Source organism: Silurus aristotelis (genome assembly GCF_946808225.1).
Source record: "Silurus aristotelis genome assembly, chromosome: 8".
NCBI lineage: Eukaryota > Metazoa > Chordata > Actinopteri > Siluriformes > Siluridae > Silurus > Silurus aristotelis.
This window is the reverse complement of record NC_139581.1, coordinates 7,237,119-7,381,297: the sequence shown is the minus strand read 5'-3', so window position 1 is coordinate 7,381,297 and position 144,179 is coordinate 7,237,119. Positions and strand designations below refer to the sequence as shown.

General features: G+C 37.3%; 3 protein-coding genes across 7 annotated transcripts in view; 2 read left to right on the top strand and 1 right to left on the bottom strand.

The window, feature by feature from the left end:
- nphs1 (NPHS1 adhesion molecule, nephrin) overlaps positions 1-53,021 on the top strand; it is a 149,056-nt gene extending 96,035 nt beyond the window's left edge. The window contains exons 15-31 of one of the 3 annotated variants that reach the window (XM_083547805.1): positions 572-744; positions 6,000-6,140; positions 8,015-8,155; positions 12,895-13,016; positions 15,899-16,061; positions 17,777-17,933; positions 19,048-19,199; positions 25,031-25,142; positions 28,282-28,463; positions 34,819-34,872; positions 45,318-45,428; positions 45,971-46,013; positions 48,014-48,125; positions 50,549-50,624; positions 50,705-50,859; positions 52,057-52,201; positions 52,951-53,021. In XM_083547805.1, the coding sequence (XP_083403931.1) occupies positions 572-744; positions 6,000-6,140; positions 8,015-8,155; positions 12,895-13,016; positions 15,899-16,061; positions 17,777-17,933; positions 19,048-19,199; positions 25,031-25,142; positions 28,282-28,463; positions 34,819-34,872; positions 45,318-45,428; positions 45,971-46,013; positions 48,014-48,125; positions 50,549-50,624; positions 50,705-50,859; positions 52,057-52,176 (2,014 nt within the window). In that variant the 3' untranslated portion in view covers positions 52,177-52,201; positions 52,951-53,021. Of the gene's footprint in view, positions 1-571; positions 745-5,999; positions 6,141-8,014; positions 8,156-12,894; positions 13,017-15,898; positions 16,062-17,776; positions 17,934-19,047; positions 19,200-25,030; positions 25,143-28,281; positions 28,464-34,818; positions 34,873-45,317; positions 45,429-45,970; positions 46,014-48,013; positions 48,126-50,548; positions 50,625-50,704; positions 50,860-52,056; positions 52,485-52,950 lie in introns of those variants that run through there. The other 2 variants (XM_083547807.1, XM_083547806.1) reach the window with 2 other exon arrangements.
- A 30,149-nt stretch (positions 53,022-83,170) lies between these two features.
- On the top strand, positions 83,171-107,722 carry fxyd5 (FXYD domain containing ion transport regulator 5). 2 transcript variants are annotated; one of them, XR_014534611.1, is made up of 9 exons: positions 83,171-83,478; positions 91,269-91,317; positions 91,762-91,848; positions 94,213-94,362; positions 96,079-96,150; positions 99,441-99,470; positions 100,812-100,886; positions 104,121-105,231; positions 105,405-107,722. XR_014534611.1 is itself a non-coding variant. In XM_083548190.1 (9 exons), exons 1-9 carry the CDS (start codon positions 83,467-83,469, stop codon positions 107,093-107,095), a joined length of 546 nt encoding a protein of 181 aa, XP_083404316.1. In that variant the 5' UTR covers positions 83,174-83,466; the 3' UTR covers positions 107,096-107,722. The 2 variants fall into 2 exon arrangements, 1 of the variants encoding a protein (XP_083404316.1); XM_083548190.1 differs by having other exon boundaries at positions 83,174-83,478; positions 104,121-104,166; positions 107,071-107,722.
- Positions 107,723-108,138: 416 nt separating this feature from the next.
- Positions 108,139-135,343, bottom strand: LOC310729720 (uncharacterized protein). Of its 2 annotated transcripts, none has more exons than XM_083548199.1 (8): positions 135,186-135,343; positions 119,630-119,681; positions 118,104-118,148; positions 117,871-117,903; positions 116,778-116,834; positions 116,550-116,618; positions 114,124-114,166; positions 108,139-110,316 (listed from the first exon to the last, which is right to left on the bottom strand). In XM_083548199.1, exons 2-8 carry the CDS (start codon positions 119,673-119,675, stop codon positions 110,274-110,276), a joined length of 336 nt encoding a protein of 111 aa, XP_083404325.1. In that variant the 5' UTR covers positions 119,676-119,681; positions 135,186-135,343; the 3' UTR covers positions 108,139-110,273. The 2 variants fall into 2 exon arrangements, with proteins under 2 accessions (XP_083404325.1, XP_083404326.1); XM_083548200.1 differs by lacking the exon at positions 135,186-135,343 and adding an exon at positions 131,885-132,174.
- Positions 135,344-144,179: the final 8,836 nt, after the last annotated feature.

The window sequence follows — 144,179 nt, the reverse complement described above, 5'->3', positions numbered from 1 at the left end:
CCATCAGAATCACTAACTTACATTTTCATATATTTTAGTTTTTTAAATATGTATTTAATTATTTACAATAATCTTTTCTCTTCATTTTTAAGTACGTCTCTTCGTAATTTTACGTTGGTGTTTCTATCCAATCGAATTTCAGCCATCACATCGTGTAGTGCCGTAAGGCTTTCAGATATAATATACATGTGACAAATATAAAGCTCCTTTACCTTTATATCCCACACCATCCCCTCAGTGAAGCACGTTGGTGGTAGCATTGTGTCCACTTTTACTCTCTGCCTCTTTTTTGCTTCTCTGACTCATCTTGATTGACATCCATGTTTCAACTGTGCAATATATACTTTATAAACTTTCCATTTCCTAATAATGGATTTCATATTGCTATGTGGGAATTTAAACTTTAGACTATTTTTGTAACCAAACCCTAACCCTTTCTGTCACTCTATCTCATCATGGTTTTTTTTTCTTACATCTTCTTTGCCTACACCTCAAAATTTGCCTGTTTCTCTCTCTTTCTCTCTTTTTCCTCCTCCACATCCTCACTTCATCACTTCAATCTTATCCAAAGTCTGTTAGGAGAGGAGAACACTGTTAAGAAGTCGGTCTATGGTGGTGTGTCAGTCAGCAGCACCCTATCGCTCCCTCTCTCTTCTCATCTTCATGGCAGAAGACTCACCTGTCAGGCCTTCAGCGCTGCACTCTCAGAGCGGGTCAACACCTTCCACACGCTCAACGTCCTCTGTGAGTATGAACGTATGAGTGGGAGGTTGTGAGGAAAAGAAGAGAAACGCAGAGCATACTGTAAAATCTAAAAATATCCTCACCAACAAAAAAGTAAACAATTTCTACAAGGGGAGGAAGAGCTGTGTATAGCAAACTATAGCTAATTTTCTTAATATTTTCTAGTACGTTTGATATAGCAGTTCCTCTGATATAGGTATTTTAATATCTTTTAAGATTTAGCAACATGCAAAATTGAAGGTTAGCTTGGCGCAGCTGCTATATTCTAACTTCGCTACTTAATTGTGCGCTAGTAACATTAGCAAGTGATGAAACAACAGACTTGCATTTATTTTCTCTGCATTTAGACGACACGTGACAGTGTGAGTCGAGATATTCGTAAATTTATACAACTGATACTAAATTGTGTATTATGCAGAAAAGTGACAAACTGAAAGATTTCTCAGACATAATGTTTTTTCTTTTAGTCCCAATCTGCAATTAGTTGCTGCGTGACTCGAAAAGCAATGGAATAAAAATTATAACCGTGACGTGTTGTGTGTGTGTGTGTGTGTGTGTGTGTGTGTGTGTGTGTGTGTGTGTGTGTGTGTACTTTTGTTCGCCACACCTATATGTGTTTTTATTAACACAATTTTCTGTCTGTAAATGCTTGTGCGTGTCAATGTGTGTATCTGTTAAGTGTGTTTGCCACATGTACTGTATATGTGTGGGGTTTTTTCTTTACACATCTGTGTGCCTGTAAATGTTTATATGTGTATGTGTGTGTGCATGTTTGTGTGTGCGTGGATTGTCTTTTTTTCGAGCTTGACAGACTTCCATAACTTTGATGCTGTGATGCCCGGTGTTTCTTCTTGCAAGTAGATTTGATTCATCTGATCAAGATTATACTTCACATTAATTACTGTTTTTCTTTTTCTTTTCTTTTTTTTGTGCCTGTCTTCTTTTGGCAAGCTTGTGTGTGTGTGTGTGTGTGTGTGTGTGTGTGTGTGTGTGTGTGTGTGTGTGTGTGTGTGTTGTGTGTGTGTGTGTGTGTGTGTGTGTGTGTGTGTGTGTGTGCGCGCGCGTGTGTGTGTGCGCGCGCGTGTGTGTGTGTGTGTACGTGTGGGTGTGTGCGTGAGAGAGAGAGAGAGAGAGAGAGAGAGAGAGATAAATAGTTTGTGTATCCAAATTGTTATCATTCACTTTCTAATAACACTATGCTCAAGCAGTGCACTCAGCACTCTCTCTCTCTCTCTCTCTCTCTCTCTCTCTCTCTCTCTCTCTCTCACACACACACACACACACACACACACACACACACACACACACACACACACACACACACACACACACACACACACACACACACACAATAACTCCTGTGAACTTTATGGAATCCATAAGCTGGCAAAATCCATCATGGCTGTGTGAGTAAAGAAATCCATTCTACATTAAAGTCAAGTGTAGCTTTCATAAATAAAACGTTATTGCTTGTCTCGCGGTATGCAGATGGAAAGAGCGGCAGAAGAAATGAAGGAGAGAGAAAGAGGGAGAGAGAGAGTGTGCGCGTGAGACAACGTGGGTAAGATAAAGATGGTAGTGGAAGAGAGAGAGAGAGAGAGAGAGAGAGAGAGAGAGAGAGAGAGAGAGAGAGAGAGAGAGAGAGAGAGAGAAAGTGGAAGAGAAGAAACAGGGCTTGTGGGAGAGTGAATGAAAAGGGAGAGAATGAAAAGGGGCCGGAGACAGAAAGGGGTGGTAGATAGAGAGCAAGAGAGAAGGAGAGTGACTGAGAGAAAAAGAGGAGAGAAAGGTGAGAGAGAGGTTGAGAGAATGAACAACCTCTAGGGAGCCTATAAGGGAAGTGAGAGGGATAGGAAATGAGAGCGAAAGGAAGAGAGAAATAGAGAGGAGGCATGAAAAAGTGGGGGAGTGAGAAAGAGGGTGAGAGATGGAGAGGAAGGAGAGAGAGAAAGATAGAGAGGGGGAGACAGAAAGAGGGTGTAAGTGTGAGAGACGTAGAGAGAGAGAGCAGTGTACTGTTTACGGTATTTTATAGTGTATATTGTGTGTACTGTATATTTGATTATTTGCAAGAAGTGAAAGTTCAGTGAAATGTTCACACGTCCCTCTGTGCTCACTGCATCTCAGTTCATCGGGTCACAATAAACACTAATAACCAATAATCTATAAATACACTGCTGCAGTACACAGGCTGATTCATCAGGGTAAAGTCAATCAGCTACCAGATTTTTTCTTTCTTTTCTTTTATATATATATATACAGTACAGACCAAAAGTTTGGACACACCTTCTCATTCAAAGAGTTTTCTTTATTTTCATGACTATGAAAATTGTAGAGTCACACTGAAGGCATCAAAACTATGAATTAACACGTGGAATTATATATGGAATTATATACATAACAAAAAAGTGTGAAACAACTAAAAAATTTCATATTCTAGGTTCTTCAAAGTAGCCAAATTTCACACGTCCCTCTGTGCTCACTGCATCTCAGCCTGCAGCCTGTGTACTTCAAATTTCTCAGGCTGATGCTTTTATACAAAGACCCTTAGAAGCGACACAGAAAATAATCCAGCTGTTCTAACAAGTGATACAACACTGAGCTTTCACAACATAACATACACTTGTATAGGACACATACACTCACTCTATCACACTGTGTGAATAAGTGAGTGAGTGTAGCTTATGTATGAGCTGTGAGTGTATGAAGGAGAGAAGGATGCAGTGTTTTGAATGTATAAAAGAGTAAATGGATTAAGGAATGAATGTAAGAAGGAATTCATTCCTTGTGATGAGTATATGAGTGAGTGTGGGGGTGAGGTGTGAAGATTATTATGAATAATTAATATTTATGAATGATTAATGAATATAATGATTTATAAGTCCAGTGATTAGAATGACTGATTTAGTGAGTATGTGAGTGAAGGAGTGAGAGAGAGTGATTGCATTATAGAGTTTATGAGTAAATATGTGTTGGAGAATGAGGTATAATTAATTATAAGTTAATGAGATGATAAAGGAGTGTGTGGGTTATTAAATGAGTGAATGAGGTAGTGATTAAGTGTGTAAATAATACAGCGAATGAGTGTGAGGATTATAATGAATGATTCAGTGAGTGAGTGAGTGAAAGCTGGAGAGAGTGATTGAATGAATGAGTTTATAAGTAAATGGGGGAGTAGGTTAATGAGTTAGAGAATGAGTTCAATTAAAAGTGAATGAGGCAGTTAAAGAGTGTGTGGGTTAGTGAGTAAATGAGGTAGTGATTAAGTGTGTGAGTAATGCAGAGGAATAAGTGTGAGGATTGTAATGAATGACTCTGTGAGTGAATGATTACATTTCAGTAAATGAGTGAATTAGGTAGTAAATTAATGTGTGGGTTAATGAATGAGTGAATATGTAAGTGTGGTAGTGAATGAGTGTGATGATTAGAATGAATGATTCAGTGAAAGAGAGAATTAGGTAGTGAAATATTGTGTGGGTTAATCAATGAGTGAGTAAATGCAGTAGTGAATGAGTGTAAGGATTATAATGAGTGAATGAGGTAGTGAATGAGTGTAAGGATTATAATTAATGAGTGAGTGAGTGAGTGAGTGAGTGAGTGAGTGAGTGAGTGAGTGAGTGAGTGAATGAGGTAGTGAATGGGTGTGAGGATTATAATGAATAAGTGAGTAAGTAAATGCAGTAGTGAATGAGTTTGAGGATTAGAGTGAGTGAGTGAGTAAATGAGTGTGAGGATTATAGTGAATGAGTGAGTGAGTGAGTGAGTGAAAGAATGAGGTAGTGTATACGTTCAGGATTATAATGAATGAGTTAGTGAGTGAGGTAGTGAATGAGTGTGAGGATTATAATGAGTGAGTGAGTGAGTGAGTGAGTGAGTGAGTGAGTGAGTGAGTGAGTGAGTGAGTGAGTAAGTGTGAAAGAATGAGGTAGTAAATGAGTGTAAATATTATAGTGAATGAGTGAATGAGTGAGTGAGTGAGTGAGTGAGTGAGTGAGTGAGTGAGTGAGTGAGTGAGTGAGTGAGTAAGTGAGTGAGAGAGTGAGTGAGTGAATGAGGTAGTGAATGAGTGTAAGGATTATAGTGAATGTGTAAGTAAGTAAATGCAGTAGTGAATGAGTTTGAGGATTATAGTGAGTGAGTGAGTGAGTGAGTGAAAGAATGAGGTAGTGAATACGTTTTAGGATTATAATAAGTGAGTAAGTGAGTGAGGTAGTGAATGAGTGTGAGGATTATAATGAGTGAGTGAGTGAGTGAGTGAGTGAGTGAGTGAAAGAATGAGGTAGTGAATGAGTGTAAGGATTATAGTGAATGAGTGAGTAAGTAAATGCAGTAGTGAATGAGTTTGAGGATTAAAGTGAGTGAGTGAGTGAGTGAGTGAGTGAGTGAGTGAGTGAAAGTATGAGGTAGTGTATACGTTTTAGGATTATAATGAATGAGTTAGTGAGTGAGGTAGTGAATGAGTGTGGGGATTATATTGAGTGAGTAAGTGAGTGAGTGAGTGAGTGTGTAAAAGAATGAGGTAGTGAATGAGTGTAAGGATTATAGTGAATGAGTGAGTGAGTAAATGCAGTACTGGATGAGTTTGAGGATTATAGTGAGTGAATGAGGAGTGAATAAGGTAGTGAATGAGTGTGACGTTTATAGTGAATGAGCGAGTGAGTGAGAGGTGTGTGTGTGAGTGTGAGGATTATAATGAGTGAGTAAGTAAGTGAGTAAATGAGGTACTGAATAAATGCATGGGTAAAGTAATAAAGCAAGAAATTAGTAAGTCAGTAAATAAATGGGAATTATAATGAATAGTTGATGTTAGCATTAAGTTATGAATTGCTGCATGTGTATGTGTATAACAAGACATTATTCATTTGTGATTTGTTAGCGATTCACTGTTGAACCAAATCATTAGTATACAGTCTCATTCTCAAGCTTGTAATACACATTTAGCCATAAATGTTCGGAGGGTCTTAATATTCCTACCTTGAGAACTAAGCTACGAATCAGATTATCAGCATTCACTTGCACATGGATTTAATTATAAAAATGTAGAACGAAGGGAAGAATCATGGTTTTAATTAATGGTTTAAACATCATTTAACACCTGCTGACTTTGCTTAGTCAGTTTGTTTGTCTGCTAACACCACTAATCATGCACTAATGCTGATGTATTATTAATAATATGAAAAAAATGCTAAAATGAAATTTGGAATAATGGGATCAATAAAAAAAAACATTTAGTTGCTGTGTGTTTTGGATATCAGTCCCTCCTGAGTTTGCAGAAGACCAGGCGAGTCTGGTGGAGGCAATCGAGGATGACTTTGCCGCCCTTCCTGTTAAAGTCTCGGCCAATCCAGACGATATTTCGTGCGAGTGGATGTTCCGCGGCGAGAAGGTGCTTAGAGGTAATAGGCATTTTAACATCTCAGTGCAAGCTGTCTCGCATTTGTTCTGTCACAACATGCCATATGGGCCCCGAACGCAACATTGGCAGCTTTTGTGCCAGATGTGCTCCTGCCTGGAGTGTTAATGCGTGCAGGTTAAATGAAGATGGCAGTCACTCCGAATGAGACACGGCATGTGCAGTCTTAACGCCGACTCTATTATCACATTGCGCTCGTCATTGTGTGTAGGTGCGGCACGCGATGTGTTTATATGAACCATATGCCTCGTGATTATTTTCATGCACATGCTGCATGTATAGCGGAATCCTAAAGTTATTCATTTATTAGGATCGCAACATTTAAGAAATTGAGATCAAACGCTGTTGCGTGAAAATTTGTATCTACCTAAACATCCATTTTTCACGTCTCACTCACTGCAAACGCATTTTCATTTCACTTCTAATTTTCTCACAATTAGTACTCTCCTTATTTATGCCCAACTTCGTTACTTTTAATCAACGCAAACAAGCAAAAAAAAACCATCAGTGACATACTGTATATTGGTGAAAAATGAAGGACGCTCTGGCAACTCAAATGATTCATTTTTTTTGCACCAGATGAAAGAAAACAAGCTAAGTAACGAAATGGACTGCACTGTATGTGTGTGCCAGAAATGCTCTTCTCAACAAACTTAACTACAGCTTAGATAAAATAAGAATGTGCATGACCTTTTCAGAGACTTGAACAAAAAAAAAGAAAGTTTGTACTTCTTCTGATGGATTTAAATTATAGGTAAGTGCAAAAGTTTGCATTTGCCATGGTGTCTAAAAGAAAAAAATCAAGAAATAAATAATCGATAGAAAAGAAAATGTGCACGGTTTTAAAAAAATAAGATGCGAGGTATGCTAAAAATGTTGGACCATCACTGAGTTACCACCATCATATTAAGACCACTATCACCTCAACATTACAACTTCTACCACCACCACTAACTCCCGCACAAGACCGCCACAACCACCAGCACATTGCCACGATTATCACGCAATTTTACCATCACTACCACCACCGCAACACTACCACATTACCAATACTAACATTATCACTGACACCACTACATTACAATACATCACTACACTACCACCACTACCACCACTACTACCACTCTATCACTATTACCACCACTACCGCATTACCAACCACTAACACTATCAATCACATCACTACCATCCCCACACTACCACCACCTCGTTCTAACCACTACTACCACACTATAACTATTACCACCACTACCACATTAGAAACCACTAACTCTATCACTCACACCACTACCATCACCACACTACCACTACTACCACCACCACATTATAACCACTACTACCACACTATCACTATTACCACCACATTACTAACCACTAACACCAACACTCACACCACTACCATAACCAAAATAGAACCACCACACTACCACCACTACCATCACTTCTACCACACTATCACTATTACCACCTCTTTCACATTACTAACCACGAATACCATTACTACATTACATCATTACCACCACCACTATTTTACCACCATCACCACAACATTACGACCGCCACGACAGTACCACATTACCAGCACTATCACTGACACCAATTTATTACATCACAACCACCACTACCACAATATGTTTACCACCACCACTTTACCAACAAATTATTATTACCCCACTACTGTACTTCATTACCCTCACCACTACCAACACCACCTCCACCACTATATGTAAAGACAGCAATTATTTCATAGGTAGTGGATTTCTAAATATGTATGCAAAACTGTTTGTTTCTGTGTTTGTGTTTGTGTGTGTGTGTGTGTGTGTGTGTGTGTGTGTGTGTGTGTGTGTGTGTAAACAGATCGGGATTCTCGTTACCATTTCTCCGAATCTTGGGGTTTGGAGATTTGGAATGTGACCAGGCGTGATACAGGTGTGTACACAGTGGAGTGTTCCAATGCTGAGGGAAAAAACAAAAGCAACATCAAACTGGACGTCCACTGTAAGAACCATTGCACATTACAAACACCTTTCACATCTTGAAATGCTAGCATTTTCTACTATAGATAGTTTTGACGACTACTGACAGAAACATGGTTCTCTGTTGCATTCATTTAATGCAGAAGTTGTATAACACCAAATCTGTTTAGAAAACCAGGAAAAAGCAGAAATAAGCTTTTCACCTTTTTGTTCCAGCTGCAGCACAGGAGTAACATGAACATCTTGACATATTTTTTACAAGCTAAACTGATTAGACTCCACTACCACCACCACTAACCCCCACCATCACCACCACCATTACACTACAACCACACACACACCAGAACAATATTGCCATCACCAGCGCACTATCACCAACACCACTTCCACCACATTACCACCTCCACAATACCTACACCACTACCACCCCTACCAAATTACCGCCATCGCCACCACATGACCACTACCAAACCACCACCACATGCATAACCCTGTCATTTTAGCCAAAACAACAAACCAAATTCACCCAGAATGACTGTTTCACTCACACATATGCATTTGCAGAACATGAAACCCATACCATAAAAAAGATAAGGGAACTCCTGCTGCTGTTTATCTTTACACTGGTATTATGTAAATGGAAGACAGAGTTATAAAAGGAGTTGCATCACTGTCATTCAAGAAACAAGATTAGTGTCTCTGTAATGTTAGAGAGAAACACAACGTAGGAGAGAGGACATGAAAGGCTCATTACTTCTGAAGCTCCCACATCAGCATCAGCATGTCTTATGTCTACATTTATATTTATTCACTTGGCGGAAGCTTTTATCCAAAGGGACTCAGATGTGCAGCAGAATCCAATTGAAGCATAAACGAGGTTTGCGCGACACTGTCAAAACAGTGTATGAAAATGAGAAAATGATGAAACCAAGTCTTGTATGGACATAATCAATAGGCCTTTTTTTATTTATTTTATTTTAAATAAGCATACTGTAGTTATTCACAGACAGAACTGAAAGAAGGCAGGGGGGTCTAGTTTAAGGGTCAACAAGATCAAAGTAAAAACAAGAATAACGCTTTCAAATTACAATGTTCCTTTGTTCAGGTGTTAAATCCACCCATTTTTTATCTTCAATGTCCCCAGTGATTATGTAAGTAGCAGCTATTGGCAAGTGTTAATTGAAATGTATGTATTTTAGGGAATTGATGGTATTTTAATTTTAGAGCAGTCACTGGTTTTAGACTGTAACATTTTTTTTTTTAAATAGTAAATATTTTTAGTATTTTAATTTATTTTAATCCAATTGAAACGAATTATTAAAATACTTATCTTTCGTTTAGTTATTGTATCAAATTGCTTCACATCTAAACAATATGCAAGATCAGCTACCGTTGAAATAGTTTACTTGCAAAAAACATTTAAGACCATTTAGAGCTGCTTTGTCTTTGCAAATTTCCTATACATAGGCCCAAAATTCCAGTAGTGTTAAGAGATTCCAGCTGGAATTGGGAAAATAAATTGAAGGTATGGTTGAGATGAAAAATGCACACAAAAATTAATTAGTTAATTAACCAAATTAGACTTCTTGTTTTTTACACAATGTACATAATTAGCAACTAAATGTAAAGTTATATTTAGTAAAAAAAGAAAAATAAAAAGCTTTTTATTTTACCCCTAACAAAATGAGCCAAACACACAAATCCAGAATGGTCAACAGGTCTCTTCTTAAAAACAAAACAAACAAACAAAAAAACTTGTATTACAATAAAATAATAAATAGTATTTATTAGCCAGTAGACAAGGGATTTGTGACAGAATAATTGAAACAATTTTACTGTTATTTTTCCCAACACTTGTTTTATGCTAGTTTGTTTGACATTTCTTTTCCAATTAATAATTGATCATTAAAATCTTTATATATGGACTACATTTCTCATAAGCCAATGCACCTCAATGTCCCAAGTAACATGTTACACTTATTACCCACATTTGTTTCTATTTTTATCTAATTAGTGGCACTATTTAACTCTGGATTGTGGTCCTCATTGTTTTGCTGTTTTATTTATGGTTAGCATTGCTTTACTCAAGTTTAGGTTATGGGTTTCATGGGTAGGTTTTATTATTATTTTATTAAACTAGTGTTTTGTTTCTGTCTTTGTTTCTATGCTTTGTATTTTTTCACTAAGAATTAAAATCGTTTCCCTTTGCCTTCATCTCATTTTATGGCAGTTGTGGTGAGGGACTCATGCAGAAAAGAATCTGCCAAATCTGTTATGAGCTTTTCATCCCCATCATTAGGATACTTAAAAAAATAATACAAACATTAGTGCTAGCACCCTTGTTTTCTGTTTGTGATGTTTATAGTGTAAGCTATTTTTTAACGATGGTAGTGAATTAATGCAGTCTAGTCTGCTTCTATGTACCTTTATTAGTAGTAAAAGCTACTCACATACATTTAGACTGTACCAACAATTTGACCTTTTTAAATATTAAAATTTTCTGTTGCCAAATGTTCTACATGGTTTGAAAGGAGAAAACTCCAGCATCAGTCCATGTGAGGGGGAAAAATGTAGGGACCCAAAGGTTTAGCAGAATTAGATTAAACTTCAAAACATGCAGACATACACCAAATGAAACATGCACAAATCATTAGGTTGATGGACCTCAATAACAAGCAGGGTTTCTTTTTTATCTGCTTATGCCCTGGGCAACTATGAATTAAAAACTAATAACCTGGAAACGAAATTTGCTTGTCCGAGGCACTTGGGCGATTGATGTGTCCTCAATGTACAGTATTTTTATAGTAGTGTCAGTAAAACAGAGATGGATGAAGTTGGACAGCAAGTTGCCTTATGAATCATTACAACACATCTACATGAAATAAGTGACATGAGATGGAATAGAAGGTGTTTGTCCATGAGTGTCACTTGACTGACACTTATGACAACAAACATGAGTATACATTATGATCTGAATTGAAGTACACACTATTTATAAAATGAAAGCGTTGGATTGGAATATGTCTCAATAATGTTTATGCTTGTGCGCATTTAGGAAACTTATCCAACATGAAAGATGATTACTTTGCTAATAAAAAATAGTAGAATGTATCAACAGAAAATCTTGGCAAATGTGTTCCTGCAAGTACATTTTCTTAATGTATTTCCGAGACACATATTTATTTTTTTAAATGATACAAATATATGGACATCCGATTCTATGTTTAGTCCACATTTGCTGGTATAATAACCTCCACACTTCTGGAAAGATGTTCCACTAGAGTTTCGAGTGAGGTTGTGTAGATTTGTGCTAATTCAGCCACAGGGGTGTTAGTAAAATCAGGTACTGATGTAGCTTAAAGAGGCTTGGGGAGCATTTCAATTCATCCAAAAGGTGTTCAGTGGAGTCCTTTATTCATTTTAAATCAAGACGTGACCAAGTTGTCTAGACTAGGTGCCGACTTGGCCACTCAAGACATCACCTTCATGCCACGCCGAATTGAGGCAGTAATTAAGCAAAAGGAGCCCCTACTAAGTATTGAGCACATGTTTATTGGTTTATTGATCTTATGAAGTATACTAATTTGAGAGTGAATTGGTGGGTTTTTGTTAAATGTGAGCCAAAATCATCACGATTATAAGAAACAAAGACTTAAAACTTTCACAATTTGCGTAGAATTCCTGGAATAAATTAACTTCCACGACATTCTAATTTATTGAGATGTGCCTGTATATTTGTCCATAACCGAATAACTTGTACAACCAATGTATACTTTTCTATATGATTACATTTGCTTGTCGGCACTTCACACATTTTCTTTTTGTATATTATTCAGATACTGAGGTAAGTATTCAGAGAAGGGTATACAGCTGGGGATTTTTTTTTTTGAGTGAGAACAGGCTACTGACCTGCAATTACCTCATTAATGATTTAATAACAGCTTTGTACTAAAACTAGGTCTACACATTCTAGCCAATCCTCTGTCATTAATGAATCCCTGCATCCCTGCTACAATAGTGCCTGACAGTGCTACACATTCATTATGTATAGAGTGTTTTAATAGCTTTTACAGATGGCCCTGTTTTCCTTGTAGGACTTCCTATTTTCTCGGTCTGAGACAATGGGAAGCATCTCAAGTGTGTCAACATGTGAGAGCTTACACAAGTACTAATGGGCTGTTTTTCTCAAGGCTATGAGCCCAGTGGGAGATGGGAGGAAAGAGAGAGAGAGAGAGAGAGAGAGAGAGAGAGAGAGAGAGAGAGAGAAGAAAGAAAGAAAGAGAGAGAGAGACTGCAACCAGCACATTAATTTAAATGCATTTTGAAGTGTATGTACTGTAGAACATCTACACCTCTCACTTTAACCAGTCTGGAGAAGTAACAATTTTACCTTTAATATTTTTTTTCTCATGCTAGCTGAATAGATAGGTAGACACATGCATACATACATGGAAGGAGATAGATAGATAGATAGATAGATAGATAGATAGATAGATAGATAGATAGATAGATAGATAGATAGATAGATAGATAGATAGATAGATAGATAGATAGATAGATAGATAGATAGATAGATAGATAGATAGATAGATGGTATACAAATATAGTGGTATAAGAGTAATAAAACACCTCAGGATGTCAAGGTGGTAGCACTAACTCAGCTTCATGTGAGGCCACATCACATTATACAGAGACTTCAATATTAAAATTGCATGCACTCAGAAAGCATGCATTATTTATTTTTTTATTTTTTTATTACAGATCCCCCCAGCGTGAAAATGAAGGCAGATCCTGTGAACGTGAACATCGGAGACACTGCAGATCTGTTCTGCATCGCTGATGCCAATCCTGTGACTGACAACATGTTTTCGTGGAAGTGGATGGTGAGACACCGTTACAGTGTTTACTCCTAACAGACTTCGTTTAAAGTATAAAAGACTCGTTTAAAGTTTGCATGTTCTATTTGTCTTTTTTTTTTATTCGATTCAATTCAATTCATTTTTATTTGTATTGTGCTTTTAACAAGGAACATTGTCTCAAAGCAGCTTTACACAGATAATGTGGTGATTAAAAGTGAATATGTTCTTTATAAGTAAGTTTTTCCCTGATGAGTGAGCCGGTGGCGACTGTGGCAAAGAAAAACTCCCCGAGATGGCATAAGGAAGAAACCTTGAGAGGAACCAGACTCAAGAGGAAACCCATCTTTATCTGGGTTGCACCGAATGTCCATTTGAAGCAGATATACAATGTTGCGGGGTGCAGTGATGATGATCAGAAGCGAACTGTATTCCTGAGTCAGTGTAGGAGACTGTTGACATTAACTACAGTCCAATCCATTCTCAAAGCGCCCGTTCTTACTCCGAAATTTCATGGAACCACCTATTCTTCTATTCTTTCTTCATATTTATGAAATTCATCAACTTTATAATACAGTGTGGGTATTCATGATCAGTCCCTGAAAGCATGCTGAAAATGAAATTGAAATGAAAATCAACGTCTGCTTTCCTTCCTTTTTTGATCTCTTATCACTTTGAATAATCTCCTCCCTCTGTGTCTCTCTTCATCACTATCAGTGCCTCTCTCTATCTCCTCATCTTCTCCACCTCTTTCACTTTGCGTTCTCCCGCTCTCAGCCGGCGCTCTTTAGCGAGAGGACATGCTATATTTCACTGCTGTAAGTGTGCTCTAAGTGTCTCACCCTTCTGCGCTCCGCCTTCTCTGGCCCAAATGGAGAAAAATAGCTTTCATTAAAGCGGCTTTGCCACGGGCTACATTCGTCTTTGTTAGCTCAGGCTGTGCCGTTTTAGTGCATTTTTTCTATTTCCTGTTCAAAGTTCACAACCATTGTGCTTTCTGCTATTATGAAAGGCGATTCTTCATAAAGGTGTGCTTCTGAGAAAAGATGTGACGGTGTGTGAAGAGCCACAGAGTTTGATACCTAGTCATTACTGTTGGGATGTCGACTAGGGATAAATGAAAAGCATTGAGGCAGGTGATAAGGAAATGAGAGCAGATGGTAAGGAAAGCAGGTAATGTATTTTGTTAATTTGGAAAATATATCAGACGGCTGTAGGTGAAGTCGATTCTGCAGTCGACTGCCTTGGAAAAGTTTTTTGTGGGGAACTCGATGGTAAGAGGAAATTGGAGGCAGGTTCCCAAGGCTTTATTTTGCCATGTAAATTTACATATAAGAATCCAGCTCTCTTTCTCTCTGTATCTCAGCTCTTATTTTTCAATTTTCAGCCCTTTCCCTATTCATTAAAGCAGGATAACTAAGTACAGGTGTGCCATCCTTACTACTTACCTATTCTGGCTTGACCAAAGTATGAAAAAAAAAAAAAAAAATGTAAGAAGCGTTGATCCACGTCGTTTCTGTCTGCTGTTTAATTACTTTCCGACTCTTTGAGCCTTCGTTTTCGCATCGCAATGTGAACTGTGGAGAATTTTCAGCATTTTCAAATGTATCCACTTTGGAGGGCATTTCCATAAAGCTACATTTTTGTTGACTCAGGCCCTGTTTACACGGAAACGCTCGCGGGTGAAAACATAAAAATATTTTATCGGATGTGCCTTTCGTTTAGACAGCGACTGCGTTTTTGGGGCTTAAAAACGCAAAAAAGTGAAACCACCCTCCAGAGTGGAAATCTTAAAAACGCTCCACCATCGCGTTCCCGTCTAAAGGGTAAAAACGCAAAAATCTGCTCACGTACGCAGGTTGTACGCAGGCGCGGACTTGGTGTTGTTGTGTGGCAGTGCTTCACATTGCCACCTAGCCGCCTGGAGTGCATACTACATTGAATTTCACACACTTTTGCGTCACCATATGCACGCAGATTTCCCCCCCATAACGCTCGTCTAAACGCAGAATAAAAAGTGATAACGCAACGCCACTTTTGCGTTTTCTCTTTAGATTGTTTCCGTGTAAACAGGGCCTAAAAACGCCATCACAATGTGGCCAAAAACTAAAAATATATGCGTTTTTAAACAGAAACGTATTGATGTGGACATGACCGAAAGGTGTTTTTACATGGAATGTTACGCTGTGAGGCAGCATTTAATATGACAGTATGGCGCCCCCCTACGAAACACATGGAAAACATCACTGATTCTGACTCTGACATACATCAGAGATTTTAATGTAACACGTTATAATTGGAATTTAAAATCATTATTTTTGATGCTAAATATGATCTTAAAAACCTTTAGGGATGCCTGCATAATTGAGTTTGGAAAAGTTTGGATTTTTCTGTGTTTCTGTGTTTCGCAATTTAAAGTTACACAAAACATCAATCACACTCTGAACTGTGGCACAGTGAATTCTGTTGAGCCACGTGTTGCAAATCACTATCCAGTCCCACTTAGTCAGATCAGCAGCACATGCCAGAGGACAATCAAAACTTGTTTTTTTCAATGAGCATGATGGAAAAACCCAGACACTGTTGTAGACCCAATATTCATCATCCATCATTTAACAATACATGTTTTCTTGTCAGTGTACACAATCTATGCAGCACAAATGAAACTATTACTGTATATATTGAGCCCCTAAATAACTTATACTATGAAAACGACAGCTATTTGATTATTTGTTTTAGACACTGGTCTAGTAGCAGAATTACTAGTCTTACAACCCCATGTACATAATTTTTCTAGCCCTTATGTCTGCCAACTCAGTGTTATTATCATATGAATATGTGTTTTTTTGTGAGCTCATTGTAACCATTATGCTATTCTAAGTGTGTGGTTTTTTTTGTGTGTAATTCAGGGTGAAGGTGAAATCGAGGGGCTAGGTGAAATGACTCAGGATGAATCAACTGGACTTTTGACCATTTACAAGGTGACCCGAGTTCAAGCAGGTCCCTACCAGTGCACTGCAAACAACGGCATAGTACCCCAAGCCAGTGTGGTGGGACAGCTTGTTGTAAACTGTGAGTTTGACATCTGCTCAGAATGAACAGCAACAGAATGAAGAATGCTACTTGTTCCACTCTAAGATTCTCAGAGTGGAACACGAGTGCTTAGTTCTTAGTCTCTTTGAATTAAACCCTGGTGTTCCTTTGTCTTTGGAGTGGTTCATTAAGTACAATACTTTGACCCTGAATCAAGTCCAAGCGTTGGAAGTAAATCAAACATGCACTCACACAATGCTAATTCATTGTTCGAATATTTCCCAATGTCAAACATTAAGCTACCACTTGGTTATAAGTGAGTTCCACTTACTACTGGTCATTTCTGCTGATATTTTTATCAAAACATGTTGTTTTCAACAATTTTCCTACTGCTACTTCACATGGAAGCCTAATACACTTAAGAAGAAAGCACCAAGTGCGCTTTTCCATATACATAAGCTCACAGACACATGTAATTTGTTAATGTCGCTCTGATTTAAAAGAAAATAAAGTATTGCCATCCATCCCAAACAGAGGGCACAGCCAATTATCCACTCTTTCACTGTGTTCCAAAGATTCCTATACTCAGGATTCACAGTGATTAATGCTTCAAATGTAAATTTAGTGATCGAAGAAAACGCCTTTGTGCACTGCATGTTTTATCATGCAAAAATTTACCAGAATAGAGACAATAGTAATTGAGATGTATAAACCCAACATTAGTCCTGTAGTATACTCCAGAGTGTGTGTGGGTGTGTGTAATAGGGGTGAATTGTCCAGACAGATTCAGACAGACAACAATTCATAAATTTACTCGAGAGACTTCTAACGCATGGCCCTATCGCAGCAGGACTTTGCAATGCAAAAAAAGAAAAAAAGATTAAATTAAACCAGATGTTCTTTTCTTGTTTTGTACCTCTGCCATGTTAGTCTGTCTTTCATGTGACTCTCTGGACACATCTCTGTAGTGTTGTTGTACGTCATAATCATGTAGCAGCAATGGAGCAAATTATTGGTCACTTTCTAAATAATAAAAGTATGGTACATATACTAATGCAAATATGTTAAAAATTATGCATCATATCGTTCATTATACCTTAATAATGAAGACAATTATAAAAGTACACATATGGAATTATGTAGTAAAAAATTTTTATTATTAAACAACCCCAAATTTGTTTTATAATTCAGATTGTCCGAAGCAGCTATATTTAGCTTCAATGACGGCTTTGTACACTCTTAGCATTTTCTCATCAGATTCAGTATTAACCTGTTAGCCTTTGACACAGATTTTGGGACTCACAGCTGAAATGCCCTACCTAACTTTAAATGTTAACAGTTCCTGATAAAAGTTGGCTTCATACACAATTTAAATATCTCTAAAAAGAAGACACTTTGAGCTTTACTGTCCATTATTCACTGTTGATATTGTAAAATAAAAATAATAATAATAGGTACTATAGAAAAAAATTCCTTAAAGAATTTTTTTCCCTTCATATATAAATACATGAAATCTGTCCTATAGCAATCCAGAAAAGTAATAAGGTTAGGGTTAAAAAATGAGATTCCTACAAACATTTATCTGAGACTATGTCTGTTTCGCCCCTCCCCACCCAAATTACAGGACTCGCAGCTGAAATGCTCTACCTAACTTTAATTGTACAATGTTGAAAATATTGAAAAGAAAGGGGAATCTGTGTCCAAACTTTTGACTGACAGCATATATACATCAAATGTTTGTATGTTTGATGAAGTTGCTCCGGAGCTGCAAAAGGGGGCACAATGGAGAAAAGTGGCAAGTCGAGGAGACGGTACTACTGACGCTGATGTGCTTTGTCAGGCTGAAGGAGTGCCTCGTGTCCAGTTCAGCTGGGCAAAGAACGGCATACCACTGGACTATAACAACCCACGGTGTGTGCACACCCACACAGAAAATACACACAAAACACGGGAAATTGACATAAAAGTCATTGGCCATGTAACGCTACCATTACTACATTAAATACTATTAATCCGATTACTACTGCTGCTGCAGCCAATACTGGTGCTGCTACAACTAATACATAACCACTTAAATATCAGTATTACTGCTACTGCCATTTCTCTTCTCACTACCACTACTAATCTTTTTACTATTGGTACTGCTTTTACCACTACTACTGCTGATATTACTATAACTACTGCTACAAATAGTACTACTGATATTACTACTACTACTACTACTACTACTACTACTACTACTACTACTACTACTACTACTACTACTACTACTACTACTGTAACATGGAACTAAAACACATAGAATGAAAACCCAAGAACAACACAGATACCAAGACAAGTTTTTACATTTTACTGCAAGTTGTATTTTATAATTGTTTGTGACAAATAAAAACCTTGAATAAATCTTGAAACCAGGAAGGGTCAGAATACCAAAAATAGCAAAATAGGGTAAAACTGAGAAAGACAAACCAAGGTCAAACACAGAGTATGAGTTTATAATATAGACTTATACAGCCACTCTTCTATTACTGTTAAATTCCTGAGACTACTACTACTACTACTACTACTACTACTGATGGTGTTACTAACATTAGTATTAAATAATTACATTTACGATAATTAATAATGTTACAATACTACTACTGCTATTAATTAGGACAAGGTACTGAAGTATACAATCCCATCCTATTATATGCTTGCAGTGTATTTTGTAAGAATCTGTTCAAATAATCCCAGGACTTTTATGTTGTTCTTGCATGCTTTTGTGTGTTTTTTTTCTTTGTAAGTCGACCTCATGTCTATGACATGAGAAATTCAGTAAGTAATAACTATTGCTATTTACATATGTTTGACATTTTATTTGTTATATTAATTCTATAATTATCTGTATTATATGTAGTGAGCTGTTGTGCGGAACATAAACCTACATAAACCTACATAAACCTGTGTGTGTGTGTGTGTGTGTGTGTGTGTGTGTGTGTGTGTGTGTGTGTGTGTGTGTGTGTGTGTGTGTGTGTGTGTTAAGATATCTCGAGAAGACAGTGAAAGAAGGAGCCATACACACCAGCACTCTGACTGTAGTAAATGTGAGTGCCGCTCTGGACTATGCAGTGTTTACCTGCACCGCCCGAAACAGCCTTGGAGAAGACACATTTAACATCCAACTTCTTAGCACCAGTATGCGCATGCACACAATCACATTTTTTATACTGCTTTTTTTAGCTGACTGTAAGATCAGATAAATATTGATCACCTTATCCATTGACTTTTCACTGTATTTGTTGTATAGGAGGCAGGAGGAAGTTAGTATTAGTGTATAAGCAGTATATGGAGTTTTTAATAGTGCCCTGGAAAACCCATTAGGTGCTGCTAAGGTGCGAAAATCGTGTTTGCGATTGTCTCATATAGCGAATGTTACACTTTGTTCAAGTCTTGCATAGCTACACTATATGGTCAAAAGTATTGAGACACCTGCCTTTTCCAGTTCTTCTTCCCCAAACTCAAACAAATAATTGAAGTCACGCAGTTGTATAGGATATCTTTGGATGTGGTAGTCATACATTTTCCCTTAGCTTGAATTAGGAGATCAAAACCAGTTTTTACTCTGGAGTGGTCTTCAACCCTATTGAACACCTTTGGGATTCATTGGAACACAAGCATACTTCAAGCTTGTGGAATATCTTCCCAGATGAGGGTTATTATAACAGTAAATGGGGACTAAATGTTCTAAATTGTATAAGATGTTCGAAAAGTACATAGTATTTAGTACATAGTCTTTTGGTGAGGTGTCTACAAACCTTTGTCTATATAGTGTATATGCTGTAGTACAATTGCACTAATCCTGATCTATTTAGCTCATATTTATATACCAGGTGTCAAAATATGTAAATATACCTGCATCACGATGGGATTCAAATCTTTAAAAGCAGTTTTCTTCTTTTTATGCCATTGTTTTTTAATCCTCAGCTGAGCTGTGACATTTGTAGCCTCCGATTTTAATATTTGCTTAACAGGAGTCAAAGCAAATGTATACATTTGCTGTTGTAGCCCATTGTGTATATTCCAGGATGTTTTCTGAGATGCTTTTTTCTTGTGCTCACAATGGTTGTAAAGAGTGGTTATTAAAGTCTGCCCATTCTATTTTACCTAGTCAAGTTTCTAAAACTATTATAAAATAATTAAACCAGCACATTTAGCACCACCAATTATGTCAATGTCACAATGATCACATGTATTTTCTTTTTCTGACATTTAAAGTGAATTATTTGATTATGTAGCTGCATGATTTCATGCATTGTACTCTTGCACTGGCTCAGGAGAATTACATAACTGATACAAAGGCACCATTAGTGTAGTCTAATCTAAAAATAGTAAACTAGCAATTTTGGGAAGGAAACCAGGAAGTAGGCAAAATGCATTCTTACAGATAAACAATGACCCTGATTGGCTTAGGATATGGCTGGAGAATTACATTACTATAACACAGGCAACATTAGTGTAGTCTAATGTAATAAAGTAAACTGGGAATGCTGGGTAGGAAAAAGGGTAGTAGGTAAAATGTAGGAGACACAAGTAACATAAGGTTACTTGTTCACTACATCTGCCTCTTTCAAACCAACTACCTGCATGTCTTCCCTCACTAACTCTATAAACCTCCTCCTCCTTGGCCTTCCTCTTTTCCCCCTTCCTGGCGGCTCCATTCTCGGCATTCTCCTACTGATATACCCCATGTCCCTCCTCTGCACATGTCCAAACCATTTCAATGACAGCTAATGCAGCTTGCTAGCTTAATTTGTGGTTAGGGGTTTTTGGGAGCAAGCAGGATTTACTCGAGTGTTTCTATGCATCTCTGTTTGGGCTTTGCACTCTTTTAGGGCAAGTCACTAAAGAAAACATTATTTTCTTCTATGAAAATCGACATTTTATAAAATTGGGTTAAAAGTTGATCAGGCTTTCCTTTAAAATGGCAAGCTGCCGCATTATGGGGCATTTTAAAAGTCAAAGTTTCTCAATATTGCCTAAGCAAAAGCAAAACAATCCCCTCTGTCTTACTTTCTCGTTTCCTTTTCTTTTAAATCACTTTTTAGTGCTCTTATAACTCCTGTAACTGCATCAGCTTTTCTCTTTATTTTTCATAGTCTCATCTCTCTCTCTCTCTCTCTCTCTCTCTCTCTCTCTGTCTGTCTTCCGGCCAGTCCACTACACTCTGTTTAATGTTTATCATAAAAGCCATGAAATACAATCCAATATTCGCTTGGCCCCTCCTTTTATATTTTTACAGCTGTGAATATTCATAATTAATCTGATAATAAATACTAGATGCTTTTTATCGTCAGATGCCCAAGGAAAAAAAGTATGATTTTTCACATTTTTTCAATGATTGTTATATGCCATTACAGTTTTTTTTTTTTCAGATATTTCTTTTTTTGTTTTTTTTTTGTTTTTTGGAAAGAAGCAGGACTCTTCCTTCCGCCCTTCACTACCCCATTATATAATTACTATTCACTTACTTGGAAAAATGAATAAGATACTGTATATTCCAGTCTCTCTCTCTTTTCTTCTTACAGTGTTACTTTCTTTAGTAGCTCTGAAGAAGACCCTTCCTATTCGTTCAGGATCACTTTCCTTTCATCAGGATAGCAATGATAGGAAATGTATTTGTTTATATCAACTCAGGAAAGACAACACCTGACTTCTGCACTGAGAAACCTCTTCCAGCTTTAATAATTTTGCCTCCTACCACTATTATCATTTAAATTGCCCCCATCCTCCTCCTTCTACTCCTCATCATCATCACTGTCAGGAGCTAACATTATCATCACCATCATCACAGACAAGAACTAATATTATACTCATCATCATGATTTCTATCACCACAACCTTCGTCAACATCGGCAATAATGGAAATCCGATTGATAATCAAACACATCTGCCATCATCCAACAACTTCTTTGTCACAATGATCATCATCATCAAAAGAATGACCACAATAGAAAATACTAACACATTCATCTCATCATAATCATTATATCCAGCTATGACTACTACTACCACATATTTCACCATAACCATCATCAGCATCGTCATCATCATTATCATCATCATGAGAATGACCACTACCATCACATGATAATCACGATATCGAGCAATGACATCTATCATCATCATCATCACCACCATTATGACTATCACCACCATAATTTTCATCTGTGTTCTTGTTATTGTCATCATAACCATCACGAGAAAGACCACTAACACTAAGCTCATCATCTTCATATCTAGCAATGCCCACCACCACCACAATCATCAACATCATCATGAAAACGACCACTACCACCACGTTCTTCATCATCATTAGCATAGGAACGATTGCTACCACCACAATCATCATGAAAACGACCACTGCCACCACATTCATCATCATCATCGTTGTCATAACCATCATAATCCTCAGGACGACTACAATTCTTCACATTCTTCATCAGTGTCATCCTCATCGTCTTTATCATCATCATCCTCACTATTACCACCCTATTTTTAATAATCATTGTCATTGTCATTATATAACCATCATCATGAGACCACTACCACTACATTAATCATCATCATTTTTATACCACATTCTTCATCTTCGTCATCATCATCATCATTAAAAAATATATATATAATAACTGTATCGGCCAGAAACAGCCTGACTAGTTCCAATAATAAATAGTGCTGTGACCATTTGAATAGCCACTGTTTACACCTGTGCTGAGCTGAAAAGCATCTCAGAATACACAACATGACAAACACTGTGGCAGACTGGCAACAACAGCAGAAGACCTCATCAGGCTACTGTCTGGGCAAACTGTAAAAGTATTCAGATCCAGAGAACTACGTCAAGCATTTGTTGCTCTCTTTATTCTTCTCTGAATCGGGTGTAAACAAAAGCCTTTTATTGCAGTTAAGCTATTAATCTAAGTACGAGACGAGGTTGTAAATGTAACCCCTGCACTTCAGGTTTTATTTTTAAACTACATCAGTAAAATAATATGACTTCCAAGGTTACAGTACTTAAACCAGTGCATTAAAAGGCTAAGTGCGTGTATGTCTTGAATTATATTTTAGTCAGAGGAGAAGATTTATTTAGGAAATTCAGGGTAATGCCTTTTATAGAGTCGCTTCCCATTCTTAATATGAGCAAGTAATTACCTTTTCGCAATTACAGGGACTATGCAACAAGCAATAAAAAAGTCTAATGTTTTATTTTTCTTTAACATGCAAGGTTGTATGTTTTGAGCAGAACCTCAGGCTGATAATTAAATCCTGGCGATGTGTTGGTCTGCAAAGATCCATAGTGCCAAGGTTGCAGGATACTCCAGGGTTATAACTGTTGTGTGTATTGTGCTTTTATGATGGTAGCTCGTTTTTTTCACATGGCTGCTTTTAGTCTGTGCTGTCAGAAAGCCACTTGTGTGGAAACTCCTGCATCTGTATAGAATTGCATCATTTAATTCTGTGGACTTACAGTAGGGTTCATGTTTACAGCTTCATGTATAGCATTTGGCAGATGACTGTATTATGACTGGCTTGGATCAATCTTTCAAGCGGTTGAGTGTTAAAGAGGCAACTTATTGCCTTCTGACCACTAAGTCCTTTCATTTTTATGCAGTATGTAAATTAATGATTAATCAGATTTCTCTTTGATTTAATTATATGTCTACTTTACTATTTATTATTCTCAGCAAATGCCACATTCTTCAAAAGACTACACTTCCCATAACCTGCAGCGCTTTCAGTCATTGTGCTTAATCACTCACTCACACACACCCACACACACACACATACTTTAAATGCAACTTTAAAAGAAATTTGAAATCACAAAGTATTTCCTAAGTTTTAGTGGTACTCATGACATAACCGTGAGCCTTGACAATGTTGCTGAAAAGTTTTTTGCCCACTTTTTAGATTTTCTGATTTTGGATTCCTGAACTTTCCTGTTTAAAGCAAAACCTTCTCTGCTGGCTTAAACACTATCAATCACTGACCATCGTTTTAATATATTTTTGTCTATAAATATGCATTAAAATTATTCCCAATAGTCTCTCTTAATTTCATACCATTTCTCATGGATACTAAATCTTATTGGATCTATCCAATCAGATTTAAGCAGTCACATGTTAATAGGGTCAAAGGGGACTTTTTTTTTTTTAAATCACAAACTCCAAGCTTTAGCTTTAACCAATAAGACTGCAATTTTGTCACTCAAAAAAACCTTAGCATTCAAACACATCTGCATTTTCACATGCTTTGATTGAGTGGTCATAGAGTGCACTAGTCAAATCTTGCAAACCGCATCTATAACAAACTGCTCAAGCTCAGATATATTTGTTGGATTTAATAGCTGTTTTTCTTTTCTTTCCAAAATGACTAACAGAGGAGAAAAGTTGATTTGATTGCACACTTACAATGACATTTACAAGTCAGACTTTTCTAGAAAAGCTTAACATTGTAAGGAAAGGTCAGCCAAACCAGTTCAAACCAGTTGTTTTCATGAACCATTCATGTATTTGTATATTCTTTTCAGTAGAATTTGCACCAAAACACACAAGGGTAATACTGAAGATTCTGCTAGAGATGACGTATGCGGGTGGTGCAGCTGTGGCTGCGGTAAAAGGAGACTTGTTGAATTGTGTACATTTGGTTTTATTCTTTCATTTGGACATTCATTCTTACTGTATGAGATTCCTGTCTGTGATGCAGCGCTCTGTTATACTGTGCTTCTGTATAATATTGATGGTTTGTATAGCCATGGCATCATAATGAGGGTATTGAGAAGTGAATTAATTCAGATAGGACACCAATGAAGGCCTAGGTGTGAAATGCATGGCCCACCACTGCATTTTAGATTCCTCCTTTGGATTTGTGTCTTTTGGATTCATGTTTCTACAACCTGACAGCATCATTCTCTCTACCTATTTTATTCTCTCTGCCTCTCTACCTAATTAGTTTTTCTTTTTTGACAGATTACCCAGACCCCCCCTCAGACCTGAAGCTCCTCAGCGTCTCCTCGAACTCCGTCACTCTGGAGTGGATGCCCGGCTTCGACGGAGGGCTTATTCAAAATTTCCGAGTCAGGTCAGACACCTATGATTATAAATTGTAGCTTGTAAATAATGTCAGCTGAGTGTAGGCGGTGGTGTCACCTTGCCGGGTTCATACCACAGAGAACGGATCTGTACACGCCAGTGCCGTGATCTCCCACACTTTAATGTCATGATATGACACAAGACATTTTACCAGTAACCTTTAGAAATGGCAAAGCGAAAAAGAAATACAAGATCTGCTGAGTGTTGAAGAAGGAGGTGACTGGGTATGTAAGTGGGTGGAGATCAGATCCTGTTAATTGGGTATAATTTTTTCTACACTATACATTTGTTTTACAAAATGATCCACAATACTGACTATATTACTGTATTTAATGGATTATTACATGCAGGGCTTAATGAAAGCATTTTGTACCAGGATTTCAGGTGTAATATTATTGATATTTATTTTAGGGTTAATAATAATTAGCTCATTCTAATACAATTTAGTTTCTATAGTAACAACTCATTTACAGGGACTTTCATGGCCACACTTCAAATTATTAAAGCCTAATAAGAAAGAATATGCGTTGTTATTTAACAGCATATAAAACTTCTCTAGGTTACGTATGTAACCCTAGTTCCCTGAGGGAACAAGATGCTGTGTCGAAACTCTTTCACACTCTAAAATAATGTGTGTAATCAATAAAAAATTGGAAGCTGGCCGTCACCGGCGGGGTGACATCACGACCAGGAGTATAAAATGCATATGAGTGAGGGCAGCGGCAGCTTCTGTAAGGGAGAAGGAAGCGCTGCAGGGATGCCGGAGGTGTGGCATAGAGATGCAGCGTCTAGTTCCCTCAGAGAACTAGGGTTAAATATGTAACCTAGACACGTTTCCTTTCAGGAACTCAAGCTACGTCTTTGGGAACGAGTGTCCAATCACGCAGGACTGACCAGTCCCTGCCTAGTGTGTGCCTGGAAAGAAGGAGGATACAATGCCTGTAATCTTAAGGGTCGTGGGACGACCGAGGGCACCTTGAGGATGTAATCCGTACGGGGTACAGGAAGGCACTAGCCATACCCGTGGTAAACTCCAGGAAAGAGAGGGTTTGCAGGTCCCCTACTCTCTTGATAGAGCAAAGAGCCAACAAGAACGCAGTCTTGATTAAAAAGTGCCTCTAAGTTCCCACCCAGGCACTCTAGGTCGTACCGGGGACCTCAGCGTCCAGGTGCCACTGAGAAAACACAGAAAAACAACGACCACATCCCACCCAGGCACTCTAGGTCGTACCGGGGGCCATAGACTTAGAAAACGTGTTACCATCTGGTCTCTGCCCAGAGATTGCCCAGCCACGGGGGCGTGATAAGCTGAAATGGCAGACGCATAGACTTTTACTTTTTTGACTCTTAAACCTCTCTCAAAGAGAGGAGTTCCCCTGGGCCCAAAGGAGGATCTGGTGCGCCAGCCTGCAAAGTGGATGCAAACACAGACCTCCTTGATGGCTGATGTAGGAGACCACCGCAGTATTGTCCGTACGGACCAACACATCGTACCCTCTGAGGTCTGAGAGGAAATGCTTCAGTGCTAGAAGCACGGCCAACATCTCTTTTCAGTTGATGTGCAGCGTAGATGGGGCCCTTCCCACAGAGCACTCATGATCTCTCCCCACCCCGTGAGGGATGCATCCGTTGTTAGCGTTAAGCGACGACCAGGGACTTCCAGCACAGGGCCTAAAGATAGAAACCGGGGATCTCACCAAACATCTAAGGCACGTAGGCATCGCCGCGTGACCTTGGTTCGGAGGGGGTTGCCTCTACGTGAGAACCCACAGTTCCTGAGCCACCACTGAAAGGGTCCCATGTACAGCAGGCCAAGTGGAATCACCTTGGGGAAAAAAGGGAAGACCCCGAAGTGGAGGTCTAATTATCTAATTTAATATACGTATGAAAGCACTTTCCGCTCATGAGCCGGCCAAGTTATATCGAGCTTGGCAATGGCACGCGTTACAACCTCCGTAAGCTCCTCGGCTTCCGTATCGCAAATACATGGGTGCACAGTGACCACAATCGGCTCCCTTGGGAACTGACTTCGCATACTTTGCTCCCAATCAAGTGACACACAAGCTGTGCTTATCCCCCCCGCCCAGTCAATTTTTGACTAATACACACGTTATTTCAGAGTGTGAACACTCGGTCGTATTTCCAAAGCATTTCGACGCAGCCCGAGTTCCTGAAAGGGAACAAAAGCGTTCTGTTGCAAAACACGCATTTTTTTTTTATTTCCTGAAGTTTCTAGATGTGGGTCAGTACTTTGAATTGGATATTGGGTCACATGATATCCTGTGATTTATTTATTTTTATTTTTATTTTTTTTCCGAGTAAGGAATGATTTTGTAGCAACCCAAAAAGATTTTTGGGGGCAAATCGCTATTGTCTAAGAGCAAAAACACAATAATATTACATTAATTACATTGCACAGATGCCCTTACACAACAGTGACTTACATTTTTCTTATTTATACAACCTAGCAGTTGAGGTTTAAGGCCCAGCAGTGGCAGCTTGGCAATGCTGGGATTTGAACTCCTTACAAGCAGAAGTCCAATGCTTTTCCCCCCTGACCCAGGAACATGCTGTTGAAGAAAGTAATCCACACTGCGTCATGGTAGATCATACAGTATCACAATAACCAGGTGTGGATTATTTTCTTATACCAGAAATACAGTCAGTGGTTAAGGCTCTTGGCTACTGATGAAAAGGTTAGCGATACAAGCTCCACGATCACCAGGCTGACACCCTTAAGGGAACTTAAGCAAGGCCCTCAAACCTCTGTGCTCCAAGGGCACTGCATCATGGCTGACCCTACGCTCAAATCCCGGCTTCCTAACATCGCTGGATTAGGCGAAGAAAGAATTTTATTTTGCTTTAATGTATGACAAGTAAAATATCTCATCCATTTTTCATTTACACATAGTACGTTCTGGTTACATACTGTATGCATTCCAATATGGATTAATTAACTCGTGTTTTGTTGAATGCAAACCTGCAGTAATTTGTTACATTTAACGATTGAAAAGCTTAAAAGTGTATTTAATTGACAAATACAGAGCTTTCAATGTTTATGTAACATCTACAACATTGCCTGATTTTCAGAATAAAATGTTAATGTGTTTGCTGTATCTGATGAGCAGGTACCGGTGGGCAGGGTCTGCCAGTTACCAGTACGTCGATGTTTTTCCCCCAAGATCCACCGTGTACACAGTGAGCGGCTTGAAACCTTCGACCATCTACAACTTTTCAGTTAACGCAATTAATTCGATGGGAGAAAGCAGCTATGCTGATCGCGGTGCAGTACTCACAGTCACCACATTGGGTCAGTATGGAGCTCTCTGCACTCTTGGTTAAAATCGTTTCCCTCATTAAATGTCTATCTGGCAGACAGATTTGTCCAAAACAACTAGGTATATGAGGGTTAGTGAGCTTGATCAGGGATTCACAATAAAACTCATGATCCAGAACAAACAGATTGCAGACAGATCACTGATAATAATGTGTATGTATATATATATATATATATATTTTTTTTTTTATTGTCTACCATCTAAATTGGCAAAAATGTCTAATTTGGGAAAGTGGTAGCTCAGTGATTACACTTTAAACTGGCTCTTTAAACAACTTATGAAACCTTAACCTGATGCAAGATTCCACTGTGGTCAAAACTTGGTAAGAAAGGAAACTCCAAATGGCCAAAAATACTAGGGAACCTGAACATAACACTTATATAATTGCTGAACATGCCTTTTGCAATTATAATAACCTCCATTCCTCTAGGAAGGCTTTTCACTAGATCTTGGGGTGTATCTATAGAGATCTGTGCTCATTCATTAATTAGAGCTTTGTCGAAGTCAAGGTTTGGTGTCAGGTGAGCAGGTCAGGAATGCAGTCAGGGCTCTAGTTTATCCTAATGCATTCAGTTGGGTGAGGTTAGGATTCTGTGAAGGGCACGAGTTCTTCGATTCCCATCTTGAAGAATGTGTTTTCATGAAAATTGCTTTGTGTAGGCATGGAAATGCATTGTGTAAGGCAAGTCTCAAATCAAGCACCGAAAACCACCATTCCTCCTCTTTTTCTTCTTCTTTATTGGCGGTTCGCATTCTTAAGTAGAGCATTACCTCTATCAATTGTTGTAATGGAACAGAGACTTATATCCCTACTGCCCAGACCAAAAAAACACTATGGTGCACACATTCGACAATTAATGTGGAAACATAAAAAGTTCAGTTTGGTATCCTGATGATTTATGTAATTTGAAACACTATAATTAAATCAAAACATTTACAAAAATATTTTGTCTTCATGCTCTATGTTGAGTACGATTTTACTAAAAGGCTCTGGCATGGAGTAGTTGGTGTTGGAACGTCTCTAGGTTATGTATGTAACCCTAGTTCCCTGAGGGAATGAGATGCTGCATCGAAACACTTTGCGCTCTGAAATAATGTGTGTAATTAGTCGTACCGGGGGCCTTAGACTTAGAAAACACGTTACAAACGGGTCTCTGCTAAGAGATTGGCCGGCCACAGGGGCATGATAAGGCAAAATGGCAGACTCGTAGACTTTAAGGGTGGACGGAGCCAACTTTTTGGTGTACTGTCCCTGGAGGAAATCTAGCACTGAACCAACTAGGCAGTGAACTGGATCCAGCTGGTGGTGCTCACACCACGAGCAGAACAGAGGCCACCTGGCCACATGTTAGGGACCTCTGGAGTGGAGAATGGTCTCTACCACCTCGGTGTGGAGAACAGAACCTTGGAGTTGGGGCCCCTGAGGGGCCACACCCACAGCCTCTACAGCTTCAGGCGGGGGTGAAATATGGCACCCCCGAACTGGAAAAGAAGATCCCTCCTCGTAGGAATCTCCCATGAAGGGTCCCTGAGGACTGTGTACCACTGTGTATAGTAGAAATGACAATAAAAGCCTCTTGACTTGACTTGAAACAGCACGACGGGGGGAAAGGCATACAGGTGCAGCCTGAGCCATGGCATCCAGCCCCTTACTTAATTAGTAAGGAAGAACCAGAGGGGACAGTGCGATTTCTCCCAAAACGTGAACAGATCCACCTGGGCCCTTCCAAAATTCTCCCAAACCTGCTCCACCCCGATGAAATCTGCCGTTCCCCAGGTCTCAACCCCTTGAAAGGGTGTCTGCTGCCTCATATAACCAGCCTGGGATGTACACTGCTCTCAAAGAGAGTTTCCCCAGGGCCTAAAGGAGGATCTAATTCGCCAGCCTGCAAAGGGGGGCGCGAATGCAGACCTCCTTGAAGGTTGATGTAGGACACCACCGCAGTATTGTTTGTACAGACCAACACGTGGTGACCTCTGAGGTCTGAGAGGAAATGCTTCAGTGCTAGAATCTCTAGGCAGTTGATGTGCCAGTGTAGACGGGGCCCTTCCCACAGGCAGAGCAAACGCTCATGATTGCTCCCCACCTCATGAGGGATGCATCCGTCGTTAGCGTTAAGTGACAAATGGGGACTCCCAGCATGGGGCCTAGAGATAGGAACCGGGGATCTCTTTAAACATCTAAGGCACGTAGGTATTGCCACGTGACCTTGATGGTGCGGAGGGAGTTGCCCCTCCGTGGGAACCCATGGGTCCTGAGCCACCACTGAAGGGGTCTCATGTACAGCTGGCCAAGTACAATCACACTGGATGCAGCTGCCATAAGCCCTAGAAGTTGCTGGAACTGCTTGACAGTGATAGGCTGCCCTTCTCCTTGACCTTCCTGACGGCCGTAATGATGGCCACAATGCGGGCAGGGAAAAGCTGCGCATGCAAAGTAGTAGAATCCCATATGACACAGAAATAGGTGGTTCTCTGTAATGGAGAAAGCACACTCTTCCCGGCATTCAACCAAAACCCCAACGCCTTCATGTGGGAACAACATCTCGGACTGCCAACTGCTCTGATTGGGCTAGGATCAACCAATCATCGATGTAGTTGAAGATGTGGATGCCCAGAGACCTCAGATGATCCAGAGCCGTATCCACATAGTTTGTGACGGTATGGGGTGAAAGGGCAAGGCCAAATAGAAGAACCCAGTATTGGCAGCTGGCAATTCCCTGAAGCACTGAGGGTTGCAGGGTTAACGGACCAGGTCCCTGAGGGGGCCGGGACTAGGTGGAAAACCTGATAGATCAGTGCGGCGCACCTCTTTACGGCCGGATCCCCAGAAAGTCCCGGGTCAGGACCTTTTTATCGAAGCCTTCCTGTTGAAGATTACAGTCCTTAGATCTGTGACCTCACAAGGCTTCGACGCCGAGCGATGCACAGGGTCCGCTGCGTTTCGCCCCATAATTTGGGAATACACAGTAGAACTGGGGGTGAAGGGGCGGGCCGAAAAAGGCTTAACCTATGACCTGGACACCTCAGTGTGCAGGTCGGGAAAAAGAGAAGACCCCGAACCGGGGATTTGTGATACGGGTGTTAGAATGCGCTCATATAATTTACTAGATAAAAGCAATTCATGCTCATGAGCCGGCCAAGTTATATCGAGCTTGGCAATGGCACACGTTAAAACCTTTCATAAGCTCCTCCACTTCCGTATCGCAGAGCGCATAGTATGATCCAACCAAAACGCAGATGTTAAATTGGAATTTAATCAAGCTTTTGATCCATTCTAATAAATGTAAACATATTACCAACTGTGATTACATGAGCAATAAAATGGGTTAAGAGGTGCTTTTATTGGAAAATAATAACATAAGTGAGTTCTATGATGTCTGATTTAAAGTGGATGTTACAAGCAAGAAGTTGAATATTTTCCAATAACAGCCTGAACTTTCTAGTAGTACAACAACTTTCCAATTATTTTTAGAATTAAAAAATCTGATGTTGTAAAACCTCTTTGGAACAACTTGCATTATTTAATGTTCAATAAACATCTGCTCAAATAAACCTGAGTCCCTTAAAATAAACCTTGCACTCAGGACTACCTTCTGAGCAATTGCTGTAGATGAATGGAATAAAAATATGTGAAAAAGACAGACAATGGAAAAAAAAAACAATCTATGGACACAGGTTTGGGACAACTGACCATAAGATTCATATGTGCTATTTGAACATTCCATTCCGCATTTGCTTTTGTAATAAGCTTCAAAATATAGTGGATTGTATTCCCTGAAGAATGAAGTGTGTTTCTGGAGATTTGTGCTTGGTACTAATGTCGGGTGAGGAGGCCTGGGTTCCAATTTATCCCAAAGGTGTTCAATTGGGTTGTTTTGAGAACTCTACAGCATATCACTCAAGATCTTCCACTATTATTTGCTAACCTCCACTCTTCTGGGAACATGTTCCCCTAGACTTTAGAGTGTGATTGTTGAAATCTGTGCTCATTCAGTCACAAGGGTGTTAGTACTGTAGCTAGTCAGGTAGTGATATGGGTGAGATAAGGTGAGGAGGCCTGGGGTGCAGCCATCACTAATGCACCAACATTTCAATTCATCCAGGGTTATGGTCAGCGCTCTATAGCAGACCACTCAAGATTTCTACTACAACACATGTAAAGCATCTTTATGTAGCTGGCTTTGTGCAACAGGGCATCGTCATGCTGGAACAGGTTAGAGTCTTCTATTCAAGTAAATGGAATATTTAATGCTTTCACATCCAAAGACATCATATATAATTGTGTGCCTCCAGGTTTGTGGTAACAACTTGGGGAAGAACCATATATGGCTGGAAAAATCAGATGTCTCTATTCTTTTGTTCATATAGTGTATTTATTTTAGCGATTTTAACAAGCTCCTGAATGTCTCCCAACGTAAATATTTAAATAGACAATAAACCCTTCGACAACTCCAAAGTTTGTTTCAAAAGAGTAACAGTTATCGCAAAATCAGCACAATCACAGAGAGTTATTACTCTGTGTATGCCACTAAAAGTAATTAAGCGTTTGAATGTTAGTCTGAGGTTTTCTCGGGAAAACAGACGAGCCAGGCGAGCCAGAAAAACAGCACATTCAGATCGCTGTAATCATGTTGTGTTGTTGTAGATCGGTCCAGATAAAGCACATCGTTAGCAACTCAGCCTTGTCTCAAATTACTGCGGTGGGAAAAAATGCATTTTTGCAGTGCAGTGCAAAAATCTTTTGCTGTTCAGGTTTCAAAAAAATTATTAATATACAGGGCTGGATTGTTCGTTTTAAGTATTTACACTGTAAAACCAATATAAAGAGAGAAAAAAAGCCCAGATCTTTAACTAAGATAGCATTGACACTGAATGGTATAGAGTAATGGTGGACAACATATTTGCTTACTTTAACTGTTATGGGAAGATGTTCCACTATATATTAGAGTGTAGGGATTTGTGCTTGGTTCTCCACAAGGGTGAAAAGTCAGGTAACTGACATGGGGTGAGGAGGTCTGGGATGCAGTCAGCGTTCCAATTTATCCCAAAGGTGTTCAATAGGTGGAGGTCAGAACTTGATATCAGGCCACTGAAGATCTTCCACTCTAACTCATGGAAAACACATTTCCAAGGAGCTGGCTTTGTGCACAATATCATGCTAGAACAGGTTTGGGTCTCCTAGTTTAAGAGAAGGGGAAATTTAATCCAATGCCCTCATCCAGAGCAACTTACAATTATAATACTGAGCAGTTGAGGGTTAAGGGCCTTGCTTAAGGGCCAGCAGTAGAGGTTTAGTAGTAGTGGGATTTGAACTCTGATCAGAAATCCAACATTTTTATACAATTGTGTGCCTTCAACTTTTTGGTAACAGTTTGGAGAAGCACCACATATGGCTGGAGATGCCGGGTGTCCCAATAGGTTTGTCCACAAACTGTATATATTTTTTTTTTATATATTTTTTTTTTATATTAAAATTTTTTTGTTTTATGTTTAAAAGATTTTTAAAAGCACCAGCTTCTAAATTAAGTACAGACCCAAGATAAGAAGAAAATATTAATTGACAGAAGAGTTATTGTGTATATCTCTTATACAACAGCTATTTTTTCAACTCAAACACATTTCTTTTTTTACAAAATGACCAGTTTTATCAATTTTTACAGTAGTAAAATTTAGTGGTACATTTAATCTGTTGTGAAACAGAGAATATAAAATAATTATTAGTTTACTACAGATTTAAAATTAAAAAGTCTTACTATCCTCTTTTGTCCACTTACAAGAAGTTAACATGAAATCAGATATCATTTTTGGGAAACGTAAAGTGGCGACTTCACCCTCTATTAAAGCGATGATACTGGGGACTCCTTCCAGTGCTCCAAATGCTAAAGAAACATCGCTTGAAAAAAACCCAGAAAAATAAACAATTACATACTTTACATTTGTGTGTAATTTGTTGTTATAGAAATAGAACATGGCAATTCATGCAAATCCTTCAGCCAGAGCTACAGAGATGCTGTCATTAAAAATCTATATTTTCTAAACAAACAAGACAATTCAAAGTATTTATAGTGTAGTAAAAAATTTATTATTTAATCAACTTGATAGATAAAAAAATATATATTTCTATGTATCTTTTACTTTTAAGTGAAATTTCAATGTTGATGCACAAACTAATTTGATAAAAATCAATTCTGATGATATTTACACGTATGAACTCAAATATCTATTAAACGATATCTTGTTCTTGTACACATTTTTTCCCCTGTAATATGTGTATACCCAGTGTATTTGATGCTGACTCTCCCCTCCTCCTCTCTCATTCATCAGATCCTGATCCTGTGCCAGGAGAACCTCATCCTGAAGCCCCGGAGCGTGAAGAAGGTGCTGCGCTGGCATTTCTGATCAGCTTTTTCACCGCTGTTATCCATCAAGTCCAGAGCCAATCTGTCATTTTACATTCAGAATCGATATCTACACTCACATGGCTAATTAGCCAGGGCTTTCCTTTTAATGCACAGCGATGCAGCGACGCAGCGAAGCAACTCGACCGTGATGTTGAGCCTGATGTAATCACACGCAATCCTGAGCAGGCTGAAGTTTGACTGTCATGCTCTGTTCGCTATTTTGCATCGGCTCAGGGCATCTTTTTTAATGTAGTAATTGAGTCAGAAGATGTACAACTTTAAATAGTCAGAAAAGCTCTTGATTCTCAAAGAAATATAATCGTATAGAAAAGGATAGAAATATCAAACATTTAAAAACATTTCCACAAATTTTCATTGGTGGGTCAAATAAATTTTTTATATTGTTCCACTTATATGTGTGATGGAACACAGACATGATGAAACACTGTAATAAGGAAAAGTGGAAAATATTGCTAATGCCCCAGAGAGCCTATATCTATGATTGCTTTCTAATTAGGTTAATGTGGTTCTCGTACCACAGAGTATGAGTAATTTGTGACTTTCCAAAGTTCACACTGTAGGTACTTTGCGGAATCTTTTTTCTTTTCAGTGCAACAGTAAGTTGGACTTGGACATAACATGGATTGGCCACTGAGAATTAAGTAAAACTGCAAAATGTCTAACTCCAGAAATCATGAACAAATTCTGATGCAGCTTCTGCGTCTTTCATTCGATGTCTTCATTGAGTTTAAGTGGCCTAATGATTAAAACAAACATGTAAAACAAACTTAGAAGCAAAATAAACTAAATGGTGAGCAAAAATAAACTAGTAAAGCACAAACTCGTTAGGGAAAGTCTACTAGGAAGCAACATAAAAAAGTAGCCAGCAAATGCAAACTACCAAGTAAAAAACTAAATGAGCAAAATGAAGGGAACGCGGTCTAGCCAGCCAAAACCTAACAGAAGCAAACCACTAATTAAAAAACTAGCATGGCGGACCAAACAAATAAACTAAAGCAAACTAGTGCTTACTAGCTTACTAGCTAGTAAAAACAAACTAGGAAATATAAGCAAAATAGTGAAGGACAGCGACCAAGACCGCATTAGCAAACTGAAACAAGTAAACTATCAACTAGAAACAAGCAAAAATAAGCTTAAGTAAAATAAAACTTAATAAAAAGCAAACTACTTAGTTAACACAAACAAAGCAAAAGCAAACAAGCTAGAAAAAGCAAATGAACAAGAATAATAAATTAGTAACTAAAGGCAATTAAGATAAGATATATCTTTATTCGTCCCACAGTGGGGGAATTTCTTTGTTACAGCAGCAAAGAAAAGAATTAAAAAAATAAATGCAAATATATATAAAGAATATACACATACTATAATATACAGTATATACACAGTACAATGTATAAATACAATAAGAGAAGAAAAAAGTACGCATTGCAGGTAGTATTTCAAAATGACTAAGTTTAAGCAAACTAGCTAGCAAATTCAAACTAGCAGGCAAAAAGCTAACTGATTGGCATGAGGAAATTAATAAGGGAATGCAAACTAGTAAAATTAAACAAAAATAAGCAAGAAAAAAAGATAGCACGTAAAAGTAAACTAGCAAATGCAAACTATGTAAACACTTGCAAGGAAGACCAAACAATTAAGCTAAATTAAACAAGTAAGTGAAAGTCTACTAACTAGTGAAAGCAAACTAGCAAATAATAGCAAAAGAGTAAAGTACAGCAACCAAGAGAGCAAAAGAAAACTAGCTGTGAAAAGTATACCAGCTAGAGGAAGCAAACTAGCAAACAAAAAGTAAACTAGCAGGCAAATGCAAGTGAAAAAGTTGTGAAATAAAGCAAATAAATAAGTAAAATGCCAACTAGCAAGGAAAAGCTAGTAAAAACAATCCAGCAAGCTGACCTCCTAACCTACTGTAGCAAACACTTACCTAGTCAACATGGCCTACTGTAAAAAATGACATATCGTGTTTGGTTCTCAGTTTATTGTCGTCAGGCGAGGTCGAAGTTTAACATGTGGATATCCGATATAGAACAAAAACAAATATCTACTTAGATACTTTCAAACTGTCATTCTGACAAAATCTTTTCACCCATTACAGATTAGTATTTATCTCACAGTTATGTGCGGCTTAAGGCACTTGTACTAAATTCTCTATGCATCTTTGAAGGGCTTTTTATTTTGCATAAACATTTTTGAATTGTGTTATTTTTTTATTTAGTTTAATGAAGTTTGTTTTTAGCAAATCTACATACAATGATGTTAAGTGTCACTTATAAGTGACACACTGAGTTTGAGCTGCATCTGTTAGAGACACTCATGATCTGCACTTTAATGTACTTGACGGTGACAATCTGTTGACATGCAGGGTACAAGAATGCAAATGCAGCTGTCATGAAACTGTCATGAACACCAGAGTAAATCAAGAACTGTTTTTAGTGCATCACTTGCCAAACATTAATAATCTATTTTAGAAAAGTATAACATCACTCTTATTTAGCGGAAAAAATAAAAATAATAAATAAAAAATAAAAATAATAATAATAATAATACATAAAAAAAACAACAAAGTACAATTAAATCAAATGTCAAGTAAATTAATAATAATGATGCTGATGATAATAATGAACAATGATACTACTATAATAATTATATTATTATAATTATAATAATACTAATGTATAAGTACGATGATGATGATGAGATGAAAAACAATACAACTAGTACCACTTCTGCTACTAAATATTAATGATGGTGATGATGATTAACAATACTACTACTACAAATAATACATAAAAACAATACTATATTTACTACTACTATTAGTTCTACTACTACTACTACTACTACTACTACTACTACTACTACTAATAATAATAATAATAATAATAATAATAATGAGGTAAATTAACAACACTACTACTAGTACTACTACTACTACTACTAATAATTCTTCTTCTTCTTTCGGCTGCTCCCATTAGGGGTCGCTACAGCGGATCATCCATCTCCATACCACCCTGTCCTCTATATCCGCCTCTTTTACACCCACTACCTGCATGTCTTCCCTCACCACATCCATAAACCTCCTCCTTGGCCTTCCTCTTTTCCTCCTACCTGGTGGCTCCATCTTCAGCATTTTTCTACCAATATAATTCATGTCCCTTCACTGCACATGTCCAAACCATCTCAATCTCGCCTCCCTCACCTTGTCACCAAAACATCCTACATGTGCTGTCCCTCTAATAAACTCATTTCTAATCTTGTCCATCCTCGTCACTCCCAACGAAAACCTCAACATCTTCAGCTCTGCTACCTCCAGCTCCACCTCCTGTCTTTTACTCAATGCCACTGTCTCTAATCCATACAACATCGCAGGTCTCACCACAGTCCTATAAACGTTCCCTTTCATTCTTGCAGATACTTTTCTATCACAAATCACTCCTGTCACTCTTCTCCACCCACTCCACCCTGCCTGCACTCTTTTCTTTACTTCCCTAACACACTCTCCATTACTTTGCACTGTTGACCCCAGGTACCTGAACTCCTCCACCTTCTCCACCTCTTCTCCCTGCAACCGCATCACTCCACTGCCCTCCCTCTCATTCACACACATGTACTCTGTCTTACTCCTACTGACTTTCATTCCCCTTCTCTCCAGCGCATATCTCCACCTCTCCAGGCTCTTCTCAACCTGCTCTCTACTCTCACCACAAATCACAATATCATCTGCAAACATCATAGTCCAGGGAGACTCCTGTCTGACCTCGTCCGTCAACCTGTCCATCACCACTGCAAACAGGAAAGGGCTCAGGGCCGATCCTTGATGCAGTCCAACCTTCACCCTGAACCAGTCTGTCGTACCTACTGCACACTTTACTGCCGTCACACTGTCCTCATACATGTCCTGCACCACCCTCACATACTTCTCTGACACACCTGACTTACTCATACAATACCACAACTCCTCTCTCGGCACCCTGTCGTACGCTTTCTCTAAATCCACAAATACACAATGCAGCTCCTTCTGTCCTTCTCTATACTTCTCCATCAACATCCTCAAAGCAAATAAGGCATCTGTGGTGCTCTTCCTCGGCATGAAACCATACTGTTGCTCACAGATGGTCAACTCTTCTCTCAGCCTGGCTTCCACTACTCTTTCCCATAACTTCATGGTGTGACTGATCAACTTAATTCCCCTGTAGTTACTGCAGGTCTGCACATCTCCCTTATGCTTAAAGATCGGTACCAGCACACTCCTTCTCCATTCCTCAGGCATCCTCTCCCCTTCCAGAATCCTGTTAAACAATCTGGTTACAAACTCCACTGCCATCTCTCCTAAACATCTCCACGCTTCTACCGGTATGTCATCTGGTCCAACCGACTTTCCATTCTTCATCCTCTTAATCGCTGCTCTCACTTCCTCCTTACTAATCCTATCTACATCCTGCTTCACCAACTCCACCTACTCCAACCTTCTCTCTCTCTGATTTTCCTCATTCATCAGCTGCTCAAAATACTCCCTCCATCTTCTCAACACACTCTCCTCACTAGTCAACACATTTCCCTCTCCATCCTTTATTGCTCTAACTTGCAGTACATCCTTCCCAGCTCGGTCCCTCTGCTTGGCCAATTGGTATAAATCCTTTTCTCCTTCCTTAGTGTCCAACCTCTTATACAGTTCCTCATATGCCTTTTCCTTGGCTTTCGCCACATCCCTTTTAACCTGCTGCCGCATCTCCTTGTACTCCTGCCTACTTTTCTCATCACTCTGTCGATCCCACTTCTGTTTTGCCAATCTCTTTCCCCTAATGCTCTCCTGCACTTCCTCATTCCACCACCACGTCTCCTTGTCTTGCTTTCTATTTCCAGATGTCACACCAAGTACTTTTCTAGCTGCCTCCCTCATCACTCCTGCAGTAGTTGCCCAATCATCCGGCACCTCTTCACCACCACCAAGCCCCTGTCTGACCTCTTCCCTGAACCTCACACTACACTCTTCCTCCTTCAGTTTCCACCATCTTATTCTTTTTTCAAACCTTACTTTCCTCCTCTTCTTCTTCGCCTCCAAAACCATCCTACAGACCACCATCCGATGCTGTCTAGCTACACTGTCCCCCGCCAACACCTTACAGTCTCCAATCTCCTTCAGGTTGCATCTCCTACACAGAAGATAATCCACCTGTGTGCACCTTCCTCCACTCTTATACGTCACCCTATGATCCTCCTTCTTCTTAAAATACGTGTTCACCACTGCCATTTCCATCCTTTTAGCAAAATCTACCACCATCTGCCCTTCCACATTCCTCTCCTTAAAACCATACCTACCCATCACCTCCTCATCACCTCTGTTCCCTTCACCTACATGCCCATTAAAGTCTGCCCCAATCACCAATCGTTCTTTCCTAGGTACACCATCTACCACTTCATCTAATTCACTCCAGAATCTTTCTTTCTCCTCCATCTCACAGCCAACTTGTGGAGCATAGGCACTGATGACATTTATCATCATCCCTTCAACTTCCACCTTCACGATCATCACCCTATCAGAAACTCTCTTCACCTCCACTACACTCTTACTGTACGCTTCCTTCAGAATCACCCCTACACCATTTCTCTTCCCATCCACACCATGATAAAACAGTTTAAACCCACCTCCAATGTTCCTGGCCTTACTACCTTTCCACTTGGTCTCCTGAACACACAACACATCTACCTTTCTCCTCTCCATCATATCAGCTATCTCTCTCCCTTTACCCGTCATAGTACCAACATTTAAAGTACCAACCCGAACCTCTACTCTTCTACACTGCTCCTTTTCCTGCCGTCTCTGTAGACGCCTTCCTCCTCTCCTTCTCCTCCTTCGGCCAACAGTAGCCCAATTTCCACCGGTACCCTGTCGGCTAACGATACCTGTGGCGGTCGTTGTTAACCCGGGCCTCGACCGATCCGGTATGAAATTCTCATTTGTGATCCGCATATTTGATTTGGCACATGTTTTACGCTGGATGCCCTTCCTAACGCAACCCTCCCCATTTACCCGGGCTTGGGACCGGCACTAAGAGTACACTGGCTTGTGCCCCCCTAATGGCTGGGTTACTACTACTACTAATAATAATAATATTAATAGGAAGAAAGGTGATACTGATGATGATGATGATGATGATGATGATGATAAACAACAATACTACTATTCAAAAAAATATTTACAGTATATTAATAATAATGATGATAATGATTGATAGTACTACTAAAATTATAATAATGATGAATAAAAATACTACTGTCTTCTACCTCTACTACAAAAAAAAGAATGATTATGTAGATTAGCAACAATACTACTACTACTACTACTAAATATAACAAGAATGATGATAAAAAATACTACTACTACTACTACTACTACTTCTAAAAATAAAAACAATAATAAAAATAATAACATGTTGCCAGTACCACCATTATAAGTTATGCCTTACATCTGAATGTATTAAAATTCTTGTAATAGGCAATTGGGAAACATGATAGGCAGGCATCACAGATGCAAGGTAGTTACAATGGCAAAATATTTACTAGTCGCCAGTTTTAGCAACCCAAAAAAGCATTAAATGTCAACATCTTGGTAACGTAAATGAAATTTCCATTTTTTTGTACACAGTCCAGCTTCAGAATCAATTCTGATAGCATACCCAGCAAACGTTTCTGGTGTTCCTGATCTATGACAAAGTAAAGCAACTAATAAAACTAATAACAGCTTCCAGATTTAAAACAGATGTAATTTATTTGCTTTCATAAATCTTTAGCTTGATATTTCTAATAGAACACTTGCTAAAAAACTTCACAGAGTGTCTGGTTTATGGTCTGAATAAACGTATACACATAGTGACATAGCGTTGCACCCCTATTAAAACAAAAGCATATAAAGCAGCACTTAGTTATGGTTTGATTGCACCCTCATGCATACACAGTTGTGGGATTATTGTGCAACAAGTGAAAGGTTGGCACAGAAAAAAATATAATAATATTTGTCTGATTATGCACACGTTAAACCTTCTGTAATTAGTGGTGCTGAGTTTTTTGTTCATTTTGTCCACCTCCCAGAAGCAGGTGCATGCAAGCTGTATTGCTTTTCTCTGAGAATTTGGTCAGGATGGGTCATTTCCTTTTTAGGTTTTTGTCATAGATTTTAGAATCTCAGTGAAAGTTCTTTTTTAGAAATATTATGTGCATGAATAGAGTCACAAGCACATACACTGGTACAAGAAATCAGATTGCAGATTTGTTGTTGCAGTTGCACCTTTCCATGTGCATACTGTCCATCTGGCTCCCAGTATTTCTCTCAGTATTTTTGTACAGTAGCTGTACGTATTAAAGGAAAAGGACATCATTTTGTATAGTAATAAAATAATACTATTAGAGCAAGCCATTTATATGGAATTGAATCAAGCACAAACACAATTCTCATCTTCACTACATTGTCAAAAGTATAAGAACACCTGACCTTCACACTCGTATGTATTCCTTTTTAACTGTTGTATAAAGATTTCCCTTCCCTGGAATGAAAAGGCTCAGAGATCTTCCGCATAACAATGCCTGTGTAGAATGCCTGTGGTTTGCTAACGTTGGAGTGGAAAAATCAAGTGTCCTACACAGTGCCTTCACCTCAACCCCACTGAACACCTTTGGCATGAACTGGAACATCAACTGCACCACCAGAGTTCTTTATCCTGTTCTGAGAAGCTGATTTCACTAATGCTCTTGTGGCTGAATAAATATAAATCCCCACAGCCATGCTCCCGAACATATTAAAAAGCAGAGAAGAGTAAAGCTCATTAGGACTAAATCAGGGCTAAATCTGGAGCCGGATAGTCAACAAGCACATATGGGTGTGATTGATTAAGTGTCTGTATACTTTTAGCAATGCAGTGTACCGTATATAACAATAATACATATTTGCTTCTGTGCTTTTGTATATTTTGAAGAGATGACAAAAAAATGATCAAGCTAGATACAAGCAAATTGAATTGCATAATGATCCTTAATTGTTGGAAATGTGGTATTTATGAAAATCCAGTTTGAAAAAGCATTTCCATTATAGAGATTTTATGAATCTGTGTCCATTTTTAAACCTAGGCTTTAAAATATATAATAAGCATAAGCTTCTACACGGTTGTGTATGGTTAATGCTAAAGTTTAAACTGCATGTTTATTTAATATATTTTTAATTAGATGTAAAATCAAGTCATTTCATATTAATGCTTTGAAAGAGAGAGAGTCTTATACTGTAGACTAACCATTTATTAACAAAAGTATAAAAATATATTAAAGGTTATTGTGGCTAAGTGACTCACGGTAGTGGCTGAGCTGCATTATTTGAAGAGCAGGATTTTGCCACTTAGTCAGAAGTTTGCCAATTTAAGCTGTTATTACCCTTTATGAAACGAACGCTAAATGCGAATTTGCTGTGCATGTGGACGAGTGACATTTATCAACCTACTGTACAATAATTCTAGTTTATTTTTTATAACCTACTGTAATTGCAGAGGTATAAAGAAAACCATACCTTACTGCAAAACTTACTCCAAGTTAAAAAATCAATTCCAGTATGACTTTAAAAAGTAAAGAGCAAAGGTCAAAGTGTATCTGATTTGAACAGCACTTGAGTATTTGACTCCTATTGAACGTCGGCTTAAAAATGCACTAGATACATGCCAAAAACAGATGCTGAGGATTTATTTCCTAAAAGACAAATCAAATTGTATACCTCAACACTGCATTAACTAAGTTTAATGCAAGTAAGCCATTTGTATTTAATGGACAAGTCAAATAAAAGTAATTCATTTTAGTTAATGGAAAACAAAAAAAAAAAAACTGACTGTAATTTGATGCACCTCTCAGTCTCATATTTTTATTCAGCTTCAACAAAAACTGTTTTTTTGGAATTTATTCTAGCTATTTTTGGACTGAAAATGAGGCCAGCGGTGCTAAAAAGTCGCTTGCATGCAGCAGATGGGGTAGGAGAGTGTTAAGCTTAATGACATCTTCAACAGAGATGCAAAATCGAATTGGTAGCGGTCATTGTCAATTAAAATATAGTGGAGTAAAAAGTACATATATTAAATCATAAATGTAGTTAAGTAGAAAAACTAGAAAGTAGCCAAAAATTACTTAAGTAAAGTAACAAAGTATATTTAATCAAATATACTGATATTCATCATAGGTTTGTCCACAGTGTCATATAAACTAATGTATAGTACCATAATCTTACTACTTTGGTTTTACTATTATATTTACTATGAGGGACATAAGTTCTTGGTGGTCTAGTGGTTAGGATGCGGCGCTCTCACCGCTGCGGCCCGGGTTCGATCACCGGTCAGGGAACCAACACCAGCCACTCTTAGTGCCGGTCCCAAGCCCGGATAAATGGGGAGGGTTGCGTGAGGAAGGGCATCCAGCGTAAAAACATGTGCCAAATCGAACATGCGGATGGTCCGCTGTGGCGACCCCTGATGGGAGAAGCCGAAAGAAAGACAGAAATTTACTATGAGGGACATAGTAGCTCAGTTGTTTAGGCTTTGGGTTAGTGATCGGCAGGTCGGGGGTTTAAGCCCCAATTATCGCCAAGCTGCAACTTAACCCTTTGTGCTCCACGGGCCGCTGTATCATGGCTGACCCTGTACTCTGACCCCAGCTTATATCACTAGTATATGCAAAGAAAGAATGTCACTGCGCTGTAATATACTCTACATGTGACAATTAAACAGCACATTTATGTCCTTTCTGTTACACTACATTTTATTGTCTCTACATTTGTACTCTGGAAGAGACAAAGTTGCACATGAGAATGATGTATATTAGCAAAACCTTTGTAAATCTTGCACAAGTTTGGATTGGTTTGGCCTAAGAAAACATTATCACAACATGTTACTACTGGATTCCAACTGTAAACCAGAAACATTTTGTTCTAAATTTTGTATATAAATGAAATACACATCCTTATGTTAATCCTGATAGATGAATGGTGTGTGAACAGCATATTTGAGAATTTGTTTCAAACTAAGACTTGTATCCCCAGCCACTCTCAGTGCCGGTCCCAAGCCCGGATAAATCGGGGAGGGTTGCGTTAGGAAGGGCATCCAGCATAAAACATGTGCCAAATCAAACGTGCGGAGGATCCGCTGTGGCGACCCCTAACGGGAGAAGCCGAAAGAACGTTTTTTCAAACTAGGACTTGTCAACCAGCTAAAATATGGTCAGTTGTGAATAATGAATATGGTGTGAAATGAGTCGAAATTCTCATTAATATTTAAATACAAATCGGTTTTTGCTTCTAGGTTCAGACTTTATTAGATCTTTATTAAATGTTCAAATGCAGTTATCCACTGACAGTCTCTGGATTTTTTTGTTTAGGCCCCGCTATACCAGTGTATGTCATCCTTATTCTCGTGGGAGTCTTCCTGGTGTGCAACGCCTTTGGCTTCTTTCTATTGGTCAGGTGGAAGAAGGGACGGATTCTGAAAGGTAAAGAACGGGGATGTCAGCGTGTCAGTTCTTCAGCGTGGTGTTGTTAGACAGAGTGTACTACTTCCACCAGCGTTCAAAAGAAACAGCCTGTCTGCATCCTAATATGCCTGTCACTTTCAAATCCATCTTTCTATGTCTCATCTCTCCCTCATCTCCGCGCACATCTGTCGTGTCTCTTTTCCTCAGCAGCTGTCATTTCCGCTTTACATCGTCTCCCCTTTATCCTGCCCTATTGCTTTCAGTCGTCTTTTTCTATACTGTCTATCTCTTTCAGTTTGACTTGTTCCTCACTTCACTCTCCATTTCTTTTAAATCTCCTTGCATTCCATTGCGTTTGTCTCCCCTCCCCTTTATTTATGCCCTCCCTAGTCTTTGTCTATTTGACAAAAGTATCATTTTTGCAATATGATTTGTAGGAATGACTCGATAAATAGTAGATAAACATCTCATTGTGACCTGTTTTCATATGATAAACACAACACCCATGCCTTTTCCATTCCCCTGTCTTTATCTATGGCTTTTTTTTTTCCCACCTCCAGAGGGAGCAGGCAGCTTTTCAGGGGGCAAGAGGAGCGATGAGGGGTGAGGCAATGCTAATCTCATGATCCGAGTGTTAAATACAGCTACAGCAGCAGTTACTAAATCCCATCCTAAAGACCTACTACAGCACTTTACAGCTTAATCTCAGTCCATACATATGCATTGGGAGAAATGTGTGATTATTGTGGACAAGAAATTTCTGAGAAAAGGACAAGTAATAAAACAGAATACCAATAAAAAGGAAACATACAGTATTTACATTTAAAATGGCACTTTTAAAGACATAGTATGGAATTTGTTAGAGCTAGAGACTGGACAATGTAGTACATATAGTACATAATATGCAATCATTCATAACCCATCTTGTAATTTAGATTAAAGATCAGGGTCTGGTATGCATTTAAGAGCAGTTGATGGTGATGTATTTTGTTTTTCTGCTTGTATTCCACTTTACTCTAGTTTAGATTTTAAGTTTAGATTTTTAGGTTTAACTATTGCTATTTAACTCTTTTTTTTAATTGAACTTAACACTGAAGCACTTTGAGTTGCATTTTAAATGTAGGACATTTTCTCTATAAGCAAAAGTATATTTTAAATTCTAATTTTATTTGTCTCATACACATTCATAAATAGAACCACATGTAGTTAAATGCTGTTTACATGTAAAAATGAAAAATAGAAAAAAAAATACAATAAAATAAATAAATAAACAAAATAAAGTATAAAAGTATATTAAATGTATAGTCTAATATATATATATATATATATATATATATATATATATATATATATATATATATATATATGCAAAAAAAATTATATATATATATATATATATAATATCTGTCATACACATGTCCATTCATTTCTTTTAATTCATATATATATATATATATATATATATATATATATATATATATATATATATATATATACATATATATATATATATACATATATATATATATATACATATATATATATATATATATATATATGTATATATATATATATATATATATATATATATATATATATGTATATATATATATATATATATATATATATATATATATATGTATATATATATATATATATATATATATATATATATATATATATATATATATATATATATATATATATATGAATTAAAAGAAATGAATGGACATGTGTATGACAGATATTTACAGTACAAATTAAAGTGTCCCAGTGTGATTGTCATTAAAGTGACCATGCTGGTATAAAAGTGACACTGTGCTGTGCAAGTTCAGATTTGAGACAAAAAAAAAGATTGGAGTGATTTTGAGGATCAGATGGGTACACCACATAATTTAATTATATGGTTAAAGTACAGTAATATTATTAGGCTTTAAAAAAACAGAACCATATTCATTGATATTGTGAAGCATTTGAGAAGCTTTCCGAACAGAAGGTTTTGTTTTTTACAGTTTGTACAAACTGGAAATGAGAGATGAGAAATACAGTACAAGGCTGTAGAGTGAAAGAGTGTTACCAGCTGCTGTAATGCAAGTGATAACAGAAAACAACTTGTAATGAAAACATTCTATGGCTTTAATTATACAAAGGGTCAATGTGCATGTTGTGCCATTTATAAATAATAAATATACATATTTTTTATAATTAACACTTATTGTGGAATACAAGTAAAAAGAACAGTAACACAATTTGAAAATATCAATTTTATGATAAAAAAGTAACTTCAATCAATGCTATGAAAAACCTTTTTAATATTTAATTCATTTTAATGAAATGCAACAAAATAATGTATTCGTTACTTAAAACTAAATTCCGTTTACACTGACCGTTAAACGTCCCTTGCAACTGACTTTTCCATAAGTCACCTTTAAACCATGGTGTGTTCTTTGGCTTGGCTACAGTACAATGCCAACTTTGCCGTTCCACAGTAAAACAAGAAAAAAATAATGTTATAGCAGGTCTGAAGAAACCTTTAAAATCAAACTGCTTGCAAACCTTTATTTTCGAATAGTAGGTGAAAAACATCTTGCCCTTTCACACAGGTCATCGGTGAGCAGCAGAGAGCCGATCAATGTCTCAGCACACCGGACCCTTCTCATCAACACGAGCTCAGATCCAGACAGCAGCAGCAGTGTCTACGAGAGCTATGGAGGGGTGAGGGGCAGAGTGCGTGGGAAAAGAAAAGGGAAAGAAAAAATAGGGCATGGAATTTTCTGCCAAATTATAGAAATTGCACCTGCACCTGCGGTCATTGCGCGAGTAATACATAACGATCAGCCGCAACATTACAACCGCCTGCCTAATCTTGTGAAGTGAAGGTGAGCTATGCTGATCTATGATATCTAGCATCAAGAGGTGGATCTGAATTGTTTGACCCGTAACCCTGTTGCTGATACGTTATTTTTCTTTCATTGGTTTTGCTTTTACCACTGCATACTGTACCTGGAACAATCCATAAGAGCTGCTTTTTTGGAGATTTTCTAATCAAGTCACGACATCACAATCTGGTGCTTGCCAAAGTTGCTCAGATATTTGCCCTTGCCCATTTTTCCTCTTTTTAACACATTGACTTTGAATGATTACCTCCTAGAGATATCGCTAGATATAATATGGCTTACATATCCCACCTCTACATAATGGGATGTAATGAGATGATAAATGTTATGTACTTTACCTGTCAGTGGTTTTAAAGGTATATCTGATTGGTGTTTACTCACCAGGTTTGGTTTAATGTTAAAACATTGAAACAGTTTCAGCCCTGAGATTGCACAAGAAAATTCAAGTAAACACCTACAACCTTATACATGTGATAGCATGCAAAACAAAATACAAAATCAGGTCACAATTTACATGCGAAATATACAACCACTGTATGTGTGGGAGAAAAATGTATCATTCATTATACCATACTTTATGATCATATTTAATGTATCTACCTTTTTTTGTCCACAGTCAAAACAAAACAAAAAAATCCAGAGACTGTCTTAGACAGTGGATAACTGCATTTGTCTACAGTCTGGCCTTATTGCTGCTGTGATCTTTCACAATTCTGTAGTGCTGAATCTACTTCTTCTCATTCCTTCTAATTTTTCAGCTCTCCAAACAAATTAAATCGAATATTAAAAATCCATGCAATTTATCTTTTGGATTCAGATTGGATAAATTTTTCATGGAGATATTATTAACAGAGCATCTCTCGGATTCTACTCCCAACCAGATTAATCACAGCAGCACAATCATTATAGACTGTGTGTAAGCCTGTGTTTGGGGGGAAAAGCATCAAAATCTTACTTGCTATGACGTGACTTGTATAATCCACATATTTCTTTATTATACAGTATATGTGGTGGAATTTGGTGTCTGATAAAGAATCCACAAGCAGTATTAGTATTATTAAGTATATAGTTTTTAATTGATGTAGCGTTGTTGTATGACAGTTAATACCGAAATGCAGTTTAATGTAGCAAACGTACAATTACAATTGGTTTTTAGGGCTTCGTTTAAGTTTTTGACCAGGCTTTATTGCCCCAGGATGTGAAATTATTGACTACTTGCATAACAACCAGTCCAAAAGTATATGTCACATAGCATAACTCTTTATTTATTCGATATTTAAAATAGGGATATGAAAAAGTACAGACTAAGAAAAGGCATATATATATATATATATATATATATATATATATATATATATATATATATATATATATATATATATATATATATTTCAGAAGGGTTCAATTATTGGCATGCATCAAGCAAAGAAAACATTTAAGGAGATTGCTGAAACTACTAAAATTGAACTGCCCATGCATTGTTTGAAACTGGAAGGATAGTAGGGAACTTTGGGAGATGTGCTGGAGAAGCACTTTCCAAAGTCAAGTCAAGTCAAGTCAAGTCAAGTCAAGAGGCTTTTATTGTCATTTCTACTATACACAGTGGTACACAGTACACAGTAAAATCGAGACAACGTTCCTCCGGAACCCTGGTGCTACACCAAACAACAACATAAAGCTACAACACAACACAAGTTACATAAAGTGCATCGAGTGCAACCTGGTGTAAACAGTGCAGACAAAAAACAGTACAGACAGACATTACAAGACAAGACACAAAACCAAGATAGGGCCGACCAGTAAACCTACTGTATACTTTGGTTATACAGTACTGTAAACTGTAAAAACTATACCCAGGAGTGAATATAAGAACACAATGTAGTGCAAAAAGTGTAGTTTAGTTCCATCATCAATACAAAATCTTATTAATTTTAATGGCTTTATTGACATTATATATCATAAATAAATAAACACTTTCCCTTTCCTCAAAAAAGGGAAGATTGATACCCATACTATACATGTAACTATTCCTCCTGATAAAATTACAACCTGGAAATCATTGCTCAGACTTAATGGAAGTGCAGAGAGTAGGCGTGTGTGTTTTGCAAGATGTTCCTGGTCCATTAGAATTCTAGCAACACCATAACCATGATAACATTTTGCTATGAAATTTGATAGTGGAACAACATTTGATGTACTGACTATTATTTTCCATCATGTTCTTCTATGTTCTGACCATAGAGCTATCACTATTACTACCCCACTGAGGCCTATAGTCCTGCACTTTATACCCATCTGGAGACACCGGAGAAGCTCGGTAAGAACTCGGCACATTTGCTTATGAACCATTAGTCGAATGCGCTTAATGATTTTGCTTGTGTTCATTTTCCCATAAAGATAGCAGACACATTACGAACCCAATCAGCCATGATTACGAGGAAGTCAGGGACTTTGGGCTGTATCAAGATCTGTTTGGGTCGAATGATCAACATGCATCAGCTCAAAATTTTGGAGCTGATGCATCAGGTACCATTCCAGCATCCATATATGAGGTATGTCTTAACTGGAATACATTTCATAATACATTTTAGTGTCAAGTAGCAATGTTAGCAGTGTTTAGTGTCAAGTAGCAATATTAGTCAAGTCAAGTCAAGTTTATTTATATAGCGCTTTTCACAACAGACATTGTCTCAAAGCAGTATTATTAGCATATTGGCATGTTCAGGTGATTTCACCTTTATGCTATTGGTTCTTTAGCAAAAACTCAGAGAAAATGGTAATAGTAAGGGTTGATAGGATTATGTTAGAATGCTAGAATTGATAATTCCCTCAATTCAAATTTAGTCGATTTTTTTCTTCAGTTTTGCAAGGAGACCCTTTTGGCTACATATATAAATCATCACACACTCACCTCAAAGCATGTTGAGTTGTTCATTATTTCAGTCTTGTGGATTCTTACACTTTAGGGCATTATGTTATCATTAAAAATTGACATTACAAGGTTGAAAAAACATCCTGGAGTCAAACCTCTTTCTTCCTTATCAATAGAACGTTTTTTTATACAGTCAGTGTTTATATGGTAGTCATGGTATTGTGGTATTACACATGGTAGGGAGCTGGTTGCTCACTGCACTTTGGCATAGAAGGTCATGAGTTGAAATCCCAGCAACACCCAGCTGCCACTGCTGGGTCTTTCAGCAAGAACCCTGATGTTTAGCTGATAGATCTAAGTTGCTCTGGATAAAGGCATCTGCTATATTCTGGAATTTCATTTGGTTTGTAAACATACACATAAGCATGCTTTTGTGGCTCATCTGAAATTTGATTGCTCTGATGAAGGCTGAAACACCTTTAGTGGTATGCGAATTAAGTAGCATCCAAAACTGAGAGTTGCACTTTCTCTTTGCACTTCCATAAGCAGCTTTAATCCAAAGTGGGTTTGACTTTTACTTACATTTTGTTTTAAAGAGACATAAAACTGCAGAAGGAAATCCTTCAGACTGGATAAAAAAAAAAAAAGCCACAATATGAAAATGTTATTGCATGTAATTAAATAAGTGCACTCTGATTAGTCAACATGCCCAGAGTGGCCACTAGTATACGTACTGTATTAGTTTACTAATCTATGTAGACCGTACTGCAGTAAATTCTGATTGATTACATGCAGGTTACACCATTACAAATAAAGTAGCGCAAATATTATCTAATGTACTCCTTCATGCTACTCTTCTTCATATGGTTCTCTCTAGCAGGATAAATGGTTCACTGCAGCTGATCTGGACCCAGCAAGTGGAGTTTACAATTCAATCGCTTACAGACGCAGAAAGAACTCCGAGCTGCCCTTTGAACTGAGGGGTGAGCTGGTTTAAGAGCTTGCAAACTGCTCAAAAATAGGTCTGTACTTCGGGACTCAAAGAATTTATCATTCATATATTTATATTTAGTTTGAGCTATAGATATATAGTTGAAGTTTTATAGTTTGTTAAATCATTTTAGTAGTAATATCCCAACAATTTGCTATTAATTTATACATTCAATTCATTTCAAATTTTATTTATCACATACACATTTATAGAGTATGACATATAATGAAATGCTTTTTTAACTTGCTAACATGAAAGAAAGAAAGAAAGAAAGAAAGAAAGAAAGAAAGAAAGAAAGAAAGAAAGAAAGAAAGAAAGAAAGAAAGAAATATATATATATATATATATATATATATATATATATATATATATATATATATATATATATATATATATATATATAGTCCAGTTAGAGCTCCACTAGTGATATTTATAACTAAAAGTGATATTTGTATTCATTATTGATGTAAATAGAAGTATTTTTTCGAAAACTAAAAATTTAATATTTTGAGAAAAATCACAGTATTGTGAAAAATGTTTCACTGTTTTACATTAAATGAATGTTTCGGATTTGGTTAATTTCTACATTAGGTAAAGATTTAGCAATGATGAAATTCTTTTGGCACATCAGCACAGAGTTATAATTAGTAAACAGACACCATAGCAATTATGCAGTAGAAAAAAAGAGACATTAAGGTAATTGCCTCTTTTGTGTAGTCTGGAGGTTATCGATGGTAATACATCTGCCTGCTATTTAAAGAGGATATGTTGTTTCTCAAGAGACTATGAGGATGACGATCAAAAAATTCGACCCTGCAGGAGTTGAACAGTATTTCAGTATTTCAGCTGGGTATTCAGCCAGTATTTCAGCTGGGGTCCAGGATTGAAATATTTCAACTTTTTTCTTGTATTGCTATGACTTTATTTTTCTAAGTTTGACTTTTTTCTTAAAATATCATTACTTAATTTCCATACTACTACTTTATTCTTGTTTGACTTTTTGTTCAAAATATTATTACTTTATTCTCGTATTGCTATGACTTTAATCCCGTAATCTTCGATTTATTTTTTTTATGTGGCACTACAATGACATCATAGAAAGCTTAGTACACATTTATTTTATATATATAACTTTACTTTGATACAGACCAATACCTAAAACTAAGAAAACTAAGAAAAATCCTCAGTGTTTTAGACTATTAGTAACAAAGCAGTTTGTGTTCGTGCAAAGTCGTACTGTATGGTCACAATTTTGTCTGGAAAAGCTGAAAGGAAAGCCTGGCTATAAGAGCTATGTTAAAGGTAAAGACTTCACAGACAATGACATTCCTGGAAGTAAACAATGCAGCCATTACTATACAGTTATCTTATTTCCTTATCTTTTCACATGACGTTTTAGAAGGCATTCCTAATACCAAATTTGTTATGCAATATCGGTAGGAAATGACATTGCTTGGGAACAATGTATCCTAGTGCACAGTATCTCCGACTTTCTAAGTTTAGTTACAGAATGGATAATAGCTTTTTAGCATAAAAAAGTTGAAGCATAAAAAAGTTTAGGCAATAAAAAATAAAAAAATACCCAAAAAAGTATTTAAAATCACTACAGCATTAAAAAACACTGAACAAATACTAAACAAATACATAAAGTCTAATAAGTCTTTGGACTACTTAATTACTTATAATACTATTCCTGAAAAAACATGTATCAGAGAAGGTGACTTTTTATTTTGTAACTTTTGTGACTATTATGGGTTATGATGTTCAGTTTTGTTTACTTATGATAGTTTTTCCACTATCATTTTATATGTATTTTGATATAAAATTACATGCATTTGATAGCTGAAATAAAATGTGACATTCTAAGTGTTCCTGTTCTTATTTGAAAGCAAAGAATGAAAAAAATAAACAAAAAAACCCCCCTTGTAATTAATTTATTAATAATGGATCTGTAGTCTATATCTAAGGAACGAATACACCATGAATTATTGCATACAAGGGAATCTTGCACATACCTTCCCGCACATATTCACAACTGGGCTGGTTTCGAATCAATTCTTCCCGATAAATGTTTTTCAAAAGTGGAAAGAAACCAGAGAATCTGAAAGGAATCCATGCAGACATAGAACAAGCCCTACACAAACCATAACCCTAAATTATCAGTGTTTTTCTGGTATTGGCGTGATGCCTGGCTGGTAGACGTTCTGCTGTTTATCGTTTAATGAGCGTGGCATTGTGGTCTTCAAGTAGGAGCTGCATCTGGGCCTCTAATCCTGTTTTCTTTAAATTTGCTATGGAATTGGAAAGAATCCAATGGTGATTAGTTCTATTTATCTTTTTGTTTCGAGCATCCTGTTTTGTTGAATACGCTGAGGTATATATATTTTTTTCTATGTCACTATATACAGCATGGATTGGCACAGACGATTATAGTCAGATGCTCATACTTGGAGTTATTTTGACATAGGAATTAAAAAAATGGTGGAGCAGTAAAACAGCAATTAACAAAGCAGAAAGAACAACGAAAATAATAATAATCTGATAACTGCTTAATGATTTGGTGCGAACTGTACAGTCATTTTTGTAATTGTATCGTGCCAGTGGTATTCACACCATTTTGTAGTTGAACAAATGCATCATCGGTAACAAATTGATATAAATCTGTGTTACACTTTTGTAGAATTTTTGCTTGATATAAGCGACTAGCCACTAATTTAATGTTTGTGTCACAATTAGCACTATCAATACTTATTACAGAGCACTTGTGGGCCTGTGAAAAACTGCATCAGCAATAGAGTTTAAGCTGCTTAGCCATGCTTTTAAAAAAATCCCAGACTTTACTGCGCTGTGTTAATATTTACAGGATTTAAAAACCGCATTTCTTTGCTAATTTAATGAGGGAGAGAGACCCAAGCTGTCATAGTTGGCAATTTGCTCATCTAATAAGAATCACCATGCAGTATGTGGTGTGTTATTTCCCTGGAGGATATTAGCCCAAAAATAGATAAACTCCTCAATTCTCAAAGTAGATTGGAACAAGCATCCTCAGAGACTAGGATACAGAATAGAGCTAATTTACAGCAATGTGATAAATTTTCATTGTTGAAAGTGCGTGTGTGTGTGTGTGTGTTTATTTCCATGTTTCCAATGATTCATAAACTTGTGTGTACACAAGTGTTGTCTGGAAGATGACACCGGAGCAGGCTTGTGTGTTCAATTTCCTGAAACCACACTGACATTTTATTACACACAGTTACCTCTCTTAATACACTTTCAATACAATAAATGTTGCCCTGCATCCAAGTTCTGACCTCATCTTTAGCACACCATTTATGCTTTATTTATTTATTTATTTATTTATTTATTTATTTATTTATTTATTTATTTATTTATTTATTTACTGTTTGAATCATAATGCTGTGTGTGATTATGAATTCAGTTACTATCATTAAGATTGTACCTTTATTTGTCAGGACTATGATCATAGGCTGTTTACCCTGAAGTACTGCAACATTACATCACGTGACATTCTGCACCTGTTCATGGTCATTAGCACTTATATACACCTCACTGTTCACTTCACCCCTTCGTCTCTCTGTCTGTGTTTCTGTAGGTTTACAAGATTCAGCTTGAGGTTATGATTTTCCCCTTGTCTTGTTAATGTCTTATGTAATTTAGTCATTGCAATTGATTGATTGATTTATCTTTTTGCAGAGGTCTTTAAAATCCCTAAAATTAAACAAAGCCCACATTCTGAGCACATACATATCCTGTTGCTGCTTTTTTTATTTATTTATTAAACGGAAAGTTTTTAATAGGATATTTTTCCTGAGTAATGGACTACGCAAGTGGTGTCAAACTCAATAATAGTATGGGCTAAAGTAAAATACTGGGTCTATGTAGAGGGCCAAACACTGTCATTTATTAAAAAAACAAAACAAACAGCATAGATTTCTAGTTATAATATAAATGTGATATTACCTCACAATGAGGGTCCTTTGGAACTTTTCCCATTTTGTGGGCGTCTACTGACGAGCATCTACACAGAATAAAGTTACTTACTAGTTTACCATCTGGTATGTGCGATCGCCCAACGAGCACATGTACACAGCTTTAATTCACTTTTGGAAAAACATCGAAGTCTTGTCATTGATCAGTTTGAAAAGAGACTTGGGCCAAGAAAGAAAACAATCATGAATTTTTATAAAAAAAAAATATTTTTATTATTATTATTATTTAGACACTGAAAAAATAGACTGCTTTAATCCGTGCTCTAATCCCACTATTGCAGTGCAAACTCTAAAAACTTAAATTTACTTTAAAATCAGAAAGTAAGCGAATCATATCCACAGGAAATCAGCATTGTATATGAATGTGTATATATATATATATATTTGTGTGTATGTGAATTAACCTGTTAATGCCTTAGTGAGCCAGTGATGAGTAAGCCAGCTCCCTAAGATAGTTGAGAGGAACCAGACTGGAAAAAAAAAATTTCTTGTTTGGGTGGCTTCGAATGTCTATTCATACTTTTTTTCAATGTTCAGGTGTACTGTTCAGTGTTCAGCACTTAAATGCAAAATTGTTAATACAAATTGCAATCTTAAGACATTGTATGGGACTGTTAATATTAATTACATTATTTTATTATAAAAGAATATAAATATAAAAGTTAATATTATTTACAAATCCATCCTCATAGTTCCTTATAGTTTCTCAGTAACTTCATAAACCTTTAGGCTGTTAATGTGGAAACACCCTCAGCTGCAAGAAGTCTGGATGACTCGGATGATAAAAAGAAAAGAAAGCGACAGGGACACTGGTCACTAACACCAGCAAAAATCGATAGTCTGAATATTCTAATAAATAGTCTAATAAGAAGTCTGTTCAGCATAAATAGATCTGAAGAATACCTCTGAATAAAGAATAAATAAATATTTTTCAAGTATAAATTGAGGGATAAATACACATAATTCGCTTTAATTGTTAAGTTCTGTAAAGCTGCTTTGAGACAATGTCTATTGTGGAAAGTGCAATAGAAATAAACTTGAAATCTGTTTCAGCAAAGCTGGATACAAGTTACCCACTGACCCAGTTATACATAAACCTTACTGTAAGTGAACAGTATTACAAGAATGACTGCATAAAACATGGACAAATGTATTATAAATCAGACAAATCTAATACTATTTTTATAATTGACTATATAAAGTAATCTATATAATAACATAAACCTAATGTGAATGAGTGTTTTTTTAGCATGTGCTTAAAAAAGTTTGAAGTAGAATCCTGATTCAACATCAATCAGGGACAGTCATTCGGCATGCCTACACTAAGTGAAATGACCTGCTTCACTCCCATGGAATAAAAGCCTGCATCAGTGAAATTTCTATTATATGTCATCAGCAGTCGCATAAAGGTGAATGAAGTAGATTAGTTACTCCATCAGCATTTTTTCCTCCTGAAATGCCTTGCTTTAGCATTCCTATAGCACCCTTTATGTGCTGTTTAAATATTCACTCTTTACTTCTCCCTTACATTTTATTATAAAATTAATTAACCACATTATCAATCAGGGGCTTTTTAAAATGTTTTAATTATTAATTTTTTTATTGAATCTCCGAACTCTAATAAGTATAGATCTATCTGTCGAATTACCATTCCAAGATGAACACAGAATGAAGCAACTTCTTTAAACATTTTTGCTTTCTACTCTGCCACATATAAAGAGAGCTGGAAAAGAGCTTTTAGCCAGACATGCTGTACATATGTCCAATTAGAGAAAAATCATAAATCTGATTAGTCTGCAAACAAAGACTTTATCCAACTCCTCAAATATGCATAAATTGAATGTAAAGGTCTTGTACGGAAGCAACTTCTGAAATATTATTATTTATTTTTATAAATGTATAAAAATTTCTTCATTGTTTACTTTAGACTGAGCAAAAGCTAAATAAAAAGCCAGATATAACTGAATTAAACTAAGCAGAATAATACAGTTTTATCCATGTGTGTTGAGGGTCCCTTTTTTTAATTATTATTATTATTTGAAATAATGTTGATACTGTAAATAGTGATGCAATTACAGCTTACATTCAACCTCTTCCCCCCCCCCCCCTCTCTCTCTCTCTCTCTCTCTGCCAAGTGTGTTTTTTAGTACAGTTTGTAACACTTTTTCATCTTCTCTTCTTGGATGTGTGAAACGTGTCATAAAATCCAAAGGTTTCCTGTTAATTTGTTCAGAGTGTTGACTTTGACATGATATGAAATAATATTTATGTCTTTGCATTAACAGTTAATTACAATGGTTACATTTAAAATCAGTAATTCTGTGGTATAAAAAGAAAGTATGCATACTGCATCACACAGCAATTTATATCAAGTGGCAGTGTTCCTATTAATACAGTATTGGAACAAAGGCCTAATGTAAAGCTAAATACTTTTTACATACACAGATTTGCAGAAAGGGTGTAAACCGATTTCTATGTTTTTCCGAGGTAACACAGCGGGCTATGTCAGGTTGTACTTTGCGATTTACTGTGACATTGTTGTCTGAGGAAGCTTGCCTTGGCAGTCAGTCACAGACGCTTAATGTAACAACCAGGCGTGCACCACAATGTAAATGCGCAATGCTTTAATCATACAGGCAGGTCGAACACAGTAAACAGGAACCGCAGCGATGAGTCAGACTTTAAAAATACGTATGGTCGCTTAACACTTAACTGAAACCAAGTGCTAATTGGGATTTATGCAGCAGATGTGCAGAACAGCTGTCCGGGAGGGGCTAGAAAGAATGCAATGCTAATGGAGAGTGGACAAAGGTACGTTTCGCCTGCATTTGTTTTTTCCAATATCAGTGTCTGCAGGGGTATACAGTTTCTGTACAATTTGTTAGAAACACCTGTATTGTTTAGGCATGTGATTATCGAGTCAGTCGATCAATTGGTCGTGATGATGCAATGCATAAAACCAGGCAGATCAACACCTTTGGAATAATATTTACATCATACTTCAGAAAGAGTTCTCAAATAAACGTTCTTTACAACAGCTAAACAGAAAAGCATCTCAGAATATGCATGTTGAACCTCAAGAGAGCAAAAGATCATATAAGGTCAATCTGTGATTCAATACCCAGGTAATAAAGAAGGATATTCCATTACCAGAGTTCAAAGCATGCACAGGCATTACTAAGAAGAAAAAGCTGAGATCTAAGGACCCTAAAGAGACGATAAGACTGCGTTAACACTAGGCAACGGGAGATATAAGTAGACAAACTAATAACATAAAAGGAACAGAGATAGGACCAAAATCAAATCAAAGAAAACCACATTGCACAAACAAATGCACATGGTAAATAAAAAACAAGTGCAAGCAGCATTTGCCTAGCTTAGGGTGCTGAAAAGAAGAACAAAAGGATTTGTACCGATTGGCCAGGCAGAGGGACCAAGCTGGGAAGGATGTGCTGCAAGTTAGAGAAATAAAGGATGGAGATGGAAATCTGTTGACTAGTGAGAAGTGTGGATGATGCGGAAGCAGGAAGTGGATAGGATTAGTAAGAAGGAAGTGAGACCCGCGATTAAGAGGATAAAGAGTGGAAAGTCGGACAAAGGTTGAGAATGATGAAGTAAAGAGAAGGTCAGAAGGACTTGCATTGTGTGTTTGTGGATTTAGAGAAAGCTTACAACAGGGTGCAGAGAGAGGAGTTGTGTTATTGTTTGAGTCTCCATGGACTATGACGTTTGCAAATTATATTGTGATCTGTGGTGAGAGTAGGGAGCAGGTTGAGAGGATCCTGAAGGACTGCGGTGAGACCAGCTATATTGTGTGGATTAGGGACAGTGGTGTTATCAAAAAAAAAGATCTAGAGCTAGAGTTGTAAGAGTTGAAGCTGCTGAGATAGGACAGGATTAAAAAATAAATTTATTGAAGGGACAGCAGATGTAGGCCGTTTTGGAGACAAATTGAAAGAGGACTGATTGAGCAGTGTGGACATGTGCAGAGGAGGACATTGGGTATATCGGTAGAAGAATGCAGAGGATGGCGCCACCAGGAAGAAGAAAGAGAGGTAGGCCAAGGAGGAGGTTCATGGATGTGGTGAGAGAAGACATGCAGGTAGTTGATTCGAAAGACGGAGATGTAGAGGACAGAGTAGTATGAAGACGGATGATCCACTATGGTGACCCCTAATGGGAGCAGCCGTAAGAAGAAGATTCTACACCTTCTAGAAAAATATATTGATTAGACATGATTTGGAAAGGCACACACATACTGTATAATATAACATATAAACATTATATAATACACATTATATTATATTTATATTATTTTTTATTTGAACTATTAAATAATCTGGAATACTCTTTAGTTCCTAAGATAATAAATGTTACATTAACATCTCATTCTCATACTTAATATACTACTTATGATTGAACTAGTTCTGAAATAAAACACAGCACTGGCAATTAAAATGAGCAGAGGAGCCAGCTGTGTTGAGAAGCTTGTTATACTGGTGTTTTGCCTTTAGTCATTTCTGCAACATAATGAATGGAACAAAAACCTGCTCATGTCGAGATGTGTTAGATCAGAAAGTGCTCCTGGCAACATTGCATGTCACTGTTTATATATTACACCTGCCGTTATTCCTAATTTATTATTCTGCCTGCCTGGTGTTTTTATTCATTACTGAGTCACTATGTGCATGTCAGTGTGATTGACAGAATTCAAATCGAGTCATATATGAAGCCTGATGTGCCTACTGAGAAAGACACTAATGTGCTAAACTGTCTGTCCATAAGCCTTCAAACCATCCCACTCAGGTCTCTCTCTTTGTCTGTTTTCTAGGACATTATATATAAATGGCCGAGTGCCTCAATGTGGTGGTTCATAATTGCAGATAAAGTTGTTGTTCTGCTGTTTAAAGCCTCAATGTTCAATGCAAACATCCAAAGGACTTTATTATATACCAGACAATTCTTTAAACCAGATTTGTTTGCATGAGTTAATTAAGCAGCTCATATCTTGTGAGCGATAATTAATATTCCTCTTTTGTACATTTCTTATGTATTTATTTTGGAACTTGGACCAAAATTCCAAGCACACAAGGGTTAATATAAGAAGAGGGTTTATTTTCCCCAAGACTTCTATTGCATTGTGTAATTAGACTGGATAAATATTGATGGATTTAAATGAAATCTCATAGCAGAGAACATCAGTGCTCTTTCAACAATGGCTATGAAAAGAATTTACTAAAATTCAGTTCCAAATTTCAATTAACAAGATCTTACCATGACATCTGGCACTATATGGTCTTCAGCTAGCTTCATCTATTTTAATAAAAAAAAATTAAAAATAGTATTCACCAACAAAACACCATACATTACTATTATTATTATTTGTATTATTTGATTACCAAAGTTTCCTAGGATTTTAGCCTAATAAGAAGAAAAGCCACGTTAGCAAACGTGAGTGTAAAAACTATTTTATGTGCCATAGTGTAATTAACATAAGCCTAATTCACATAACATAGCAGCTGTAAAATTAAACATGGTGCACAAATACACCTTTACTAACAACAATCAGTCACGTTTCAGTTTAATGATATTTACCTCAGGAATTTTGACTAGGGAAATTCACATGGATGATAATGATGACTTGTTTTCTATAGGAAATTGCCAGATTTTCTAGCTTTAGATATTTGAATAAGATTTTAATATTATTTATATTCCAAGTACAGTTGGAGGACCCTTAGTGACTTTTTCTTTTCACGTATAGTACTTTAGTAATTACCATTTCAGAAAATGCTAAAACTAAAAGGGTTACGTGCAAAAGGAAATTAGACGCTTTTGGCTTAGTAAATACAGATGGATAGATACAACTTTATTGTCCTTGCATAGTAGAGGTACACAGCAATAAAATGCAGTAATACAGCAAAGCACACCTAATAGTTCAAACTTAATAAGTTGAACAAGTGACTACATGTACCTCAAGAATCAATCAATCCTCTTTTTACTTCAAACTGGTGTAAAAATTTCGTATCACTCTAGGCAAAAAAATAAAACGTTGCTGCTTGTGGTCTCATTGTAGTTTACTATTGTTGAAACGCTAATTTGCAATCACAGGTCTTGCATCTACTGTAATTTTCACATTTGTATGTAAGGGGTCTTAATAAGATGCAGAAAATAGGTCAATATACAAGCTGTGAATCTGTTGAATACCTTTGGAAAATCAGGATTGGATGATCAGCGCTGCTGTTAACATTGATTTATCTTGAGTTCTGTGCTATTTCACATACTAGCTTGTAAGAATGAAACAGAGCTACCTGTATGTTCACTGTCTAATGGCCATGATGAATCGTTATTGTGGCCCTTAGTGCGCAAATACTAAACGAAAGTCAATGGCATCTTTTTTTTTTTTTATTGTCGATGAGATGTCCAAACTGATCTATCCGATTTAAACTTGTTTAGCTGAATCAAATGTACTGAAACCAATAATGAGCAGTAGAAGTCATTGCTTAAACTATTAGTTCCATAAACAATTAGCTTAGATCCTTATTCGCTGTAAAACCAAAGTGAGCTAGTAAAGCATTCGAACTTCCACAATGTCACTTCTGGTAATAGAAATGAATTACACTCCTCCTAGGGTAGCGGTGTGTTAAAAGCCTCAGCTTCCTTCACTTCTAAGATCCATACTTGGACCGGATTCCACCTCTCTTCTGAGCAGAATGAAGTGAAGCAAAAGAACAGTGTTTTGCCCAACAAATTCTGCTGTCGTCTGCAAAAAGTTTCAAGGGCATTTTTCAAATTGATGCAAGACGAAAAATAACTTGTATTCTTTTCAAACCATAGCATTAAACATTATTTAAATCCCCAAGACCTCTTGTCCTCAGACTTTTTTCTTAGGAAAGAGTTGATTTCTTCCCTGTTATGCAGGATTGTTATGCATCTTTGGAGTGAATTTACAAATCATACTTATCCATCCCTTTCTAAAATTCCCATATATATATATATATATATATATATATATATATATATATATATATATATATATATATATATATATATATATATAAAATTGTATTTTATTATATTTTTTTTTTTTTCTGATACTTTATATTTTTTTATTTATTTACCTTATTTTTTTCCCCCCTATATTCTATTTCTATTTTTCATGTTTAAATGTTGGAAAGTCGGAAAAAGCATTTCACAGCATGTCGTATTCTGTATGAATGTGTATGTGACAAATAAAAATTGAATTTGAATTTGAATGCAGTGCCATTTTTTACCTCCTCGATGTAAATGCCATGGTTGATAACCTTTCATGAATAAATTTTTTGTAGAAAATCGAAATGAATAAAGACATTGACATATTCTTTAGGGCACAGTGTAGTCCAAATATTATGGCTCTGGGTTACCGATCAAACATTTGGGGATTCAAGGGGATTCGAGGTAGGCCGACGAAACCTACCTACAGGAGATTAAAACCTGGAGAGATGGTGGCAGGAGAACAATCTTCTTCTGAACGCCAGCAAGACTACGGAGTTGATAGTGGACTTCCGCACGAAGCAAACATCAAAGTGACCCCAGTGGAGAAAGTGGACTGTTTCCGGTACCTAGGTGTACCTGTAGGCACATTACAAAGGACCTGTCTTAGTCCTGTCACATTAACACCCTGATGAGAAGGCCCAGCAGCGTCTGTACCATCTGAGATGCCTAAGGGACTTTAATCTACCCTCTTAGGTGATAAGGACTTTTTACACTTGCACCATTGAGAGCGTTCTGAGGTGAAGCATCACTTCCTGGTTCGGCAACTGCACCGTGCAGGACAGACGAGCCCTCCAGAGGGTGGTGCATTCAGCTGAAAGATTGTGAAGGACCTCAGCCATCCCAACAATGGACTCTTTTCTCTGTTATGTTCAGAGAAGTGCTTCTGCACCTTGAAAGCAAACTCAGAGAGAATAGGGAGGAGCTTCTTCCCGCAGGCCCTTCGAAGTTTAAACCAGGAAACACCCAGGAACTAGCACCTGAACTTCTCTCTCTGTCTCACTGTTCCTTCACTGCACAATTATTTCTGAACACTATTTTTGCACTATTTATATGACACCTTAACTCTGGACTGTCACTTTAACTCTGGACTTGCACAGCACAGTGTCACGTTATGCCACACCATACTGTACATAGACACTTAAAGGACAAATCACACAAATACCTTTATGGCTCGTGAAAAAGTAACCATCAAAAGGAGAGAGTCAAAACGTCGCGATTTTTTTTTACTCGTGAGGGGTCAGAGAACATTACCCCAGCGAGTATTTTTTTTGTGTGAGTATATATATCTCCTCTCTGACCCCAGCTTTCCATCAAACTGAGTTATTTACTGTAGAGTAAAGCAAATTATTTTGCCTTAATGTGCATGTGACAGATATAGGCTTCTAAGTGTTGAAGGGATGACCCTGTCTAAGGATTTACATAAGTTAGAATAGTCAAGTCTTGCCTATAGTCGACTAATAGTTCAATCATGTATATGTTGTGCGATATCTCATAACATTTTGAAGCCATAATGTACAAAACATCACTCAAACATATAGAGAAAAATGAATATAAAAATTTTGGATCAAAAAACCTGAAAATAACAACAACTACAAAAACTGTAGAAAGGCGACACTGCAGACAGGATTTTCATTTCGCATATAGGCAAATCAAACTAAATTGGATAAATTGCCTGTGCGAGCAATCTCTCAGACATTATTTACTATTCAAATCAATGCCGCCAAGATGCTCTTGTAATGCTCACAGATCGTAGAAAGTCAGTCTGTCATGGGGTGGTTAGATTTATTCATGCACCTAAAATATATTTATTAAAATATTTTTCTGTTTTAAAATTTTTATTTATAGCATTATCGTAATAAGCTGTGTATTAACTTATTGGGAGAAAACCGATTTCTATATGAAATCAGACATTGAGCACCCCAATATAACCAAAATGGCATGATCCTTGTATCATAACACCTATACAAAGATTTGACTGTGAGATTGGTAGTTGAATCAGACTACTACTATTAAAGCATTGAATCTTCCACTATGCGTGACCACCCCTACAGGGGTGTGGTGGGTGTAGAGCTATCTATACTAGGTGTGAAGTGCCAATACACAATGGTGGGGGGATGCCAGTCCATTGCAGAGCATGAATAAACATGCAAACCTAGGGGCATTTTAATTACAAGAACATTGTACACATGGACACTGGGAGAACCTGTGAAGCTACTCACAGACAGTAATCTAAGCTCAGGGCCAAACAGCTGACAGTGCTTCTGTTGTGCTGCCTTGGAAACAGTAGCTGTTGTGCCGCTGTGGCACCTGATCAAAAAGACTGGAAAAAAAAAATACAGTAGGAACCTATTTTACTTAGATACACTAAGGTGGGATAACTATGTTTATTGCTTATCTAAAAACACTGCTTTTTGAAAGTGCATGTAAGTGAAGTCCATGCATTGTCCTGTGCTCTGTGAAATGCTTATATATAAAGATGTTGTCGACAGCAGAAGTCCTCCTTCTATGGATTACTTCATTCTCACTGGTGTTTCTAGTGATTCGTCTCTTAAACCACTGGCAATGAGATTAGATGGTATAATTAAATTATATCTTTGAGAAAATTAAATCGTAGTCTCTGTAAGGAAATTAAAGTTTCGGCTTATATCGTATATCGTATTCTAAGTGTGAAGGAAAAAAGGAGCCTTTTGAAATGGCTCGAAACAAACATTTCTGAGAAATTCTGCAAATACAAACAAGACTCTTGCAGAGCACATGGGTCATTGGTGGGAATGTGACCCAGCCTGAAGAGTTTTAGAACCACCCCCGACTCAACTGTAGCCGCATGAATATCCACCATTGTGTGTCAACATTGGGCGAGTTGGAGCATATTTCAGTGCACACAACACGCACATATTTGGCATGTGCCAGCTCAAGGCAGACAGTGATAAGTTGAAATGTTCTTCATAGTCCATTAATGTCTTTGTGGTAGTGTATTGGTGACACATGACTGAAGAAAAAAAAAAAACAAGTCCTTAGTAACAAGGTTAAACATCAGCCACAGAAACTGAAAACACAGAAGAAAAAGAAAAAACACAAAACCAATGAACATTTTTATTTTTTTTTAAGATTCACCTGTAAATATTTTTCTTTATGCTTTATAAAAAAGCATGTACTACTCAGCACACACGAGGGCATGTGTCTTAATCTGACATAATACACTGACTGGTGGAGTACTGTATTTACCACTATACTAATATATACTTAATGCTATTTGTCAGGGTTTTCCCATAAAAATGCATTTTCCATCAGCTACTGCGCCAAACCACGTTTGGTTGTGCACCCGAATCATGCTGTCTGGTAATTACCACATGCATATCATCTCTCTGTGGTGATTCAATTCAAGTCAATTCTTTTTTATTACTCAAAGCAAGTTAACAAAAATAAAGCAGTTATAAAGTTGTTTAAAAAGTGCCTAGAATTGTATTACAATTCTAAGCTTATCCCTGATGAGTGACCCAGTGACGACTGTGGCAAGGAAAAACTCCCTTCAGAAGCATGAGGAAGAAACCTTGCGAGGAACCAGACTCCAAAGGGAACTTCATGAATCTTTAGATTGTTGATGTGATCCATCCCCAGCTGCACAAAGTGTTTCCAATTGAAAAGAACTTGATCCAGAGATAGGGCGTCAGGATGAATCAGGCAGATCCGAAGAGCGGAATGGGACAAGAACACTGGTCACTGTTACCTCAGGAGCATATTTTCTTGACAGAAAGAGAGAGAGAGAGAGAGAGAGAGAGAGAGAGAGAGAGAGAGAGAGAGAGAGAGAGAGACAGCGTTATCTTGTAACATAACTAAAAGGGAAAGCCAAAGGTTAACACAGACATGAGAAATCTCTGGGATGAGAGACAACCCAATACACCACCTTTAACAAACCTGAGTGAATGTATAAGAGTGTGGGTAAGACAGCAAAGAAATATTCCAAGTCACCAAACACTTTAAATCCATGATCCTTTAGATCTGCATCTTAACCTAATAAAAACCTATTGACAAATAGGATTGACTAAATAAATGTCTGCCAGACAGTGTGATTGTCTGTCCATGCTCGGTATTCTAACCCTTGTTCCATGTTACAGGTTTTTTGGTCTTTGTTTCTGTGTTCATTTTGTTATTGGTTTAATAATTCCTTTACCTGCATTTGATTTTCACTTGGTACATGATGCTATTAATTAAACATATAAGTTATGTAAAAAAGTGTGATATGAGTCTGATTCTCAACAAAAAAAAATTATTGTCTTCGGAATGAAAGCTTATTGAATACCTTTGGTAATTATGAACTCCTATTTTACAGTGTTTTATGCATTTATTCCTTAAATAACAAATAACATTGATTAGATAAAAATGTATAATTGTATAAATATAAATATGTGGAGATATTTATTTAGTATTTTTAAAAGGAGTCTCTCTACCAGAACATCATGGGCTAAAATCATGGTCACCATTGACTACAATTCCCAACACCCCACAGCTTAACTGGCTCTGGAATATTAAACACACACATATATACACACACCTGTTCTTAATTACACCTACATAAAAGATCATAGGCACAACAACAGTTGTAAATAGGATGCTTGGTGTGTTTGCACTTGAGCTTATCAAGCTGTTTATCTGGGTTATGTATTTTCTATTTGCCCATTTTGGGTGGTTTGCACATCGCCTGATCTTTTGCACCTTTATCTTTTAATGGATTACTTTAGGTTTGCCTCATTATTTGGGTTTGCATGTGTGCATTTACCTCTTGCTGCATTTGCATTTGTTTCCGCCTACCTTATCTGACAGTTAGCAGTTTGTAATAGTCAGTTGAAAAGCTGTGCAAATAAAAGAAAAAAAAAAAGGTGTTGAAAAATTGCTGTGGTTTAATATGAACATAATACTTCAGAGTATGCTTACTGTCCCTGTATTTTTTTACACAATAGGCCTGATTATGTATTAGTTTTATTTCTTATTAAAGTATCAGATCAGAGATTGAGTAAGGTGTAACTAAGTCAAAAGTTACAAGTATCCCAAATCTTTATTTATTTATTTATTTATTTATTTATTTATTTATTTATTTATTTATTTATTTATTTTTTCTATTTATTTATTTATTCGGGCTAAAACCTACAAGTCAAAGTAGCTAGCAACAGCTAAACTACAGTTTTGCTAAAATAGCTAAGTATGCTCTTAAGAAAAGTTTGAAACAAATTAAACCAACAGGATCCAGACATGACCAGTGATCCTGTCTTTTTAATCTTTCCTGATTCGCCAGATTTAAACTTGATACCCTGTTCCTTTGGATGGAATTCTGTTTAAATGGAACCACTCTGTGCAGTTAAAAACGGTTCTACATGAACAACTTAAAGATCCATGAAGTATCTGAGCAACTCAAAAGCTATCAGGATGAATTTGGACGCTAATTAATACAACCAGCCTGCTACAAAGGCTTAGAAATACAATTGGGATGATTAGTTAAGTATTTAAGCACCCATCAGCGACACCTCAAAAAACGATAAAACTGAAAATTGATGCCATCCAGGTGAGGAAGGGATTTCCTTTAAAGTCTGGTTCCTTTTAAGGTTTGTTCCTCATACCATCTAAGGTATGCTTTCTTGCCACTTTCCCAAAGCTGTCCCACTTGCTTGCTCTATGGGGATAAACGTTTGGGTGCTGACATAGGCAAATTTTATATTTATAACTTATTTTTGTAAACCTGCTTTGGGAATGTCCATTGTTAAAAATGCTATACAAATACAATGTAATTGAATTTTTCTATTCTATTAATTGAAAATTCTATTTGTTGCTCTCAGGTAGAAGCTGTTATTATAACAAAAATAAAAGATGCAATGCATACAGAGAGGATACTCAGGCTGGAAGAATGAGCGGAACAAAGGTGTGTTTAATGATGAAGGGAGTGTAGATAAACCAAACCAGCAGTAAGCACGGGATCACTGAAGGCATAGGCAAAGAGCAGTTCATAAGATATATCCACAGAATAGAACCACAATGAAATTGAATTGTCCTTGGTGACAATCCACAAAGAGATAGTCCATAGAAAGAGCAGTCGGAAGGTCCAGTAATGTTCTCCAGACTAATCGGTAGAACGGACAGGGGATGTGTTTGGAAGTGTGTGCTTATATAGTGTAAGCTAATGAGAGTCAGGTGTGCATGATTAGTAGGACGGAGAGCTGCTAGGAGGAATGTGTGGCTTAAGAGAGGGTGTGGCTGGTGGATCCCTGACAGTACCCCCTCTCCCAGGGGCGGCTCTCGACGCCCAGACCCGCTGCCTGGGTCGGCCCCGGGGGGCCGGGCGTAGCGGATAAGACGCATGAAACTCCTCGAGGAGCGCTTGGGTAAAACCCACGACCGCTCCTCCGGGCTGTAGCCCTCCCAGTCCACCAGGTATTCCAGACCGCCAGCTCGACAATGGAAGTCCAACACCTCCCGTACCAAATAGACCGAGGGCTGGTCCAGGATCTCTGGAGGAGGTGGCTCCGATGTCTCATCTGGATCCTGTAATGCCGGCGGAACATAAGGCTTTAGGAGAGACACGTGGAATGCGGGGTGAATGCGGTACCGGGGAGGTAGGTCCAGCCTGTAGGTTGCCTCGTTAATCCTTCTCTCCACTCTGATGTACCTGGGGCTCAGCTTTCGACAGGGGCGCAGAAGTCAGAGGTCCCGGGTAGACAGCCAGAACAGGTCCCCGGGCAGGTAGGTGGGTGTTTCACGTCTCCGGGCATCGGCGTGCCTCTGGGTCTCCCTCACAGCCCGGCGTAGCTGGGTATGAGCCGATTCCCACACCTTGAGGCTCTCCCGGAACCAGTAGTCCACCGACGGCACGTGGGAAGGTTCATCGGACCACGGAAACAGCGGTGGCTGAAACCCCAACACGCACTGGAAGGGTGTGAGACCCGTGGTGTCCCGACACAAGGAGTTTTGTGCGTGCTTAGCCCAGGGAAGAAACCGACACCATTCCACCTGGTCCTAGTGGCAGTATGTACGCAGATATCGGCCCAACTCCTGGATCTTGCGCTTGGTCTGTCCGTTGGACTGAGGGTGATAACCAGAGGACAGGTTAACAGTAACCCCCAGTAGATGAAAAAGCGCCCTCCACACACGAGAGGTAAACTGGGAGCCGCGATCCGACACTATCTCCTCTGGGAGACCAAAGTTGCGCAAGACCTGTTGGAAGAGTGATTCTGCCGTCTCCAAGGCGGTAGGGAGGCCTCAAAGTGGGATAAACCGACATGCCTTGGAGAACCGGTCCACAGCCACAAGGACACAGGTGTTACTCTCAGATCGTAGTAAATCCTTGACGAAGTCAATGCCGATGTGGGATGAGGGTCGTCGTGGAATGGGTAAGGGGACTAGCTTGCCCACGGGCAGGTGCCGAGGGGTCTTGGCCATGGCGCAAGCACTGCATCCGCGGATGAGGGTGGCGATCTCAGCGGCCATGCCCGGCCACCAGTATCGGGCTTGTACTAAGCTGAGGGTTCGTCGTCTGCCTGGGTGTCCTGAACTGGGGACCTCATGTACCGCCTTCAACAGGTTAGGCCGACACTCAGGCGGAATGTAGGTTCGACCTTCTGGACACCCGGGGGGTGTTGTCTCCCTCTGGGTGGCACGACAGATCTCATTGAGATCCCAGACAATGGTGCAGACGATTAACTGCGGGGGGAAGATGGGTACAGGGTGGGTAGGCTCCTCTGGGCCGTACAGGCGAGATAGGGCGTCTGCCTTGCCATTCTTTGAACCCGGCCGATAGGTGGTGATCTGGAACTGGAAGCGTGTGTAGAAGAGGGCCCATCTTGCCTGCCGGGGATTCAGTCTCTTTGCCTCATGGAGATACTGAAGGTTCTTGTGGTCGGTAATGACGGTGAATGGGTGTGTAGCCCCCTCAAGCGAGTGCCTCCACTCCTCCAGAGCCAGTTTGATGGTGAGAAGTTCCCGGTTGCCGATATCATAGTTTTGTTCCGCCAACGACATCTTCTTGGAGAAGTAGGCACAGAGTAGAGCCGAGGCGGATTCCCCAACAGCTGGGAAAGGGTAGCCCCTACGCCTGTAGAAGACGCATCTACCTCCACCATGAACGGGACCTGGGGATCGGGATGATGGAGGAGGGGAGCGACGCAGAACCTCTGCCGGAGTTCCTCAAACACCTCCTGTGCGTATGTCGTCGATGTAGACGTTCAAAAACTGGTGGAGGAAGGGTCGGAAGATCTCATTCATAAAGTGTTGAAACACCGCCGGAGAGATTGACAGGCCGTACAGAATCATCCCGGTACTCATAGTGACCCGAGGGAGTGATGAACGCCGTTTTCCACTCGTCCCCCTGCCGTATGCGTACCAGGTTAGATCGAACTTGGTGAAGATGCGGGCTTCTCGTAATTCCTCCAGGGCGGCAGGAACCAGGGGGAGCGGGTACGGTAGTGTAGAGATTTGTGCATTCCACCCTCGGTAATCAATACAGGGCCAGAGTCCCCCATCCTTCTTGCCCACGAAGAAGAAGCTGAAGGCTGCAGGAGATGAGGATGGGGTAATGAAACCCTGTAGGAGGGCCTGACGGATGTACTGTTCCATCGCTTGGTGTTCTGGAGCTGATAAAGGATAGATCCGACCCTTGGGTAGTTTGGCCTCAGGCATCAGGTCGATAGCACAGTCCCACGGCCGGTGGGGTGGCAACTTGGTGGCAGCCTGCTCGCTAAAGACGTCTCCGTACTCCCGATATTCCGCCGGGATCTCCACCTGTGGGGCCTGTGGAGGACCCTCCACCTGAGTGGCTGCCAGAATTATTGGTCTCCGGCGAGGCATGGGACCTGGTTGTAAACAATCCTTCAGGCACTCGGGGCTCCACTCGAGGATGTCACATGGGTCCCAGGAACACCTGGGGGAATGTTTAGTGAACCAGGGACGACCCAGTATGATTTCAGCGGTGGAGTTCTTCAGCACCAAGAACCGTATCTCCTCCTGATGTAGCACCCCAACCTGGAGTGTGATGGTGGGTAAGCAGTATCTGATCCAGCCCCTTCCCAACGGGCGTCCCTGAATGGTGTGGACAGCTAGCTCATGAGTCCCCCTCTTACGGCGTAGCTGGAAGTGGTCTAGGCACACCTGGGAAATGAAGTTCCCCGCGGAGCCGGAGTTGACTAGGGCGGAGACAGAGAGTGTGAGAGAAGGGGTTATCAGGGATACGGGTAGCTTGGGTAAATGAAAGATGTCAGAGGGAAAGTCTACAGCACTCACCATCCGTCGCGGAGGACGTGTTGGGCACTGGGCGACAGAGGCTTGGAAGATTTCTACTTCAGGAGTGCGGCAGGCAGTCAAGCGTTGGGAGATGTGAATCGATCTTTGTATGAACGCCTCCAATCATCGTAAGTCGCCATCGCTAATTGAAGCTCCTGATTTAAACCTCTTCTTTATGTCCCAGTATTTTTTTTTTCATATTTAGCTCATTAACATTTATATATATACTTTGTATATAATATTTATTAGTGAATAGCTGCAGTATGTTTACTAATTCATAATTTTTTTTCCAATTTAAATGTAAAAAAAATATATTACCCAATCATCACCAAAAGTAAATGAGCTCATACTTGCTACATGTTTATATTGTACATACTAAAAGCAGGTTGTTTCAGGCTACTGTATCAGTTAGCCAGCTGGCATGGCATAGATTAATGCACAGGTAAAACTTCACCATCTCTATTGACTGCGCAACATGCACACTACTTAATGAGCACGTGTGCAGGCTGTTGATGTTAATATCAGAGAGGAATGGAATCCTGCTGCAGCTGTTCCAAAGCTAAATAAAGATAAATAGATAAATAAGGAGTCACTGAGTGTGTCAATGCCTGCTGGAGTCAGTAAACGCTGGCGTTCGTGTCATTCCATCTCTCGTGGCATTTATAGGATTTGCTACAGTAGTGAAACTGCTGTTTACTTGAAAATGCCAATATATATATATATATATATATATATATATATATATATATATATATATATATATATATATATATATATATATATATTATTATTATTTTATTTTTTTACAGTCTATTTCAGTTTATAAACAGATAATTGAAAGACAGACTGACATGGGATATTTAAAAATGTGGTTAAAATGAACAAATAAAATAAGGTTACTGTTAACATTTTAGCTAAGCAAGGACTCTTTGATGCGCCTATGAATTCCGTTGTGTCACAAACCACAATTTCCACTTTTCCTGCTCGTTTAAATAAATTAAAGTTTGTTTTTCTTTGTGGGAGAACTTTCAGACTTTAAGGCTATTCCAAAGTGCATCCAAAGTCTATGCTGGGAACACCTGGGGTGAGACAGGAATACAACCCGCAGTACACACTGACCAGTTAATTAGTAGGGCTGGTGACAAGCTATGACTTAACAGCTGTAGCCGATGCTTAATTAGGAACCTGTGCTTTGGGTGTGCATCGTGTTTGAGCAGAAGTTCTTTTCCTCTCTTGTGGATGGAGTTGTTGCCTGCTTGGACCTATACATCTATGGTTTGGTTTTAGAATAATGAACAGGTTTCACTGTGGACTTTTCCTTAACCAACCCCTACCCCTAACTTCAACTATATGTTTACACACTCATGGTTTGGGGAGAAAACTGGAGTTGGGGAGACATAAGTGATTCCACACAGATAGTAACTCCATATATGGATTGAACCAAGACATTGTGCTACATAGTAAAAACATAATAGTTGTGGTAGAATGGTATCTGCAAGGATAAAAGGGAAAGTTTATAGGACTGTGGTGAGTCCTGCTATGTTGAATGTTTTAGAGACAGGTGGAGGTGGAGCTGGAGGTAGCAGAGCTGAAGATGTTGAGGTTTTTGTTGGGAGTGACGAGGATGGACAGGATTAGAAATGAGCTTATCAGAGAGAATAGCACATGTCGGACATTTTGAAGACAAGGTGAGGGAGAAATGATTGAGATGGTTTGGACATTTGCAGAGGAGGGACATGGGGTATATTGGTAGATGAATGCTAAGGATGATCCTTTGTGGTGACCCCTATTTGGAGCAGTCGATTGAAGAAGAAAAAGAAGTAAAACCATAGTAGTAGTAAACTTTATCATACTGCCATAAAGAGCTATGCCAGTCACTATAAGTTGTCAATGCTTACAAGCTAGCTAGCACTAGGTACGTTTTTTATGCTAGCTGATATTAGGTTTTTATATACCGTACACATAAAACCTCATACACATATACAAATATCACTCAGCTATAAAGCAAGAATGCTTTCATTGATAACCTCCAACATGCTTCACTGTTGCCTGCAGACACTCATTATTATACTTTTTTTCAGGCCATCGGCAAACAGCTTGCTCCTGCTACAGTCATCTATGGCAACATTAAGTTTAAAATTGACTCCTCAGTCCAGCTTTTACTGCATTTTTTTGCATCCCAGATCATATGTTTTACAGTACTGTAAGTTTGTACACAACTTCAGGCAGGTGTGAAGAAACGTGTTTAATATTTGAATATCATTGATATTCAGTGTATCATACACCCTGCACATTAACATTTCTTATAAAGGTTCTAAGTGCAAATTCGTTGCATGTAACAGATAGGTCATGCATTAAATGAAAACAAGTTTAGGTCAAATACAACAAATACGGCACATGAGACCTAAACTGCATGTCACCGATACCCACCACTTCCGGTTGTCCTAAATACGTGTGTGTATATGTGGGTGTATAATTGCATATGCATCTATGAATAGGGTATTAGTTTTCTAACAAAAACTGTTAGAAGTTGTAGGTTGTAACCAGTGAGCTGAAGGAGGAAATGTTGCATCATATCAAAAAAACACGGTCTGCGTGCAAAAGTTGCAGGAAGTACACACACACACACACACCCATTTTGTTTATCGTGCTGTGACTTTGAATGGCGTTTGCAGTACTCATGTAGACTTAACTGCACACAAACTCTCTTGTTCTCCAATGCAATGCAGATGCATTAGTCATGTAAGTGGTCAAATAAAAAAGCAGGGTTTTCGCTACAAATGCGATTGTTGCTTCAATTACACAATTTAAATTGTAACTGTTTTGAATGTAAATACCCCTATCGGATGTTGTTGTAGAAAGTTGCACCCAGTGTGCACTAAACTAACGATTGCGTAATATTAGAAATTCACTCATTCGTAAGTCACATTCGTAAGTCACTGGAATGTTCATGAGCACTTAATCAAACAGCGAACATCAGCACATCCACCCACACACAGTTGGAGATAATGTGACCTGTGCACAAGTTGAAAAACAAATGCTAACACTTTGAAATTAAAAGAGGGCTCACAGAACTGTTTAACTTGTGTATGTAAGAATATTTTAGAACTTTTTCATTCAATTCATTTTTCAAAGAATGGACAAAATGTACATTAGTTAAGAAAAAGACAAGTAAGCATTACTGATATTTTTTGATTACAAGCCAAACTGAATAGGTGTCTATCCGTTTCCCTTGAGCACATTCACTGATCAGCTTTAACATTAAACCCCCTGAAAGGTGACATTGATTATCTCATTACAATGGCACCTGTCAAGGAGGTGGGATATATTAAGCATCAAATGAACAGTGTTGGAAGCAGGAAAAATAAGCAAGTGTAGGAATCCGAGTGACTGTGACAAGGATCAATTTGCAATGTCCAGATGACTGGGTCAGAGCTTCCCCAAAACAGCAGATCTGGTATACAGTGGCGAGTAACTTCTAAATGTGGTCCACAACCAGTATACCAATGATGTTGATTGTGTTGGTTCAAGACTCAGTATTGTGTATATGTAGCGGCTAAAAAAATAAATCCTTTTTAGCACTTTAACAAGCCTTTCTCTTTCTTTAGTTAAACAGTAAAAAACATCATTAATTGCATACACTCGCTGAGTAGCTGTAGTACATTGTCTGTATAAGTCTGTTAACTGGCTTAAGCAATCTCCCAAATCTTGACCTAAAGCCATCTTGTAGACCAGAGACACTCCCATTCCTCTGATCCTGCACAATTGACATTGTTATAAGAATTTCTGCAACAGTTGACATACACTTATCAACCTCAGAAGCACAAACATCACTTAGAACCGGTAATACAGAAGGATTATCAGACTCTAATTAAGGTATAGATAAATATGAGTGGGGCAAATTGTCCGAATTTGCCTTACACACAGGAGTTTCAGTTATTTCAGACTCACAATTCATGACTGTATCTCCAATAGCCTCACTCTGATCAGCAAATAGGGCCCTCCACAGACTCTATTTGTGTCTCATCTGTGGCAACATTAAGATCTGCAACCCAGCGAGAGGTTCGATCATCACTCTGAGTTTGATCATCTCCATCACATGATACACAGACAGTGGAATCCTCGACATCATTAACATAATCACTACCTTCTTTCCAAGCCGGCACTGGCAGAAAGTTAACAGGCATCAATAGATTACGATGTACTGTCTTGGTACGACCTGTCCCAGGATTCCTTATCTGGTAAGTGTTCAGCACACCCCTTTTTTCCACAACAACATACACAATCTTTTCCCATTGGTCTGCTAACTTCTTTTTCCCCCGTTCACCCTTATTCGCAAGGAGTACTCTATCACCCAACTCAAGGGAATGACCTTTACCCTTTCGATCATAGTACTCAGCTTGTTTGGCTTGCTGTCTTTTAGCATGCTCTTGAGCAATTATCATAGCTTCCCTCAAATCTCTCTCAAGAGACTGCACATACCTGTTAACATCAACAGTCTCATTGTTCAACATAACATTTTCGAACATAATATCCACTGGCAATCTTGGTGTTCGGCCGAACATCAAGAAAAATGGTGGAAACCCAGTGGTCTCGTGTCTTGTACAATTGTACGCGAAAGTAAGTGTGTTCAACATTTGAGGCCATTTGACTTTAGATCTCGGAGGCAGCGAACGAATCATATTAAATTTCTCTGTTTGTCCGTTACCCATGGGATGATATGGGGTTGTGTGCGATTTTCCCACACCTGACAATCTCAACAACTCTACCACAAGCGAGCTCTCAAAGCTTGCACCCCTGTCAGAGTGTATTCGCTGCAGAAACCCATAGATACAGAAAAATTTGTTCCACAAGACACGTGCAACAGCTTTCGCAGTCTGATTTGGGCATACATAAGCACAAGCAAGCTTAGTGAAATGGTCAGTGACCACCAACACATCAACCGTCTTGTTGTTAGAATCCTCCGCTGACCAAAAGTCAATACAAACCATTTCAAGTGGGGCACTTGTGTGTATTGACACGAGTGGGGCTCTTGCCTCTGGCTCGGGCCTCTTACTCAAAAATACACCTTTAACACTCCTTGATGTACATTTTTATGTCTTCCTCCATAGACTCCCAGAAGAACCGCTGCCTAGCCAACCACAGTGTGCGACGCTGACCCTGATGACCAGCGTTATCGTGCACCCCCTTCAGAACAGTACCCCGAAGAGCTGTGGGCACCACAAACTGGTAAGTTTTTGTCCTTTATACAGGGTTTCTAAGAACCCAGTATCTAACACCCAACTTTAAGGTAAGTTTACCCCATTGACGTAGAATCTTCACAGTTCTTTTAGACTGAAACACTTTTTCTCTGCGAGAAGGACGTCTTCCTCTTTCAACAAAGAACTTCACTCTGTCAATCACGGGATCCTGACTTTGTTTTTCCAGCAATTCATCATGAGTGAGGCTACGGAGCTCACTCTGCTCTACGTCCGCCAGACTCTCTAAATGCTGCACATAAGACATGCTTCTAATAGCCGCACCATGCTCCCAGTCACTGTGAGAACGAAGAACAGCTGACAACTCTTGATGTGAGATTTTCCCTGTAAAGTGAGTGGTCCCTACATAAACTTTTTCTCTTACATTTATAGGCTCTGACAGCCCATCTATGGCTTCACCATCAGCACGACTACAAGAAAGATGGAACATGCCCTGCACCTGCTCGACGGCAACAGACTCAGCCTCATGCAGCAAAATGTCGTAAGGTGTCCTCGTCAACCTGTGCAAAATTCTCAAGTTCGCAAACAGTTCCCTGCTTAATGCATCTGCCACTATATTTCTCGGTCCGGGGATGTACTGAATGTCAAAATCATAAGGCGCCAGTTTCGCTACCCACCGTTGTTCACATGCATCCAGCTTGGGCTTTGTGAGAATGTACTTGAGTGGGTTATTATCGGTTCACACAGTAAATCTGTGTCCCCGCAGCCAGTGACTGAATTTATCACAAATAGCCCACTTCATCGACAAAAACTCAAGTCTGTGTGCTGGGTACTTCGACTGTGCATGATTTAAAGACTTGGACGTGAAGGCAATAGGCCTTGCCATGGCACACCCCTTCTGAACCTGCGACAAAACAGCCCCAAGCCCACTAGTGCAGGCATCCACAGACATCTGAAACAGTTTAGAAAAATCTGGGTGCGCAAGCAGAAACTGACTCACCAAAGCACACTTTAAACTCTTCAGGGCTGTCCTGCAGTCATCAGTCCAATCTGTTGGAGAAAGTGTACGACTTTTCTTCAGTCGTTTCACGCCTCTCCCTACTCTAGGTCTTTTCTGTCCTGTCAACAGCTGAAACAAAGGTTTAGCCAACATAGAACAATTTTCTATGAAATGCTGGTAGTACACCACCATACCTAAAAAGGACCTGATCTTGCTTGCTGATGGTGTAACACAATCACTCTCCATCAAGTCCTGGTCAAATATTTTCACAATTTTTGATGGATCACTGGCCACCCCCTCTTCAGACACAATATGACCCAAGAATTTCACAGACTTCCTCAAAAACATAAATTTTGAAGGAGACAATTTCAAATTGTGGTCTTTTAGTTGGCGAAACACCATCTCAATCCTGTCTAAGCTCTCCTGTTCTGTCTTTCCAAAAAAAAAAAATCATCTAAATACCAAAGAATGCTCAGAAAGTTCTGGTCACCAAACACAGTCAACATCATTCTCATAAATGTTGCTGGGCTGTTGCAGAGGCCCTGAGGTAAACGGTTGTATTCATGAAACCCCATTGGTGAACAGAACGCCGTGAACTTCTTGTTATCTTCATGTAATGGGATGTTATAGTAGCCAGAAGTCAGATCCATAGTACTAAAGTATGCGTTCCCATCTAGCGCTGCAAGAACATCCGCTTGGTGAGGAAGGGGATGAGCATCCCTCACCGTGCGTGCGCTCAACCATCGGAAATCAGTGCATATCCTTAAGTCACCATTTTTTTTCCACACTAAGACCAATGGTGACGCGTACTCACTGCTCGACTTCTAATGATCTCCTTGTTCTCCATTTCATCTAAAGTCTCTTTCAACTTCAAATAATGAGCAGGAGAAAGACGCCGGTATGGAAGACGAAAGGGCCTGTCATCTGTAACTCTGATACGATGACAAAAACCTTTTGCTTCGCCACAGTCCAAACTGTGCCTGGAAAACACACACTCATACTTCTCAATGAGATCTACAAGACACTTCACAATCATTGAAATTCAGGTCACTCAGCCCCAGGTCATCCAACCTGCTGTCACCTATCAAACTTGCTCCAGATTTAGAGCCACCCACCGTTAGACTGCCACAGGACCTGTCCGAATGTACTACACCTGCATTTTGGCTAATCACTCTGTCAGTGGTTTGATCAAGGTCCTCTAAGGCGACGCAAGGATACACATCAGCCACCTTCGCATTTTTTCTCAACACAATTTCATTGTTGGTCGGGTTGATCATCTTTACTGGCAGCCAACGATCGCCCCACAAAGGTGAAACAACCCTCCCAACCAGCACACTTCGATGCACTCACCATGAAGTACTCGTTTCTATGACTACTGGGCTCCCTACTGACAGTTCTGAACCTGGAGGCAAACGACCCCAAACAAGGTGTTCTCTTCTTGGCTGGAGTGTTACAGCTGACCTCAGTCTCAGAGTACCCACCCTGTCCGGAATTGAATCACCCCTCCATCTCTCTATACATGAAAGCATGCGCAAAAATTGGCCATTTCCAGAATGCACAGTCGAATCTGGTCTCTTTACCACCTTCCAAAATTGGTCTGTATGCTTCATCTGACTTATTAGAGGTTTCAAGACATTTGTGCCAAGTATGATTGGGTCCATTTGACCCCTCACAATCAGAACTGGGACAATGAAACTGACTCCGTACACTTCAAGCTTCAGCTTGCACACTCCATCCGGAGTAGTTTGTTTACCACCACAACCCACCAAGACAATATCAGAAGGGCACAGGATATTCTCGTCCAGCACCCCAGTATCCCTAAGTTGAGGAAGTACTTCTGCACTCAGTGTGGTCGCCATGGAGCCACTGTCCAACATCCCCTAAAGCTCAACGTTGTCCTGTAATAACACACTTGCATAAAATAAACTGTTACTTCGATCAACCTGCATACTGTTCTGAAAAATGACTGTTTTTGATTTGTCAATACTTTCACAGAAGAAGCAATAAACAGACTCAAAATCATTCTCAGAGGAATTACTACACAGCCCCACCTCGCCCTCTGTCCGAAGGGAGCTGTCTAGTTTCCCTGAGGCATGACATTGTCATGCTGACTGGAACCCACCCTGGATGTTACTCTTTGACCTTCGTAGTTGTAGCTCGCGTGTCCAGCTGCAAAACACTTGAAACACAAATTATACATTTTACAATGAGCAGTCATGCTGTGCTCACTGCTCTGACACACTTTGCATTCTCAAATCTTATTGCCCGTTCGTTTAGGCCAGGGGCCCCGCGCAGACTGAGTATTGCACACCAACGTTTTTTCAAGCAAAGACAGAACTTTATCCAATGCGTTCTCACCAGTTACGCCCACACCCTGTTCAGACTTAGAACACGAGACAGAGACATCAACGTCTGGCTCTGAGACAACTGTGGTGAATTGTTTGACAGTGTGATTTGTCAACTTCCGTTCTCTTAACAACTTATCAAGCTGCTCTTGCACCTCAGATGCATTCCACGACTGTACAGGCTTACTCTTGAAAACAAAAGCTAAATCTGTCAGGGCAGTTACGAATGAACATAACCGCTACCTCTTTGCTTCTGTTATCCAGAGTTCTGCCTTCCCATTTTAAACTTTGCTCAGCTACATCTGCTGCCTTGTTAAGTCTTATACAAAAGTCCCAAGTGCTCTCTTTGGGATGTGGTCTCACAGAGTAGAAGTCAGCCAATGGAATAACAGAACTGCTCTGGTCCCCGAAGTGCTGCTTTAAAACCGAAAATACAGAGTCAACAGTAGTAGTTGTTGAACCATTACGCAGCCATACTCTCATTACATCTCTGGCCCGCCCCAAAACTCTGTTCATTATCTCATCAACAAGTTCAGAATCTGTCATATCAAGTTTGTTCAAATACACCCTCATCATGTCTTCCCATTCCATGACTGAGTATTTGTCTGAACTATCTCCTCTAAAGTGTGGTGGTGCGGACACCTCAGCTTTCAGGATCAAGTTTATTTTTGACGCATCAATGACCGTAGTATTTGATGGGTCAGTCACCTGCAAACTAACACCCTCATGAAACGTCCTAGCAGATGGATGATTAGAAAATTCAGGCATCATCATACTTTTTCTAATTGATTGCCCAATCTCAATACCAATTTGTTTTATGAGGTTACTTATTTGTCCAGACATTTCTGACTCATTAGGGCAGAACTCATAGTTACTGGCTGCAGCCTGGACTGGGCTACCACACATTTCAACTCTCACTGGCAGAAACATTGACTGTCCTACCCCGTCCTGTACTACAGTACTCAGGATCTTCAAATGGCCTTGATTTGTTAGGCGTATTTACAAAACTGCCCCGCCCTCTACCAGCTGTAAATGTATTGTCCCACCCCGAATCACTTCGTTTGCCAGCCATTCTGCTCAGGCATCAGAATACTCTCAAAACACAAAAATATTAACAAAACTTAATATTTAAAGAAACCTTTCCTGTTTCCTGTTTTGCTGTTCCTCTGCGTTGTGTTAATTTTTAATGGTAAATAAATAAGGATCTTCCACACAAAAGCTGGTTTGACGGGGAGATTTATTTTCTGTGCCTCTCTCCTCTCTCTCCTCTGTGTAGCAAAACTTATAAACAGACAGGCACTGCTATCCGCAATTCTCATTTAGTCTGCCTGTTAACCACAAAATATATATTAAGTACACCAGGTAATTACCAACAGAACTCACAATAAATGCAGAGTATAATAGATTTCAATAGACTAGGATTTATCGTTAGTGGGCCCGAAAATACACGTAAACAGTACTTATTTGAGATGTTAGCCGCTTAGCTGCTAACACATCTCTTACACGTGCAACGCACACACCTCATTGCAATCTCACACAATGCTCTGTTTACTTGTTAACAATACTCAAATACACTACATTTACCACATTAATAACTTGAACTAATGGTCAAACATAACATCACATAGAATATTCTCTCACATTTAATCATTTAAACATGACATGAACACTTATAACACTGTTTAACACCAGATAAACAGGGCTCTGATAAACAGGGCTCCTAGTGCCATTGCGGGAAAGAGGACGAACTTCTAATTGCGCTGCGAATTGAACCGCTCACTACGTTATGACGTGAGCTGGCGTACATACTATTTTTAATAAAAGCCTGTAACGTTTTCAAAATAAAATACCCCAAAACAGATGGTAATAAAAACAAATAATATAATAAAAAAAATAACAAAAAAATTATAATCTGGTGTAAAAACATATCTCTGCTACATATAGGGAGTAAAGAATAGCCCTTCTGGTCTGATCAGAGCTACTGTAGGAGATCTGATCTAACACAAACACCTACTTCATCAAAATTCCTTATTGTTAATGACTATGTGAATTAGACTAAAAGTGCATGTTTCCTAAGAAATAGGGAGTGGTGTAACGCAGAAAAAATTCAGGCCAAGGCTCATTTCATAATCTGAGTTTGGATATGTGCAGAACATGGACAGACAGGGTGTCTTTTCTTCCAACACAGATGTGCATTAGTAATGTCCGAAAGACCATGTGACCTGGGCACAGACTGCCAGACAAAGGCTGAAGCTGGTGGACAGAAATGAGAGCTGGTGGGCTGAACAGAATGTATGTAATGAATAGCAGAATAAGAGACGGAAAAAGAATAACACACGAGGTGAAAAAAAGGAAGTAGAAAAAAAGGTGTGGCCAACTAACGGTTTGATTTTGCATCTGAACTGTTGAACACTAAGTCCTGAGACTAAGAGACCACCAGCATTTTCAGCATGGCAACGAAGGTAAGCTGAATATTTGTCAGTTTTAATCAGTAAGAATGCAAAAAAACCCCCTCCCAAAACGATTAGACTGATAAGTGGATGAGATAAAAAATTCTGCACTAACCGAGCATCATGGTTGCAGAGGTTGAAACCCACGTGCTCCATCATACATATATGATTCTACCATTGTGACAATCACAATGCTAACAAATGCCGGTTGTTCCCATAAAAAAAAAAATGTTTTATGAGTCTTCTAGCATGATTTAAATAAGATGATCAGTATAAATATATCTCCATCATTCAGTGAAGAGCGGAATATTTTGTCAGCCAGATGATTATATACTCCATCATATATTCTAGTATGACATGCTTAGTCTCCTCTGCACACGACTTTAAAGTCATGAACACAATTTAATGTTTTATTAAAACAATAGTAAGAGGGTTTTTTTTTAGAAAACATTATTTTAATCAAAATTATAGTTTAATTGCCAAACCTTTTCTACTTATTACTTTTGAAACTAATATAATTTATTTAATAAACTAAAATACAAAAAATTTAATATTCAATAATTTTTAAACTGTTTAGAAATTTATGCATCAAAAATTTATGAAATTTTTAGGGGAAAAAAACCCCCAGCATACAATAGAATGCACTTATGTCACCTGCTCATTGTCCAACTTACATTATAACTGTATATGTGAAATTCAAGTGGCATCAAGTTAAACATGGTCTTTTCTTAGTAACATTTAATACCTGCATATAGTTTCTTGCTGATTCTTTCCCCTTCTTTGTGGTAATATTCTTTTTTCTACCTCATATAATGTGTTTACCCTTAAATTCTCAGTAAATAATTTATTCACTTTAAACAGTAAGTATTAATGTACATAAAGTAAAGTAATTGAAGTATGAATGTACTTATTACAGTGTTGAATGATTGCCTGGACCCACTTACCGATCTTTTTATTCTAGTCATGGGTCATTTAATCTTTATCCAGAGCAACTTCCAATTATCTCATTTATACGGCTGAGCAGTTGAGGGTCAAATGCTTTGCTCAAGTAGTTTGCCCACAAGTGGTCGAGGTGATGGGATTTGAACTCAAGTTCAATCCCTCAACCACAGAGTTACAACTTCTTTTTGTCTGTAGTGCTAGCACAATGGTCTTTTCTTCTCATTGCATGCTAACTGCAACTAATCATGCTTATACAGTTTACATTTTTGGCAGATGCCGTTATCCAGCGCGACCTACATTTATCTAATTTATACAACTGAGCAGCGATGGGTTAGGGGCCCATAAGTGCCAGCTTGGTGTGGCTGGGATTTGAACTCATGACCTTCGGATCATTTTAAGAGACTGAGACAAGATGCAGGAAAGCCTGTTTTGACAAAGAGAATCTTTCTGAAGGTATAGCCACTGGACAATGATTTAATGCATAAGGATACATTCGTTTATAAAAGGCTTAAAGGTTTTACCTGGTTTTCTTTTCAGTGTTTGGATGTAATCGTGCCAACACACGTACTGTAACTAAGATAGCATGTAGCTGTTACATATATAGTGTAGTGTATGCAAGCAAGGTCTTGAGAAACAGGAACTGCAACTGAGATGGCACTTGAATGAATGGTTTCATCAACATCCTCTCAAGATCACTTGCATCATGGGAGTGGCTGCTTTTAAGGCAAGTGGTCGAGGTTAATTCTATTGTTTTATTTTGCAGAGCATTATCTGACAAGACAATGTTCTAGAAATGCAGTTAGAGGTTTTGTCAGAAAAGACAGTGGTGATGAAAAAAACCCCACCCAGATATACATGAGGACAGAACCTTAAGAGTCTAAAAGCTTTCCCCAATAGTGAGAGGTGTCTACTTGTCGCTTAAAATTAATATAAAGCTCCTTTGACTGATCACCTGTATACCATGATCTAACAATTCAACCCTGATGACAGTGTTCAATTCCAGGAAAACTCTGCCCATATCCACAGGACACAAGGGCTTAATGTTATTTTTTGTTAAGCATGAGCAATACTAAAACTGAAGGATAATCAGAATTAATTTCTTTTGTCTTAACACACTTTGTATCTATGCCCCTCCTTCTGTTTCCTGCCTCTCCTGTTACACCAATGAGCTAAAAACACATTGCACACACTGTAATATGCAATGTTTAGGGAAGTTCCTCTCCCAAAGCCTTCGGTTATGTTGACTCAGTTTGTCTGATTTCAAAGATACATTTCATTCCACTTCAGCATTTCTTAGTGGAATTTGACTGTTCAGTGGAGACACAGGAGATTTTCGTTTTTAAGTAACAGTTACTGGTTGAGGAACAAATGAAAACCAGTTACTATTGGTTCTTTCCCTATGTTTAACAAGGCTTTACAAAGTACAAAGTACTTCAACTTCTCATTGTGTTTCTCGATCCAGATTTTCACAAACTTGTTTTACCAATCAACTGTCGATAATGAGAGGCATTTACCCAAAGTCAAGCAAAGTCATGCAGATTTTGAAACATTGCAATCTTGTTGCAGATGTGTATTAAGCATTAATCAGTCAATAGTCCAACAGCAAACCTTATACACAGACATGTTTTAAGAAAGCTCTCCAACTGGAGTTTCACAAAAATTCTGGTATTCCAGACAGGCACAAACAAGAGTGAATCCAGAGGCATAACACCTGCTGGGAAATCCAGTTGGTTCATAACAGACTAAAGCTGGCAAAACACAAGCCAAGCTTGTTTACCAGTTATGTGTTGATAGATGCTGGTGGCTGGATAAAGTATTTGTGAATGCACAAATGCAGAAATATGATCTTGTATGGGACACATTATGAATGACCCCAAGGTTTGACAGTGGGTTAAACCTTATAGCCAGAAGGCTTGAAGAGCTTTGTCTAGTGCCTGATATACTGTATTCCCAATGTGCATCAATGCATGGTTGGAAACAAAAGCAAAAATATATGATTAATTAATTAAACCCAATATCCAATTTCTTGATAGGCATGTAAAATACATATAAAAATGCATATAAAAACTTTTTAGATTGTGACAGATCAAGAATCAGAGTCATAGCAGCAAAATTAATTCTCCAATAAAATATATTGGATAGATTCTACAAGACTATCAGTCTTAGATGACTATCAGAATCTACAGCTCACCACCATGATACGATATTTTATATTATGTGAAATCCAAACTAATCTGATTAAGACTATCTCAGCAATAAGGGTATTTACATCATGCATAATTGTCATCTTAAATATTTTGGTTTTCCTCATCTGTACATGTGTAAACATGATCAAAAGCTTATGAACAAAACCAAAAACTCAAAAATCAGGCCTACTGATTAAAAGTACCAGTGTTCAGGAATGTACTGGCATGGCAAAATCCTTGCAGTACATTGATCGTTGTAAATACACAACAGTAAATACATGTAAACAGAAAACAGGATGTTTAACTGACAGGCAACTGAGAGTGAGCTAATGTCCAGACTGGATTGGAATCCGAATTTGTAGTGGCTTCTGGATTAGTGGAGTATTTAGATGCGACAATTGGATAGGGTAGAAATAACACCACTGCATGTTCACACAGCTCAAAGAGAGACTGCATTATGTATTATTTGCAGTTGCAAAAAGTCAGAAAACAATATGTATAACTAAAATCTTTCCTTGTTAAATTAAAATAACCCTCTTCAGTTGGATTGATCCTGGTAGAGCTATACACAGCTTATATTTAGAGAAAAATAATTATCTAAATTATATTTATAGTATAAGTATTAGTATTAATTTTAAATTCATTGACCAACAGTTACATTATTGATAGCAATTACATTATGAAAGCTATAAATCGCTAGCTCAGAATTTCAGTACTTTAAAAAATTACCTACACCTCGTTATACATTCTTGAAATGTCTAGAAATTGATCTAATTATGTTCAGAAGCTTTTGTACCCACTTCTAGAGACAGTGGCTTTTTGCTGTATTGTACTTATTAGGCCCAATTTTTAAACACTTGATATTACCATATGCATCTATGCATACTGTAAAAGCAATTGTTTGCAAATACCGTAATTTCCGGACTATTAAGCGATTTTTATTTTGAACGTGCCTACATTGAAACAAATTAACTTTACACAGGCTTTAAAGACAGTGCCTGTTACACGGCTTGTATCTAAACAGTAGCCTACCAAGAAAGTCATTGTTCACTGTCTTCCTCCTTCCTTTCACAACAATTTCTCTCGGGAGTTTATCTTTTGGCATCGGGGTGCGTTTAAAAATCACCATCGGTGAAGCTTTTCTCCCGATGCCGTGCAGCTCAGAACACAGGTGAAGTGCGTTTTTTCATGCCCGCTTGTTTTCAGCGTGACGAATGATTCGCCTTTCCTGTGGACAGTCCGAGTGAGCGGCAGGTCAAACGTCAGAGGAACCTCATCTTTATTTATGATGTGGTGCTGCCCGATTCAGTGGGAGCGCATCTGATTTAATATAAAGAGTTTCATTGGTTCACCTGAACCCCTTCGGCAATTTCATTGGTCTAATGTTAAGGGGATCAGTTTTTTGGCTTGAAGTTTGTGAAACCGGGAAAAACCCAGGAAAAATCCATAAATTAGCTGCTTCATTGTTTAAGCCGCGGGGTTCAAAGCGCGGGAAAAAAGTAGCGGCTTATAGTCTGGAAAATACAGTATATATATCCTCGAACCACAGAAATTACATAAAAAAAAAAAAAAAGAGACATGAAGTATCTACCACAGTTGAACAAATTTTGGTCAAAAAGGTTCTCCTGAGCAGCAAGACAACAGTTACAAAGAAACTGGTATAGAAGAAGAAACATTCCAAAAGAAAACATTGCAGCCAGAAAGGAAAAAAAATCAGTTTAAATCAAGTTTAAGATATGAAATACAATGGCACCAAATACTAACAAAGTCAAATTAAAATTTTATTTCTCACATACACATTCATACAGAGTACAACATGCATTCTGTGTGATACAATTTTGTCAATTTTGGAAAATAAATGCGTCTTAGCTATTTTTATTTATTTATTTATTTTTTAATGATCTCTTACAGAAATAAAATAGGGACCCTGATTGTCTTATGATAACATGTAATGAAATATCTGTCAACATCATGGCCTACAGACATGGCCGGCACAGACTACAGCTCCCAAAACACACACAGTCACACGTTCACAGTCAGAACATCAAATCAAATTATATATATATATATATATATATATATATATATATATATATACAGTATATATATATACTACTACTACCAAATATTAGTGCTGTTGTTTTTGCTTTCTGCCTATATTACCATGTTTAATTCTTTGATTTGGATATCTTCTGATTATCACTATATTATTACTATGATTATCATTATATTAAACATTCTGGATTATCCTGTTCATGTAATGTACTGATCGCCTGACCCCTTTTTGACTCAGATATTCATTATTGTACTGCTTTTACAATTTGTCTGCAAGCTTTTTATGGAAAAAAAAAACTGCCCAGAGTTTTTCCCATACTGTATGGCATTATGTTTAGACAAGGTGTATGTAAACTACTGGTTACTACATGTGAGACAAATTAGTAATCTTTACATTCTAACAGCCATAAGATTTCTGTTTCCTCCTCAGCCTGAGGTCACTGTCTTGAAATCAAAAGGGCTAAAGAGTACCTGAAATCATTCTTAAGTAAAAGTATAGATACATTACAACAAAACTTCATTTATTAAGTCACCAATTCCAATATGACTTGTGTAAAAGACAAAAACAACACAACCGCCTCTTCAACATGCCAGAATAAAACAAAGATCAAACAAGTCGATCAAATTAAAAGAAAATGTAGTAAAGTAATTTTTCAAAAGGCTATCTTTAATTAACAGATAAAATTACAGTATCAAGTCACAAAAAAAATTTAGTATTTATAAAATTAAAGTAAATCATTTTAGAAAACCAAATGGTTCAAACCCCCGGTCAGGGAACCAACCCCAGCCATTAGGGTTGCACAAGCCTTAGTGCTGGTCCCAAGCCCCGATAAATGGGGAGGGTTGCGTTAGGAAGGGCATCCAGCGTAAAAACATGTGCCAAATCAAACACGCGGATGATCCGCTGTGGCGACCCCTAATGGGAGAAGCTGAAAGAAAGTTTAAAAATTGCGAGCTGACTTGATGCTCGGAATGTAATACTTTGACTGAAAATGAGTCCAGCAGTGATAAAAAGCCACTCACAGACAGCAGATGCCGGTTAAGTCACACTTATCACACTTCTGCAAATATTTTTCTTTTCACACTTTAAACTCTGGACTGTCATCTTAACTGTGGACTTGCACAGCACAGTGCACTTTATACCACACCACACCGCACACGGTCACTTTAAAGACAATCACTTCAACCACCTTATGTGATTACTGTTTACTGCACATAAGCATACCTTGTCTCCATAAGCATACCTTGTAAATCCACTTTTTCACTATATATATATATATATATATATATATATATATATATATATATATATATATATATATATATATATATCTTTATATATTTTATATTTTACATAGTTTATTTTCTTTATTTATCTGACTTCTTTTTTTTTATTTGAAGTGTTGAGCCTTTATGCGCTTTAATAAATATAGTGGAGAAATAAGTACATACTCTATATTGAACCATAAATGTAGTTCAGTAAAGAGTAAAGGGTGATTATATATTTAATAGTAAAACTAGAGAGAAGCCAAATATTACTCAAGAACATTAATGGAGTATAATTACTCAAATACTTAACACCACTGCTTGAAATAAGGCAAAACCTGTTTCCTGTTGTAAAAAACCTGTCACAAAGAACTGACAATGCTCTTAAGCTGGTGTTGGATCTGTGATGATCCCAAATGTTGAGCTATTTTATGAGTTGCTCAGTAGCTCCTCGTTTTATAACCACAAATGACTGTAAAAGACAGTAGAAAGAACATTACTCATAATCTTACATTCCAGTGCTCATGTTAGTTCTCACTCTCCAGTGTTCTGTATTGTTTAAAGATTTATAATCACACTCTTGATGTCACCTAAATGAGGATGGGTTCCCCTTTTGAGTCTGGTTCCTCTCAAGGTTTCTTCCTCAAAACAGCTAAGGGAGTTTTTCCTCGCCACAGTTGCCATGGCTGCTCATCAGGGATAAACACACATCATTTACCTTAACCGTTAAAATTCTGTAAAGCTGCTTTGAGACACTGTCTGTTGTGAAAAGCGCTATAGAAATAAACTTGACTTGACTTGACTTGACAATGGAGCCTTCTTTCATACAAGTTGCATGTTCAGCATATCAAAGATTAAATGTTATTTATTTATCATTTGTGCAGTTATACTTTGTAAACTGGGCACTCAAGTGCTTGTGGTAAGACTCAGATCAACAGTGAAAGCACTTATTATTAGGTGAACAGATATTTGACATGTATGGTTAGGATGGTGCTATAATGTGTAAATGAAAACAGTGGTCATACAGTAAGTGGCAGAAATGGAGTGACATGCTTATAAATAATGTAGAAATGTACGTTTTTAGCCTTAGGTTATGTGGATCATCCTCGGTACGAGTCCCTGTGAATGAGTTGTTACTATAGAAACAAGCATAAAAAAAAAAAAAAAATAGATAAATAAAAAATTATTTGGATCACATTTTTGAATTTTACATTTTTCAGGACTGAATTCAAACTTGGAATAATAAAATGTGTCTAGAAATCTTTTCAAACTTAATTTAACTTTAGTTTAATTCCTTAGTTCTGATAGAGGAGATGTACATTTGCATGATTATGAATGTGCTTTGTTTTGCAGAGTGTCTGGACAGGAAGCGCATTATTACTATTCATTTGCTTCTTCAGAGGTGAGTCATTGAAATACCCCAACCCAAGAACATTTAATCTGTTCTATGTTTGTCTTTTGCTTGCTGATTCCTGAAACCATCTCCCACGCATTTATCTTTCTTTTTACACAGAGCTCAAAGCTTGCATAGGCTGGAAGAGCTCTTATTATTTCTTTTCTCCCAATGCATCATAATGGCATAATTATTGCATTTCATTTCTTTTTTACATCTTCTTGGTGATGCTGCTGTTGGGACTTTTTCAAACTCCACACGAGCTCTTTTTCCCATTTGCATAAATTATCATAAAGAAGTTAACGGTTTTATTTATTGATCTGGCTGCACGTGGGGTTTCACCTGCATTGGAAGACCAAACATAATCTAATCCAAAGACCTTAGGCACTTAGAAAGTACAATTATATGCTTAAGTATTGTTGTTTTAACATGTTTCTTTCCATCATTCCAAAGCGTCTGCTGGTTTTAATGATTCACTCTCATCGGAAGTCGGAAATCACACTTCCCCTCCTTCTGTCACAACAATATTAGCCAATACAGGTAATGTTTCTCATTTCTCATTAATAAAAGCTCTACTGCTTTACATAGCAACATTTGAGTGGGGATTATTTTTATTTGATATGTTGTAACTGCGTTTTCCCTGCTATTTCCTGTATCAGTATAGGGGGTATTCAGAGTTAATGATTTAGTTTATAAAAAAAAAAAAAAAAAAAAAAAAAAAAAAAAAAAAGATTCAGATAAAAAAAATCTATACGGCATAAAATAAGCCATTATAAAAACTCATAGAATTAATAAATAAATGAAAATATGGTAGCCATTAAAACAATAATTGACCATTTTACCTGGAGTCTTGGGTATATGATACATGTTAAAAATTATATAAGGTAAATAATTTAACTGCATTCATCTTTTATGAACTTCTGGTAACAAATATGTCTAATAGGTTCTCTCACAAAGATTATTATTATTATTATTATTATTATTATTATTATTATTATTATTATTATTATTATTATTATTATTATTGTTGTTGTACATGATTTTTTTTAAGATTCTATTTTGAATCTATAAAATTTTTTGCATGCATTAGTAAAATAAATAAGTAAAAATAAGTAATAATAAATTTTTATTCCTAAATGAATATACCGCTTTTCCAGAAAGTATTTGTATTTAAGGAAGGTTTTGCAATAGCTGCAGTGTTACAACAACAAACTTATGTTATTTGGAATAGAATATTTGCTGTTAACTTAAGAGCAAATATAGGAATTAAATTAAGTAATGTATTTAAATGCACTTAAAATTATATATATATATATTTTTTTTTTATCTTAAAACTGCATAATAGATAAGTATTGACTTTGCCTTTTTTGGCCATCTAAATGAGATTAGATCTAAACTAAATAAATTACTATTTATTTTCCCATAGCTTACACTAAATATGTTAAAGAGGGTCCAGCTGCATGGTTGCAAAATAAATATCTTAGACTTTGTAAGGTCTGAGAGTGAAAACTGCAAATCAGATCGTTCTCACTGTCATGCACACCAAGGAATTGACCATGAATTTTCAAGATAAAGTTTTTAGGAGCAAAAAGAAGACAGGGATGACTTTTAAAGCATCTGCACAGCTTTTAATCTTCTGAGGAGCACTGTGCAATCTGTAATAAAGTGAAAAAAATATGGCACAATCTGGATATTACTAAACTCTTCAGCGATTGAGCAAGAAGAGCAGTTATCAGAGAAATGTTTGAGTTATACCAGGGGCAACAGACCCTGAAACAGAAAAACCTGATAAGATCTGATCAATATTATCAACTCTTTACAGATTATAGGCTAAACACTAAGAATAAAATGTTAATTTTGTGAAGACTATCTCAATAACTGAATCCCTGGGGTCAAGCATGGTGGTGGTAGCATTTTGGTTTTCAAAGAAGAACCTGTTCCAGTCAGACATATGAATACAGAAGGTAAATACCCAGCTTTTCCAGCTATATATAGTTTGTCCTTAAACTGAAGAATGTCTTGGAGGAGAATGGCTTCCCATATGAGAATGGCTTGGAGGAGAAAATGGCTAAAAAGTCATAGGCCAAATTTAAATCCAATAGGAAATATGTGCTATGACCATAAAATTGCTGTGAACCACTATTGACTATAAACTCTAATTAGGCTTTAAATTGTGGGAAATTCTGCATTTAGAATTGAAAAAAAATGACAGAATTTTAATGTGCCAAGCTCATATAAAAACATCCGAGACAAACCTAATGCTGCAGTAAAAAAAATTTTATTCTGTACAGTATACTCTAAATCTATTTGAAAAAAAAAAAGAAAATGATAATAATGTTCTAAATTTGATCTAGAAAATTAGCAATCCAGGGGAGTGGTGGCTCCAGCGGTTAAGGCGCTGGGTTGCCGATCGGAAGGTCTGGGGTTCAAGCCCCGGTATCGCCAAGCTGCCACTCTTGGGCCCTTGAACAAGGCCCTTAACCCTCTATGCTCCGGGGGTCCCTTACGAGGGAAATATCAAGGTCCGTGACTTCGGAGTGACGTGGGGCCACCTTCCCGTGGGCTCACCACCTGCAGGAAGGGACCGTAAGGGACGGTGCTGTGAGGATTGGGCAGCAGTCGAAGGCGGGGGCCTGCTTAGACTGCTGCCCCCGCGACCAAATTACGGATAAGCGGGAGAAAATGAATGAATGAAAAATTAGCAATCCAGACAAACTGAAGAAAGGTGGCAGTAAATACTTTCAACATAATACAATATAATAGCAATGCAATACTGATTGACACAATTTTGATGCTAACTCCTCTCCACTCAACTCTAAATATGCCCCATAGTGATGTGGTCTATGTCTTTATTAGATAAAACTGCATGCAGAAATGGACGATTCTTTTTTTTCTTATTCCCAGATGATGTGAAAACAATCAAGTTTAATACTACTAAATCACCCATTACTGTCCAGCCTGAAAATGAGACTGCACTTGTTAATGCCACAGTGAAGTCCCTGAACTCAAGCAACTACCAAAACCATACCAAAGCCAGAATGGAACCCACTCAAGGTAATTCTCTCATTCCTGTTTCAATGCGACATTTATAAATGCTTAACTGAATCGAATATGCTACCTTAAGAGTAGATCAAGTAGGAGTTACAGTTGATTATCAGCTATTGTGATACAGATGACAGATGTAAAGTTGACATCATGGAAAAATGGGGGAGTATTTTTGTGAAATAACAAAATGTCATGCTTTTTTGACATTTCAGAATGACCTTTTATTCAACCAAATGCTGTGTCAAGACTACAACTACTACTAATAAAAATAATAATACATTGGTTGATTATTTAATTAAAGTGGCACTTAGGAATTATAGAGCAGTTCCATTTGGAATCTGATCCACATAAATTCTAACATGATACTGTAAGTTTGATTGGAATAAAGCTATTTTTGCATTTACATACTGTACAGGGGCACTAAAGCAGCTGTAGGACATCAATTCAACCTTGGAACAATGTAAACTAAAATAACAAATCAAAGTAAACACATTACGTTGTTAGCATTTTCGCATGAAGATGTGTTGATCATAGACTATTGCCTTGTTATTCTACATAAGAGAATGTAAATGTATGCGTTGATTCTTTAAATGTACAGTAATTGTGCAAACTATTGCACATTGCACAATTATTTGTTAATTCTTATGTGAAGAGACAGCACAAAAATGTCAGCACAGATTAAAAGAGTTGGGTCAAATATAGAGGCGTTAATGACTAGCCTTGCAGGGTTTCTTGAAATTTGAACTCTTTTGAATGCTATCTCAAATCTTTTGCCCCTAAATTAACTCATGAAAACAACACCAGTAGGTATGTTGTATATTATTATGAGATAAAAATTAAAGGGTAATGTGATGTGACCCAAATCTCACCTTCACTTTACACAACAACAAATTACCAGCGCTAACAATATTTTATTCATTTTATTTATTCATAGCAGCAATAAACTACTGTTATATTCTTAAGAGAATATCTGTCCTGAAAACATTCCTATAGCAAAACATTTACAATTCTGACAATAGAGACTCCTTCCAAAAATTCTACATAAATGCATAATTTACAGGAATACGTATATTCATATGAACCTGTGATTTGCCATACAGGTGCATCTTAATCAACCAATCAGAATAAAGAATTGAGCAACATTTGCTATATAAACCTAACCTGTACAAGTCTGGTTTAATGTCCACTGATAACATTAATGTTTTTTCAGTAAGTGTTTAAAAGGTTGTGAGTTCCTCAAGGAAAACAAACCTGGGTTTTTGTCACTCTGCAGTGCATACCAAGGGCACTCGTAATTAAAAAAAACTAATTAGCATGTAATTAGAAAAGTGTTCAACCCTCGTCGCATGTTGAGAAGCTTTAAGATATGTAGCATTTCTGCCAGTATGCATTATGGCATGCTATTAAACTGAGCACAAACCCCTTAGAGAGGCAGGTTATTGAAATATATAAAAAATCATTTTGAAAGACAGGTCAGAGAGAAAATGGGTGCACCTGGAAATTAATTAGAAGTAATTATGGATGGATCCATATGAGTGTGATAAGAACACCGTACCTCCCTTCCAGGCGAGGAGTCTAATAAGAGCTGGATATCTCAGTGCATTGTGAACATTCTTCTCGTTTTAGGGAGGAAATCATTTCCTGGCACATGCAAAATAAAAAGGAAGATTTTTTGCCATTCTGTAGTTTCTCTCTGTTAGTCTGTGTATCTCTCTAACATTGCAGTTTCGATGACCACCAGATCTACAAACACAAGCCTTGCTCCAAGACCCAGTGATCGTATGAAGATTGAATGGGGTACAGTGAATTAAACTTGGCCTTCTCTTTTTCTCTTTAAACTGTTTCTGTCCTTATCATGCCATAGCTGACAGTGAACATTAGCAACTCTATGTACATGAAATAATGCACTCTTCAAGAGCAGTTGCATGTCCACTCACTGGCTTTTTCTGGATCAGGCAAAATGGGATACACAGTTTAGGAAGATGATTGTGTTCGTCACTATGAACATACATGTATTAGTATATATAGTTTTAGTCAATAGTTTCGTTTTTTATCAATCAAACATCCCTGTTTTTCTAAAGTTACTTAATTTTATTAAGCACTGAGGCTACAAGTATAATAATGTGAATAATAATAAAAAAAAAAATGTTAATGGATTCAAATTCTAAGTTTAATATTAAGCAAAGTGCATGTCTAAAAGATCCAAAATATGCATCTAAATGTCAGAATGTGCTTGTGTGTCCAATTCTTTCGGTATGCATAATTGTATGTTAGAAGTGATTTAGATAAAACTATACATCCAACTTTATTATCATGCTCATAATATATATACATATACAGGATCTCACAAAAGTTAGTAAACCCCTCACAATTTATTTTTTAGTATAGTTTTTTATATATATATATATATATATATATATATATATATATATATATATATATATATATATATATATATATATATATATATATACACACACACACACTCACCGACCACTTTATTAGGTACACCTGTCCAACTGCACGTTAACGCAAATTTCTAATCAGCCAATCACATGGCAGCAATTCAATGCATTTAGGCATGTAGACATGGTCAAGAAGATCTGCTGCAGTTCAAACCGAGCATCAGAATGGGAAAGAAAGGTGATTTAAGTGACTTTGAACCTGGCATGGTTGTTGGTGCCAGACGGGCTGGTCTGAGTATTTCAGAAACTGCTGATCTACTGGGATTTTCACACACAGCCATCTCTAGGGTTTAAAGAGAATGGACCGAAAAATAGAAAATATCCAGTGAGCGGCAGTTCTGTGAGCGCAAATGTCTTGTTGATGCCAGAGGTCAGAGGAGAATGGCCAGAACCTTGAGGCGGATGGGTTACAGCAGCAGAAGACCACACCGGGTGTCACTCCTGAAAGCTAAGAACAGGAAACTGAGGCTACAATTCGCACAGGCGCACCAAAATTGGACAATAGAAGATTGGAAAAACGTTTAATGAGTCTTGATTTCTGCTGCGACATTCGGATGTTAGGGTCAGAATTTGCCGTCAACAACATGAAAGCATGGATCCATCCTGCCTTGAATCAACAGTTCAGGCTGGTGGTGGTAGTGTAATGGTGTGGGGGATATTTTCTTGGCACACTTTGGGCCCATTAGTACTAATTGAGCACCGTGTCAACTCCCCAGCCTACCTGAGTATTGTTGCTGACCATGTACCTCCCTTTAAACTGTGTGAAAAGTGTCGCTATATTGTGTCAATATATTGTCATATAGCACTCCCTTAATCCTACTTGGCATGGGATTCTCCAAAGCTGCACAGGTTGAATCTGGGATTCTCTTATTAACATCACTGAGCTGCTGGATGTTAGACGCATGGCGCTTCTCCACCTTCTGCTTGAGGATGCACCACAGGTGCTCAATAGGGTTCAGATTTTAAGACATACTTGATCACTCCATCACCTTCAACTTTAGCTAGATTAGCAAGGCATTTGTCACCTTGGCTGTGTTTGGGTTAGTTATTATGTTACAAGAGTGTAATTTATGAAGGGAGGGCATCATGTTCTGTTTCAGAATGTCAAGGTACATGTTGGAATCCATGTTTTCCTCAATGAAGAGCAGCCCCCCACTACCATCAGCAAACATGCAGCCCCAGACCATGATACTTCCACCACCATGCTTGACTTTAGGCAAGGCAAGTACTCCTTAGCAGGGAGTCACAATACATGCTGAACACCATCTGAGCCAAATCAGTTTACTTAGTTTCATCTGACCACAGGACATGGTTTCAGTAAATAATGCTCTTGGACAGTGAAACCTACTTGTTGCAGTGTGTGGCATATGGTCTGAGCACTGACAAACGGACCTTTCACTTCTGCAACCTCTAAAGCAGGGGTGTCAAACTCAAATTCACAGTGGGCCAAAATTAAGAACTGTGACGAAGTCACGGGCCAAACTCAATATTTATTGAAAAATTGACTGCAATTATGCATTCCATATGTCTCTCCATATGTGTAATTTTGAACCATTTCATATTTCAAACTTTAGTTTTGCATAAACATTGAATCTGGAACAACCAGTGTTTTAATATTATAAACACATGAGAAATTAAATTTGAAATAAAACAGACATCAACAAAACAACCAAAAACAATAATAATTTCCTTCAATTAAAAAAATCTTTTAACTATTAACAGTCCATGCCTTGGAGAAGAAAAGTGCATAAAGACAACATTCATTAAAGCTTAGTTTACTACACTCTGATTTACTCTGATGCACATTGGTTGAAGTCAGATACCTGCATCTCTTCTTATATGCATGTGCATCAATGTCTGGGGTTAGACTCTGAGTTAAAGAAATCCTCGGACTCCCTCAGTCTCATCCATGTTAGCAACATACTTCTTGTTGTGTTCTGTCTTGCTTGTTGTTTGCTTCGTAAACTAGTTTACGTCTGTGGTGTGTGAGAGCCAGGAAATGATACACCCGTGGTTAACTAAAAAAGCCACGCAATGACAGGAAACGGCTGAAAATGGCAAAGTGAAAAGAAAAAAAAAATTATCATGTCACCAAATAGATTAAAACTCATGTAATGAGTCTGGTTTGAAAATGTAAGAAGTAGAAAGTACAGATATATGTGTAAAAATGTAAAAGTAAAAAGTCCGAAAAATAAATAGTGATGTAAAGTACTAATCCAAAAAAAAAAAATCTACTTAAGTTCAGTAAAGAAGTTACGAAAAGGTTTTTTGTAACTTTCCACCACTGACTCAAAGCACAAAATTTTAACTGCTCTAACACAAGATACATACATTTGTATGGTCCTGTCAGGCAGATAAATAGGACATGTGACTTTGCATGGTTACACGTCATACTGTACAGCTATTATCACTTAGGGTGTTCTCACTTTAGTTGCCAGTTATTTAGACAATAATGTCTGTATGTGTAGTTATTTTCCCGAGGACAGTAAATCTGTACTTCTATATATGCTGAATATATATAATGTATATATATTGTAGTCTTATATGATATAAAAAGATTTAAGTTGTCAGTAATTGCATTCAATGTAAAGCTATACCAATCCTCTGTCATTTTCTCCACAGATAATAAATGGGAGGAGCCCTTCAAATATGGTAAGAGTCGACTCTGACTTTTTTAGTATCTTTACCATAATTGTATTTATTGGTAAGCTTCTGTACAAGATACTAAATTCCACACGTCATTTGATATTTCCGTTTGCTTGATTCCTTTTCTATCTGTTTCAGAATGTTTTTATACAGAACATATAAAATGAAATATTTAGAATTGACTCATATGTGTAAGAAAGCTAACATAGCGTATTAGGGGTGTACTGGTACATATATATCATGTCTTTCAGTTCAGTACACATGTGCAACCCTTTTTACGTACGGCATGTAGTTAAAATTTGAGTCCCCTCATAAAGTAATAAGTGGCAGACCTCAAGTTTGTTTAGTCTCCGCCTCACACTTTAAATGCATTTATTATCATCATTTTTAAATTTAAAAACATACATAACAATGTCAAAGGTATAAAAAATAAACTAGAGTTAATATTAATTAATTAAATAATTATTTAAATTAATCAATATAATAAAAAATGTGTATGGCATTAATTTGACTTATTCTATTTTATTTTTCTATTAAATATATTTTTATATATTATTTAACCAAGCAGTCATTTTATTTAAAATAAAAAAGTTGATAAAAAAAAATGACAAGCCATTTTATGGTTTGCATTTATTCCCGCTATCCGTACTGAAACTGAACCAAATTGTGACTTAAAAACAGAGGTACATACTGAACCGTGGATTATTTTGACATCGTCATTAAATGTGAGCTGTGTTAAAGGTTAAAATTGTGTCTCTTTAATATTTATTTTTTAATAATTTTTATAAAAATGGTTAAACAGAAATGCAAACTGCATCAAATGTGTGTTAATAATAAATAGTGCTATTAAAATAAATGTGATATATTTAATAAAACTTTTAAATAAATTGTGACACCCTTTATGTATTATTCATATATATATATATATATATATATATATATATATATATATATATATATATATATATATATATATATATATATATATATATATATACTGTATATATATATATATATATGAATATATATAATACATGAAAACTCTGCATTATTATTATTTCACACTATTTCATTTGTGTGAAAGCTGTCCTTTATTAATTTTAATTTATTTATTTATTTATTTTTTGCTTTTCATTTTGAGATAAAAGTTCCTTTTTACAGTATCTTAATTTTCTTGCAAGGTTGAAAGACCTGGACAATATTCCATGTAGTAATGTTAGTTGAAACTGATGAGTTTTTCTTAAATTTATTTTCTTCAATTTAATGCTATCACTTATTAAATAAAATGCACTTATTTACCGTATATGTATATTTGTTTGTTCGTCCCCCCCCCCCCCCACCCCACAGATTATACCTCTCTGAGGCAAGCAGGACTGACAATAGCTGCTGTGCTCTTCATTATGGGCATCATGTTGATTGCATGTGAGTTAATAACAAAGCTTCTGGTATGCTTTTCTGATATAATGCTGTAATTGCCATATAATAAAGGCTCAGACAGATGCAATTGCAGTTTAGTCAGTTTTTTCTTTACTGGAAGGCTTGCAAATATATATAAAAAGTAACTCAAACGTTCAAGTCCAAATCATGCAAAAATAAATCTAAGCAGAGATGCGAAACATGAGAAATGGGCTTGGTATAGATTAAGAATAATGCAAGCAGTGCTTATACTGTAGTGTACTATTAATCTATTAATACCGTACTATTAATGACGGAATGAATGCAATTTACATACTTTGCACGCACGCGTGTATGTGTGTGTGTAATTAAGAATGGGTTTGCCAGTGATTGTAAGTGTGTGTTTTGGGAGTTGTAGTCCTTGGCATTTATTTCTGTTGGGTTGCTGGGAGTCAGAGTAGTCCATAGATCTGACAGTCATATATACTATAGATCAGGCATTTAAATTTGTGTGCATGCTGGACCTCATTTATCCATCTTTTAATTGATTAATTGTGTAGAAATGTTTGCATAAACCAAACCCATGTTGAATTTTCTGCCTGATTTACAAAAGTTACAGAAACACTGATTCATGTATGAATATGTACTTCATGTGCACAAATCAGCCATTAAATACAAAGAATGCTATTGACACAGATCATTTGTATTTAATTAACTTCATAAGCTCCATACAAGGTAAAGTGCCCAGACAGCAGAAAGCACTAAATGAATGATAAGGTGTACAGCCTGAAAAATAAAATGTAAATTAAATATTTTATTTTAAGCAGTTGTATATCACTAAAAATATTAAAGTAAAATATACAGTATCTCACAGAAGTGAGTACAACCTTCACTATAGAAACAAAACATATTCGTGTTTTTGTCTGCTTGACAGGAGCATACATATTTGTTTATCTTGTATTAGAGCAGTTAAAATTTGTTGCTTTGAGTACAATTCTCTCATAATGACCACTGGATCAACTGTTTAACATGGCACCTTATGGCAAAGACTCTCTGGCGATTTAATAATTAGAATTGTTGCTCTCCACAAAGATGACTTAGGCTATAAGAAGATCAGTAACACCCTTAAACTGAGTTACAGTACAGTGGCCAGGGTCATACAGAGGTTTTCCGAGACAGGTTCCACTCAGAACAAGGGTCCATCAAAGATGTTGAGTCCTCATGCTGTGCGTCAGGTGCAGAAGCTGACTTAAAAAAAAAAAAAACAGACGCATGAGTGCTGCAGCATTGCTTTAGAGGTTAAAGAAGTGGAAGGTCCGCTTGTCAGTTCTCAGACCATATGGTGCACACTGCAACAAGTCGGTTTGCATTTCTTCTGTCTCAGAAGGAAGCCTCTTCTAACGCTGATTTACAAGAAAGCCTGAAGGCAACCTGTCCAAAAGCATGAATTACAATAACCATGTACTGTGGTCTGATGAAACTCAAATAAACTTGTTTGGCTCAGATGTTGTCCTACATGTGTGGCGACACTCCCACAAAATAGTGACACTTTGGACACAGTTTTGAGATGTTCACTTGGGGTGTACTCACTTTTGTTGCCATTTATTTAGACAATAATGGCTGTATGTTGAGTTATTTTTATAGGACAGTAAATGTATACAAGCTGCACATTGACTACTTTAAAGAATATCCAATTTTTATTTCAATAGCATTGTCTCTTAATGAAATGTGAGGGGTGTACTCACTTTTGTGAAATACTGTATTAATAATAGCAAGTGTGTGCTAAATGTTCAGACAATTGTGGTTTTTTGTGTGGTTTTGGGGCTTTACTGATCATATAGAATCACAATTCATGGTGTTGTTTGTGGGTTCACCTTTTGTTTTTATGTCCTTTAATGAATGAAAGTCATACAAAACAAGTAGCTGTCACAAAAAAAGCATTTGATTTTTCTCTTACTTCATGACCTAATGAACTTGCAAAAGAGTGGGTGTTTTCTTTTGGTTACATTTTTTTATAGACACTCCAAAGCACTTCTATGAATCATTCCAGATAAGATTGTCTGCTGAATGCTGTAAAAATGTATTTAGGAAAAAAGCAATTTAGACTCAGCAGCATATTCCATATATATACGACTGCACCATATACATTTTTTTTTATGTAGAAGTTGTTTTTATGAAACCAAATAAACATTTAGCTATTAAATAAGTCCATTTGTGTCCATCTTAAAAAATGAGGGCCTGTTTTTTCTTTTACATTCATGGCATTTAGCAGATGCCCTTATTCAGAACAATGTATAAAAGTGCTTTGAAGTCTATTAATATATATAATATAACAAACAGAGAACATAAGTGCTAGTTTGAGTGTTTTAGGAGGAGATAGGTCTTTACCTGCTGTGTGAAGATAGGCAGTGACTCAGCTGTTTGGACATCTAGGGGAAGTTCATTCCAGCACCTTGGTGCCAGAACAAAAAAAAAGTTATTATTTTTTCTTTTTTTCCCTCTTATTTATTTCTATTGCTGCTTTATTTGAGGAGCATTTAGCAACTCTGGCCTCTGTTTGATTTGTCAAGGAATAAAAGATTTTGTGATGTAATTGGAAAATAATAAACTTTTAGATGGTTAAATTGACTCTACGTTACAGTGGACTGCATCACATCACAAGAAAATGTTTTTGATCAATGTTTATCATTTTACTGTAGTAAACCAATGATCTTGTGAACCAAAAGTTTAATCATAGTATGCAATGATCGCAAAGTCAAAACCTATGCATCTACGGAATCTCCTTCTCTGTCATGTGGAGATTGTATGTAATCCAATAGAGTCAAATTGTCTTTGTCATCCGTGTGTTTGTTTTTCGTGTCAGTCAGAGTTACAAGTAGATAATCATAGGCATCTGTGATTCCTGTATACTAAGAGAGCTGTTGGAACTTTGTTCTGAAAGTGTAAAGAAGATTCAGTGGCTTGGAAGAAGCATTTGCTAGTCATCACTCTATCCAGCTGGTAGCTGTTTTATTACACATAGTGGGTTAGTGGGAATTAGCAAATGGCTAAATCGGAAGGAAATTTTGGGAAGGAGGGAAAGTATAGCAAAACTTTTTTTTTTTTTTTTTTTATTATATCTGACTTTAGCCAGTTAGCTAACTTTATTTCAGAAATTGACAGAGGAGGCCAAAAGTGATACAGATACATAATATAAATGGTTCAACATGATTTCAACATGAAACAAATCCCCATTTGTTCTTTCTTTTTCTGTAAATCAAGGTGGAAAAATGCGATGCAGCCGCCGTTGTCAATTGACCAAAGGAAGGTAAGTGTTGTCACTTTGTTCAAGTATGTGAAAATTTTTAATAGACCAAATGTCAAGACAAGTAGAGTATTAGAAAGTCTAATAGCTGTAAGCTTGTGAGGACATTTGTCTGTTTCCCATGAGGAGCTTTTTTGCTGTTGAAAAATACAGCTCATAATGTGTAAGATTCAGTGTTGTTCCCAGGTCAGAGTAACCTGAATGTAGTCTTTGTAGTCTCCACTAGGCTCCAGTCTTTTCTTTGTAATGCCACAGCAGAAAGAGCTTGTCAAGAAAGTGTTGTGTGTTCAATATCAAAATGTACTGTCTGCTTTTCTAAGTTCAGTACACAATTGTTTGGCTGAATTCAATAGTCATGCTGCTATTGTGGCTCAAAACATCAATTTGAAGAAAGTATAAACATGACAGCCTTCATTCAGCAATTATGAACAAACCAGACTAAACCATTTACTTTTATTGTTATGGCATTTGGCAGATGCCCTTCATCCAGAGCTATATACAAATGATCAGTTAAGGGTTAAGGGTTAAGGGCTTTGCTCAAGGGCCCAACAGCTTGGTTACATATTTATTTGAACTCATGGAACATTGATAGCAATGTGTTGATGAAAATACGCTCTTCTTTATCAAATAGATAACAGTAGTCAGTAATATTTTCAACACTAGACAATATTTTTTTTCTAAATATCTGCAGCATTTATGTTCGTTTTATTTCAGGGCTTGTTGTTACACAATTCTCCCATTCAGATCTTTTAAATAAATCAATCATATGTGTTTAATTAATCAAATCTAGGCATAAAAAATAGTAACCCATTAAAAACTAGTCAATATAAGAGACTACAACAAAGACCATTCCTGAGTTTTCTACATAATACATTAGATTAACAGTGCTAATAGTATCATCGAATCACTGCTCAAGCCAGTACCGTTGACCTCAACCTGTCTGTGTGATACTCATTTATTCGACATGTACTGATACTGTGTTGACAGTATCAATACACAATCATTATTGGGGAAGTGGTTGCTTAGTGGTTAAGGCTTGGGGTTGCTGATTAGAAGGTCGGGGTGCAAGCCCCAGTATCGCCAGGCTGTCACTTTAGGGCCCTTAAACAAGGCCTTTAACTCTCAGTGCTCCCGAGGCGATGTATCATGGATGACATTCCTAACAACTCTGGCATATATTATAATTATAGAAGGGATGTACAGTAACTAAATAATGATACATAATATTACTTAAGCACAAGTAAAAATTTTGTACCTGGGGAAGTCTCTGGGTCTATAGTGGGCCTTACCAGGCTTTACCAGTAGTTTTCTTCTGAGTAAATAAATGAATGAATGCATGGATGGATGAATGGATGGATGGATGGATGGATGGATGGATGGATGGATGGATGGATGGATGGATAAATGAATTAATTAATTAAAGGTAATATTAATAGAACACAATCGGATGTTAAGTATACCAAGGTTTTTGCTTGCCTGAAGCCTTCAGGGATGCTCTGCTTTATTACAGCCAGTCTCTGAATGCACCTTATGTGCACTTTACCACATTTGTTATTATACTTTTGAATGTCTGTGACGTGATTGCTCTCTACACTTAGCCAATGGGTTGTGTCACTTACACTGACTATGCTTAGATGACCTAAATTCTAGAATGTGTCTTAGCACTTGACATAATGATTGCCAAATTGTTCAGAAGGTCACTGTACAAGCCTTTCTTTGAGAACACCCTGTCTTGGTAGGCATCTTAGTGATGGTTTACAGCACAAAAATGACACCTTTTCTAAGCAGTTAAACATAATTAGAGCTCTAAGTTGGCAGTTCACCTGTGTTCACATTATGTCACATTAGGCCATCCATAAAAAAAGAGGCCTTTTTGGTATTTGAACAGTGAGAGACAGAGATTATAATGCATTCTACAACCTTTCCATAGAGTTTAAAAGATTGAAAAGATGCTTAAATAGCAAATCAGCGAATCAGATGAAGAGCATAAGAGCAAGAGCATAAGAGCAAGTTTAAAATTATATAATGTCTAATAACTATTATGATGGTTTATGCCATTATATATATATTAAATGCTTCCATAGTCCTGAATTGTCTCTGTATGAAACACATACTCTATTCTATGTTTTTATTCATACATTATAAACGTGTAAAGTTTTGGAAATGCTTATGTCACTTTGGCTGAATTCCTATGCTGAAAATTGTGGAAAGCATTCAAAATGGACCAAAATCAGGTTTTTATGACTATAACGATATACTTTGACACAATGATCTTTAATGTGTCCATTATATAGCAAAAGGTAGGTGAACACCTGGCCATCACATGCATTTAAAGGCTTCCTCCAAAGGTCTTTATACTATATGTTGTGCTTTACCATTTTCTTTCACTGCAACTAGGAGACCCAAACATATCCAGCATTACAATGCTACTGTGCACAAAGTGAATTCCATTAAAACATAGTTTTGCCAAGAATGGTATCAAGGAACTCAAGTGAGAACCCTGATCTTAACCCCACTGAACTCCTTTGGGAGGAACTGGAATGCTGATCACACCCCAGGCCTCATTTCCCACCTCCTTATCTAACACTGGGGCCTGACCTTACTAATACTCTCGTGGCTGAAAGACCACAAATCCCCACAGCTACTCCAAACTCTAGTGCCTGTAAAAAATAGTAGAGGTTATAATAACAGCAAATATGGACTATACTGTATCTGAATAGGATGTTGAACAAAAACATACTGTGATTTCACTAGTGCTCACATAATTCTGGCTTTTTTTGTGTGTTTTTCAGTTCAGGAAAACCAGGTTTTTTTTTATGAATTTATCAAATAGATCAGAGATGTAACCTTTAAATAATATAATGCATTTAAGGGTGTTACATGTGTAATTTGTTCTTCTGTTTTTAGGTCCTATGAAGTGACCAGGATGTAACTCAAAAAAAAAAAAAGGGCAAACAGCAGGACCATGAGCAGCAAGACAGAAATCCAGTCAGAATGTTTTCACTGCTGTGTGTGTGTGTGTGCATATGTAAATTATTTTTATTAATAATTAAAAATAAGGAACAGTGGAAAGTTTTCTGTCCCAAGTACTTAAACCCCAGTATTCTGTATAAGTGTATATATTTGCAGTGTAAACTAGACCTCCTGGTTTATAACAAAAGAAGTGGAGGGGAATAAGGACATGTGCCGTCACCCTGCACCAAAGTTCATCCCGCTCCCTTCCAGACAAACCGCACACACACCTCTGACTAACACATCTATGACACACACACACACACACACACACACACACACACACACACACACACACACACACACACACACACTAGCACATCCCTGACTGTCTGACTCTGTCTGCCCTATCTGTTGTCACACTGTTACACTGTTCCATGCCTGTGTTTCCTTTTATAACACTGAATTTATCACTTATATTTATATGAGGTAAAAAAAATGTATGGCTCAAAAGTGCCCCCAAGAGGGCTAAAATTATTTCCTTGAACAAATCCAACAATTTGTAGACGTCTAAGAAGAAATAAAGCTGTTTTTTGGGATGAGGTAATCATTTGTTTCGGTATGTCTTCAATCACATGACTAGCCTCTCAAGACTATTAAGGACTTGTCAGTACTTGCTTACAGTTTCTGAGCAGAGGTCGCAAAAAAAAAAAAAGAAAGACTCATTTTACAGGTTACAAAACTGCACCAGGGCACAAAGGATGACTGTAAACAATGGAAAACAGGAACATGCTGACGGCAGACAACAGCTATCATCGTGGTAATCTTAGTACCAGAATATTTCCATGGCTAAGAAAGAAAACATGTTGAAATGGTACAAGCATGTCCAAAATATACAGCTGGCTCATTCTGAGGATTGAAATCACACCTGCATTTAAGCATCTCTTTGTGATTGAAATCTTTTTCCTTGCTTTCATCCCTTCAAAAAGATAAAATAAAAATGTCAGATACAACAAAAAAAACTTAAAGAGAAAGAAAAATATATATTTATTTTGATATCTTGATTGTACATGAAAATAGGAATTACAAATCTCTTAAACATTTATATTCAGTAGAAGTGTTTAAGGCCACTGAAGCATTGTAGATGTCCTTGTGTGAGAATTATCTTCTAAAATATTAATTGCAGATGGGGGGGGGGTTAAGACAGGGGACAAACAAACAACAGTACAAAACAACAAACTGATTAGTGGGACAATTTGAATATTGGAACTTTAGACATTGGTGTAAACTCTACACTGAAACATGAGTTTACGTAATTAGAAAGCGAATTTGTTTACAGACAACGTAGTATAAACATTTTCTTATAAAAAAAAAATCTAAAGACATGACTAAATAAAATATATTAACAAAGCAGTTGGAGTACAGTTTCTCGACACCACACTTTAAAACCAGAGCATTCAAATCATGAGTGTTAATAAAGTGTGAAAAGAAAAGTAGAGCCTGATAACTGACAAATGAACAAATGTGCTACTTCTCAAAATCCTTATAAATGTCAGCGAGATGTGCCTGAAGGCAGATGACATCGTGAGGTTTTAAAAACACATCATGTTTTGCTTTATAAAAACTATATATTCCTCTCAACCCTTTTTTTATTGTATACATAAGGGCTGTAATAAATCACCTCATTAGAAGCCAGTAACTAATGTTATAAAATGGTTAATGTTTTCTTTTCCCTTGTTCTTCTCCTTTAAAAAACAAAAAACAGAACAGTTTTAGACAGGACAAACTGCAGGCACTTTAAAGAAATCTGTCATCTTGGGTTAAATCAATACTCTGTGAAAAGCAAACAGAAAAATGTTAAACGAAAAAAATGGATTTTAGGAGCAGCTTTGTGCTAAAAAAGAAGAATCCAATTAAAATAATGATTGCTACATTCGTTTGAAATGATTTTTTTTTTTTTATTTAAAAATGGCATCATTGCAAGGACTCGTTCACTGAGCGGCTTTACGGGATTGTTATACTGTAAGCTACGCTGATTAATGAGTACTGTTCAACACACACACACACACACACACACACACACACACACACACACACACACACATGCTTAACTATCAACCTCAAACCCCTAGAGGCCTATGCAATTAAAGCACTTTTTTGAAAGAAAGACCTGAAGCGAGAAAATCGAGTATAAATGCTCAACACCTGTGCAGGTGTGATTCACACGTTCCTTTCACCTACGCACAGATGATTTGGCTTAGTTGTTTTAACACACACTGTATGTGGAAAACAAAACGTTAATCCTGCAAGATATTTCTTGCCACAATAGTGACCCAGGTGAAAAACCAGTGCCCACTTGACCCCTTTCAAATCGTGAGATTTCAGGGGTCATATTTGTGCTAAAGAGAGGTTCAGTGGATTAGCACTTCACTAAAGGCAAAGAAAAAAAAATAAAAATAAAAGTGCTACAGGTCCATCAATGATTTCTCAGTCACCATTTGGTTAAATTTCTTGCAAAAGCCAGCACTAATCTACGGTTACTGTGTGTGATGTTTTTTATAAAAAAAAAGATTCTACACCCTTGAATGCTTTCGAGATTCTAGATGAGGGCAGTTGGAAAATATGCAGAAAACTGGCTTGGTATAAATGGAAAAGGTTTTGCAGGAAGTTTATCTGATTGCTCTGACTAGCCACAGGTGTCTAAAGTGCATCTGATTTGGACCTGATAAAGAATCATGAGGGCTACACTGCAGCACATAGCACGTATAAAACAGTAATATACCAAAAAAAAAAAAAAAAATAATAATAATAATAATAATAAAACACCTTTTCTTGGTTAGAAACAAATGGAATCAGTTGTGCATAACTTTCTTTGGTCCATGGCATTGCAACAAATGAATGCATTAATTTTAAATTGATTCATCTGAAAACAAGTAAAAAGGGTGATGACAGTGAGAAGAAGAGGAAAAAAAAAAAAAAAAATAAGTCTGCTTTGAGATAATGCCAGGCTGAGTAATGAACGGGTTTTGCAGCAGGCATTAGTGGGCAAGTGGGACAGAAGAGATGGCCAGAGATGACAGTGTGTTTTTTAATGGAGCTGTTTTTGTGTCGAGGCGTCCCTGATGAGATACTAGAAGCAGAAGTGGCGAGCTGCACATTTAGACTCCTTTCTCACCCTGCTCCACTGGTACGCTGTACACTCTAAAGAGAGACAGAGGGAGAAGAAAATATTGTCAGACACTAGAGCAACAAATCCTCCACACCTAACTGTCTGTCTTGAAGATGAAACTTGGGCATCTGGCTTGGTATTTTGGCGGGTTTATTTGTGTTAAAGTGCACCAGCCACTGGGAGCTGAAGTGATTAAAGCTCAAATAAAGCGAAAGAGTGTTACAACTGTTTTTTCAATGACGCCAAAATAATCTGGGTCCGCGCACAGCTTTTTCTTTCACTTCAGTTAAGCAGTAAACATGGTACAAGGAATAAAAAAAATCACCAGCATGCTGTTAAAGGAAAATACTTAACAATGTAATGGCCTGATGTGAAGCAGTGCTACTTTGGAAACTTTAGAGTAGAATATGTTCCAACATCAGACTGACAATTAGCCCTTGACAACTTAGGAACAATTGTGATGTTAAATTTATCATAAAACTACACATTGCAGTTTGTTTATTTTTTTTTATCATAAATATACATCTAGGTTGTTGTGAATTTTACCTGTACTTAACATATATAATTGTAATTACCTTATTTGTAATGGTCGGTTGGCTCAAAAAAAAAATAAAAAAATCTGCAAAAGCACATTAATGGGCCTCCCATATAATAATACACACTGCTCCTTTAAATAAGTTTTTACTGGTAATTTGACAAATTCCAAACCAATGTTCCTATAAACCTTTTGACCATGTAGTGTGAATTAGCTTGCCCCAGTATTATGTGGTTCAAGTTACACACATAGAGCATTATTATTGCTGGCGGCTCCATTTTTGAAACATATTTAATTATTGCTCCGAAAACACGGACTGAATACTGCTCTTTGTGAAGCCGGTGACATATTCAGGCTGTTCAAACAAACCCCAGTACACATAGATTTCCCTCACCCTGTGTAAATATGTGCTTATTTCACCCCTCTGACGAATTCCACCTCAGCAGGTGTAGGTCATGTGTGCAATTGTCCTTACGTTTTCTTCCTAATGTGTCTAGAGTACATGTAAAGCATTGTATGGATATGTACTTATTGCTTTGCTATTTGTCTTTTCTGGTGTCTGTATTAGCTCAGCATGCTTAAAAACACTGCCATGTTCTGGCAGGCTCAGTGTTGATCCAAAGAGTCTCAGGTTGCTGTGAGATTAAGCCACTTTTCAGTCTCCTTATCTCTCAGCAATGAAAGAGATAGAAAGAGAGAGAGAAAGAAAGAGAAGAGAAACAAGCTCAGTGAACAGCATGTCCTACAGATAATATATAATCCTGCAAAAGATTTTAGCATTGATAAAAAAAAAAATAAAAAAAAGCTAAGTATCTTTTTTTTTTAAGACAAAAAAATAAATCAAGCTGAAGAAGGATAGCTTTATAAATAAAATGTGTTTATAGAAAGCTAGAAAATATGCTGAGGTCACAGCAGCTGACAGTGTAAAACCGATTACTGTGCAATACGGGAGCTTGAGGCAAAGGCATTGACTTAGACAACCGCATAACTCGAATATAAGACGTATCTAAAAAGTTCAATGAAAACCTAATAAAAAAATCTATAAGCAAGAATGACTTTGAATTATGTTTATTCAAATTGGATAAATCAGTGTTGAGGCAAAAGCTGACTTCATGTGTAGTCAGTGTAAATATAGTCAGTCAAATTTAACACATTCACACTTGATTTGTATAAACTATAAATAAACAAAGCCAGCCAGTTTGTGCTTACTTATTCAAATGTTTCCACATCTCGCATCAAATTTGTGCTTCCTGCATATTCAAATAAATAAGGCTAATGTTACCAACAATAAGCCCTATAATATGATTTAGATGCTGTATACTGTATAGAAAGAGTGCTAGGCCTAGCAGGATTTTGTAAGTAACATGGCTGACTACACTGATCAGGCATAACATTATGCCACCTGCCTAATAATCATTGTAAAGTATTATCCTTGTTTTGCTGCCAAAACAGTCCTGACCCATCAAGCATTAACAGCATTAACTTCTTCAGCGATTTGAGCTTCAGGAGCTCGTCTGCTTGATTGGACCACACGGACCAGCTTTCGCTCCTCGTGTGCATCAATAAGCCTTGGCCGCAATGACCCTGTCGCCGGTTCACCACTGTTCATTCCTTGGACTACTTTGGATAGATAATGAACACTGCAGACCAAGAACATCACACAAGAGCTGCAGTTTTGGAGATGCTCTGACCCAGTCATCCAACCATCACATTTTTACTGCTTCTAACACATCAACTTTGAGAACAAATTGTTCACTTGCTGCCTAATTTATCCCACCCACTAACAGGTGGTCATAATGTTATAGCTATAAAGTTATGGCTGATCAGTGTATTTTAATAATGCATTCCAATATATTGCATAATGGAAAAAAGGGTAGAAAAAGATGAATAAGAATTTATTTATTGTGTTACCTGCAATACAGTGTAAGGCAGGAGGCAATTTTAAGTAAATGCTATTTAGATTTATCTAATAGGGAGATGTACAAAATATGTGGATTTATTCACAATGAAATTAAGTGTAAAAAAAAAAAAAATGTATGCTGGATCAAGTGACATTTTACAGGCTAATGCAAATTGAGTCTTATTTACTTTTAAATTAAAAAAAAAAAAATATATATATATATATATATATATATATATATATATATATATATATATATATATATATATATATATTTTTTTTTTTTTTTTGAGCTATAAAAATATTTATTGATTTGTTTTCTTATTTACCTTTTTGTGTGTGTGGAAAGTAAGTCATGAAACAGCTGAGAATTTTTTTTTACGTGTTTGTTTGCTTGTTAGTAAATATGACTATCTTAAGCAAACGTATGATGATTCATACCTGCAGTTGTGTTAACCTGTAGTTATATGTTAAAGTGGAAATGTGTCAGGTGATGGATTGCGTTAGAATTGCGTTAAGAGGAACATTGCTCATATTGAATTTCTCACTAAAAGATCACTTTAAGGCGGCACTCACGGAATAAACTCCATGCTCTATCTCTAGCTAGCCGTCTTTCCTCCACCCTTCATTTCAGACGTTCCTGAAGCACTGTTATTCTTTCAGGCCCAGGCTAACTGGTTCAGGCAGTCCCGACACTCACTCTATCTGTCACATATGATTTACACTGCTGATTTTCAGTTCAGTGTGTCCCGTTGTTTTCTTTTTGTATGTTTTGCTGTTTTGCAGAGGGAGGCACGTTCCTCCAACCCTGCAGGTCTCGTCTTGTTCCTGCTCGTCCTCTCCTGCCCTGTTCTCACAAAACCCGGCCAACGATGTGTCACCTAATATGTGTTCTAGTGCACTCTGACGCTCAAGGGGCACAGCTCAATGAGACAGTGTTTCAGGCAAGAACAATGAAAGGGGTTTAATGCTCAAATGCGCTTTACAAACAGGTGTTTGTTTAACCATGAAATATTGCCAATTGCTTATTATTTATTGTTTATAAAGTATAGGAGAAAGAAACTTGCTAATTAGTGTGCACAAGAGAAGGGTGACAATTGTGTAAAGGATTTTGCTGAGCTTTCATTAGATGTTCAGCTGACAGGCAATAAATCATGCACATTTAATGTTATTAGGCTTTGAACTGAGCACTAAACCTTTGCAAAATGAAATACATGCATGAGAAAAGAGTAATTTGTTAGATCATCTATTTTAGCAGAGCTGGCAGTATAGCTCCTGTTCCAATCAGCCAATCATCTACCTTTCAGCAGTCATTGGTTTTGTCCCACAGTACCCTCAAGTGTTCTGAGGTTTCTCAACCTATGATAGGCAGATATGTATGTATAAACAAACAGTGTTTCTCACCCTTGTTCCCGTCTCTGCAAATGACGTTTGAAGAGAACTACAGCTATGGGTAGGAAAGAAAAGAAAGTGAGTTCTTTATCGCACATTTACCAATTAATCTGTTAGATACAGACTAATATATGTTCCTGTTTGTTGGCAAAAAGAAGTTGACATTATAACCAAATATACACTATATGGAGAAAAGATTGTGGACACCTGACCATTCAATGTGCATGTGCAGTTTGAACATCTTATTTCAATTTTCCATAATAATTAACCCCATTCTTCTGAGAAGATGTTCTACTAGATTTTAGAGTGAAATTTTTCATGGTGTTGGCTTTGTGCACAGGGGCATTGGTCATGCTGAAACAGGTTTGGTCTCCTTGTTCAAATGAAGGGAAAATTCTACTGCACCCAAAGACGTCCTATATAATTATGTGCTTCCATCTTTGTGGAGAGGAAGAACCATATGTGGCTGGAAAAGTCATGTTTCCCAATATTATTGTCCATATAGTGTAATATTGTTTTAAAGTTTGTGAAACAAACACAGACCACATTCATTAAACATTCACAGCATTTGTTCATTCATTTATCATTAGGAATCCCCTGGTCTGAGTCAAGGTAGTTTAAATTATGTTCCTCCTACTTTGGGTACACTTTGGGAATAAGAATCAGCTGAATTATTTAGAAATTATTGCAGGCAGACAGAAACTACATTAATAACTGCATGAGAGTAATTAAAAAAACAGATGTCTAGTTCAGATTAATTTTGAACTCAAGTGATGTTGCTGAGGTTGCTGAACTGTCAAAAGCAAGACATTTTTGTGTGTGCGTTACTGTTGGCATAATAGTAGCGCTCATATTTTATGTAACAAAAAAAAAAAAAAAAAATATGCCATGCCCACTTCAAACAAAGATTCATATTCAGATAATAGAAGTACTAAACATGTAAGATAGATAGTGGCATAGTGTTACACCCCTAATCTGTGTAATACATCTATATTATGAATATAGAGTTTTACAGAATCATTAACATTTCATATTTACTGTAAACCTCATTAACGTGCTCTGCTAGTTGCTTATTGTACTTTTAGTGTTGATAGTGCTACATGATACCTACATGCAACTGCAGTATAAATGTTATAACAACTGACCACTTAAAACAGTTGTATCCAAAGGCATCAGTGGCTTCAATCAATAGTTTCCTCTATGCCAGAGATATATTTTCCTTTATTTAATTCTAATATTTATATGATGTTAAAAAAACCTATTGTAAGGTTATGACACTATAATGCCTGCATAATTATTGATATTCTCTCTAGCTGTAAAATATAGTGGGTGTAATTTCGATGTCATATCAGCAGCATATTTACTGAGCTGCATAATCAGTTATCATGATTTTTTTAATGTAAATAAGTCTAGAACTGTTATACCATAATGTCAAACACCAAACTACGTTATCTGACAGGTAATATTTGGACTTGAGATCAAAACTCACAAAAGCAGCCTTCTGAATGATTTACATTTACATTTACATTTTTTTTTTAACCTTTATTTTTACAGGCAAGTCATTAAGAACAGGTTCTTATTTACAATGGCAGCCTGACAAGTGAAAAAAAACACTTAGGGAAAGGGAAGTAGGGCTAAAAAAAAATACAAAACATTAAAAATACATACAGGTTAACAATTACATAAATACATTTTCAAACAAAATTATGTAGAGAAGTAACTGCATATATCCATGAACAAATATGATATAATATTTTTAAAGGATGAAATTGGAATTAATTTATCCAGTTTGAGAGTATTTTGCAAAGCATTCCAGTCGCAACGGCAGCAGATTGAAAAGATGCAAGACAAAACGCAGAGTTGGTTTTAGGAATGCTTAATTGAAACTGAAGTGAGGACCGGGTGTTATATGTGACAGGCTTTAGTTGCAGCAAGTGACCTAAGTAAGGAGGTGAGTGGCCGAGAAGGGTCTTATAAATGAAGGTAAACCAGTGAATTTGACGGCGATTGTGAAGGGAGGGCCAGTTAACAGATGAATATAAAGCACAGTGGTGTGTATTGAAAGGAGCATTTGTGGCAAACCTGATAGCAGAATGGTAAAGAGCATAGGGTGGACTTACAAGTAACCCTATATATAGTGTCTCCATAATCTAACATGGGTAGAATGGTCATTTGAATAAGAATAAGTTTGGCAGAAGTGGTGAAGGAAGAGCGGTTTCTGTCTAGTGGATGTAAGGGAATGTGAGTTACTATAAAAGGATTTTTTATTTTTTATGAAATTAATAAAAGGGTTCTTGGGAGGTTACATCTTAGCATTTATAGTATACTGGGAATATTGACCATAAGCCAACCACAAACACACATCAGAGGGAACCTAAATAACAACACATACTAATAACTGTTAATGATTATCCAACTTGGCTCTCTGTGCCTCTTACCTATTATAGACAGAATGGTCAGAGCACCCACGATCACTGCTGCTATGATAATGATTGTCATGTTTCCATCTACAACACAAACAAACACATATGAAAAGAAAAAGCGTTTGATATCAACAGAGTCAACAGATTGATCATCACTCACTTTATATTGAAATGTATTGTGACATTTTATATGCAGCATTAAATGAATCTGAGTATCAGTGAAGAGAGTCAATCATATTTTACCATCAGGATTTTCAAATTGATTCATCACTTTTTCTGCACCAATTGGTGGACGGATTGCTTCAAACAAAAAGGAAAAATATGTCATTAAAAAAAACACAAACATAAATGTTTACATAAAAATAAACTTGACTGCCAGCATGTTACATGTCTGTAGTTGTTATATTACTGTAAGTAATAAATGACCTTTCATTGTAATCCATATATTGTTTTTTCAAACCATATAGGATGGTATATTCTATTACAGAAGGGTTATTTATATTCCATTATTTAGTTATTTCATCTTCCATTATTAATTTTTTTCACTAAAATTAAAACTTTTCTCTAATATAATAATGCGTAGAGCATTTTGTGAATCTCTGTATATTAAAAAAAAAGTAGTAAAACTCATTCAAGAATCTTACTGCTGTCAAACTAATTGTATACACTGCTGGTTAAGGTTTCTACATTTCTACAGCAAACTGTATGTCTCCATACTTTAGGAACTTGTATTACTCCATGGACTGGGGCCTTCATGGTCTTTTTGAGCTTAGCTGAATAATTAATGCTGATTTATAAGGCACATCAGCCATATTTGTTATAGAGATTAGATTCACACCACCTACATTAATAAGTCAGAATGGAGAACTACAGCCAGTGCTGTAGTATAAATGATTTTTAATCTACTGTACTAGGCAATATATTGTGCATGCAAATTGTAAAGGCACACCCAAAAATGTACACAACAAAATGGTCGGTGTGAACCTGGTATGCCTTATGAATGCTTTGAGCCACTTCATAATTCTTGGAATTTTTCTTTCCATGTATTTTCTCAGGATGGAAATTCCCATTTCCTGCTTCAGCTCATGCTAATTCTGCGAATTTAGCCAGAGGTGTGCATTTCTTGCTTTAACAGCTCAGTGATTTGATCAGAAGGCAATCTTAGTTTGATGAAGAGTGACAGTGCGTGTTAGGCAGAGAGACGGCAGTGTTCAGGGAGCCGGGTTCATCTGGGGAGCGGCTAACTGATTACTTTCATGAATTAACATGATGGCTGACCTTACAGTAATGACCTGCCTTCATGCTTCATCTGCTGCTGGCACTAAAGAATGCTTACTTTCTAAGATGACTTCTTCTTCAATTTCATCATCTGTGGGTGGGAAAAAATAAAAGAAGATGGAATAAGAAAAAAACAAAAACAAAGATGAAAAGGTTGGAAAATCTCAGCCTGGTGGGATAAGCTTGAAATAATAAATTTTCTTACTAGATGTACTTTAAAAAAATTTCCAAGTTAAGCTAATGCTAAGTCTACCATGTTGTAAAACACAAGGATTTTAGAAATGAACTTACCAGGAAACTCCCCATATCCTGAACCATTGATATCTGACATAGCAGCTGAGGACATGACAGAAGGAAAAAAGAATACATTAGACCTTTGTGTACACATCTTAATTCTACCCTCATTTATGAATACATAGAATATGGTGGTAAAAGCAGCCCTATGTGCACCTGCCATTCCAGCTCTATCTCTAATGATCCTTGTGGGAAAAACCTTCTGATTGTGCTTGTGTAGAAAAACCTTCTAATTATTTTTGATAGCTTTCACACATTTTCACTAGGTGGTTGTCATGTCTATCTAACATTATCATACAAATTTCACACCTTAAGTAAAACATTAACAAGTTACTTCTTAATCTGTAATAAGATTAAAGCAAGTTTTCAATTTGAAACCAAAGCCAACAAAAAAAATCCAGAAATTTTGGCTCTTAAAAGCAACTGGTAATTAAAGTAAATCATAACCGGTGTACAGTTCTCATACTACCATGCTTATCTATGCTATGCTATTAGCCATGTATCGATATTATAGAAAGGAACGAAGACACATTGAGGAAATGAGGCCCTGTACGATAAACAGACTCTGAGAAGAGTCTAAGATATTTTCTTGATTTTATTGACAATGCTAGCTACCACCACGAATGTACAATACTAGCTAGCTATTTACTTGTAGTAAACTAGCTTGTGGAATTTCAAGGGAGTATTTTTGTATTTTATGTTATCATTACACATTATATTAATCCCTCCACACTAATGTATGTTGAATATTTTTAATGTTTTCTAAAAGGTGGCATGAAACCAAACCTAAATCAATAGAAATGGAGACTCGGGATCAAAACAGTTAACTTTTGATCTGTGATGATGATCATAATAATAATAATGATGCTAATAATAATACTTATAATACTAATAATACTAATACTACTACTACTACTACTACTACTAATAATAATAATAATAATATTAACAAAATATAGTGTTTTTATTATTTTATTATTATTAATATAAAAAATACATGTTTAAGTTTGTAAGGTGCACAATTTTATGTTAGATAATTACAATAACTTATCAGGATAGTAATGTAATATATGTGATCTTGTACATTACATTTAAGTATTTAAACAAATGATTTCTGGTTAACTACATTCAAAAATACCAGGTGAATTTCACATTTAATAGCCTTCAAATCTTAGGGATCAAACCTGTTGGTAGGTTTAGATGTAAACACTTTATTCTCATAACTGCTTGCCTTTTTTTGATAAGTTGCACTTAGGTTACTAAATAACTCATCATACTGTATGTTTTGAGTATGTATTAGATAAATAAAAAAGGGTTAAAGGGTTTGCAGGAGCATATTTTGAGTGTATGGAGGGCTTAGATCACCACAGGTCCGGTGTAGGTCTTTGAGCAATTGGCCTCATGGGGAGTTATGTTAAATCTTAGTGCATTAAAGCAAACAAATAAACATTACAAATGAATAATGTAATTTTATTTCAGGGTTAGCACATTACAATATTGTTAAAAAGACAGACAGACCCTACCTTTGACTGTAAGAAGCAAAGTCAAAAGAAGTAGCCGCAACATCATTTTAATCTGCAAAGAAAAAATAAACATTACAGCATTCAGATTAAATCTTGGCAAAGCTGGAATATGTCAATGTCAATTTTGAACAAAATTATTTCTGATTCATAAGCAAATAGTATCCCTGGGTTGGTAAACATGCTCAGTATGAGGTCAGTTGAATTTCCATCCAGCGAGGTCTTTTGGAAGCATATTCCATGGGAAACTTTGGAGACATGCACTCTCTGGCATAGTGCATGCTGGCTCTATGTGACACTCTTTGATTTTTGCAACGCTCAGCATAAATTCTGAATGTTCATGTTGTCTGTTTTTGGCCAATCAGACATGTACAGTAGATGCACATAGAAGTGAGGCAAAGTTATCCACGCTAATTCCAGTACAAGAGGAACATGTGATAAAAATCAGTTATCACCCGCAGCTCAGCTGCGCATAAACACTAGCTAATCTTATTTACATAAGAGATAAGGGTTAGTGATACTCTGACAGTTCATTATTGTATTTATTTATTAAAAAAAAAATAATTTAAATAAAATGGCAGGCATGACATGCAATAAGTAATTATTATTCACTGTTAAACAGGAAGCTGCTACGCAAAATCCCAACAAAACACAACAGGGCTTTTTTGATTTTGTCAATTCACGTGGAAACTGAATGATCCAGTTCGTGATTCATTAACGAGAGCTCGATGATTCAAAACAGCTTTGTTGTCAAGACAAACAGCCCATTTTTCAAAAGGTGGTAGTGACGCTTATGACAGTTTCAAATGACTGATTTACACCCCTGCACATGCACACACACACACACACAAACAACCTTACCCAGACACTGTTTAGCGTTCTACTTCCTTGTTCTTACTATTTCACTATGCAGATGTATCTAAGGCTAACAGCTGCCTGAACAGAATTTCCTGTTCCTGGGCACTATTACATTTGCTTTGGCTTATTCTCTCTCTCTCTCTCTCTCTCTCTCTCTCTCTCTCTCTCTCTCTCTCTCTCTCTCTCTCTCTCGCTTTACTAAAACAGATGTCAGGTAATTTAGAGCCATAATTTAAGAGAAGTACACAGCAGCATCAGGTGGCTGCTTATTTTAGAATGGCGCTTCCTTCCTTCTGATGAATAGAATACTACAAGCACAGTTCCCAAATGCAAACTACTTCCTATGCTTTGGTGGTTGTTCCTGATGCCCATTGTTTTTCATTTTACTCCCTTATGATAACAGAGATTTTTTGTGTAAACTGGCTTTGTTAAATAGCAAAACACAACCTAATGGTATGAATGGAAATGATGCCATAGGCATACTGCGCCTGTCCGGTGCACACTGATAGGGCAAGTGTTACTGTAGCAACTGGATGTACTACTCAATGAGAAATCTTAGTGTTTTATGAACATTAATGAAAAATGGCAGGGGTGCGTGTAGGGCGTGCTAATAATAAAACATAATGCCATAATGCGGGGTCACCCAAAAGAGGAGGATTTCCCTTTTAGGGGTTTTCCCATGCCACTGTCTGCTCTGTTTTGCTCATTAGGGACATACAGTGAGGAAAATAAGTATTTGAATACCCTGCTATTTTGCAAGTTCTCCCACTTGGAAATCATGGAGGGGTCTGAAATTGTCATCGTAGGTGCATGTCCACTGTGAGAGACATAATCTAAAAAAAAAATCCAGAAATCACAATGTATGATTTTTTAACTATTTATTTGTATGACACAGCTGCAAATAAGTATTTGAACACCTGAGAAAGTCAATGTTAATATTTGGTACAGTAGCCTTTGTTTGCAATTACAGAGGTCAAACGTTTCCTGTAGTTTTTCACCAGGTTTGCACACACTGCAGGAGGGATTTTGGCCAACTCCTCCACACAGATCTTCTCTAGATCAGTCAGGTTTCTGGCCTGTTGCTGAGAAACTCAGAGTTTGAGCTCCCTCCAAAGATTCTCTATTGGGTTTAGGTCTGGAGACTGGCTAGGCCATGCCAGAACCTTGATATGCTTCTTACAGAGCCACTCCTTGGTTATCCTGGCTGTGTGCTTCGGGTCATTGTCATGTTGGAAGACCCAGCCTCGAACCCATCTTCAATGCTCTAACTGAGGGAAGGAGGTTGTTTCCCAACATCTCGCAATACATGGCCCCGGTCATCCTCCCTTTAATACAGTGCAGTCGCCCTGTCCCATGTGCAGAAAAACACCCCCAAAGCATGATGCTACCACCCCCATGCTTCACAGTAGGGATGGTGTTCTTGGGATGGTACTCATCATTCTTTTTCCTCCAAACATGTTTAGTGGAATTATAACCCAAAAGTTCTATTTTGGTCTCATCTGACCACATGACTTTCTCCCATGACTCCTCTGGATCATCCAAATGGTAATTGGCAAACTTAAGACGTGCCTGGACATGTGCTGGTTTAAGCAGGGGAACCTTCCGTGCCATGCATGATTTCAAACCATGACGTCTTAGTGTATTACCAACAGTAACCTTGGAAACGGTGGTCCCAGCTCTTTTCAGGTATATTGACCAGCTCCCCCTGTGTAGTTCTGGGCGGATTTCTCACCTTAATTAGGATCATTGAGACCCCATGAGGTGAGATCTTGCATGGAGCCCCAGTCCGAGAGAAATTGACAGTTATGTTTAGCTTCTTCCATTTTCTAATGATTGCTCCAACAGTGGACCTTTTTTCACCAAGCTGCTTGGCAATTTCCCCGTAGCCCTTTCCAGCCTTGTGGAGGTGTATAATTTTGTCTCTAGTGTCTTTGGACAGCTCTTTGGTCTTCGCCATGTTAGAAGTTGGATTCTTACTGATTGTATGGGGTGGACAGGTGTCTTTATGCAGCTAACGACCTCAAACAGGTGCATCTAATTTAGGATAATAAATATAGTGGAGGTGGACATTTTAAAGGCAGACTAACAGGTCTTTGAGGGTCAGAATTCTAGCTGATAGACAGGTGTTTAAATAATTATTTGCAGCTGTATCATACAAATAAATATTTTAAAAATTATACATTGTGTTTTCTGGATTTTTTTTTTTTTAGATTATGTCTCTCACAGTGGACATGCACCTACGATGACAATTTCAGACCCCTCCATGATTTCTAAGTGGGAGAACTTGCAAAATAGCAGGGTGTTCAAATACTTATTTTCCTCACTGTAAATCTAAATCCATATTTAGATTTCTGCAATGCTGCTTTTAGACAGTGTCCATTGCCATAATATCCATTGTAATAACTGAATAAAGTTATAAGAAATTTGTGCATACTGCACATGCCTGTTTGAACAGTAGGGTCTTACTCTCAATACAATTAACTGGTTGTAGTATAACTAGATAATGCTGACATATTAAAGTAATTACGTTCATTCATTCCTTATCAGTAACTGTTTTATCTAAAGCCTATTCCAAAGAACATTGCATATAAGTCTGACCTACAATGTAAATTGGATTTTAGTCCACAGTTTTCTAACAAAAAAATGAACAAACACAAACAGATGCTATAGGGAATTATCCCATCGTGTTGAGCGCTGTGCTCAGCATGCATAATAGCCTGAAATGCTATGGTGTGCTTACTTTGTTTACTTTGCCACGTGTATTGCAATGTCCTGTCTCCACCTATGCTGTGTCATCGGCTGTCTCCTTTTTGCTTATACAGTTATATTTTTGCTCAGTTTGTGCCATTTGATTTGCCATCAAATTAAAGCCTGGTCCTCTGACCATTTAATAGTTTTTGTTTCAAACATTTACTATAGCCTAGTCTGATCTGTTTTTGTTGATTGCCTTATTTTATCCATTCCATTGGTTTGAAACTGCCTAGTGTTTTGGATTTGTCTGTCTGCCGCTTTAATTGTGACTGTGTCTGTCTTTACTTTCGACTTCTGACAGATTACTTTGCCTATAATTTAGATACAACATTAGGGTGAGAAGTGTACAACTCTGAAATGGCCATGTTGATCAGTAGGCCTTCCCAGCTTGGCTTCAACCAAAGTTTTAGAAGCCAGCTTCTGCTTCAGAGCTCCCTCCCAGTGCTAATAGTGCAGTCCACTCATGCTATGCCTCCCACATCTGCCACAACCAGATCTTAAATGCTCCAACACCTGACCTACACACAGCCACCTTCTTAACATATATAGCCCAAGTCAGCTCCCCTGCTCATCCATACAATTTCAACATGATTCTTAATGCCTGGCTTGGGCCCTGGGGTTTTGTTGAGACATTTTTATCCAAAGTAGACAAGCCACTAGGGGACTATTTAAAGGTTTGGGTGGTGAGGTTCCCTTGAGGGGTTCTGCAGAGAATATACCCATAAAGAAGCACTCAATACATGTTACAACCTACAATGCCATACTGCATGCTATTATGGTATGTTTGTTTACATTTGTTTTGCTTTGGTTATGCCTTGTCTATCCTCGTGTCAGTTTAATCTTTAAATTGTTTGTACATTTTAACCCTTGTGTTTCATAGTCTGGCATGAAGTAATCCATTTGTGACATATACTTGATGATGCCAAACCTGTTCTCTGTGTCTGTTTACCTGATCTACATTTTGTTTAGTTTCCTGCTGTGAAAACTTTGCCTAATCCTAGTCCCCGTTTTGTTGATTGCCTGACGTTTGTTTGCCTCTTGACCTTTAAATTGTTTTGGATATTTCCGCCTGTTCATTATAAAAGAAACAACAAAAACATTTTACTGTGACTTCATCTGTCTTTGCTCTCCATCTCTGACAGATATCCACCATATACAACACAACCTTGACCAGCACTTACTGAAAATAACTGGATGAATGGCATAAAACATTAAGAACTTTAAACAATTGCCTTGCTACAGTATTTGTTTATTCATTACTAGCTAGCTAGCTAATCAAACCAAAATATCTTTATTACCTCTAAATTTACATCATATTCATACTGAGGCCATTTCTAATCTACTCACTTTTTCCTCCACCCCAGCAAAATAAATAGAGATGATATAAAAGGTGTTAGTGTAAACAGGTGTAAATATGTTCATAAAATTCAAGTCATCACAACAATAATGAAGGAATTTCTGGTTATTTCAAATTAAGTATCTGGTTATTAATAATTTCATATGCTAATTTTTAACTATAAATAAAAAAAACAAAAACATACACAATGTACAATCATGTATTTGCAGTGTTTTCCGAATAAATGAAATAAATATAGTGAAAATATTATCAAATGTAAAAAGAATATTCTGGTTTGCTTGTTACATATAATCAGACAGTCTCATTCTGTAATTACTGACCTTCTTTATTGTGTGTAATGAAAAAAAAGGTGTGAGAAAGCAGAAGTTTATTTCTGGTCTAATTGATAATTTCTATGGTTACTTCAGGTCATCACAGCCAGTGAGAGTCGCTCATTTACTGCACTAATCAGACAATGCAGAGCTCCCTTTAGCAAAAAAAACACAACTCCTGATCACAGACTGCTGGGGCAAATTTTCCACTTGCAATAACCTCAGCAGGCCAAATAAAATCCCCATGCATCCAATTTAGTGTGCTGGGCTGCTCTGGGTCAAATAATAAGCGCAACCAATTTGGGAATATTTATCAGCCCAGCCCGAGCCTATGATTACAGCTTCTTCTTAAGCCAAAGCAACTAAATAAATTGGCTAATATCTTCTTGTAGATGTGAATTCTAATTGAATTAGCCTTATTCTTTCGGGTTTCCACACTTGTTTGGCCTCAGTCCTAATACCCCTTTATTATTAACAAGTGCAGTTTTGTACAACGGAGCTGGGTGTCCCTTAAAGCTTCATGTTCAGTAACTAAAAACTAGAAAACGTCAGGAGAGAACTGCTTAATGTAGATTTGATTTCTGTCCACTGCTATTCATAAAGTAATACATTAGGATGGAAAATAATGGTCTGAAATTAAATGAAAGATGCACACTAGATGGAAAACAAAAAGCAGAAACAAATACTGTATATCTATTTGAGCATTGCAAATATCTATATCTGTATCCATATTTTGCCCTGAATGTTACTAAAGACTGAGTGAATTATAAAGCTTCGGGTTTCTGTTTGTGCCATGAACTTCTTATCTGAAGTTAAATCCAGGATGTAAATAAAAGCCTTTCAATCATGGAACTTTTTTTTTATATATACGGTCCCATTTGATTCCAATCTCAATGCACACCTCTAGTTTTAAACAGATGCACTATGGACCTTTCCTGCAAACTTTCTGTTTTCAATTCCAAAACCCTCTTTTTTTAATCTGTTTAGAGCTTCAACATCTGTTTATTCAATAGCTGGGAAATTTACTGGGCAAAATTACAATGCCTTATTCTTTCCATGTGTTTCCTTCTGAACTAAGCTGCTACACTGCTGCTTGTACATGCAACACACACACACACACACACACACACACACACACACACACACACACACATGCTTATTTACATATACAAGGAAGTTTTAGAGCCATGATGTACCTATGAAATGATACCAATCTGTGGTAGAACATTTGCCATGCAGACACATGGGCTTACTAAAACAAACCTTGGTTATGCAACAATGCCATTCAAAAGATCCAGTGATACAAAAGGCCTATTAAAATGAAGCAAAACAAAATAGATACAGAATAAAATAGGGAACACAGAGAGGCAGAGTGGATAAGCTATGGATATGTTTTTATATTCAAGTTGTACTGATGCAGAGAAGGAGGAAATGAGACTTGCCCGTTCATGGAGCATGTATGAGTCAGTTGCAAGTGTCCACAGCCCATGCAGAGATAGGCCCGTTTCCAAAAACGATAGCATACATACGTTACATGTTGCTCTCACACTGAGCTCTTGCACTGAACCCTTTCAGAATGTGTGATAGACAGTGAGATTGTTTATTGTTCGTGATTATAAGTACAGGTTTAAAGTCTTTGCTATTAATGGAAATGGTCACCATTCAGTGAACCAGCAAAACAAATAAAACCTTTAGCCATGTTCTCAACAACGGTTGGTGACAGTATTGAATGGAAAAACTAAAAAACAACAAAAAAAAAGTTCTACTACCTGTTAGTAACCTTGTGATATTAATACGAAACTATTATGGCTGAGCTTTATAGAATAAGCTCTCAACTTAGGCATCAAGCTATTACTTATATTATAACACACTTGACTAAATGATATTTTTTAAATCAAGCGTTTCAGTTCTGTATTTATTCCATGTCTATTCTTACGTGTGGCAAAAAGAAAAGATGTGCTTTGAGGTCCATTAGTTGGTGCTCTAAAATCCCACAAAACTTATGCTTCTGTCAACATTTCCTCCTAAATTCTTCTTTAGTTACATTTTGAAGAATCAGCATTTGAGAAAGTCATTAAACTTGTTCTTGTTTTTTTTTTTAAACCCGCTATAATATTTCAATTGGGCTAATGTCATGTCCCTGATATGTGACAAAATCAGACTTAAATAACTCAGAGTGAAGCTAGAACCAGGTCATGAAGTGACAAAATTTGCCAAGACTTCTAATGTTAGTGTCATTATACTGTCTGCACCAGAATGTAATCAGTCGCAAATATGTTTCTTCTTTGACTTGTTGGTTCGACAAAAGAAGAAAAACGTTGTCTATTATTGCCAATGAGAAAAGTCCAAAGAAGCCTGGACCACACTACCCATCAGCCCGCATTATTTCACATGACCATGTCACGCCATCTAAATATCATTCAAACCTGTTCTGTGTAACTGCTATTAAGCACCTCTACTTAAGTTCTGGTTTAGGTGCCTTTTATTTTCAAACCTTTGTTGAGTTTGTATGTGGTGTGTGTACTAAACCACAGTATTAAAGTTATAATGTTTTTCATGATCCAACATTAAATCCTTTGGGGTCTACAGACAGAGTAAAGATATAGTCATGGATTTTTTGTATTTGCCCATTCTCCCACTACAGTTTTGGACATTTGAATTAAAGCATAATGGTAAGTTAATCATCATATCTGGTAACATTTTTATTAACTAGTCTTTGAAAGTTTCCCAGAACTTGTTACAATTGTCAAACATGTATACTTGAAGCTTCCAAACAAAACTCCATAGACTAAAAATTTGTAGCGATATAGAACAACCAATTACTCTCTCTGTGCAAGGAGTTTATATATTATATATATATATATACTTCAGCATAATTACTCATTTTTTGAAATGTGGGTCTTGTTGCTTTTAATGCCAAAAGTAAATGTTACTAGGTCATGTTCAAGTCATTGCTTGTTGAGATCAGCAGAATTCATGTGCTAAAACTAAACTGACACTGGAAAAAAAGTGCTTAATTCTGACAGAAGCATGTATGGCAAATGGCTCTAGATTATTTGCAATCTCCATGAACAAATAGTTACCATGTGTTCATGGTTGTCTAAATAACACAACAGCACTAGGTTTTGACTGATAATGAATAAATCTGCACAACAAAACACAGTGGAGCAAAAAAACAGTGTCAAGCTTAATACCCGAAGTGTTTGACTTCTCTTAATCGACAACATTTTGACAAGAGCTCTGTCATACTTGTGCATACATGTACATTGCACTAATAAACATACCTTACATGGAACATACCTAAGTATTTAGAAATGTTTGCCTACAGTGAAAGTGAATTTATTTGTTGGAGGAGGGAAAATAAAATGAACATTTCCTGTTATGATCTACAAGTGAATTTAAAACTTCAGCTTGTCATGTTATCAAGAAACCAGAAAGCACAAAGTCTTCTGCCCTGAAAGCTTTCCTATTGTGAAAAACCTTCAAAGCCTGTTACAAAGTGCTGACACTGTTTTCAGCCCATCAACTTATTTCTTGTAATAGATGTATAATTTGCTGGCTATCAATCACCACAGATGTAGGCTAGTCTATGATGCTAACAACAAGCAAGGTAGAAGGTAATAAGAAGTATGGCTGATCACCTGATCATCACTATCTTTTCTTTGCGTGTGTTCTATATGGTGGTTGTTCAGTCTGGGTAAATTCTTTAGGTAACATTTTTTTATCTTTTATATTAATATATTACTATGTCCGTTTTGAGCGTTACACTAAAATAGGTAGCAGTAATAACTAATTTTTACTTAAGTACATGTCAGAGCCCACTTCAAATTTTACAAAAGTCTTTGAAAACATTAGTATCTGTACTTCTTCTTGAGTGACCTCTTTGATTCTTTGTGCATGCTTTCTAAAGTGGCTGTGAACTCAATCAGTCCTGTCAAGGTAGCAAGCAAAAAAAAAACAGGAACCAATAACTAAAAGCTCACTGTCTAGAATGTTCAGACTCCTGACTGACTTACAGCGACATGAATTACCACAGAATTTAACCACAGCCCATGTGACATATTTAAGAAAGGATATGAAAATTTTAGAGATAAGTGCCATTTTCATATCACGTTACCAAATTAAGAACATCCTGCTCGACAAAAGATTTTGCTGACACCAACTGACAAACACAAACGACACATCACATAGCACAGAAACTGTTCTAGAGAAGTGAGAGTAAAAACAAGGTAATAAACCTTTTGGTTTTTTTATAGACAGCAAATTCAGCATCCATAGAACAAGGAACGAGCTAAGGACTATAACTACAGGACAGCTTTAAAACGATAGATGAGTTGGGTTTCTGAGGATGTGAAACTTTAGCATGTCAGATATATCGCACTAGAAACATCTGTGGTTACTCTGTAAGCAATATTATCATTAAGGATTGGGTTTGTTGGCTTACAGTTGTGTGCATTGTGGCATTGTTGTGAATGCAAATGCACATTCTGACATTAAATTGAATGTTTCAAACAGATTTGCAAAGCATTGCTTCAGAAAAAAAAAGTAGTAAAACATACACTGATGACTAAAACATTTAAGCAGCAACTACAGTGTTGAGGTGTCAGCAAGGAATTTCCCTACCGTGTTTAATACCTCATCCAGTTACCCACTGCTGAAGTGAAATATCTCAAACGATACATTCTCATACAATGCATGAGTCTCAGATGACACAAAAAATACTTTATTTAAAATGTTTCATCTTATTGTAATAATTATTAATATAATGATTGTAGTCCAGCTAAAAACATTGTTAACCTGTTTTTTTGCTCCAATGTGATCATTAAACATAATAATACAATTATAACAATCATTATTAGATCTAGTTAATTAACCAACATGAAAAACTTGTTCTTCCACCACCATCAATCATAATCACAACATTTTCAACATAACTTCTTTGCTTCTGGTTATTTGCGTCATATTCCAGTTAATTCAGCGTTAACCCCTCAATAAACTTGGAAACTCGGCCATCACACTGAAGTGGAAGAATGTCATTCATAATTATCAACGATTAACGGTCTACTTATTCTTTCCCATACTGCTCCTTTTTTATTCTTTATCTATTGTTTTTTTATTATTATTCGCAACATTACAACTTACCACAGTGCTTTTTTTATTCATGTGCTTGTTCAGATGTAATCGTTGCTATAGTAACATATTGTATTTTATCATATTAGAAGCTCATGTCACTGGAACATGTACGGCTAATGCTATACATTATTAAAAACTAATAACCAGCAGATAAAAATGTAAAGAAAATCACTGATCCAAAGTTTTCTGATTTATAGAAGTAATCTTGGAAGTCCATCAATTGTTAATGTCAGTGAGATTTCAACTATAGGAACGTGTTCAGGACAGGAGTTTGCACTCTTCGCAAAGTTGCCTGTCCTTATTAAATCTTAAAACACGTATCAGTCATGTTGCTTTAACAGCACCAGAGTCTCCGTATAACATATAAGTACTTATTTATTCTCTGTGCACTTTCTTCTCAGAAATGGTTCCCAGGTGTGATTCATAAAACATGTACTTTTTGTTCTTTTCTGAGATATTCAACTCAAGAGAAATGAAGATAAAGCAAATCAAGGAATGACTGTTCATTGTTGCAATAATTATTTTGTAGTTCAGAAACCAAAATGCCTATTAGAGCTGCGGGGAACGCCACATATTTTCACGTAAATCCTTATTGCAAATTCAACGCCAGGTGGCATAAATGGATGTGTTACTTTTGGTTTATTTGGTTTTATTATGTCCTAAATAAAGTGTATGTTCTAAAAATATCAGTGTGGTGCATTTGTTTGTTCCGTGTAACTTCACTGCAAGAAGTAGAGCACGTGAGCTTCTGCCACTAGGCAAGAGAACTTCGTTGGCACTGACGACCACAGTGGACGCAGCAAAACATAAAGACTGTTTATATTGTTAATAAATTTTTTTTTATGACAAAAACCTAGTTTTAGAGGTTCGAACGATTTTTATGGACCGCCTAAAGGAACATTATATAAATGTTACTTGCAAGAGCAGAGCAATATTTTATACTTTTAAATCCCTCAAACCTTAAATGTCATCGTAGGGCACACTTTAGCTAATGTAAAAGTCTGAATTACAGTAGGATAATTCAATAAACTTACTTGCATTCTATTAAGACAGCTGGATTATTATTGATTTGTCATTAGACATTAACAAATAATAATTTTTGGCCATTTTGCTTATTGGTAAATGTTCGAGAAAGATGAGATATTCTGAAAAACCTATATATTATAGGAACTTGTTTTGAGGACATGTTATGCAACATATGCAATTATGCAACTTTTTATACATTTTTACTATATAAATATTAATTTTGGGTTATAAATTGGATTGGAATTTATTTATTATTAAAATTGAATTATTTGCTAATTGGTGTATAAATAGAATAAAACTGCAGGAACCATGCTGTTATGGGAAAATCATTTACTTACAGCTCTAACCGGCATGGATTATTTGGTTATTATTGCATGGCCCCAAGTGTGTTATTCCTAAAATAACTAAGCAAAGTTCTTTTTTTTTTTTTTTTTTCAATTTTGGTTTTGTTCTTCTGTTTATTGTTTCTTAATTAACATTTCATTGAAAAAAACTAAACCTAAAACCCTGCTCTGACACAACATAGTTGTTAGCTATGCAACTGTCTTGCACTTATGTCACTATAAAATCATACACTTCTGAACAGACACTTCCACATTCATTTGCACACAGTACTGAGAAATACAAATGCCTTGCTGGGATACTTTAGAAATTATGCTTTATTTTATTAAACTCTTCAGGCAAAGTATATCAGAGTCTGAGCTTAAAACTAGACCTGTGACACTTTCTAAGCACACAATCACATATGGACTTCATGCTCAAATCAATTGATTAATCAGAAAACAAGAAAAAAAGAAAGAACAATATTAGAATAAGACTTACGTTAGCCCCAGACCACGCACAGAGAAGGAACAGGAAATACACACACACATTTGAGTAGAAGCAAGTGGGGGATTCACACGCAAACGAAGAAGAGACACTCTTGCGTAGATCTATTCATTTTGCAGATGTGCACATTTGTTTTGGAATTCACCTACTGCCATGACCCTGATTTTTCTAAATGGCGCTGCTTTTACGTATTTTTTATGAAAGAGAAGGTGGTCGATGAAAGGACTTTGAAACAAAGTGCACAGATGACACATGCACGCACACTGATAAGTGTTGGCAACCTTCTTTCTTGGCATAAGATCCTCCCACTAATAGTGAGCAGTAAACAAACAATTCAGTTTTGTTTAGTTTTCGATTCTCGATGAGTCCTATTTTCCTCAGCAGTGGAATCAAAAACTTTTTTTGTGGTTTGAGATTAAGCTCTAAAACGTTCAGCAGGTGGTCTTGATTTGCTGTCAACATTAACCTCATTATATCACAAAAATATAGAAAGAGTTTAATTTAGAGATTTGCTTTAGTGTAAATATTAAGAATGGTTAGTTACACTATTTTATTTGAGATTTATCTAATTTCAGCGTTGCATGTAACTGTTTTTATAGAATTGGTATCTTGTCTACACACATGTATTAATCTAACACTCTGTGTCAATGTTCATAGAGCGAATTAGATCAGATAGGCTACACTATTATTGCTTGCCCAACACATTTCAGAGTTTTGTTTGCGTATTCTGTCTTTATCATATATTCTCATAAAGAAGAAAGTCATTAGAAAATCTGTCATTTTTTATTTGTATAGCACTTTTAACAATTGACATTGTTTTAAAGCAGCTTTACAGAGATAAAAAGCTTATAAAGTTGTATAAAACTTAAAAGTTTAGTGTCTAAGTTTGCCCCATATAATTTGAAGTTTAATGTGAATAAGCGATGGCAGGGGAAAAGCTCTAAGATGGCTTGAGGAAGAAACCTTGAGAGGAACCAGACTCAAAAGAAGACCAATCCTCATATGAATGGCACAGAATGTCAATTTTTTACACTTCCTTAATTGAAGTATCCCGGTGAGAATCTCACATGTACAAACTTAACATAATGCAAACCTCCTTACATGAGTTTTGCAGTCAAAAAATTGTTTTTTGGGTAAAAACATTTGTACCAAAATATTATTAATGAAATAGTGCCATTAGCCTGTATTTACAGTTGGTTATACACATTTACACATACACTTTGCACAGTGTTATACAAGTATCGGTTTGTCTCACTTGTTTGCTCTAATAGTGTCCCAGTGTTGGTGGAAAGAAAAGACGCAAAACTTCAGACATCAAACATGTCATACAGGCAGTGGCAGCTTATACACAGAGGATGTGATGTGGCAGGATTGCATTACTAATGGCATATCCTCAAACAGAATTAAGCTGAGATGCTATCTCGATTGACTTATGCTATACAGTACTGTCTAGAGTTTTTTTTTTAGAAAGCCTGTAGTAGGCAGTTGAACCTTGAAATCCAGCATACACTGAAACTTATTTCGAGTGGTTTTACCTCTGAAACAGCAGGTGTGTTTCCTGCCATATGTGAGGTGCACAGTTCTAAAATGATTTACAATACATTTTTTTTGCTCATCTCAAAACATTAAATAAATAACCTAACTTAAGCAATGTAAAAACAAGACTTTTTTTTTTTATTATTCTATTTTTTTTTTGTAGCACATGCATTTCTGATATGCAAAATTTCTGAATGTGAAATTTCCCCACTGTGGGACGAATAAAGGTATATCTGCACATTGTCATCTCCATAATCTGGTTTTCCCTCTCAATATTTGCAGCATATCGTACAGTAAGAATGGTTATTTCATATAAAAACAGAAACCGGACAAACTTATTTACAATTAAAGGAAGAAACTACAGTAAATATACTGTAAATATATAGTACAGGGCAGCAGGAAACCTGCCCCAATGGGCCGCTACTGGCGATGTTACTGGTGCTGTTCTCATTTTTGAACCACTGAGTTTGCAATCACTCTTTTAATTAACATGGTAAGCAAATCAATATAAGGTTATATCGCCTGTTTAAATAAATACAAAATAATTTGCTTGGTAACATAAAAAAACACATTTTTGTACATTTCTTGAAAAAATACTTGACCACATTTAAAGTTATGGGAAATATGTTTTAACTTTATTTCCCACCATACTACTTTCCCTGGATCTTTTCTGTGCAAGTTGATAAATTAGTCAAAAGAAAAATCTATTCAGGCAACACTGCACTTTGGATTTCATCAAGCTCCAATTGGAGGGGGAAATTTGCATGTTTTTGTTTGAGGTTAATTTAATAATCTAGTTTTTATTTGACATGAAAAGTCACAGAAATATGTAAAAAAAAAAAAAACCCAAGGGGGATTTTTTAATAATCATTATGAACATAGACAGACAGACTATATTGTGAAAACCAGGAGCTAAATGAACCAAAAGTTGCAGTAGGTCCCTGGAGAGTGTCCTGTTCCCTATGCCCTACTATACAATCTTGATGTCTGGCTTAAGTCAGACTTTTTAAAGAAGCACATTCCTGCACTGTCTTTATTGCAAGATAAAAATATGTTTTGAAGCCATTATTAATTGACCATTTTGGGCCATATTTTGTGACTGAACACACTACTTAGCTGGTTTCCCCTCCTCTAATATTTCAAGAATGCTTTAGTGTTGTTTCCAGTTCACAGCATGTTTTATGGGTCAGGCTGCTTGCTTGACAGCCAAGCGCTGATGAACTCATAGGAACTTATTTTCCTTAAACACGTCTAAAAATAACTCGGGCTTCGCACACTCCCTATGGCTTCATCTGTTGCAACAGACCTCTGCTATCACAGGAGTGGCAGTTGCTTCTTATCTACCTGTCCTTGTTAAATCTTAACCCACATGTCTAGGATGTTGCTTTAACAGCCCCCGAGTACCTGTAGTACATCTTTTCATTATTTTTAACTCGAGCTCTACAGACAGAAGCATTTATTTATGCATGTTACACTTTGACAAGCATTGCCAAATGCAGAAAAAATACCACTTTTTATGCAATCCGGGGACAGTAGTCAGTTCTTTTTCCTGCAGATTTTATTATATTCTAGATATTTTCTGTACTAACACATACAACACATTTAAACTAGATCTTACCACACTTAAAGTTTATAGTAAAATCAATTTCTTACTCTTAACCTATTGCTCAAGTCATACTACCTTTTTGAGAGTTCAGTGTCCTTTCACTTATATGTCAATTTAATTTTTATAATATTGAAAGAAAAAAAATTCACTCACCGGTATATATGCACTCTCAGTAGTATGAAGCTGTGTGCTACAATCGTATGTTTTTCTTTCTGGACTCCTTTGTGAAACTGGCAGTGTGAAAACTTCCTGGCCGTCTTAATGCCTTGACTGTTCAGACAGGATCTGAGAACGGGGAGGTGTGGACGTCTCATTGGCTGACATGCCTCATGAAATTTAACACCTGCCCAAGTTTCACATGAATTATGCTGACTAGGATGTTTATTATAGACAAATTTTACTGCAAATGGCATGCTGCCATTTTAAACAATGTTTGTGGTAGTTTGGAATATATTTTAAATGCAACATTGTGAAGGACTACACCGATTGCTGGCTTTCTTTGAGAATTAAACATGCTGGAATTAGGGAATAAGGACAGGGTATCTAAGGATTAAGGTTAGGGAATTTAATTCCGTTCTTTCTGAAATGTCAATAAAGAACTTGGACTGGAACTCAAAGCAGGTGCAAACTTGCAGAAAAACGCTCTTCTGTAGTGTTGAATTTAGTGTATTTTTGTCTTCATTACAATATAAGAATGTTTAAGCAATAGTTAATGATCGAAGTGCAAATAAATATATAATTATAAATGTATTTTAATCGATGACTCTAAGAAATTAAAACAAACAATTTTACAAAAGTTTTACCAAATGTTTTAACCATATCCCAGGTATCAAATCAGGTGTCTGTCTGTCTGTCTGTCTGTCTGTCTGTCTGTCTGTCTGTCTGTCTGTCTGTCCATACATACACATTATATATATATATATATATATATATATATATATATATATATATATATATATACAGTGAGGAAAATAAGTATTTGAACACCCTGCTATTTTGCAAGTTCTCCCACTTAGAAATCATGGAGGGTCTGAAATTGTCATCGTAGGTGCATGTCCACTGTGAGAGACATAATCTAAAAAAAAAAATCCAGAAATCACAATATATGATTTTTTAACTATTTATTTGTATGATACAGCTGCAAATAAGTATTTGAACACCTGTCTATCAGCTAGAATTCTGACCCTCAAAGACCTGTTAGTCTGCCTTTAAAATGTCCACCTCCACTACATTTATTATCCTAAATTAGATGCACCTGTTTGAGGTCGTTAGCTGCATAAAGACACCTGTCCACCCCATACAATCAGTAAAAATCCAACTACTAACATGGCCAAGACCAAAGAGCTGTCCAAAGACACTAGAGACAAAATTGTACACCTCCACAAAGCTGGAAGGGGCTACGGGGAAATTGCCAAGCAGCTTGGTGAAAAAAGGTCCACTGTTGGAGTAATCATTCGAAAATGAAAGAAGCTAAACATGACTGTCAATCTCCCTCGGACTGGGGCTCCATGCAAGATCTCACCTCGTGGGGTCTCAATAATCCTAAGGAAAGTGAGAAATCAGCCCAGAACTACACGGGAGGAGCTGGTCAATGACTTGAAAAGAGCTGGGACCACCGTTTCCAAGGTTACTGTTGGTAATACACTAAGACGTCATGGTTTGAAATCATGCATGGCACAGAAGGTTCTCCTGCTTAAACCAGCACATGTCCAGGCACGTCTTAAGTTTGCCAATGACCATTTGGATGATCCAGAGGAGTCATGGGAGAAAGTCATGTGGTCAGATGAGACCAAAAAAGAAATTTTGGGTCATAATTCCACTAAACGTGTTTGGAGGAAGAAGAATGATGAGTACCATCCCAAGAACACCATCCCAACTGTGAAGCATGGGGGTGGTAGCATCATGCTTTGGGGGTGTTTTTCTGCACATGGGACAGGGCGACTGCACTGTATTAAGGAGAGGATGACCAGGGCCATGTATTGCGAGATTTTGGGGAACAACCTCCTTCCCTCAGTTAGAGCATTGAAGATGGGTCGAGGCTGGGTCTTCTAACATGACAATGACCTGAAGCGCACAGCCAGGATAACCAAGGAGTGGCTCTGTAAGAAGCATATCAAGGTTCTGGCGTGACCCAGCCAGTCTCCAGACCTAAACCCAATAGAGAATCTTCAGAGGGAGCTCAAACTCCGTGTTTCTCAGTGACAGGCCAGAAACCTGACTGATCTAGAGAAGATCTGTGTGGAGGAGTGGGCCAAAATCCCTCCTGCAGTGTGTGCAAACCTGGTGAAAAACTACAGGAAACGTTTGACCTCTGTAATTGCAAACAAAGGCTACTGTACCAAATATTAACATTGACTTTCTCAGGTGTTCAAATACTTATTTGCAGCTGTATCATACAAATAAATAGTTAAAAAATCATACATTGTGATTTCTGGTTTTTATTTTTTAGATTATGTCTCTCACAGTGGACATGCACCTACGATGACAATTTCAGACCCCTCCATGATTTCTAAGTGGGAGAACTTGCAAAATAGCAGGGTGTTCAAATACTTATTTTCCTCACTGTATATATATATATATATATATATATATATATATATATATATATATATATATATATATATATATATATATATATATATATATATATATATATTACACATTTAGTAGTCCCTGAGTTATGATGGTACGATGGTTACGATTATTTGAACAAACGATTATAACGAAACTAAAATATTTTTTTTGCAGTTTTGTGTGGCAGGCAAACGTACCAGCATACATGCAGTCTGTTGTGGTCAATTGCGGAGTTCAATTGTCTTGGTGTATTTTTTTGTATCTGTGTTTCTGGTGTTTCAAAGCCCAATTTTAGCTCTTGTCTCTCATTTTAACAGATTAGTCTTATCACCACAGGTGTGCTCCTTACCACTCCACTTCTCCATGTGCCCCCTGCCACATACATGTATGCTGTAAAATGTATACAGTACAGTACTGCAAATTGCTTGTTTGTTTGTTTTTTTACTGTAATTTGATAATAATTAACAAATTATAGTATACAACCACATACTAATCACCATTCTTTAAGACTCCTGGGTAGGCTAGGCCATGTCTCAACTTATGATATTTTCAAAATTCGATGGAGTCACAGGAACGTATCTTCATCGTAAGTCGGGGTCTGCCTCTATATATGCTATTTATAGTTTAAATGGCAACTACTTTAATAGCAAATGGGGACTAAATGTGGTGTTCAAAAAGCACATGCAAACTTTCATCCATCTTCCTCTTCTTTCAGCTACTCCCATTAGGGGTTGTCATCCATCGCCATACTACATAGTCCTCTTCATCTGCCTCTTTCAAACAACCTGCAAGTCTTCTCTCACCAAATCCACTGCACATGTCCAAACCATCTCAATCGGGCCTCTCTTGCTTTGTCTCCAAAATGTCCCACATTCGTGGTCCCTCCAATAAAGCCATTTCTAATAATGTCTATCCTTGTCATTCCCAATAAAAATCTCAGCATCTTCAGCTCTGCCACCTCCGGCTCCACCTTTTTTACTCAATGCCACTGTAAAAGATGCCACATAAACTTTTCCTTTCACACTTGCAGATACTCTTCAATCACAAATCACTCCTGCCACTCTTCTCCACCTACTCCACCCTGTCTGCACTCTTTTTTTTTACTTCTCTAACACACTCTCCATTACTGTGCACTGTTGAACCCAGGCACCTAAACTCATCCACCTTCACCACCTCTTTTCCCTGCAACCGCACCACTTCACTGCCCTCCCTCTCATTCACACATGCACTCTCTTACCTATTGACTTTCATTCCTCTTCTCTCCAGCACGTACCTCCACCTCTCCAGCTCGATCCCTCTGCCTGGCCAATCTGTAAAAATACTTTTAGTGTGGATCCTTAGTGTCCAACTTCTCATACAGCTCATCATATGCCTTTTTTTTTTTTTTGCTTTATCCACATCTCTCTTTCTGTTCACAATTCTGTTTCGCCAACCTCTTCCCCTTATACTTTCCTGCACTTCCTCATTCTACCACCACATCTCTTTGTCTTTCTTTCTATTCCTCGGTCATGCTAGTTACCTTCCTAGCTGTTTCGCTTATCACTTTCGCAATAGTTGCCCAATCATCCAACACCTCTTCACCAAAACCGAGCCCCTGTCTGACCTCTTTCCTGAAGCTTACACTACTGTATTCCTCCCTCAGTTTCCACAAATTTGTTTATTCTTTTTTCAGTCCTCACTCTCCTCCTAACCCAGCCATTAGGGTTGCAGAAGCCAGTGTACAGTTGATGTGGTAAGGAAAGACATGCAGGTAGTTGGTTCGAAAGAGGCACATGTAGAAGACCGGTGGGTATGGAGACGGATGATCCACTGTGGCGAGAGCCAGAAGAAGAAGAACAAGACCAAGAGCACTCCTCCTTATTTTCTTCACCTCCAAAACCATTCTACAGATCCGATGCTGTCTAGCTACACTGTCCCCTGTCAACACCTTACAGTCCACGATCCCCTTCAGGTTGCATCTCCTGCAGAGAATATTGTCCACCTGTGTGCACCTTTTTTCAGCCCCATAATATCAGCTAACTCGTTCTCTTAACCAGTCATGGAAGCAACATTTAAACTGCCCACCGTAACTTCCACTCCAATTCCTGCACTTCTCCTTTCCCTACTGTCTCTGTAGACATCTTTTCCCTCTATTCTCCTCCTTTAGCCAACAGTAGCCCAATTTCCACTGGTACACTGTTGGCTAACAATACCTGTGGTGGTTGTTGATAACCCGGGCCTCGGCCGATCTGGTATGGAATTTTTGATGACAACTTTTTACTTTTACTCATTAAATTTTTAAACAAATCTGTACTTTCTACTTTTTACATTTTAAAAACATGCTCGTTACTTTAGTTTAAATTTATTTGGTGAAATGTAAATATTTTTTCTTACAATTTTCAGCCTATCAACATCCACTGGTGCATTATTTCCTTGTTATTACACACCACAGACGTAGACTAGTTATAAAGCTAACAACAAGCGGCAGCAGAAGGTAACAAAAAAGTATGGAGTTAATGTGGATGAGACTGAGGAAGTCAGCAATGTAAACATTACTGAAAACAGAGACATACCTGATCATCACCTTTTCTTTGCTTGTGTTGAATATGGTGGATGTTCAGCCTCGATACATTTATTAAGCAACAAAAATTTGTAATTTGTTTTGTATTAATATATTAATCAAGGCTGTCAAAATGCAAATTCATTTTAACGCCACTGGTTTTACTAACGCATGATTAATGCAGCTTGCATTTCTCTTTGACCATTTTTATTAAAAATATAAATAATAAATATAAAAGCGGCAAAATTAAAACCTTCAGCGCAACACACGTTTATTCACGACGTCCTTTCTTTACTCAGATTTAAGAAATAAATAAACTCCTTTGAAAAATTTTTTTTAATCAGTAAACATTTGTTTTATTAATCTGCCAATTCTTAATTCAGCACCAAAATTTGCCATGACTCACACATCCGACAATTAACCCTCTGGGGTCGACAAATGCACCAGTGTGTTTTGTGCCATTTTTTCCTCATGATGCCGAAACTAACTTAAATTACTGTCTTTTTTTTTCGTCTTACAGAGAAGAGCAATACATCATTTAAATCTGTAAAGGGTCTTCTTTTATTCATATGCACTGATAATAACAACAAAATGCTGTGGTTTGTAAAATAAAGCAAACACTGGGTGCGCTTTCTGCACCCAGAAAGCTGTCTGTGACACAGGTAGTAGTAATGGCTACTTTTTACTTAAGTACATGTCAGAGCCCAAACATCTTTACTTTAACTTGAATAAAAAAGTATATCAGTACTTCAACTGTTACCCGAGTATTTTAAAATATGAATATCTGTACTTTTACTTAAGTGAAAGATGTATGTACTTTTGCCATCTCTGACCATTGTAGACTGACCAATTACTGCCTAGTGTGCTCCTGCCTAGCACAGCTAGGTCGGAGGACAAAGGGGGCCACTGAGAGGGCCTTTAAATCCCCTATTTTCTTCAGAAAGCAAATGGCTAGGAGGAACACACTCTTGACTGTGAGGTACCTCCAGGATGCCTCAGCCAACGGCTTGAAGGGGGGGCTCGGATAGAACCTCCAACATGAAGGGCACAGCCAAAATGGCAGACGTGTAGACCTTGATGTTGGACAGAGTTACCCATTTGGTGAACTGTTCCTGGAGGAATTCCAGCACTGAACTAACTGGGCCATTAACTGGATCCATTTGGTGCAGATGCCATCTCATGGCATACAACCTCCTTGTAGAGGGAGCTCTGGCCTGGAGAATGGTCTCTACCACCTTGGTGGAGAGACCGAAATCTCTGAGCTGTGCCTACTCAAGAACCACAGCCACAGCTGTCACAACTCTGGGCGGGGGTGAACTATTGCACCCACTGCTTGAGAGAGGAGAGGGAGGATGCATGAGAAGGGCCACCAGGTCCGCAAATCATGGTCTGCCCAGCCACTAGAATGAGATAGACTCCATCCCAGCGAACTCTCTCTAGAACTCCTTAAAGCAGCGAGACTGGGGGAAAGGCATACAGGCGTAGCCTCGGCCACACCTAAGCCAAGGCGGCCAGTCCCAAAGGAGCTGGGGGAGTAAGGGAGAATCAAAGGGTGCAGTGGGACATCTTTTAAATCATGAACAGGTCTACATGAACACTGCTGAATCTGTTTATGAAGCTGTAGAACCCAGACTCTCTGTCTCATTGAGAAGCCTGCTCTGGTTCCACGAGGGTGGAACACACCCCATCAAACCGGGGCGGACAAGACCCGAACTGAATCATGTAGCCTCTGTCTACAGTGCGCAGGACCAGTTGGAACTCCTTCCCAGCCTTCCCAGGCTGACAGGTACTCCCTTAAGTGTATCAGTTTCTTGAGACTGACCTTTGGTATGCCTAGAGCTGGGGCTACGCCCTGGTGCAGCTCTAGGAGCCTCAAAGGAGGCTGCGAGTTTTCCTCCCGAGATGTCTCCCACAACCTGCTCTCACAGCAGGTCTGCCTGATATACCTGCAGCACCTTCATGGTATGCAGGCATGCAGCTTGACCGGCTGAGGCGTAAGCCTTACCCACCAGCACCTTAGTGCTACGCAGGGGCTTGGTGGGTGATGTTGGGGTCTTAAGGGATGATGCCATGCCAGGGGAGAGATAGCTGGCCAGTGTCTGCTCTACCTGGGGCATTGACCAATAACCGCTTGCTGCTGGATGAAAGCGCTCTCTGCTCATCACCATTTTCCTTTGACCCTGTTTCAGCAAAACACTTTTTTGCATATACACTTGCAACCAGAAATATTCAACCCCTAAAGAGTTTTAAGGATTTATATAAAAAAAAAAAAAAAGTGCAGGATTCTGCTTTGGATGGCTTCTTAATGAGTTTAGTGATACATAAAATCAACACAGAAAATGTATGATGTAGTATTTGTGTGTAACAGTATATTTTGTTAAGATCGCCATGTCACAATTATTCAACCCCTATATAATATTGTTGTTTTTTAAAGCTTTCTGACAGTTTTTATGGCCTGAAGTGGAGCTGAAACATCATTAAGCCTTTGGGAACTCTATAACGATCCTTCATTTGCTTCAGCTGTGATGCATATATAAACCCCGACCATAAAGGTGTTCAAGGTGAGTTGCAATAATGGGAAAGACAAAGGAGCTTCCACAAAAGCTGAAAGAGGAGATTATTTCATCACATCTGAAGGACCTTGGGTATAAGAAGATTTCCAAAAGATTTAACATTCCGAGAGACACCATTGGGAGCATTATGAGGGAGTTTAAAACTTATGGAACAGCTGCAAACGTGTCTGGCTGAGGAAGAACGCTCACAATTTCATCAAGGGCCCTTAGCAACTTAGTCAGGACAGCTAAGAACAGCTAGAAGTTGTAATCCCATTACTAGTTTTTGAAAAGCAGCTCATCTGGAACTAACAACAATGGCACAATAATTCACAAAGAACAAACTTTAAACATTAACTTATGACCCTGACCTGTACCTGCATGATTTTATGAACTGTGCTGCAACTACATGATTGTTTACCTATTAAACAATTGTACATTGTTTAAAATCTAAAAGTAATCTCTGTAGCATACAAAAGGTGCTTTAATTGTGGCATCACTTCAGATAACCAAATATTTTAATAATCATATTTTTTTGACACTAGATCATGTCATCTCTTCTGGGAGCTGAACAAAATGTGCAACCACAAACTGAAGAACTGCCATCAGCAATAACATGTAATTACTCAAAATGTACATTATGTTTGGCACACGAGAAGTTACATTTGCCACAATTATACTTCTCTTGAGAGACAGACTAAAACCACTTATTGTGTGCCAAGTTATAGGCATCGTTGAATGTTGAACTTCAGATGGAAAAAAAACCTCATTTTAACAAACAAGTTTTATTTTAAGTTTGGATAATATTGGGTTCAAATGGTGAACTACAGAAAAAACAGTAAATCTGGAGACTTTTTTTTTTTTTTTATTAAATCTGCCAAACTAGCAACCTTCTCAACTAATAATAAGCCTGCTAATTAGTTGATTATTTATATCTAATGTTTTAGCACCATGCAGATGGGACACCTTATAATGATGTGTTGCAGCATGTTTGCATGACTTGGTTGAACTGGTTATTCCCCTGGATTAGGACACTATTGCCTCCATGATCTCTTGAAAACTTGACTTTTAAAGTTTATTACATTTACATTTTTTACAGCTAATATACCTCCAAGCATATCTCTATCCCATAATTGGTCAAAAATAATCCTACTAGCCTCCTAGCCAAAACAAGCAATTAGCTCTGAGGCAAAAGGTACAGATGACAACTGCTGATTATATTTTAAACTGACCTAACAAGAAAAAATTAAATGCAATGCATTTTTAAGCATGTCCATTTGGGTGTGTAATTGCAAAAATGGCATTAAAAACTCAAATACATATAATAATAATAATAATAATAATAATAATAATAATAATAATAATAATAATAATAACAATCGTGCTACAGTCTATTAAAGATAGCTAAGCTTCAGTCTGCACTAAACTGCTTCCACACTCAAATTCATCAGATGTATTTGTTGGAGATTTTATACCTTGAAA

Coding starts and splice junctions, on each gene's coding strand:
- fxyd5 (XM_083548190.1), top strand. Junction 91,318..91,761: donor ATTCATTTGCTTCTTCAGAG/GTGAGTCATTGA, acceptor ATCATTCCAAAG/CGTCTGCTGGTTTTAATGAT. Junction 100,887..104,120: donor GGGCATCATGTTGATTGCAT/GTGAGTTAATAA, acceptor CTGTAAATCAAG/GTGGAAAAATGCGATGCAGC.
- LOC310729720 (XM_083548199.1), bottom strand. CDS start 119,675: ATGATGTTGCGGCTACTTCTTTTGACTTTGCTTCTTACAGTCAAAG. Junction 117,904..118,103: donor AGGATATGGGGAGTTTCCTG/GTAAGTTCATTT, acceptor TCCCACCCACAG/ATGATGAAATTGAAGAAGAA. Junction 110,317..114,123: donor TTGCAGAGACGGGAACAAGG/GTGAGAAACACT, acceptor GTCTCTCTTTAG/AGTGTACAGCGTACCAGTGG.